Below are 124442 nucleotides of genomic sequence, written 5' to 3'. Positions count from 1 at the left end.
GAATCAAAATTGCTCTCTGTAATTTGATGCTCCAGTCACCCCCTTGATAATCTGCAATAATACAATCAATCACTCTCCACTAGCAATCGTCAAATGTATGCTGATGTTCCAAAAAATGATTCACAAGAGGGGCTGAATGTGTGCTAGTATTAAGTCTACTATAATGTTTATTAAGACATAGTTATATCAGGTGTGTAGTGCATCCTACAGAAATAAAGGGGGGACATATATACAATATAAATCACTTCACAAATGAGGAATTATATGTGTGATATATTTTGCTTTATTTATTTTGCCATCCTTAGTACATGTCTATTCACGGTCTGCCACAGTTAAATGATACCATGAGCACAGATTGCAAGACCGATGGCAGGAGTTACCAGACGGAAGATTAATCATGTTGGCAATTAGCTTCCCAATGTCTTTCCTTGCACAAACTATGTAATTTTAGAAAGCAGTGAAGATGTTGTTGTTTACTGAGGCATTTGATACTACTACTACTTCAATTTCTATAGTGCTACTAGACATACACAGTGCTGTACACTAAACACACATGAGACAGTCCTGCTTAGAGTTTACAATCTAATCAAGACAAACAGGACAGATAAGGGAATTACATATGATGAGAATGATTAAAAAAGACATGGGTAGTGAAATAGGAGTTAGGAATTAAAGCAACCTCAAAAAGATGAGCTTTTAGTCTAGATTTGAATACAGCCAGAGACAAAGCTTGATGTACTAACTCAAGAAGTCTATTTTAGGCATACAATGCAGCAAGATTAAAAAACACAACAGAGTATGGAGTTTCAGTGAAGGAAAAGAGTACAGATAAGAGAGATTTACCCATCCTTCCGAAGGGACACCACCCAGTTGTGGAAGAGGGGCTTGTATGTGTTTTGAAAATACATGAGATGGACGTCCGTATGCTGAAGATGTCCAACATGAACAGCCATTTTACAAGCTGGAATGTCTGACATATGAACAGCAAAAGAGCAGGGACAAGAAATATTTTATTTTGAAATCTTTGTCTGTGTCAGCTACTATCTGAAGATCTTCATCTGTCTTGTGCAGATTTCTTCTCTGCTTGAGATGAGGCCCCAACTTCTTTCTTCCTTTCAAACTTTGGACTCCGGCTTTGAAACCTACTATCCTAGCTTTTCTTAAATAAGAGAAACTACCTCATTAACAGGTGTAAATTCTAGCTGTGTGTTCCTATTAATGTAGATACACCCTTTTACTGTGCTTTAAGCTTATTAAATAAAAAGATGATTGCAAAACCTTATCTAGTTTTTGTCCTAAACACTGTTTTTCCTAATCTAGAAGGGCAATTGGTATCTTTTCAGTTCTTTCAGAGTTTTCCTCAAATAAAACCTCAACACTTACCAGTCTTTCTTCATATAATTCTCCACAATCAACCCAAACTCCAAATAACATTAAAAAAATTTCTGCTAATAATAGTTCAATCAGCACTTTTTTAAATAAATGCATTCATCCAAGCGCAGATGCTTTGTACCCAGTCACATACCACATTGAGTTTCCACCATAATCGAGCTCCTTTACTCAACACCAGATCTCATCTAGCTCCCATGAGCACAAATATCCAGACCCTTCTCAGCTCAATAAGATTCAGTTTGGCTCCCTGCATCTTCTTCTTGTTCTATTTCCTGAATGGATTCCAAAATTTAGGTCCCTGCTTCATTTCAGCCTACAGGGGGATGTACTACACATGGGGGAAAATAGCCAGGCCCTAAACCTGCTGCTTTCCTCCCAGCATCTCCTGATGATGCTCCACAGACACTGGAGCACATACGTACACACCTTCTGATTGCCCAAAACCCACACTGGTGCCCAGCACCAGCATGTGCACACATGCCCACAATCCCATTTCTAGGTTCGTAATGTACTGTCACTTAGAACATCGCCTGAACTAGATTCAGTGCCTCCTGCCATTGCTCAACTCCAGGACCCCAATTATAGCCCTGGCAGGGTAATTAATAAACAAACAAACAAATAACTAAATAAATAAATAACTCTCTGCTCTATATATAAACATTTTATGAAAGCAACTAGTGCATTAAAAAAAACTATGTAGCTGCTTAACGTGAGAGTTAGCAGAGGAAGGCTGGGACAAACTAGTGCATAGGACATTGCCACTTGTTAGCTCTAATGAATGACGATAGTGTGACAACAAAACAAAGAAGAATAGTCCTCCACAGAATACACATGTTGTATCAGGATATAGCTATTGCATAAGGAAACGAGATTATAAGCAAATACTTTTTGTAGTTAGATATTTGGACATCTCCTGAGTCATTCAAGGAAGCTTTTTATACGGTGTCTATCCCTGACACAGGCATTTAGTCGAAACATGGGCCTTGTTGAGTCTTCCAATAAATTTTGCTTCCTCTGGTTTTGAGGCTCCATCTTTTAATTGTTCCCATCTGGGCCCACTACACTTTATCTCCTATACCTCTGATGCAGTGTACTGATATGTGACTGTGTCAGATTTCTTGATGATTTTATCCAATAGTATTCTGTTTCCTGGTTTGCCTAATTGTGTCCTTCAGGTTTATGGAGTGCATTTTGTTGGTCTGCATGTTGTGTTTGTGCTTTTGTTTATTTTGTTTTATTGTTTGGATGTTATTTTTAGGGGATACTTCTGTAAGGGGACACATACTTTAAGTGAAAAAGTACATGCTTACTTTGGGGTATTTTAATCACATACATACAGATGTGGCGAAATGTGCACATAAAGGACCCCTCACAGAATACCAGCGAGATGAAAAGTACACACCATGACATAATGGCACATACGTTGCCAGTGAGTGGAGTACACAAGTACGTGAAGATTAAAGGTAATTCTCTGAGTGAATGTGTGCCTTGTGTACATACGTACACAGAAACATGCCACTTACGTGAACAGCCATTTTACAATTCAGAGAATTTGGACTACATCTTTACACATGTCTTTTTAAAGACTTCTCAGCCCTTACTGATGTTCAGAGCCACAAGATTTTATTATCATCTTTGACTCAACAAGACTCCTGACGCAGGCATTACAGCCAAAACACAGCACTGTGTCGAGAATTTTGAGCACTTTTATGGAATAAACGTTGTAAACCTTCATGATCAATCTGTTTTTTTTTTCCTGGAAGTCCTTTGACCACACTACTCCACCATTGCAGCATCTACTTTTGTAGTGTTCTACGTTCCTCCACTTGTGGTTTTCTTTTGCACATAACTAAATGTTGGCATATAACTGTCAACTTACACTACTATCTATAATGGCAATTACACTCTTAACTGTTGTTACAGAATTTGTGCTTAATGCACAAAATGTTGGTGCCTAACCTTAGATGACCTTTCTTGAATTGACCCCTAAATGCGGAGCAGGAATCAGGCAGGCAACAGGAAGCACACCAACTGAGGAGTAGTAAATCAGATGTGAGACAACTAAAAGTACAGCAGAATTGAAACATGAAGAGAAAAGAACTGGAACTGAAGAAGCAAAGAGCTGGGATGGCAGCTGACTTGGGACAGGCCCACCAAAACCTGTTGAACCAGCAAGAGTGTGTCTGGATAGGCTTCCTTATATACTGCCATTGATAATACACACATCTAGCCCAGTATCCCTGTTTCCAACTGTGGCCAAACCAGTCACAAGTACCTGGCAGAAACCCAAATAGTAGCAACATTCCATGCTACCAATCCCAGGGCAAGCGGTGGCTTACCCATATCTGTCTCAATAGCAGACCATGGAAGTTTCCTCCAGGAACTTGTCCAAACCTTTTTTTAAACCCAGATACACTAACTATTACCATATCCTCCAGCAATGAGTTCCAAACACCCCTTGTTATAGCTTTTCCAGTCTTGTAATGACATGTTCCTTAGAGAAATCCATTTTCTATAAGATGCCAGAGCCGGTGGTTGGGAGGCGGGGATAGTGCTGGGCAGACTTATACGGTCTGTGCCCTGAAGAGCACAGGTACAAATCAAAGTAGGGTATACACAAAAAGTAGCACACATGAGTTGTCTTGTTGGGCAGACTGGATAGACCGTGCAGGTCTTTTTTCTGCCGTCATCTACTATGTTACTATCACCCTTTTTTAGAACTACATTTTTATTTTAGTGCTACAGGCTCAGGCCCAGCTCTAAATGTCAAGACATCTTATCCAAGAAAATCAGGTTTAATAATAAGGTTCAGTCTTATCATGGTGTGTTCAAAACAAACTGGAGAATCAAACCCAAAGAAATGAATTAATCTGGAGAATGAGGTAAATAATAAAAGGTAAAATTCCAAACTGTCCACTTTGATGCAATCTACATAGGTATGTCACCAATTTTCAAACTGACAGTATATGAAAGCTTTCCTTTGAAAACTGCCATAGATGATGGATATCCATGGACTTTTGCTCTTGCTATTTGTGCAAGTACAATTTCAAAGGAAAATAATAAGACTTTGCACAATCTAGACAAAACTGAAATCTTATCACTTGACTGATTAACCTCTTTGCTATTAATGAACAACCACTAATACTTTAATCCTTATGTCGAATATGATCTCCACAATCGATGACCTAATGTATGTTACAATTCTAATTTAATATTCAGGAACCTTCATGCAATACCATAATGTATTCTTCTTTACCATGTATGAATGCACATATATATATATATATATATATATATATATATATATATATATATATACCATGATCTGTCCCATCTATGTTACGTTCCATGTGTGTTACCATGTATGTATGCACCTTAAACGCAAAACCATTTGTAATTCTGTTACCTGGACATGGCAACCGCCATTACGGCAAATGTAAGCCACATTGAACCTGCAAATTGGTGGGAAATGTGGGATACAAATGCTACAAATAAATAAATAAAAAACACAAACCATGCACATTATTAATTGTCCCAGTGCAAAACATGCCACTGGAGATACATTCCTCAAATGCTAAGGTACACACATGTGGAACCCTGAATGTACTTTTAGTTGGATCAGGGGAGAGCATTTTCAGACTGCTAGTCTGTGCACCTACATGATTTTAAAAAGAGAAGGGGATTTTGGATTTAGCTCAAGGCAAATTATATTCTGGTACAGTAGGCATTTTTTTTGTCTGTTAGAGGGCTTACAATCTGTTTTACCTGAGGGTTAATGGACTTGCCCAAGATCACAAGACACATCAGTGGGTTTTGAACCCTGGCTTTCCTGGTTCTCAGCCTGCTGCTCTAACCATTAAAAACTGCTCTCTCATTGTCAGACTGATGTTCAGCTCTACCGTACGGCTTTCTGCATGGATGGCTGAGTGCGCAGTTCCTAACATGAACTTAAAACCATGCAGTGCAGAGTGTTAATGATATGCAAGGTTATGTGCGTAGAATTTGCATGGTATCTGGGAAACCTTGCTGGATGCATGTGCACAAAGCTTCTGCAATAAGTGCAGCTTCTTGTGTGCATGTCGAAAGAAAACAAATGTGCCAGCACACATCTGCAGCTGTTTTGCCCATAAATATTAGCTTTCCAAAAATTACTTCCACATAAAATGTTTGCAAGGCTGATATTTATGTGCAGAATAACAGCTGCATATGTGTACTGTCACTTTAATTTTTGTTCAGATAATGTGCATATTTTTGCTGTTTCCCCCTCTACACCAAACCTGCAATGCAGCTCCGGACCTGGCAAAAAAGGTTGTGCACTGTATGTGCTTCAAAAGCTACAATTTCCTTCTGTGCATTACAATAAAATACTTAATGATCTCTTTACCTTACATCTTGATACAATGTGTAGTCATGTCTACCGCATGAGTTAACACCCATGCTCAACCCCTTTCTGCATTGCTCGACCACTTATGTGCATGTAAATCCCTGTGTTAACCACACAGGTTGGTGGGAGCAGTTTATTAAATCTCTCTTGCATGCATGTCTTCTATTTTTATTTCATTTATGGAGTTCCTTTTCCTCTTTTGTTATTGTATGTAAGCCACTTTGACTTCACCTATGTAAAGGTAGAATATCGAGCTAAGAAATAAAAATAAACACGTAACTGCTATACTAATTTGCTAATTTTATATTTTGGGTAGCTTATGCCCATATATATCCCTTTTTTTTGTTGCTGTTAGTATTTCATTATAATAGTGGCATTTGATTTGCTTCTCATCGTGGAGGAAAGAGAGTTGGCTAAAGTTAACTGATATTTTTTGGGGAGAGATTCTTATTTCTAGAATTATGAATCCACCAGCAGCTGCACTCTGAAACCACAACAAACAACCAAACCCTTGTAAGAAGATCTCAGTTAGGATCTTCCTTCTGAGTTGCAGCGTTTTGTTTTGTTTTTTTTTCCTTGACAGTAAATTTCCCTTTGAGCGCTTCCTCTATCCTCTCCTTCGGAAGGCCCTTACAGCAGTACACGTCACAGGGTGTGTGTGTATATGTGGCATGTGCCTCAGTATGACTAGGCCCCACCGCCGGTCTCGGATTGCAAAGTCCTCGTCACTCGCGGCTCACCCTGCCAGATACCGCTTCGTCATCTCGGGCTGATTGCAGCCCCGAGGCCAGTTCGAGGTGGGAACCAAACGCGCGTGACGCCGGCTTCCCGGCCGGCAGCTGAAGGACGGGCACCGGAAGTGCCACGTGTACCGAGTGCGCCTGCGCGACCTGGATGGCGTTTCCTGTACTCGGGGCGGGGAGAGAGACGGAGAGTACGCGCGCGCGTGCCGTCCTTCTGGTTATGGAGAGGCGGTGAGAGGAGCTGGAAGTGACAGGCGCGCTGTGGCAGGCTCCTCCTGGCCAACATGTCGAACGCGGAGAAGGCCGGCTACGGTGCCCTGAACGGCGGAGCCGGACAGGCTCACAGTAACGGTGAGTGCTGGTAGTGGAGGTTGGGGTTTGCGAGGGGGCCTTCGACACAGGTAGCCTGGGGAGCGGAAGGGAGAAGCTTTACCCTGGCTCTTGGGAGAGTTTATCTGAACCTTTTACCCCTTTTTCTGGCTACATGCCTTTCTCCAATCCCCCTTTAACCCAGCTTCGAATGCGTTTACGTGTGGTGGTGGGGGCTTCTGGGTATTATAGTTTTTGTTTACTGAAGCCCTTCCTGAATCATTTGCTGTATGTGTTTACTTAAATCGGAAATGGATGAAGGTTCGGCCTCAGGTAATGTAGGAGCGCAGCTCTTTCCTCTCCCTGGCCCCCAGATTGAGCAAACTCTTTAACTGTGTCTACAGAGAGCTTGGCCTTAGCCCACCCTCTCTTCTCCAGTTGTTTTGAAAAGTTGATTCTTAGGTGGCCGGGAGTGTACGGATCTGGGTGACCCTTGGATTGACAGGACACTCGAGAGCACTTGGGCCTGGTCACGCAGACACGTTTCTGAACCTGTTCAGCGACCATGATTGCCTAGAGCCAGTGAATTTGCGTAAAGCACCTGAATTGTAGGATACTCACTGAAACAACTTTGCATACCGGAAACAATGACTAAACCACGGATTCCCAAACAGATCATAACAATCGCAGGGTTGATAGCGTTGTTAGTATTCAGTGATGTATATATGTCAAAATGTGCATTTATTAGCTTTAACTTTAAAAAAATAAATCCACCCAAGGTGATGTATATCAAGATGGAAACCATGTTGTTAAAGTTTGTGTTAATATGATTTTTTTGGCCCAACTTTGTTAACCTGTGCTATTGGGCTTCCAGCAGAATCAAAACTGGCTTTTGTTATACTTCCTTACTATGGCCCAGATGCTCAAAGTTCAGGTGCTAAAGTGAGTAGCGCCCATCCCATACCGCAGGGATATAGCCCTCCAATACTCAGAGCTAATGGCATTCAAATGATATGCTGTGAGACTTAAAATAAGGGGAAGGAACTTGCCTTGGCGCATGCACAGAAGAGTTTCACAGTAAGCTCATGTGCACATTCCCAGGCAAACCCGGAATTGAAGTACATATTGGCGCCATTCTTCTGCGCCTTTTAACTATAAAATGTAAACAATGTGTGCTTTTCACATTTGGGTTTGCTTGGACTTGCACGCATTTGTTTCTCAGCACTGGCGCTTAGAGGCTTGCACGAGCTTCTTTCCGCATTTAAAACAAATCAAAACCGGCATATTTTAAGCAGAAAAATCATAAGAAATCCTCTCTTTCAACCTCCCGCTCTCCTCACCAAATGCCAGCTCTGAGCTGGTGGTGTTAAAGAGCAGAGTTTGCTTTTGCACTGTTCTCTGATCATTAGGAGGGAATAGCAAGTAACCTCATTAACATCTATTTGACTACATTTAAATACAATTTGTGGCCATCTTCAGCATGCACATTGTTTCCTGTGCTAAAGCACTCTGACCATTCTACGCAGATTAGCGCTGGTACTAGGTTCTGAGCAACAGGGCTCATGAACCTTAATTTTCAGGGTTTTTTTTCTGTCTTATTTTTATAGCCCTTTTCCAAATTAAACCCAGTCATTGCAGTGACCAACTTTGTATAGGAGCCACAAACCATGATTATTTTTTTTTTCATGTAGTCATTTGCCTAGCTCAAGCAGCTAAGTGTTGCAGTGGCTTGATTGGATTCCCTCTGTACAGTGTGAGGCTCTGAAAACAATCTCCAACTAATATGGCCTGGTATACGGTTTCATGGTGTGCAGGAAGCATGGACTACATGACAGAACTCTGAGGTGAATCCTTTCAATTAACACTTAGGTTAAACATGGTAGACTTTTTACAGTCTCTGTCTAGTTTTGTTGTGTCTTGTTGCCTGCCAATAAGACCCAGAGGGCTGAACAGTTCTCACTGTTAAACCCTCCATCACCAAAATGATCAAAGGCTGTTTGCTTTAGAATCTTGATCAACAAAACATTCTGATAGCATATTTATAAATAAAAAAATTGTCAGTAGAAAAATTCACACTAAACATTTGGTTCTGTGTGTAAGGCACATCCACTACATGTGTTTCTTAGGAATATGAATTAGCTTTATATAGTCAAGTACATAAGTGTTGCCATACTGGGACAGAGCGAAGAAGGTCCATCAAGCCCAGAATCCTGTTTCCAACAGTGGCCAATCCAGGTTACAAGAACCTGACAAGATCTCAAAACAGTACAATACATTTTATGCTGCTTATCCTTGAAATAAGCTGTGGATTTTCCCCAAGTCCATCTTTAATAATGACTTATGGTCTTTTTCTTTTAGGAAGCTACCCAAACCTTTTTTTAAACCCCGCTAAGCTAACTGCGTTTACCACATTCTCTTGCAACGAGTTCCAGAGTTTAATTACACCTTGAGTGAAGAAATATTTTCTCTGATTTGTTTTAAATTTACTACTTTGTAGCTTCATTGCGTGTCCCATTGTCCTAGTATTTTTGGCAAGAGTAAACAGGCGATTCACATCTACCTATTCCACTCATTATTTTATAGACCTCTATCATAGCTCCCCTCAGCCGTCTTTTCTCCAAGCTGAAGAGCCCTAGCCCATTTAATCTTTCCTCATAGGGAAGTCATCCCATCTCCTTTATCATGTTTGTTGCCCTTCTCTTTACCTTTTCTGATTCCACAATTTTAAATCTGTCGGTGTAAGCCACACTCAGAAATTGCCTGAGAGCGCAACTTGTTATAATACTGTGCCTGTGGACAAAATACCATATTTGACAAAAGTTTGTAGTTTGAATTAGGTGTCTCTGAGAAGGCATTCTTCTCTTCTTGACTCCTGTAGTGGGGTTTTCTGCTGAAGATACTTTACACTAATTGTACAGCGCTGCGTAACCCTGGCAGCGCTATAGAAATGCTAAGTAGTAGTAGTAGTACACTAATTCTTTTTGGCATGTAGAGTGATATTTAATAAAATAGTACCGGTCTGTAAGTTTTAAATATTGCAATTATTTATGTATAATCAAATAGTATATAGATGTAAAGTAAATATTAATTTTTAGTACATAGAAACAGATGTCACGTCTATCTAAAATCATCTCATCTTAATACCAACAATTATTTATTTATTGTATTTGTACCCCACATTTTCCCACCTTTTTGCAGGCTCAATGTGGCTTACAGAGTATAGATATGGTTACATGATTTAAGAAACAGTCGATCATAAGCAGCGGTGAAAGAGGATTTAGATGAAAGGTGTTAGGTATATATATATATATATATATATATATATATATATACTTCACCTGACCTTGTTGGAGCAGAATATGGTTATTTTTTTTTTGGGGGGGGGGGGGGGGGGGGTGTTTGTTTTTCCTTGTTGAGGTTCTCATTCTTCCCAAGTTGCAGAATTGGCTTCACTAATTTTTTCAAGCATCCAGTTCACAGAATGCAGACAAGGATGTGAATTTGTCCCTCCTTCCAATGATGATATGCACATGTACACTAGATTCAGAAGTAGAGCTATCCAGCCATCTTGGCATCTTACCATAGTATTGTTCCTTGCTTAATTGAACTGGATAGTTTCCATCAAATTCATTCCAAAACAATAGATAATTTTATGTTTATTATAATACAGGATTTAAAAATATATTAATCTGGGGGTTGCATAAACGACCAGAACTATTTGGCCAACATTTTTGCTTTTGGTTGATGTGTTTTGTCTTATTTTTAAGTAAGAAATCTAGATAGTGACTTTAAACCATTATGGATAGGGAAAGGAGGACATAAAATCTCAAAATATTAAATACGGTAAGTTAATTAGATGCAGTGATGCATTATAAATCAAATGTATCTACAAGTCATCTGATTGCTAGTACAACAGTATGTTTGAGCTGCACGTCGTTTTGTTTTGTCTACTATTTCTCTAATCCCTAGCAACATAAGGAGGCAGTGCTGTACACCTTTTTAATCAAAATGCTGTGGCAAACCAGCGACCCTCGAGAAACCCGCTTGCTGAGTCCAAGTAGGCTTATGAGCAGAAAACATTGTAGAAAAGATGAAATGTCCTTTTAATCAGAGATATCTGTCTTCTGGGCCAGATACAACAGTAGCCAAGTGTTTAGATGGAGAAAACAGACTTGAAAGAGAAGAGAGACATTAGAGGTGGGAAAAGAGTAAGGACAACAAATGCTTCCCTCACCTCAACAAAAGTTTCTTTAAATAAATAAGAAGTAGAGCAGAAAACTAAAATATTTTCCCTAGTTCCTAAATGTGTTTGAAGCAGAAATGTAGCAGGGCCATATTGACTTCAGCAGCTTCATAAGCTGATACACATTGTGAGCATGTGGAACCAAAATTCTGGCTGTACATTTAAAAATGGAGGAATGCATCTATAATGTACTTTTTTTTTCTCTCTTCCATAATCCGTGGGACCTTGGTTAATTCTGTTTATAATGTGTTCCATACTTCTATGAAACCTGACTCTACCCGTTTGCAGTAGTCGGGGGGGGGGGGGGGGTAGAAGGGAGCTACTTGAATAATAACAGAAACATCTTGTGCTAATAAAGCCTGAGAGATGCTTGTAGGTTTTTGGTGGAATTCCTGAGGTTAATTGGGAGAATAATTCAGTAGCAGGTGGCTTTTGACATTATTGAGAAGCACGGTGTATTTCTGGTAATTCAGCACACAAGCTTAATTTGGAGTTATGTTTCTTTTAATAAACTGAGTCATATTTGTATTAAAAAATAAGGGAAAGGGAGGGGAAGGGAATTGGGACTTGATATACCGCCTTTCTGTGGTTTTTGCAACTACAAGCAAAGCGGTTTACATATTCAGGTACTTATTTTTGTACCAGGGGCAATGGAGGGTTAAGTGACTTGCCCAGAGCCACAAGGAGCTGCAGTCTATTAGATTGTAAGCTCTTTGAGCAGGGACTGTCTTTCTTCTATGTTTGTGCAGCGCTGAGTACGCCTTGTAGCGCTATAGAAATGCTAAATAGTAGTAGTAGTAGTGGGAATCAAGCTCAGTTCCCCAGGATCAAAGTCCACTGCACTAACCACTAGGCTACTCCTCCACTGTATAAGGCAGTAATGTGCCATTTTCATTAATGTTTATCATTGCTACAAAGTAAAAGAAAATGGGTCGTCCTATATAGACCATAAAGAGTTTTGCCACCCTTTCAATAAAAAACATATTTTCCAAAATAGTAATTGGGGCTCAATTTCAAAGCACATAGACTTACAAAGTTACATAGGTTACTGTGAGGTATATTTTCAAAGCACTTAAGTTACTATTGAATTTTGTAAGTCTAAGTGCTTTGAAAATATGCGTCTTCATACTACATATATACTTTCTCTGCTCTCTGTGCTTGTTCTTTATCACAAGCCAGAAGCGAGGTATACAGCAGTATTCAGAGATTCAAAGGAGTCTTCCAGTAGCTGCAGTGTGCGTGGGCTATGTTGTGGCTTCTGGATGTTCCTTGTCAGTTACTGTCTGCAATTGTTTTGGTATTTTCAGTGTTTTTTATGGTGCCCACCCATCAGGAGGACTGGAAATATAATTCAGTTGTCCCATTTTTCATAGGTCTCCTGAGCAGGGATTTGAATCAGCTTCTTGGAGGCAAAGGACTCTGTGCCCTTTCATTTTATAACTGCATATTACTCAAACCCACATCATTCTGCAAGGGACCTTTTAGGAAAGATGATAAAAATAGCAATGCAGAGTAGGGGATCTGAACTTAGATTATTTTGCAGCAAGAACAAAGTTAGATCACCTAAAGAGTTTTAATAAGATCTTGAACTTGTGCTTTTTTTCTTAAGGAGTTGATCACTTAGCTTTTAGGTTGGTAGTTTTAAGATTTATTATAATTGTTTTAAATTGTGTTGGAGTATGAGGAAGATTGTGATGTAATCAAAAGTTATTTTGGGGGATGATAGTATTAAAAAAAACCCATTGAAGCACATGCCAAGGCCCACTTTTACCACAGTGGGTAAAACCTTTTTTTAAAAAAAGGGAAATGGCCCTGCTGTAAAGTGATCTTGGCTGAAGGGGTTGAAAGACTAGGTACTCTTTTTCGAAACATAAAGGGACATACCTTGATAAAGCTGAGCAAGCGAAACACGTGTCGGTATGCAGCTCCGATATCTAGCCTGATAAGATATCAAGATCAGTTAAAAGATAAGTAAAGATGCATTCTTTCTAGAAGTGATTGCTATTTAAAGAAGCTTATTTAAGAAAATTAAACAAGAAATACTACCATGACCAATGACGAGAAAGGTGGGAAATATTCACCGTATGAAAGTTGATAACGGTGTACTGCCAGTAAACGGAGTACCGCGTCTGATGGTCTGAAGATACCTCATATGTGTGAACAATTATAATAACCATAATAGTAATAAAAAATATATATAGCAGTGTATAGCCTGCTGTAAAGTGAACCACTTGCCGAGCAGCCATTTCCTAGGGGAGCCCTTACCACCACCCATTTAGGAGGCAGTAAGAGATCTCATGCTACCCCAGTCGTACCCGGGCAGTGTACAGTGCTGCCCGACTACCAACGGGTAAGTCCCCGGCCCTAGAAAATTAAAAATGCATTTTCTAGTGCCAGAGGCGCGCTGCAGAGGCTGGGACTACCACTGGGCTTCTGTGGTAGGCCTGATTTGCCATGCGCCAGCACAGCAGTAGCCCTACCGCCCATTGGTAAAATGGCCCCTAAGGTACTTGTAAACCGCCTAAGTCATAGGTGATATATACATTTTTTAAATAAATAAAGCAGGAATTGTCAACATGGGTATGGGTGGACCATCCTCCTCACTTCTCCCTCTTCACCAAGCTGCTGACTTTACTATAATGGACTTTACTTTTTGTTGATGGGGGCAGCATGATGAACAGTGAGGAAGCACGGTTTTGGAAATGAACTAGCATGTAAGCGCTGTTTTCCATACAGAAGTCAGGAGGGGAAGAGGCCTGAGAGTGGGACCCAAACCCTAGCACGTGCTGCTTCACTGCTGGTCAATGCTGTGATCTAAGAAGGAAGAGCCTAGCATAGGGATTTTCCAAGGGGTAAACAAGCTGAAATTTGAGATGTAGTTAAAAAAAAAAAAAAAAAAAAGTCCAAATCCTCTGTACTAAAGGGTTTCCCCATTTTGGCTCTGAGTTGCTGCCTAAAGGTCAGAGCAGTAAAGCAAATGCTGATGTTAGCTAGAATAAACGTCCTTGAGCTTATTAAGGTTTCCTCAGTTTAATCCAGGCCTGTTGTTTGTTTGCCTGTGTGTATTCAGGGAAAAACATGTATGCCAAGATTTAACTTTGTGCTAAGGAACATTTGAATAAAAGAGATGTATTTTCCTTGTATTCTTGATGTTGCCTGTGCAGGCAGCCATAATTGTGCTGATTATAGCGAGCGTTTCTACTGCAGAAGGGCCCAATATAAATAAATAATGGGACATCATCATATAACACTTATTTTCTCTCCTTTTTATACTGCCCTGGCTGCTACTCCTTCCAGCCTCCAGTTCTCGGCTCTGTCCCTGTACCTCTGCCTGCTCCTCCTAGCCACAGGGTGGGGCTGCTGTTCTCTAATAGGCCTGGCGCCAGATTCCAAATTTCAGTTGACTGGGCATCATTATTTTAGCTATGCTTTGAGGTATGTTAATCATATTGCTTGACATTATTTTGCCTCACTGGCTATGGTAGTCATTATCCTCGATACAAAGGACAAAGCTATAACTCTTATATATATCTTTTTATCCTACAAGAATTTCTGCAGAATGGCAGTTTGCCATCTTAAGCTGCGTTAGGCACATGTTAGTGCCTAATGCAGCTCAGTAAAAGAGCCTTCAAGTTTTGTTAGCTATTAGTGCAATAATTAATACACACTAGCAGTTTAACACTATGCTTCAGCAGTTAGTGTGTTAATTTACAGTATGTGTTTATAGTTTTGTCAGTTTGATATACCGCCTCTTTCGTTCACAAGTCGAGGTGGTTTACATACAGTTGTATAGGTACTTGCTAATGTGGTAGAGGGGGTCTGTGCATTATATTTAATGCAGAGGTAGTTATTGTGTGCTAACTTGCATGTTAAGATAACACGGTGCAGTTATCACTGGCTCAGGAGGTATAGCTAACTGCATCACATTACTGTAATGCAGTTAGAGGGTCTTTTACTAAGGTGCGCCAATGTATTTAGCTCGCGCTAAATGCTGAGACACCCATAGGAATATAATGGGTGTCTCGGCATTTACCACTGGCTGAAAACGCTAGTGCACCTGAGAAAAAGACCCCCTTAATACGTGGAAGAGAACTTCTGTGCATTACATGAATGGCAAGATTCTGGGAATGCCTCATCAGCTACTGCAGAGGGTTTGCAATTCCTGAATGTTAATTTGACAGTTACCATGTAACTGCAAAGTTCTATCACAGTTTGTAAATAGGCCCCTAAATGAGAATAAGTTTTTGGATCTAAAATGCATTCTTGTCCTGGATTTGAATTTCATCAGCCAACCAAACCCAGACTTGTGCCGTTTCTGATATAAGACTTATAAGATCAGTGTCTAAGTCTGTTGATCTGAATTTATTTTTAAAGTATTGTTATTAATGCTCCCTTCTTCACCACCTTATAAGTCCACCTTCATTTTAATGTACTTCAAAAATGGTGAAAACTTCTACTTGTGAATGTGTGAGTCCTCCACTGAAAATCAATATGCCAGTCCACGGATTCTGCTTTTTCTCATGATGTATCCCACGTACTCAGATAGTAAAATAGTTTTTAAAATTCATTTACCCACTGACCCAGTGTGTGCTGCACTGCCTTGTGAGAGAACTTGCTTTGATTTCTGAGCTCAGCTTATCTGGCCACTTGGAATTCTATGAAGGCCAGAAAGGGAGGCTTGCTTCAGCTAGTCCTGGAGCAAACCTAATGCGTCATCAAATTTATAAAGTGCACGCAGTCAATTTTAGTGAATTTATTCCTTTTTGAAAAAAAAATTCTGTAAAAATGTAACTTGTTTGTTCTGTCTTCAAGGTCCTGTTCAGCACCCATTGATGTTGCAATCAGCGCAAATGTCTGTGGGACAAGGCTACCATTCTGCATTTCCTGGACAATATCCACATCAGATACCAGCTAAAACTTCTGTGCAGCCAGCGTCTGGACAGTTGAACTATGGTGGTTCTCAGAATATTTCACAAATAAGTAATTATCCAGGACCCATACAGACACAGAATAGACCACTAATGGGACCTCCTCCTGTAGCATCTTTACAACATATGGGCACTCTTCCCAGAATGCCACTTACACCTCAGAACTCAGCTATTATGCCTACTTCATCTACTCCTGGAACTGTTTTCCCACCACAGTCAGAATGGCAATATAGCGCTGCTTCAGTGAATCGGCCGCCACCAGTGGGTGTTCAGGCAAACCATGTGGCTCCTGCAGCGGGAACAATATTGAGCCAGCCATCATCATCGGGGAACACCCCGACAGCTAATCAGTATGTAGCATCTCTTGGAGGCTCATCGCTTCAAAACAGCTTCATGAGAACAGGTAGTGATGCTAAGGAAAGTGCTTTTGGAAGTACTGCTTAATGTACTTGAATTATCTGGGTTGAGTTAATTCACCTTTTTTTTTTTTAGGTTATGGCAGGGGTGTTAACTTTAGGATGAGCTTGGGTATTCTGTGTTCTAGAAAGATATAGAATGCTGGGATACTTGGCTGATGTGCATAGTTCAGTGGTTCCCAAACCTGGTCCTGGAGACACCCCAGCTAGTCAGGTTTTCAGTATATCCACAATGAATAGTCATGAAATAGATTTGCATGCTGTGAAGGCAGTGCATGCAAATCTCTCATGAATATTCATTGTGGGTACTGAAAATCTGACTGGCTGGGGTACATCCAGGACCAGGTTTGAGAACCAGTGGCATAGTTACTTACAGATGCACATCGTTAATAAGTCATAAAAATGTGATGTGCACTAAACAGATATAACAAGTATTAACCTACAAATTAACACAAATTTAAACACCCCTGTCCCCTAAAAAATGCCCCAAAATCAGGAGGAAAAAAAAAGCCCAAATGAACTGAAAGATGTTGCCGTGTAGACATACTTAATAGCTATCAGAATTGGTGCAAAATTTTTATTTTTAATTTAAATCCTAATTTTCTTTCTGCATATCATGATTATATTTTGTGGTAGGGAACAATTTGTTAAATGTATTTTGTTTGATGAGCGAGCTTTATTTATTAGGATTTACCACCTTTTTGAAGGAATTCTCTCAAGGCGGTGTACAGTAAGAATAGATCAAACATGAGCAGTAGGCAATTAGAGCAGTAAAAATATTCGAACAACAATACAAAGTATGGCATGGTATACTACTTGCAATGACAGCACAATAATAGAACATTATAATTGGTAGTGAGGGGTAAGGCAAAGTTGTAACATATAGATAAGTAAGAAAGTAGGAAGAATTAGAAAGTAAGGTGATTGATTTGAAGAAAGTTGCACGTGAGGTCAGAGAGATGGTTAAATATTATCTCAGCTAGGGTGGAAGTGGATAAACATGTCCCGCTGCAGTTGGGTTTTCAGGAAATCCACAATGAATATGCATGAGAGAAATTTGCATGCCCTGCCTCCTTAGCATGTAAATCTCTCCCATGCATATTCATTGTGGATTTTTTGAAAACCAGACTGGCTGGTTGTGCCCTGTGTTTTGGGTTGAAAAACACTGGTGTAGACCGAGATGTGGCAATAAGGGAATTAGGCCAGAGGCCAGTCTAAGATGTGACATATTTGATTCAATGTCTGTAGTGGTGATGCTTTTAAACTGATAGTTAATGTAGCTTTTTTGTGTTCTGTCTTTCTGCATTGATCCTTGCTGAGGTTCCCTTAAGCTCTACAGAATGTCGCTCATTTGCCACACTTTCAGTATTATTGTCTTTTTCTAAGTCATGGTTTCATTTTATCCTTTTTGGTAGAAATGTAAGAGAGAGTTGGTGCTTGACCTTGGTTCTTTCTATTTTCATAATACTAAAATATACTGTTTTTCATTATTTGGGTTCATGTCGGTAGTGTAGTCCTAGTATGATGAAAAAGGCATTTGGATGTTTTGTGGAGCAGTATGCCCAGTGTGTACTGTGAGATGATGGATGGTTTACACATGCAGAGGAAGAGACTTAGGTCCATAAATCACATTTGCTGCCTTCACTGCAGACAGAAATAATGTGTTGAGGAAAGCAGAGCTGGACTAAGGAAGGCAGTACCAGGCACACACAGTTGCTTGTATTAAGTGCAGTACTGATAATTACCATTAAGATGTTGAAGTACAATTTACCACCAGTAATGCTACTTACTCTTTTCCATAGCTTTATGCACAAACACGTAACACTGTTTTCTTTTACCGTTTTTGTTTTTAATTATATCATTTTTATTGATGGTCATAAGTTTACAAGTGATAATGAAGTGAAGAAATGCATTACATTGCAAGTATATTTCAAACAACTTAACAAACATCCAACTTATTCAAACTGGCCATCCATAATTTTGTTCTTTCCCGCCTTATTCCTTCTAACTCCCCTCCTTCCCACCCCCCTCCCACCCTCCCTCCCGTGAGCATTACCCATTCAGGATTCTACTGCGAGCCGTGGGGGTCAAGGTATCCCAGAACAGTAACCAACATTGTAATAGTCTATCTCCCCGTGGGGATGCTAAGTCATTCACCTCCCTACGTTCCAGGGCACCCAGGGAGATCATGAGGGATCGCCATCTTGACACAGAAGGTGGCTCTGCTGAAATCCAGTTCAGTAGGATCGTTTTCTTTCCCATAGCAACCGCCCTTCGGAGGAAAGGCAGCATACCCCTTCTCCGGTTCCCCCTCACTCTGTATTTGTCGAACAATAAAGCGGGAAAGGGGTACCATGTCAACTCCCAAACAGTTGAGACAAAGGCACAGAGTTGAACCCAGAAAGCACGGACCGGGGGACACAACCAGAACATATGTCCCAAGTGTGCTCCAGGTCTCGCACACTTGGGGCAATCATCCAAGGGACGCATGGCAGCCCTGAACGCCCTGTGTGGTGAAATGTAGAGCCTCATCGTAAATTTATACTGGGATTCCCGTAGTGTCACATCTCTGAAGGTCCTATATCCGATAACCAGATTAGTTTGTACCATTGCACCAGTAATAGGACAACCCAAATCTCCAGTCCAAGCCCTGGCAATCTGATCATATGTTATCTCCGGGCAGAGTTCTTTAATTTTAAAATGGTAGAATTTAAGAGGAACCAAAAGCTGCGCCTCCAGGTCAAGCAAATCTGTGAGTTGCCTCCGTCTCTGCGAGGTCAAAGAGACTCGAGGGAGGGAGGCAATGTAATGACTCAGTTGTAGATAAGAAAAAGTGGCCTGTACCGGGAGTCCAGCAGTCTCACATAAGTCTTTAAAGGACCTACATTTTCCTTCTTTTGTTAGCACCTGGAACAAAAAAACTGTCCCCCCCTCTCTCCATTTCCGGAAGGTCACAGTATCCGTGCCCGCTGGGAAATCTGCGTTTCCTCCAATCGGCAGGAAGGGGGAGGAGTGGCACTCAAAGTCCCCAGCTTTGCACAACCATCGCCATGTCCGTCTTAGTGGCATAAAGATAGGAGAACATCCTTTAGCAGTAGGTGCTTTGCCTGCTGGCGCATGTAGCCAATAACTAAAATGGCACCTGCTCACCATTATGGTTTCAGTGATGGGAAATGAAAAATAGGACGTTCCCCTGAACCAGTCTGCAATGTGTCTCATACAACCCGCCACAGACATACGCTGTATACTATGAACCCCAAGCCCTCCTTTAGGTATTGGAAGATATGTCTGTTTTTGTGTGACCCTGGGCCTTTTCCCTTTCCAGAGATATCTAGCAAGTAGTCTGTGCAATTTCCGTTCATCTTTATATAGGAAGAAAAGGGACAACACCTGAACCACATATAACCATTTAGGGACCAAAATCATATTGTACAGAGCCACCCGTCCCCACAAAGACAAGGGGAGGCGCTGCCACATTTCTAAGGTGTGTCGTGTCTCCCTCCACAAGGGGGCTAGATTAATTCTGTAAAGTTGTGTTAATGAAGTTGGTATTCTAATCCCCAGATAGACCAAATAATCCGTGGTCCACTTCAACGGGAACCTTCCCTCCCAGCGCTCCCGCACCAAAAGAGGTATTGGCAGCGCCTCAGATTTCTGTGAGTTAAGTTGAAAACCCGAATAGTATCCAAACTCTGCTATGTGGTCTAAAGCTATTGGCAGCGATGTTTGGGGGTGTGTCAACACTAAAAGAATATCGTCCGCGTAGGCTAGTACTTTGATCTGGAGATGTGGCAACTGAACTCCCTGTACCTCTGGATCTTTTATGATGTTACGGAGCAAGGGTTCTAGATAAATCAAAAATAAAAGTGGGGATAGGGGGCAGCCCTGTCTAGTGCCCCGTCTTACCAAAAAACGCGGAGTGCACATTCCGTTCACGAGGACCCGGGCCCCAGGGTCAGTATATAAGGTATCAATTGCATGCAAGTACCACCCGGACAGCCCCACGTATCTGAGTATTTGAAAAAGGTAGTCCCAATTCACTTGGTCAAATGCCTTAGTAGCATCCAGGCCCGCCAGCAACAGTGGGTGATTCGTGGCCTCAGCTTGCGCTACGGCCAACAAGGCCCTACGTACATTTAGACCTGGGTGTCTCCCCCGTACGAATCCCACCTGGTGGTCTCCCACTAAAGTCGGGAGATGTACAGCCAATCTATCAGCAAGGATCTTAGCTAAAATTTTTACATCAACATTGAGAAGGGAAATTGGTCGATAAGACCCCGGCTGATCTGTCGGCTTACCCGGTTTAGGGATTAAGACAATTAAGGCTTCATTCGATTCCCTGGGTAGTCTCCCCACCTCCACCGCTGCATCAAGGTGAAGAGTCAGGGGAACACTCAGTTGAGTCGACAGTAATTTGTAGTATTCTGTAGAGAATCCGTCCAGGCCCGGAGTTTTACCCAAAGATAAACCTCTGATCGTTTGTTGAACTTCTCGAGCCTGGAGGGGGGCATTCAATTGGTCTCTGATGATGGGGGACAGCACTGGGAGTCCTGCATCTCTCAAGTATTCCTCTAATTGTGGTCCACCCTGCTGCGCCTCTGGTTGGTACATTCGAGAAAAATAATCCCGAAATATAGTCAGTATGTCTTTAGGGCAGGATTTACGAGAGCCATCAGGCGCCAACATTGTAGGGATAAATGTCCTGTCTGACCAGGCTTTGGCAACTTTAGCTAGCAGTTTCCCAGGTCTGTTGCCCAATTTGTAATATTGATATCTACGACTAAAGGCCTGCTTCTTGGCACGTTCGTGTAGTAATGAATCTAGGGCCACCTGTGCCGCAATCACATTATCGTAGTTGGTCTGGGTTCGACAGCGCATGTGTGCACGTTTGGCTTGTTGATATTTCCGCTCCAGCGTAATTATTCCTTGGGAGATCTTTTTGTGTCTTGCACTTAAATAGCTAATAATTTCCCCTCTCATGACCGCTTTAGAAGTTTCCCAGAATAATGTCGGGTTATCCTTATGAGCCACATTATCAGACTCAAACAGGTTCCATTTTTGTACTAGAAATTTACCAAAATCTCTGTCCCCAGCTAAATAGGATGGGAACCTCCAAGATTTAAATCTATCTACGGCGTGTCCCAGAGCCACATCAGCCCAAACTGGAGTGTGATCTGAGATCGCCATAGGTGCCATGTCCGTCTTAATTACCCGGGAAAAAAGTGATGTAGAGACTAAGAGGTAGTCTATACGGGACCAGGTCTTATGGGCTTTCGAGAGGTGTGTATAGTCCCGCCTCTGAGGGAATAATAACCTCCAAGGGTCCACTAGGTCCATCATTTTACACAGATAAGGCAATCCTTTACTACGGGGAAGTGCACTCCATGCCCCAACCGTCGAGCGGTCAATTTCCGGGTCAAGTACTTGGTTGAAATCTCCCGCTACAATCCAAGGGGCCGTGTCATATTTAAGGCCTAGATTTATCAAAGTCTGAAAAAAATCTGCATCATAAACATTTGGGCCGTATATAGCACATAGATAATACTCCTGTCCCATAATGTTAAGATGGAGCAAAACATATCTTCCCTTTGGGTCTTTTCCTATTAATTTAGAAGTACACGGGAGCCCTCTCCTAATCAGAATGGCCACTCCTCCCCGTCTGGCCCCAGAGGAGGAGTAATAACACTCCCCCACCCACTGTTGGCGCAGCTTCTGGTGTTCCTCGTCAGAGAGTTTAGTCTCCTGTAGGCAGACTATGGAAGCCTTTAGGCGGTTTAAGTGTGTTAAGATTTTTGATTTCTTGATCGGGGAGGTGATCCCAGCTACATTCCAGGTCACCAATCGCAAAGGTGCAGTCAGCATAATCCCCTCAAAATGGCCAAATTAACATGTAACAAAACCAAATCGGTGCCTTGGTTGCCCAGCCTCAACCAAAGGCCGTTTCTCCACCATCCAATTATTACATCAAATACCATTTGGTTATACAAATTTCCACGTATTCTCACAGCCCGCCATTTTGTTCCTGCATCATTCCGCTCGCCTCTACCCCTAAACCCACCCTCCCCACCCCCCACTCCCTCCCCCCCCCACTGCCCTCCCCCCATCTTCCCCCCATTACCCATCTAGCCTGTCTAACCAACCTCACTCCTCCTTAGTGAGTGTATGAGGCAGAGGTCTAGATGCCAAAGGGACCCCACCCTTTGTGCAAGTTAAGAATGTTCTAGAAATGTCTCACATGTCTCCAAAATCTGCAAGTGTCGTGGCACAGGACACTGAAGTGTCTTCCCCGTCCAGCCCATTCTTCAACCGTTCTGCTGTGTGTCTCCGGTCTGCCATTTTGTTCACCAACCATTCAAACTCACTCTTAGTCCACAAGCAGTTGATCGGCATTAGTAATCCAACAGGAACTTTTTGGAACTGAGTCAAATTAGAAGTTCAACTAGCAATCACCAACCAAAAACTCTGTCAACATTCCGGCATGGTTTGGTAACCGGCCATCGATTAAATTAGTGATCTCCCCCAGAGTCAGGTCTGGTAACGTTCCAACCAGGCCACCGCGTCTTCCGGGCTAGTATAAGCTGTCCAGGTTCCATTCTCCAAAATCTTCAACGTTGCTGGGTATTGCAAAGTAAACTTGATCTTGTTTCCCACCAAACGGGTACAAACTGTAGAAAAAGCTCGCCTTTGTGCTGCCAAGGCCGCGGAGTAATCCTGAAAGATACGAATTAAAGTTCCATCATATTTTGTAGTTTCCCTACAGCTTTTATAACATCGCAATATTGCAGCTTTTTGGGCATAGCAGTGAAATTTTGCTATCACCACTCTGGGCTTCAAATCTCTGGTAGGTCTGGGCCCCACGCGATGTGCACGTTCAATTCGGATCGCTCGGCCTTCACCCGCCTCCGGGAAGTTCGCTTGCAGCCATGTCTCTAGTGTTTGTTTTAAATCTTTATCTGCCAAAGATTCTGCGAACCCCACAAATCTGAGGTTATCGCGGCGCGAGCGATTTTCCAAGTCTTCTACTCGCTGTGCATTCTCCTGGATAAGGCGTTGTAATCTTTCAATCTCCCCCGAGTTGGTTTGCTGCCCGTCTTCCACCTCCGCAACCCGGGCTTCCAGCTCCCCCGTGCGACGCGACAGTTCTGTGGTAAGCGCCGACAAGCCTGTTATCTGGGCAGAAAGTTGTTCAAACTGAGGGGCCAGCGCTCCCACTACTGCCTCTGTAAGTTCTGGGAGCGTAAAATCAGAAGCCGGGCGGGAGGGTGAGTTCGCCGGCGAGGCGGTCGCCATCTTGGTTTCGCCGAGTCTCAGTTTATCTTCCTTTTTCTTTATGTTTTTCCCGGTTTGCGCCATCGCCGATCGCGTCAAATATTTGTCCATGCGTTGGGGAAGCAAGTTCTTCCTAAATCATCAGTTTTTGATGACTAAGACGCCGTTAAAACCTCGATTTTCGGGCAGGGTTCCCAGCAGCAGAGACTACCACGTCTTTCCCTGCTCACCGCATCACGTGACCTCCCTTTTACCGTTTTTGTTATCTCAGCCTTTGATTTTGTCCTCTTTTATAGTTTCTAACCTACTCTACTCTTTCTAGATAGTGTAATCAGGGAATTAAGTATTAAGGTGAGGGTGGCTTATACATTAAGGGCCTGGATGGGCAGATACAGTGAAAGTGAGTCTTTTTTTTTTTTTTTCTCCCTCCTGCACAGGTGGGCAGTGTCTATTAAGGCCTGGTGGTGAGATTGCTTTTTGCCAAAAATGACATGCTGGTACCTATCTGTTTCATTGCCACAGGCTGGATGGCAACCACCTTTTAGGCAATGGTTAACCTAACACTTCATTAAGGATATCTATTTATTACTATATTTGTGCTTGATTTATGTTGTTTCTCCTAAGTAAGTTAAACAGTATTAAGGATATTTACTGAATCTGTTGCTGTCTACAATGCAGACTTTAAAGATAAGTACTAGATAAAAACTAAGATTTTACTGATGCTGTACTTTTATTATTCACTTAGGTGAATAACAGTAAAGCATTTCAACATATATGGCCTCCTATTGTAAATGTATTATGATGTTTCTTTTATCATTTATCTGCCATTCAGGAAGAGGGAGGAGGAATATTTTTACCAAAATTCAGCACCTGTCAACATTGGGTTTTTTCAGAAACCTGGGACATGGTCTTGTTTCATTTACTTCATGTGGGTGTTTTTTTTTGCTTTGTTTGGTTTACCCTTTAGCAGAGTTTTGGCTCATGTTGTTTTTGTACATTACTTTGTTTCCATTCTTTTTGCTGCTTCCAACATCCCTTTTCAAACACCACTCCCCCCCCCCCCCCCCCTTTTTTCTGGTTTCCTGCATGGTTGCTAAGAGAGGGCAGTTCCTAAGCTAGAGATTTTCATTACAAGACCCTTCCCTGCCCCTCTGGCCTCCACCACACCCTGTCTCTAATATTTAGCACTGAAAAGATTGCTTTTGTATGCCAAGTTTGTAATGTCCATCTATTGAAAAGCTTAACAATTGAAACCAACATTTAGCTAATTTGATAGTTAATGGTTAAAGGTTTAGTGTTAGTAAATTGTTGCTGTTTGCTTTGAAACTTCATTAAAGGAGAGAGGAAGGACACAGCATTTACTGTTCTTTTGTTGTTATTTGGTGATGAACAAACAAAGGAAGATGATTCTGTTTTCTCTTCATCCAACATGCCTCATGGAAAAATTAGAAACTGTTAATCCAATTAAACTGTATATACCTCTGTGCATTAGTATATCCTCATCATAGTTTGTAGTGTAGTAATAATTTCTCCTGGATCGAATTGCTCTCATGTTAGTAAGGTTAACAATGACATGGGTTCATTATGTAAACAAAACAGTTATGCAGTTTAGGTGGTTATTTTAGGAGCCCTATTTGTGATATAAACATGTAAATACAGGCATTTACACTTGAATACATGTAAAAAAACTGATTTCATTTGCACATTTAAATCTGTAATACTTGCATATGGCAAGGGGCTGTGGTATGGGCAGCACTAGGGCCAGGTCAAAAAATGCACTGTATTCCCTGTTTCAGAAGGGGAATGCATGTCTGTGCTTGCCAAAATCAGTGTCGGGATTTACAGCTTCCCCCTGAGCATTTCTGGGTTTTACAACACTGTACTGGAAGAATTGGAAGTTACCCCCTTAATCCCCCAATGTTTTTGCCCCCCCCCCCCCCCCCCCGAAAAAAAAAAGGAAATTAATAGTGCTGAATGATTTTGGGCTTTGTACCTAATTAGGAGAATTTAGATATGTAGGTTTTCAAGATTGCTGATATCTAAATTATCCTTTTGGAGAAGTTAGTTTCTGCTGATGCTGGTAATGTACTTTGCTCCTTGTTCTTTGACTTTTCCCTATAATCAAAGTTCCTGAGATTTTAATAAACATACTCTGTGTAAATTGGAAGTGGGCCTTGAGACAGATCACACGATAACAATTTACTGTCAAGGCTTAAGTTACATAGTAGATGACAATAGAAAAAGACCATCTGGCCCATCTAATGCCTCAAGTTATTCTGCCCACACTAAAGATACATCTCCGCTATCAGCCAGATTTTGACCATCTGTAAAATTTATCCTTATCAGAGAAGTTTGTCATTGTATTTTACCCAAGATGGTGGAGTACAAGGTTCCAATTTCCAAACATTAAGTATAAATTTAGCTAAACTAAGTATAATGAACATAGAAAATGATGGCAGATAAAGGCCACATGGCCTATCCAGTCTGCCCATCCATAGTATGTACTATCTCTTCCTCTCCCTAAGGGATCCCTTGTGCTTGTCAAATTATTGCTGCCTTTGTTTCATCCTCTGGTATCAACTACTGTACAATAAAGAGTTGATGAGAAATAGATTATCTTGTATCTAGTAGATGTTCTACATTTCCTGTTTAAATTTTTGTTTGTGAGATCTAGTGCACTTTGCACTTAGAACCTGATAACTGCAGATATCCTTGGGACTTACTTTATCAGTGGCTTAGCAGACGAGACATAGTTCATGAAACTCAAGAAATGGGTTTGTCTTTTTTTTTTTCCCCCCTGTTGACTACTTTGCAAATAAAAAGGAGTGTATGAGATTGACATGTTTGCATGTATTCCCTTAATAATTTTAATGTTCAGTGTCCTTTCCGTTTAAGGCTTTCAGGACATGTTGGGAGTCCAAGAGGACTGGTGGTGTCTCCTTTGGCATTATACGCAGTTGCTGGGTCCCTGCTGCACCTCAATGAACAGGCTTTTGCTGTTCCTTTCCTTTCCTGTTTGTTTCTGCCTCCTCACTAAAAAAAAAAAAAAAAAAGAGGACCATAGAATTTGTTTAAAAGAGATACAGAAGCACAGGGAAGTGTGTTTTTGCTGAGAGCAGGTTTGTGTTACTGCTGTCCGAGTCCTGTTTTCTGTTGCCTGCTTGTCTGAGCCTGCCTCAAAGTGGAGTCAGAGAGTTTTTTTCTTCAGCTCAACTGTCAGGTCCCGTGCTTTCCCGGTCCGGGGTAAGTCCTGCTGGGTTCCTGTTTGGGGGCGGGCAATGGCAGCGGAGGTGATAAAACGCTGTTCCCGATGCGGGAAATGGCATTCGGTGGCGGGGCTTTGCAGTGCGGGGTGCGCTGATTTTGCGAGACTCGACGGAGCAGTACCCCCCCCACACACACACATGAGAACATGCTTTCCTGCCCGGAGCCTGGCAATTCTCGCACCATTTTGCTATCGGTCGTGGAGCTGGCTCCGGTAGCGGTTTTGGGCAAAGCTGCTTCTTCACTAGTAGGGGAGTCGGGGGGGGGGGGGGGCGTCAGGCACTGTGGGCAGTGGTGCAGGTGCCATAGCTGCAACCTCCTCCGTTGCGGGGGAGGGGTTTTCGACAGAGTTTATTTTGCTGATCCATCAGGTGTTTTTGTTGAAAAGGGCCTTGCCCCCCCCCCCCCCCCCAACGCGGCTGTGACAGCTTCAGCCTTTGATTCTCTCAGGGAGTCTGGGGGTAACCAAGAGATTTTGGTTTTTTTCCTCAGAGGATTTCTCCTCCCTTAAAAAGCCTAGGCTTTCTTTGGGGTCTGAGGAGGGGTCCTGCATAAGGTCGCCTGCAGCTTCCTCCGTGGTGGCTCTCTCGGAGCAGACGGGGGTGGAGCACGGTGTCCTCACTGACCAACTGGAGGACTCTTCCGCCGTGAGGATTTTCCATAAGGAGGAGTTGTCCTCCTTTATCTCTTAGGCGCTGGAAGCCCTGAATATAGAGGACCCTGAGGTTGAAGCTTCTCAGGGGTGAACCCCAAGATGGCTTGTACCAGACGACCTTCTAAGGTCTTTCCGGTACATGAAGCTATTGAAGCATTGATTTCGGCCCAGTGGGCGGATCCGGATGGGGGGCTGAAAGTAACCAGGGCTATGGCCAGGCTGTATCCGGTTTCAGCGGACTGTTTAGAGCAGTTTGCTGTACCTAGGGTGGATGCCCTGGTGACGGCGGTTACTAAGAAAACTACTCTTCCAGTGGAAGGTGGTGTGACACTTAAGGATATGCAAGACAGACGGCTAGAAGCCTCTTTAAAACGTGCCTTTGAGGTGGCCGCTTTGACACTTCAAGCTTCTTTTTGTAGTTCTTATGCGGCTAGAGCTTGTCTCAGTTGGCTACATTCTGTCATGGATTCGATTTCGGAGTCTGATATGCCGGGAACTCCTCAGATGTCGCTGATGGATATTGGGCTGGTGTACTTGGCGGATGCCTTGTATGATTTGGTCCGTGCTTCGGCCAAACTCATGGCCTTGACCGTTTCCTCTTGGCGTCTTCTGTGGCTCCGTCATTGGGCCGCAGATATGCCCTCTAAGCAACGGCGCATTAAGTTGCCTTTCCGAGGGAAATTGCATTTTGGGGAAGACCTAGAAAGAAGCCTTGAAAAGGTCTGGGATCCAAGATGGCCGCCAGCACCTAGGCAGTGAGAGGAGCTCATTTTTTCCTGATTGAAAATGCCGAAAAGACGTGGGAAGGCGGTAGCCCGAGCTTCGCAACCCCCTTCCTTACCTTTCTCAGGCCCTATGGACCGATTTGTGAGAACCTCGGGACAGAATCATCAGATTCTGAGCGGACCCCTGGAGGGCGCCGGCGTGAGGTAGGAAGTGTTGGCGTCCTCGGAGCAGGATGTTACTCTGAGCCCCGATCAATGAACTCCACCCCCGCAGCCGCAGATGACCAGCTCTCCTTTCAATGAATCGGCGGGACCTCTGCCAAAGAGCGAGAAGGTAAACCCCGCGATGGAAGCTCAATTTCAACTCGAAGGGCAACCTGAGGGACAAATAAGGTCGCCTGAGGTGAGCAGTCCTGCTGATATGACTGCAGGGACACAAGGTATGAAGCTGTTGAAGACTCCGGAACAATTTGATAATGTTCCTCTAAGAACATTGCAGAAACTGGCAGAGGTAACTCTTGACTCTCTATAGGACTTAATTTCTCAATTTTTGTCTCTACTCAAAAGAACTAATGCTATATCCAAGAAAATCATTGAAATTGAACAAAGGATGTTTAAAACTGAAATGGACATAAAATCTTTTAGTGAGAAACAAGGAAATATCGAAAAAACTGTTACAGACTCAGGACAATTACAAGCAGTAATGCTAAAAGATATTGCTAACTTTAGAAGAAAAACAGAAACATATGATAATTATATGAGGAATAAATAAGACTTATAAATTTCCCTGAGATTAAAATGATTAAATCATATGATATTCTGAAGAGGTATCTTCATGAAGTTTTAGAAATATCTGAAACAAGCTTACCACCTTTTATTCGTGTATTATATTCCACAGAAGAAATTATCTGAAGAGAGGAAAGGATCATTAGATTTGACCGCATTTCTGGAAACTTCTGAAATAGATCAATCTCAAGCGGCTACTTTGGTAGCCTCTGTTGCTTTAATTCCTGACAAGCAGTTGCTTCTTTGATTATTCTTTAGGAACCGGGAGAAATTGTTCTTAGGCCTGATATTTCAAAGGAAACCCAGAAAAGGCGCAAACAATTTCTGCTGTTGAAATCTGCCATTCTACAACTTGGGGGAATATTCTATTTACGGTTTCCCTGTAAATGCATAATTCGACTTAAATCAAGTATGTGTTCATGGAACCTTTACAATTGACATCATTCATAACTTCTCAAAGAACTGAAAGAGTTTAATTTATGCATTATTACTGTCCTTTCTAAGTGCTGAATAACCTTAGTAAAACCTAATGTGTTATTTAAAATTTCCTTTAATTTTCCTGTATTTTGAAATCATGGATCCATTAAAAAAAGAAAAAAAAAAAAAGAAAGGAGCCTCGAGGTCATATTTCAGAGATGCGCTGGTATTGCCCGGGGCGGTCCAATGCAGCCTTTCAGCGTCCTCGTTTTGGGTAGCGTTCTTGGGGCGCAGGTCCACTTGGGCGGAGAGCAGATCGGTGGTCTGCTTTCTCTGTTTCTTCCAGAGTGGGCCAGAATTACTTCGGACCAGTGGGTTCTCGATGTGGTGTGAGAGAGGGTACAAGCTAGAATTCTTCTCTCCCGTCACAGACTTTTTTCTGGAGTCCCGCTGTGTATTGCGGGCCAAGAGGACAGCTGTTCTGCAGTGTTTGCGAGACCTGCTAAGGATAGGAGCTATCGTGCCTGTTCCTCCTCTCGAAAGGCACACAGGTCGGTACTCCATCTTCTTTGTGGTTCCAAAGAAGGGAGGGGCTTTTTGGCCTATTCTCGATCTCAGAAAAGTAAACCAGTTTTTGCAGATTCGTCACTTCTGCATGGAGACATTAAGGGCAGTTATTGCTGCTGTTCAACCAGGAGAGTTTTTGACTGCTCTCGATTTGAGGGAAGCTTACCTGCACATTCCCATTTGGCAGCCCCATCGGAGATTTCTCAGATTTGCGGTGCTGGATCAGCACTTCCAGTTTCGGGCCCTTCCTTTCGGAATGGCCACTGCCCCACGCACTTTTCCCAAGGTCATGGTGTTGGAGGCGGTGTTCCTGCGGAAGGAGGGGATTCGAGTGCATCCATATCTCGACGACTGGCTGATTCGAGCGACGACAGCAGAGGAGAGTTGAGTGGTGTTGCAATCCTTAGGTTGGGTAGTTAATATGGACAAGAGTCATCTGGTTCCTACGCAGAGTCTGGAGTATCTTGGAGTGCAATTCGATACGAAGTGGGGGAAGGTGTCTCTCCCCGAGGGGGCGAAGGATCAAATTGCTTTCTCAGGTATGGACCTTACTGAGTCGTCGCGCTCCCCGAGTGTGAAACTATGTTCAGCTCCTCAGTTCCATGACTGCAACCTTGGAGGTCATTCCATGGGCAAGGGCTCACATGTGGCCTGTTCAGAATTTCCTTTTGAGCAGATGGTCGCTGACGTCGCTGGATTATCAACAGCGCCTTCCTTGGTCGAGCTGGGCCAGGGACAGTCTTGCCTGGTGGCTCTGGTCAGCCAGTTTGCAGAAGGGTGTTTCTCTGGCGTCTCCCAATTAGTCGTGACGGATGCCAGCCTTGCGGGCTGGGGAGCCCATTGTCTTCATCGAGTAGCCCAGGGATCGTGGACCCTTCTCGAAGCGACTTGGTCGATAAATCGTCTGGAGTTACTAGCAGTTGTGAATGCGCTGCGGACCTTCTGCAGGGGCAGGTGGTTCGTGTATTCTCGGACAACACCACGTCGATGGCCTACATCAATCGGCAGGGGGGCACTTGCAGTCTTCCCTTGGTAGTGGAAGCGTCTCGTCTTCTAGTATGGACGGAAGAGCATGTTCAGAGTCTGTCGGCAGCGCACATTGCGGGTCAAGACAATGTTCAAGTGGATTTTCTCAGCCGGACTCTTTTTGGATGCAGCGGAATGGATGCTGTTGGACTCTGCTTTTCGGCTGATCTGTTAACGTTGGGGAAGACCAGTAATGGATCTCATGGCCATGGCTTGCAATGCCAAAGTTCCCCAGTTCTTCAGCCGCAAACGGCAGCCAGGATCCGCAGGATTGGATGTCTTTCCTCCATGGCCTCTGATAGGGAGAATTCTTTGCCGCATAGGGCGGCATCGGGGGCCGGTCATTCTAGTGGCCCCAGACTGGCCCCGACAGCTGTGGTATGCGGATCTCGTTCGAGCACTCTCAGCCACCATTGTGACTTCCAGTGACTCCCGATCTGCTGCATCAAGGGCCAGTTCAGATGGACAATCCCTCCCGCTTTGGTCTGGCGGCAGCTGAGGAAGAAGGGATTTTCAAGACCAGTCATTGCCACTCTTTTGGGGGCACGGAAGCAGTCTACTTCAGCAGTGTACGCGCGAGTGTGGAAAGCTTTCTCGGCGTGGTGTGCTTTGCGTGCTGAATCGCCTTTTCGGGTGGACATTCTGGTTATTCTGGAGTTCCTTCAGGATGGTCTTCAAAAAGAATTGGCATATAATTCCCTTTGAGTGCAGGTGGCTGCTCTAGCTTGTTTTAGGGGCAAACTGGACAGTTCCGCTCTCTCTGCTGTGGTCTTTTCTTACACGGGGCTCTTTGGCTTTGGCCTCCTCTGCGGCAGCCGTGCCCGGCGTGGCATTTGAATGTGGTACTGCGAGCCCTCCAGGCCCCACCGTTTGAGCCGTTGAATAAGGTTTCTGAGAAGGATCTAACACTTAAGACAGTGTTTTTGGTGGCCATTGCTTCGGCTAGGAGGATTTCTGAAATTCAGGCTTTGTCTTTCAGAGATCCTTTTTTGCAGTTTTTTGAAGCAGGGGTGTCGATTCGGACGGTGCAGTTGTTTCTACCTAAAGTGGTTTCGGCTTTCCATGTCAATCAGGTGGTTTATCTTCCGTCTTTTCGAAGAGAGGATTATCCGGGGGAGTTTGCCCTGCTACATTTCCTGGACTTGCGGAGAGCCTTGTTTCGGTACTTGCAGATCTCTAACGAGTTTCGACGCTCGTATCGTCTCTTTGTGCTCTTGTCTGGATCGAAAAGAGGTGAGGCGGCTTCTAAGGCTTCCATTGCTCGCTGGATTAGTGGCCCTGAAGGCGCATTCTACTTGGGCACAGGCGGCTTCTTGGGCATAGGCGGAGGCCTTATCTCTGGAAGAGATTTGTCGGGTGGCTACTTGGGCATCTCGTCATACTTTTGCGAAGCATTACAGACTAGACGTGTCTGCTCGGGAGGATGAGAGTTTTGGGGTGGGAGCGTTGGCACGGAGAGCGTCGGCTTCCCACCCTACTTAAGGAATGCTTTGGTCCATCCCACTAGTTCCTGGATTCATCTGCTGCAAGTGACAAGGAAGGTAAAATGATGTCTTACCTGATAATTTTCTTTCTTTAATGCAGCAGATGAATCCAGGATCCCTCCCTAGTTCAGCAGACGTTTTTTTCATTTTCCGCGCAGTATGGCTATTTTTTCCTTTCGGGTTCTCTTTTGCAGAGTTCAGACAGATATAGGAACACGGAAAGGATTCTGATTTCTGGATCAAGTTGCAGTTATTTCGAAGTTCTTATTTGGTTCTCTGTTTTTCATAGTGAGGATGGTTTCTGGTTGTTATTGGTTTCATATTTTTGGCCTTGGCAAATGCTTACGAATGATATACTAGCTGAGGAAGGAGCTGGCCATCTCACATCACTGCCTTTAGTTTGTTTATCTTTATCTCCACCTGCTGGTAGGCGGACTTAAACCCACTAGTTCCTGGATTCATCTGCGTTAAAGGAAAGAAAATTATCAGGTAAGACATAATTTTACCATTCTCCTTGCTCATTTAATGCTTGGAGCAGTGTGATGAAAGCACATGTAGCCTTTATAAACAGGCTCCAAGAACCACTCCTATAGAGTCTGTACACCAAACCATTGACTCTGACTCCTCTCTTTTCCTACTGATTGATTCCAACTCCTTCTAAAGTGGGCTAACAAATAGCGTGTGGTAAATTCTTATGAGCTGCAAAGCATTTAGTACACGCTAAATTTGTTACCATGCCTTAGTAAAAGGACCCATATGTATAGTAAATCTAAGAGAAATTTGATTTGTTACAGAAACATAGGGTATTTCTTTAACTACAAAATTAGGACTACAGTGCAGCACTGTTAGTACACAACCCATTATTGCACAGGTCCGGTAATGCGCAAGGTAACATGCCTCCCAGTTTTGTATTCGGGACTTGTTTATATGCACTCCCTACTTTAAATTCTCTTGTTGATCAGGTCTTCAGCAGCGACAGCAATTTAGACAGACCGCCGGAGTTTTGAGTCTGCTTTCTGCTGTGCCCTGCCCTTGCAGAAACAGGAAGTTAGGTCAGAAAGGGGCAGGGCACAGCAGACAGCATCTCTGAGCTCAGGCAGACAGCCCATGTGAATCACTGTCACTGCTAAAAACCTGGGCCAGGGGAGGGGGTCAGTCTGCTGCGGTGTTAGTTTAAAAAAAAAAATGGCACCCTTGGGCTCCGGACGGCAGACTGCGGTCTGCCATTTGAGTAGGCTTGATGCTTCATATATACACACAGTGATAGTACATGGTTCAAGGTCCTTGCCTCCTGAGTACCTCATATTATCAGTGCTCCACTCTAATAGAGCACAAAATATATTTATTAGAAGTTTGAACAAAGAACCAGAGCAAAAAAAAATATGATAAATTTACTGTATATTATAATGGTGTAAGCTTTTATTTTGTAGCTAGAGGTACATTTTTACCAACTCCAACTCCACTACCCTGCCAAGAACTATCTCCAGTAGTATAATAATGTTTTTGTACAAAGTTAAACGTGCTCCAGGGCAGGTGTAGCTATGTGCATGTACTTTGCATATACATGTATTTTACAAAGTATGTTGCATCTTTTATAAATCTGTCTAAATGCCACCTCTAGGAATGCCTGTGTGTGAATCACATTAAAAGCACATGTTCTCTTGGCACGCCATCATGTACATGTATACACGCCCACACATTTTTATAAAAGCCATTTTCCACATGTAAAACATGCTTTATACAATTACTCTCTTATTGTGCATGCTTGTTCCGTGTTTGAATTTGAAACTGAATCTGTAGCTCTCTTGTTCTCCAGATTGTAATTGTTTCTCAGTTGGCTAGATGGTACCATCAGCAGAATAAAAGAACTTATTCACCTCCTTTATATACAATGGGACTAACTGTTAACATAGCCACTGGTTTTAAAGACCAATGAGCAGCCACCTAGTTGAAATTTGTGTCTTCTGTCAAGGAATAAGAATAGGATTTTATCTGGGGAGGGGGGATGGAGAGTAGAACTTGGTTGGGGTAACTCTGCATTGCAGCTAATATAGTCTGGGGCACACAGCTACACCAGTGGGATAAATTTAATTATTTCTAGGGTAGATCCTTGAGTCCCTTTTTTTTTTGGCTTATGTTTAAATCTTGTTTATTAGTAGATGAAATGAACCTTTTATAGATACTTATCAAAGAAATTACATTACAAGGAGATGTCATCCATTGTCACATATTCAACAAATAAGTTACAATATTGCTTTTATTTTCTCCCTTGATTTCCCACCCTCCCTCCCTCCCTCCCTATTATTGTCAACTAACGCTCTTGGGCATTATCACTATTTCCTTTTATTACCAAGGTAACATGTAGAACTTGTTCAGCATCGTGCTGTCTGTAAAATACTTCTCTGCTATTGCCCTCCTATCCAACTAATCCCTCCCTCTACCCTACCCTTCTGTGTCGCTTAGAGTTCAACAATTGGTAATGGTTAGGTCTCTCACAAATATCAAATGAGGTGATGTCTGTCATAACATCTTAGCTGCTCAAATTGACTGTCTGCACATCAGAGTATGGTCCAGGCATCTTTTTGTCGTGAAGTACTGCACAACCTGTGGCCCTGTCACCAGGCTTCTCGATTAATGTGGAGTTGTAGAGTACCAGATTAGGGTCAGAAATTTAGCAGCAAACTTCTCGCTCTGGACGGGAGAGTGGCCCATAGTGTCTCCCATTGCGCCCTAAACCTAAGGCCTGCTGAACTGTCCAGATCCTGCACACCACACCTATCAATTCTCATTTGCTTCACTAATTGCGATCGCCATATCTGCAGAGGGGGAGCTTCTTTCGTTCTCCAATATTGCAATATGGATGTTATTCCAAAATATATTGCTATCTTTGCAAATGCCCTGAAGCCTTCTGTGGGGTCTGTAGTATACCTAAAGATATTGAATAAAATTGTAGGCTTCCACACAAGGGTACAGTGCCATAATTGGTCTATCCCCCCTATCACTTGTCTCCAGAACTGTTCAATACTGGGACAACTCCAGAACATATGTCCAAGTGAGGCCGCATCATGATTACATTTAGGGCATGCCCCTGTTGTATCAAATCCCGCTTTCTGTGCTCTGTGGGGAGAAATGTGTGTTCTGAGCGTCCACCGATATAGCCGTTCCCTTTGCGGAACAGAAAGCCTCTGTTTGTAAATAGATTTCAAATGTGCCCTATACTCTTCCTCAGTAAGTGTGCACCCTAAGTCCTTAGACCACTCCTGGGCTAGTCGCCGGAAGTCTATCTCCTCTGTGGTATCTTTGAGTTGCTGGTGGTGGAATTTCAGTGGTACCCTAAGCTGTGCTCCCAGAGTGAACTCCTCTGAGAGAACTTCTACCACATCTTCCGTAAGGTCTGTCCAGTCCAGGGAGGCTACATAATGATGTAACTGATAATATGCAAACTGATGTGTCGTGGGAATCCCATATCGTGACTGGAGTTCCCGGTACGTGAATATGCGTCCCTCTTCTGTAACTATATGTGCCAGGTATATGATCCCCTTTTTTGCCCATCTGCTAAATGTACTGGTCCCTTGGCCTGGGGGGAAAGCAGGGTTATCGCATATTGACATCCAGGGGGACACCCGGGGGGAGAAACGACGACGTCTACACACCCATCTCCAAGTTTCCCTAAGAGATTTCAATAGTGGGTGTATCTGAAATGCCGCAGTGGGTAGAGGAGTTCCAGAGTGTAGTAAGTGGCTGAAGTGAGTACCCTTAAACATCGAGGTCTCCACTTGTGTAACGGAGAAATCCGATGTTCCCCGATACCAGTCGTTTATGTGTCGCATGGAACTCGCTATTGCCAAAAATTTTATATTTAGAAGTCCCATACCGCCCCCCTCTCTCGGGGCCGCTATCTGGTGGTAAGGTATTCTAGGTTTTTTACCCTGCCACGGGTATGTTTGTATTAAACGTTGCAACTGCTTATCATCTCTACTTTTCAAGAAAAGTGGTAATTGTTGAAAGACATAGAGCCACCTGGGAGCTATCATCATGTTGAATAACGCTATTCTACCCCAAATAGAGAGTGGCAGTTCCCTCCACATTAATAGTTTACTCCTGGTCATCTCTAATAATGGGGAAATGTTTTCCTTATACAGGGAGGTTCTATCACAAGTAATGTATACCCCCAGATATTTCATTTTCGCTGCCTCCCATCTGAGTGGGGCTTCCCTTTCCCATTTTAAATCAGTGTCTGTGTCCATATGCATCGCACAAGACTTGGAGAGATTGAGGCTAAACCCCGATAACGTTCCATATTCCTCTATCAGAGTCAGGGCTGCGTTAAAGGACTCTTGTGGATTAGTCAGCACCAGGAGGACGTCATCAGCATATGCCAACGCGCGAACCTCCTGCTCTCCCAATTGCACCCCGCTAATACTAGGGTCATAGTTTAAATGACGTAGTAGTGGTTCTAATGTTAAATCGAACAGTAGTGGTGATAAAGGGCATCCCTGCCGTGTTCCCCTGCCTATCTGAAATCTTGACGAGAGCCCCCCGTTCGCTGTTATTTGTGCCTCCATATTAGTATATAAAGCCTTAATTGCTTGCTTCACTCCAAAAGGAATCCCAATCCAGTCTAACATATAGAATAGAAAGTCCCACCCTACCCTGTCAAAAGCCTTGGTAGCATCTAAGCTTACTAAGATCCCAGGGATCTTTTCGGTTCGGCATCGTGCCATTGCGAGCAAGACTCTCCGGGTATGCAACACAGAGTGTCTATTAGGGAGAAAACCCACCTGTGCAGGCTCGATCACGTTGGGTAAGCACTTATTGAGTCGTGCGGCCAAAATTTTCGCAAGAAGCTTAATATCGACGTTAATTAACGATATGGGCCTGTAAGACTCTGGTTCCTCAGAGGCCTTCCCTGGTTTCAGCAATAACGATATACATGCAGTGTTTTCATGTAATGGGAATCTCCCTTCTTGAATTACCGCTTGATGATATTCATATAAGGGCCGTATCAATTGGGGTTGTAACATTTTGTAAAATTCCCCGGAATACCCATCCATCCCCGGTGCTGAATATGATTTTAACCCTTTTATCGCTTCTGATAACTCTTTGGGCAGGATGGGGGCCTCCAGGCTAACGATATCAGAATCTCTGAGCGTTGGCATTTGGGCCTTTCTAAGAAATTCATCCATATGTGCCTCCCCAACTGGCTGTTCAGCAGTGTATAATTGTGTAAAATGCTCCTGAAATATTTGAAGGATCTTATCTGGGCTATTAGTAATGCTTCCCGCCTTTTCTTTCAGGACCGATATAGTTCTGCCTCCTCCCCGCCTCCTAACCACCCGGTTTTTTTTTTTGGCTTAAAGGAAGGAAATTGATAATGGTAGGTTTTTCTGTTGGGGTTTTGTGCAGCAGACTGCGGGTGACAGTCTCCTACTTGAAGGGTGCTTTTTGTCAAAGTGGCACACTTTTTTCATTAGTCATGTCAAAGATTTTAAGTCTTTGAAGTACATGTTATGGCAATCTTAGCTGATATTAAGGGGCCCTTTTACCTAAGCTGTGGCATGAAATTCGCTTAGGGGGAAATTCTATATATGGCGCCTTAAAAATTGGTGTTGTAAAACCATGCGGTTAGTGTGATGCTATAAACTAAACCTTTAGGCTTAGTTTATAGAATACGTTCGCGTGCAGTTCTAAAATTTAGGCCCACCCATTTAGGCCACCTAAAATCAGGTCTAAATGCCTGTGCCTAAGTTAGGTGCAGATCAGGTGTATTCTATAATAGTGCACATAGTTTCTTGAAATGCCCAATCCACTCCCATGGCCACACCCCCTTTTTGACTGCACATTAGAATTTACGTTTTACATTAAAAAAGAAAAAAAATGTATATGCACTGCATTATAGAGTATGCCTAGAAATTTGTGCATGCAACTTCGAATTAAAGCCAATTAGAGCCACTAATTGGTTAAGTACCAGTTATCGGCACTGAATGGCTTGTTAAGTTGTGTGCACAATTTGGCCATGTGGCCAAACTAGTGCTCACAACTTAAGACACCATATATAGAATTTGGGGGTTAGTGCATCCCAATGTGGGACTTTACCATGGCTGTAAAATAGGGCCTTTTCTTTTAGTTTTGCTGGTCCTGCACTAATTTTTACATTAGCAAATGGGACCAGCAAATATGTTAACGTAGGTGCACTTACTGCCTGTAATGTGCAGTTATGTGAGTGTGTGCTAGCTAGATAACACTTCCCCACCCGTGCCATGCCCATACCAGAAAATTAAATAGTGTGCAATTACCATACACAAATGGGGAAATTATTGCAGGATGCGTTAGTGCGTTCTCTGGTAAGCCCTTTTGGGCTTACTAAGCCCATGCTAGGCTTTAATCCCAACAGGAGAAACCCCTTTCATGAGTTTTAATCATTACACATATCTAACAATATTTTCCATGTTTAATATATATTTAAACAAAGCTCATGAGAGAGTTTCCCTGGTTTTATGAGGGTCCCTCTATTGTCTATGAGCACATATCTATATGCATAGTTTCTGATTATTATTTTTTTTTTTTAACATTTTTACAGTATATTGATTCATGAGTTATTACACTGTGGGTTTTTGAGGTAGAAATTATGAGATATGAAACTAACAGAGAAAGAAAGATGAAGATTGATCACAACTTCTAAGCTAAGTTTAGGCTTTGACACAATCTCTGTGAGTCCAGTTTTCAAGTAACTTTGGAGAATTTGTCTTTTCAGGTTCGGCTCCTCCACCAGTGAATCAGCCTGTTCCCTCAACATATCAGCCAGGCAAACTTCCTCTTGGCCCCCCTCCAACTGGAGGTGCTTCCGTAGTGAGGCCATTAGCACCTCCTACAGGCCCATCGGGCAGTGCAGTACCCCAGCCTGCACTCAGCACAGCAACACACCCGGAAGGTGAGAACCTCAGAAAACTGCCATGCCTGTACATTTTGGCAATTATTTCAGAAATATAACCCCCATGTAAATGTCAGCATTTACACATATATCACATAGATATGTAAATATTGATTTCTGAAAGCTGCTATTTACATATGGAGAACTAAGCCCTGCAGAAAAATGATTAACCCCCCCCCCCCCCCCCCTTAGTTCTGACTTGACGGAAGCAACCTATCTGCTAACCTGAAGTAGTACAGAATCCTACCAGACTATATCACAAAATAAAAAGTTGAGTTATTTGAAACTCAAGGTGGTCCTCAATCCATAATGGCTTTGAGCTTATCCAGATGTCCCTGTTGTACAGCAGTTATTTTGCTTGGAAAGTAAATACTTGGGGGTGGGAAGTCCCGCAGTCCCCAGGAGATCCAAGTCCCTTCAAATCCAGAAAATCGCACATCTGGTCTAATCTAGAACAGATTAACAGGCTGTGTACTCATTATCAGTATCATCTGGCAGCAGTGACAGAATATTAGTGGGTCTTTGCTCAGATGCATGCCAGACACATCCTTTAAAGACACACAGAATTTTGCCAAAACCCTTGTACTTCAGGATACCACGTCATATGAACTAACGTACTCTCCATCCCACCATCCCTTCAACAGTTCCCAGAGTTTGTCTTCTAAATAGAAGCCAGTTTGGCTGGGACTAGATACTGACAATAAACTAATTTTGTTCTCTATAATATTTGCTAAAAAAAAGTGGTTACTTTAGCCAGGTTGGAGAACATTGAGTCCCATACTTTGGTATCAAGGTTAACTTCCAAATTCTCCCATTTCAGCATAAAACCAAATTTTCCTGAGGGAGATTTGTTAAGAATAGGTAACAGACCTGAAAGCATTTTCCTATAACTTAACTTCCCCACGTTTGAATAACTAGCTCTGGGGACCATATCACTAAAGAGCTTACCAGACTGCTCTAAAGGTTAAAATAAAATGTTGCATTAGAAGGTATTCATAGAATTGCCTACAATTCACTCCATAAACTACTACTACTACTACTTGACATTTCTAAAGCGCTACTAGGGTTACGCAGTGCTGTACAATTTAACATAGAAGGACAGTCCCTGCTCAAGGAGCTTACAATCTAAAGGACAAATGTAAAGGACAAAGGTTCTGTATTCCCTCAAAACTACAAAGGATCCTGTCCTTCACCAGCTGTCCTGTGCAACCCCATCCCAACCACTCTCAATTATAAAAAAAAAAATCCAGATGCTCTCCATGCTTGGAACCACTTAAATGAGCACGTAAGCATTAACAACCAATAACTTTTTACCCTCTAGAAGCCCATCTAGAACCCTCTAGAAGCCCATCTCATGCTCTGCACCACTGCAAGAGAACCAGTTTTGTAAAAGGGCAAATATCCTTATTCTGAATTGCAAGACTTTTATTTCTCCCCACCCACAGCTTCGGCACCTCCCTTCACTATTCAAACTGTGCTCCAATGGGCAGCTTGGAAATACTTCTTAAAATTAGGGACATCCAGTTCACTTTACCTTTTGTGTAAATATAATATATCTGACAGACCGCTGTAGGAGGCATCCTTCTCCAAATTTAAGGGAAGAACCTACTTCATTGTAAATCCAGATCCTTAGATACCAGTATTGGAAGAGTTTGATATAAATAAAGATTATCCAGCAGGACCATCATCTTGGCACAAGCTATCTCTTCCATCCATGAATGATATAACTTTGTCCATCTCTCCAGATCAGTATCATTTTAAAAAAATATTATAAGAGCTGTTAATTGTACTGATAGAGCCGTAAGGGGTCTGCCACAAGCTTTACCACCAAGTATTTAATGTTAGAAGAGGCCTAATAGAAAAGGAATCATTTCTTTGTCAGGTTGAGATTTTATTTACTTATTTCATAAAATTTGTTATATCACCTTTCAGTGGAAATAAGACAGTGTACAGGAAAGTCAGCTTACGAGTCATCACCGTAATTTATCAAAATGTAAGGAAATAACACAAAACAGTAGATTTACCCATATTGACTCTAAAATCAAAAAACTCTTTTAAATTTCTCCATAACTGGAGGTTGGCTTTCCCCACAGTGAACATGTCATCAGCAGATGAAACTTTGTACTCCCTCCAGCTTTGCCTGGTATTCCTTTCTGTGGTGGTGTCCTTGTGCTCTTATGTTTTGTGAACACTTTTTTTTACCTTTAATTTATAGCCACTTCTTTGAAGAACCATACAGGGTTTCTTTACTTCTTGCTGTTATGCACTTTCCATACATAAAGATCTGTTGCCCTTTTCAGTTTAGTCCACAGTATTTCCGTTCCCCTGATCTTCCATCTGCAGTCTAGGAAGATTGATTCAGGCGTTTGGGCACCATGTGGCTGAAATTGACTGAGAGTAGAGGCTGACTGAATTTTGATCTCGTTTCAATTTTAACCAAAAATGCAAATGTTTTTGTCTGAAATCAAAACTGTGGTGCAGCCCCCTGCCCTTGGGGGCTTACCTTACAAGCATTGGTGGTGTACTCGGGGCAGGAGCCATTCCCATTTGCTCCTGCCCCTACCAACTCCATTGTCAAAATGGCTGCCTTGACCTTATGAGACTGCTGCTTGAAGTCCCGGCAGCTATTTTGAGAAGGGAGCCAGCAGGGGCACCACTGGACCACCAGTGCTTGTAAGGGGGGGGGGGTGAGCGGGCATGGATGGTGGTGATCCAAAATGGGGACTGCTTTCTGTTTAAAGAGTAAGGGGTGCACCATGGTTTTGGCTGAAACCAAACAATGAAATTCGGTTGCAGGTTCAGTTTCAGTGAAAACTGAAAAATATGTCTTCAGTTGTCCTGTGCGAGACATAGAAATTTTCTTCCAGGTGCAGTGCCAGACTTTGGAAAAGATAGGGGAAGACTTGTTCTGAGAGACGAGAGTAGGGAACTGTGCTTTACAATGACAGGAGTTGCCATTGGACCTTGGCCTTTGACTGAAGGAGGCTCTATTACAGGAACCTATTTATCAGCACATGAATAATATAGTTCTTAGCGTGCCTGAAAATCTTTTAATGTTAGGCAAAATAAACTAGACTTTTCTGGTTTATTTTTAATGTTCGCCACATTTTTTATTTTTTTGCAGTTTAAAGTGATTACGCACATTGGGGCTGTTTTATTTAAATGCGTTAGATTTTGCAGCTACCTCTCCTTAACGCATAAATGTAGTAGAACATGGCAACTGTTGGTGTGCCCAGCATGTCCTTTTGCTCCTCCTGCATTAAAATATCCATTAACGCATGGTACTCTGGGTGCTGTTTAGTGCCTCCTATTTAGAAAGTGCTACGTGGATCTGTGTTAACTGCACAGGTGCCAGCAAGCTACCTGCAGTTAATTAGCACGTGTTGTCAAAATAACACAAACCGCTTATTGCACTTGTGCTATTTTGCATGTTAACTGCCTAATACGCATTAGTAAAGATTGTTTTTATTCAATATTTCAATAAAGAAAATCATACAATACACTTAACTGCAGCCACAAGGCTACCAACTCTCCAAAATTCCTCAAACTCATCTGTAATACATAGTCAACATTGTATTTTTCCTCCTACCCAACCCTTCCACCCCCACCCCTCCTCCTCCCACTATCCTCCCGTTCATGGCTGCCCCCCCCCCCTAGGTGTACCACTAGCAGTGTTCCATATTCTTTCTGAGTTTGTCCATTCTTGCGCATCATGTCTGTATCTGCCAGCTCTTCAATCTGTGAATTTCTCAAGATCCGTTATGACCCGGAGTCTTAATTTCCAGTCTAAGATAGTGGGCCCTACTCGTTGCTTCCAATGGGCCACAATTTCCAACTTTGCTGCTGCCAGACATAATCGCTTAATCCGCCTCTGCCATTTCTGGCCTCTTTTATTTCCCCATCCCAACAGGCACCACTTCGGTTCTGTTGGAAACTGTGTGTCTAGAGTTCGTGTCAGTTGTGCAACAGCCCCTGCCCAGAAAGTCTGGATGAGAGAGCAGGTCCACCACACGTGCAGAAAAGTGCCGGTCTCTTCTTCGCATCTCCAGCACCGGTCAGATGCTGTCGGGTACATACGCTTCACTCTGTCCGACGTATAATACCACCTACTAAAAAGTTTATAGGCATTCTCTTTTATTAATACACACACACATTCTTTTTTCACTTCATGACACATCCGTTCCCATTCTCCCACACTCATTTCGATCTTGAAATCCCGTTCCCAGGCCTTCATGTATGGTAATTTAATGAATGTATCTCCTCTAATATACCGGTAGAGTCTGGAGATGCCCCTTCTCCCGCCTTCCAAAGTGCCCCAGATATTTTCCAGTTTTTCACATTCTCTCGGGTCTGTCTGTAACCATCCCTGCCTTCCCGTGTAGTGCCTAATTTGCACGTATGCATAGTAATCCGTCTCCGGCAATTCAAACTTCCTCTGCAACTTCCCAAAGTCTCTCAATTTCCCCTCAGAGAAAAGATCCCTGAATTTCCGCAGGCCCTTTCTATACCATTCCCGAAAAATTCCTCCCTCTTGACCCGCAGGGAACTCAGCTTCTTGTATAATGTGTGCTAGGGTTGAAGTTTTCGCCCCCCTCCTAAATTTATATTTCAATGTATCCCATACACTCTCTAAGTGAACTATAAAGGGATTATCATTCCCTCTTTTAGGGGCAGACATTAAGCTAGATCCCCACAGGCCTCTCTCTAGATTGCACCGTGGTTCAAGATTGCCACCTGTGACCGCTGTCCCTTCTCCATTCTGCCACCTGCTTTAATTGTGCTGCTTGGTAGTACCAGATTATATTCGGCAGCCCCCCTCCCTCCTTCTTCCACTCCGCCCCACATAATTCGTTTCGACAATCTAGCTCTTTTTCCTTCTCATGCAAATTATGATATGTCTGTCTGTAATTTCTTCAATGCCACATTAGGGACGCCCAGCGGCAGTGTTTGAAAAAGGAACAACAGCCGAGGGACCAAATTCATTTTAACCACCGCAATTCTCCCCCACCATGGATAGCAATCCATTTTTCCTTCGGCTCATATCATTCCTAAGCTCTCTAAACAGTGGTTCGTAGTTGAGCCCATATAGCTGTGCCAGGGCCCGCGGGAGCTGTATGCCTAGATACCTGAAACTAACCCTCACTCTTTTAAATGAGAAGTTTTGCAGCACTCCCTCAAAATGTGATGTGGGCGCCGTTATTCCCAGAACTTCCGATTTATCATAATTGACTTTAAAGCTGGACACCCCCCCCCCCCCCCAAATATTTTAATCTTCCTGCAAATGTGGGCTAACGTCTCCTCCGGGTGCTGCACATAAAAGAGTATGTCATCCGTGAAAAAAGCCCTCCTAATCTTATGTAATGGAGTACAGTTGGTTTTCTGCATTTATTTGTGGTTTGTTGTGCAGGACAGTTTGATGATGGTAACTGAAATTCTGGAGTGGAATGGATTGGACGTTTATGGTCCACATCTCTCTCCAGAATTATACTTCTCACAATAAGATCTTTCAGAGACCTTTTCCAGATTAAATGCTTCCCCTCCTCCTCCCTCCCATTAATATACAAAGTGTGTGTGTGTGGGGGGGTGATATATAGTCATTGCAGTTTCTGTAACCATCTTTTCCTTTTTTTAATTTTTGTTGTGGCGAGGTTTTCACACTGAGGCTGGATATCTTCAATGCCTGCTATTCCTATGTTTCTGTTTGTTTTGTATGAGGGTAAATTAAGAACCTAGCAGTAGCTGTGCTGTGCTTTGCATGCATATTGCCCAGGGAGACGCAAGCTGGAGAATTCTCAAGGGACCTTGAGGGCTTGTGTGGCAACAGGAGGAGGCTTGGAAGAGGGATGCAGCAAACGTGAGGTTTTGGTATTATTTGATGGTGCTACCCTTCATCTTAATTAGGAATTCAAAAAAAAAATCTAGTTTTCACAATAGTTCTACAGTGAGATGTATCCAGCCCATTTCTTCCTAAGATTTCTCAGTGCAGACTTGGTTTTATAGGCGGTGTCTCGGCCTCGCCCAGCGATGGATCCTCTGTACAGAACAGCTATGATGCAATAGAAGGAGGAGGATATATGGGTAAGAAATATTTATTAACATTCTGTTTTATATTGGTTTTCTTTTCAGTTCCAAGAACCTTTCCATACCTTATTTACTTTGGTTTGTGGCTGTGCCCATGCTGCAAAGCATATCTTCAGTTTGAAATATTGCTTTGCAGTCTCTTAGATTTTAAGAGAACATTTTATGTTAAGTCAAACTTTGTAGAACAAGTTGTGAAAAAAAATTTTTTTTTTTGTTTCATTTGTACCTCGCATTTTCCCACTCATGGCAGGCTCAAGTGACTTGCCCAGAGTCACAAGGAGCTGCCTGTGCCTGCAGTGGGAATTGAAAGGTATTATTCAAAACCTAATTTAATTTAATTTTTCTTTTTTTTTTTTTTAAAGAAAGAAAAAAACATTTTTATGAATACTAACATGCAAGTTGGCCAAAAAATGAAGCTCAGTTTGTTACACAACAGTAACTAATCTGAAACCCTTCTTGTACCAGTTTGAAAACAGGTAGAACATATTTCACAGTAATATGAATGCCCTCCTAATGAACCATTTATAGTCAACTCAACAGTGAAGATTGTATGCTTATAGGCAGGGCTTAATTTCTGGGGGAGCAGCCTGGAACACAGTTCCATCACTTCTTTTTAGACTTCAGAATAGAAGTGCTTTGTTCCAGACCCTCCCTTCTAGGCAGCCTGCAGGGAAGAGGAGGCAAGGGGGTGAACCTGAAGCAGAGAACAATCCATCTTCTGCTTCCTAATCGCCCCCCCCCCCCTGTCCTGTTGCTCTTGATCCTGGCCCACCCTTCCCCATGCCCACCCTTTCTGCAGTTGTACTTCCTTTTTGTTTACAGATTAAGTTGTGTTTATAGGCCCTGGTTTTATAACAGGACAGCTGTGAGAGAAGCCAAAAAGGTATAGTAGCACACAAATTTGCATCTGCTCCGAAGCTTGTAAATACGTGTCTGTACTCTGTTTGTATTTGCATATGTTATAAAACACACAGGTACTTTGAAACTCTGCCCTCAGGAATAGCTGCACACAGTGGGGCCAGATTCATTAAATGGCGCTAAAAAATCAGCACTTGGCACTGCTCTTGTAAAGGATGCTTATGGCTGAACACCATGTATAGAAAAGCGTGAGGACTTACACCTGAAGCCAGGTGTAAATCCTGATTCTCAAGTTGGGTACGCATCCCCAGTATTCTATAACACTGTGCCCAAATTTTCAGAATACCCCTGACCTCATGCCCCTACCATGGCCACACCCCCTTTCGGTTGTATGTTATGGGATTTGGGTACCCAGTGTTACACAATAGTAGGTAGATGCATACGCAGCTCCTAATTGGTTCTAATTAACATCAATAATTGTTAGCGTCCAATTATTGCTTGTTAATGGATTGTTAACCAGCACATGCATCTCAGGATTGCTGTCAAATTTGAGCGACCTTTATAGAATTCGAGGGAATGGGCATATGAGTATGTGCCATCTTGTGGGTGCACATACTTATATGCATGTATACCATGGGTTAATCTTATGTAAGCTCTTTTCAGCATGTAGAACAGCCTCGACACCTGGGTAAAACTTTCTAAAATTAACCCCATAAAGTCCATTTTATTACCTCTTTTACTATAGGTAAAAGGATTAAGCAGCTGACATCACATGGGGCAAGGAAAGCCATTAAGCAGGAAATCTTGCCTTTTTTTACATTTTATTTTTGTCCTGGTTTAGTTCTTGCTACATGAATTTTTGTTTTTGTCAAAATCAAAACTTTACTGAAAGAATTAATCTGTCCTTTTCTGGAAAAATGAAAACATGAAAGTATTTTACATTTGCTTTCTGATTCCTGGAGTTTGAGTAGGTTGTGATACCTTTTCAAGGGGCCAACAAAAGGGATGCATTAGTGACCCTGCTATACCACACAAGTCCTATTTTCAGATGTCATTTCAATAATTTTAGTCTGGAAAGAATTTAGGATTTAGCTCCCACCTTTTCAGTAGTAGAAACTTCAAAAGGGGTAGCTGTGTTAGTCTGATGTAACAAAAATGACAGCAGCAGATGGCACTTTGTATGGATCAATTTATTGAGGTATGAGCTTTTGAGGACCAGAGTCCATATGAAGTGGAAATCCATCAGCCTTATGAAGAAACTTGACTCAGATACAGAAAAACATCTGTTCCTCATCTAAATGCAAACAACAAAGATATTATCCCTAAAGGACTTTTTTAAAAGTCCTCTAAAATCCACATACCATGAATCTTAGAAGGTAAAGTCTGATCTGCAAAAACTCGTGCCTCAACTCTGTAAGGTGCCTTCTTCTGCTTGTAGGGGTTTCTGTGATCTTTATTCTGTCAATTGTTTGTTGTTTGACCTCTCTGATACTCTTTGTAAGCCTCTTTCTTTGGACATCCTGTCTTGTAAAATGATTTGGTGTTCTTTTCTTTTCCTTGATTTAATTTGTAAACCGCTTTGCTTGCGTAATCATGAAAGGCAGCATATTGAACCTAATGCAGACATGTTTGTGTTTATCTTCAGCTGGACTCCTCCTTTTCTATAAAAAAAAAACGTAGTTCCTTTTATTACTTTCAAAGGGTTCATAAATTCTTCCTTTATTTTTTACTAGTCGTATTGATGCATTTGCATAGATGCCATCAGGAGATGGGAAAGCTCCCTGTATGGCCAATTTTGTCTGAAACTCTCCTTCATATTCTGGCTGTGGGTTTCCGCAGTAAGTTACGTTTTAGGCTTCACAAGTTTGTGGTTTTCAGATTTGCTTCAAACTGTAAATCCAGTTGCTGGTTTTGAAACTCTGACCTAAAGTTTATCACAAATCCAAGCTTTCTACTTGCATCAGGAACTGAAGTGGTTCCAAAATGTTGCCCATAGTAACTAAAATAAGGCTGACTTTGATAGGTGGGATATTAAATTGAATTCAGTAAATAGTTTTCAAAGGAAAATGCAATTGCTTTGTATTGTGCAAATCATTCTTTTCTCTAATGCTCTCCAGGTTTGTTTGCATCACATCCTACCCCACCTCATCCCCAGAATTCTAAAATGGGTAGGAATGTTGGTTATTCCTACCCCACATTACCTCCAGGCTACCAGAGTGGAACAACAGGAACTTCAGGAACACAGTTTCCACCCCAGTCCTACCCCCAGGTAAATCCTTCTTTCATTTTCTAATTAGTCTCTCTTTGCAGCCATATTGATAAATCTTTTTCTGATGAATCTTAGAAAAACTTGTGTGTTCCATCCTCTATCCAGTGTTATCATGTTTTTAGTCTCTTTAGATAGGTGGTAGAGTAACCAGTATCTTTATACTGTTTTTTTTTTTCTTACATAGGTTTAGATTTTATTATTTATAACCCATCCTTATCCAGGGTGAGGTACAATATACACATAAAAATACATAACACATACTTCACAGAATGTAACAAACAAAACCTGACTTAATGAACCTTAACGTCCATAAACAAAAAGCAGAAAAGTTCAAAATATCAGCCATAATACTTAAACTGCAGAAGTAGAGAAAGTCAGATACATCAGATGCCTCTTTAATTTGTGCTTAAATGTCAGCAAATGGGTCTCATGCTTCAGTCCAGCTGGCAAATGATTCCATTCAAAAGGTCCAGAAATCGAAAAGGACCCTTTCCTTGTCAGATCTAAATGAAATTGACTCATAGCAGGTACAATTAGATTTCCAGCATTCCTTGATTGCAACTGTCTTTGTGGAACATAACTTAATCACGTTCTTCAAATACAAAGTAGCATCGTGGAATAAAACATGATGGACCATCATCAACAATTTAAATTTCACCCTATATGCTACCGGCAACCAGCCCCAACTGCTTTAAGTGAGCTGAAACATGATCATATTTCAGCAAATCCAAAGCAAGGTGTACCGCTGAATTCTGTACAATTTGCAGTGATTGAATACAAGTTGCAGATAACCTTAAATATACAATGTTACAGTAATCCTGGCTGGTTAACACCAAGGCCTCTACCACTCTCACAAAATCCATCACTGGGAGAAAGACTCATTATACTTAAAAGATGTAATTTAAAGAATGATGTTTGAATCAGGTGCTGAATCTGTGGCCTAAAGGAAAGTCCGGAATCCACCAATACCCCCAGAATCTGCACCTGAGACGATACCTGCACAAGGTACCTTCTGGATGATCTGCACAGAAACTGTGACAGAGGATCTGCCTCGATACTAGTGTTGCTCTATTTCTCGACAGCCTTTGACACCGTGGATCATAATATCATGCTTACAAGACTGGCAGAAACAGGTATCGGTGGCGCAGTATTTATTTGGTTCAAATCCTGGACTGTGGGGTGCCACAGGGATCCATACTGTCTCCTATTTTATTTAATATCTACTTCAAGCCTCTGGCTGAGCTGCTTCGGTCAATGGACACAAAATTCTACATCTATGTTGATGATGTGCAACTACCAGATCTACCCACAGGTCTGAGTAAACTGCCTACCTGCCTAACTGCAACTCAGGAATGGGCAAACAACAACAAACTTTGCCTGAACTCAAATAAAACAGAGATTCTTTAGATACCAAACACATATGGACAAATATGAAGTACGAACGCCCACTAAAATCACAGGTCAGGAATCTTGGGATACTGCTAGACTCATCACTCACTCTGATCTCACAAATTCAAACAATTTTCAGAAAGTTTCTCTGTCATCTACGGCAGCTACGAAATTTCTGACCACAGTGGTCCATGCCATGATAACATTACGACTAGACTACTGTAATGCCCTGCACACTGGCCAAACCAAAAAGTTTGTATCAGCTCCAGCTAATTCAGAATGCTGCAGCATGACTGATGGAAGGCTGCAAGTGGCTTGACCATTACACCCTAATTGCAAAAGCTACACTGGCTACCAATACCTTACAGGGCTAAATTTAAAACTGTTTGATTTTCAAGGTCCTCTGACAAAATGGGTCAGAGTACTTAGCCCTTTACACCTTTAAGACCTCCAAGGTCCTTTCGAGGATCATCACTATCTGTACCTTCGTCAAAAGAAATTGTATGATATAATACCCGCCTGTGAACCTTCTCAGGAGTAGCTCCCACGCGTTGGAATTTACTACCAGAGGGGCCACGTATAACTCGAGACTAACTACTTCAGGAATTAGGTAAAAACTTGGCTCTTCTCCCAAGCCTTTAATACATAGGGTGACTGACTGTACACTCATTTTAATTGTATTTTGAGCTTTAAAACTATGTGAATATTTCTGGCAGCAGCATCATAGCCCCATACAGAGGAATGCACCAGTTGTCATTCCAAAACAAGCCCATTTCTCTGTGAGAAAATTATGTACATGAAGAAGCTGAATACTGACAATATTGGCACCCCTGACCGTTATAGCTGATCCCTCTTTCTATCCTGTTAGTTTATGAAATAGTTTTAAAGAATGAGGCTTCAGTCTATGCATCTGAGTTTTTCTGAAATAGTAAGAGAAACACATTATGCTCTTTACATATATAATTGTTGTTTTTGCTGTATAAAAGACACTTTCCACTTTTTCACAGGCTTCCTTGGGTGCTGGTCAGTTAACTTCATCTATGAGTGGGTTAAGTCTTCATCAGAACCAGCAGCATGAAGGACTGAGGCAAATAAACCTTCTTCAGGACAGAAATGTGCTTCCTCCAACACCATTAAAATCTCCTGTTCCCAAGCTGCATGAGGACATCCAGAAGCTGAATTGCAGCCCTGAGTATGATGTCTTTTTTTAAAATGTTTTTAAATATAATTTTATGTATACTATTATTCAGTGGATGCAAAACAATATGTTTAAAGAAAACATAACTTTTCTTTACGTTTGGTGTGTAAAACTTGTTGATTATTGAAGATAAATAATTACTTGGTTTTCTGATGCTTGTCCTAAAAAATAGCAAAGATTTTTTTTTTTAATCGGGAAGGAGTTTCTAGGATGGATAAACAGGTAAAAGGTGCTTATATTCCTATATTTCTTTTTCTTCTTTCTGATTTCCCCACCCCCCCTTCCCAGAGCCCCACTCCTAACAACTGCCTCTGAAAATTCACAAATTGCCCCACTCCCAAAATTACCACTTGCAGCTACTCCACTACTCCCTCAAGTACCCCCCCCCCACAGAGACACAACACATCCATAATACAAGCACATACACATCATACATACATACTAGAGTGTAAATAATTATCCATTATGAGATGCAGGTTTTATTCATTCTGATCCATATTTCATTTTCTTTGTTGTAATTGTACTTTAAAACTTAATGACTGAATCAAACAGATGTTTGTTGGTTGCTGTGTGTGCTGCCGACTAATATCTGTTGCCATGGGCAGGGTTTGGATTAAGGCATTGGCAAAACAGTCATATACTTTGGGTCCAAATGTTATGGGGGGGGGGTTTGAGATGTGCTCAGAACTCGGGAGGTCAGCATTGCCAACTGGCTTTTTTCAGGATTCAACGGGCTTTGCGTTATGTCCAGAAGGTAGAAGGATAGCTAATGTATCTGGACATTTTTCTGAGTTTAAAATCTATCTGTGGTTCTCTAATTCTTTCCTCCACCCCCTCTTGTGAGTGAGCCTGCCATGCCAACTTGCAGTGTAACTAGCAACAGAGACTATATAGGTAGGATCTAGTCAGCGGCAAGACACTGAAGGCAGCTGAACTCACAAAAAGGGAGGAGGTAAATTGGGGGAAAATCTTGTGCCATACAAGTAGTTTCTGCATGTGATGATGGGCAGAAAAGAAACGACCCCCCCCCCCCCCCAAAAAAAAAAAAAATAAAGCCTCAGTACATTTAAATGGGAGAAGCAGTTCCAACAATCACAGCACACTGATTCACTCTAACCTAGTGATTAATTAATTGCACATTTCAAACTAAACCCCCCCTCCCCCCATTTCCTTTTCTGATCAGACACACAAAAAATCAGCACAGATGAATATACAAACACACCATACACACTCGTGAAAACATACAGACGTTCACAGATATGCATGCATGCACACAAACAAACACACATGGGTTGGAATGAATTGTGTGAGCCATGCTCCGCATGCTTTCCTCACTTGTGGACTAAAAGCATCGTTGAGCACTATAACACAGGTCATGTGGGAACAAGCAAGTTTCTTAGGAGCTTATTAGCTAAATAAGAGACAAGTAAGTGAGGTGTCCTATTTGACAAGGCAAATGGCCCTCAAGTTCCAAAAGAAATGAAGCAGACACAGTGATAAAAGGAGCAGGAGACTTTATTAATAAATTAATTAAAAAGTGTGTCCAACATGGCCGTGTTTCACCTAGCAAGGGTTGTCTCAGTGGCAAAGTATACCTCATGGTGTGAGCCTTTCACTTCACTATAGGCATTTCAGGACCTCCAGAGAGGGTCAATGTTCAGGCTGCTGTGTGCTGTAATCACTAGATGGGCAATTTTAAAATAGGCCTAAATGGGTTTAAAGTTACCTGAGGCAGACAGAGCAGTTAACATACTAAATAGTGGCAGAAAAAGACCAAATTGGTATATCCAGTCCACCCAGTTGACCAGCTACTAAAATGTTAATATTTGTTAGCTGGTCATAGATCTTCTAACACATTCATTGATGTAGATAAGCATATACCTTCTAATATACAGCTCAGCACCCTTCCTGCCACTTCAGGCCTTGTCGTAGTCTTCGCTGATGTCTTACAAGATCAATACAATTCTGCACCCAGTTCCCTACTATGTCCTTCTGTCAAGTTTTTCTATTAATTCATATAGCTCCCCTTTTCATGCTTACTGCAGTTTGGGTTTTTAACCATAGACACCGCCTGCATATTATCCTGGCATCTTTTTGGAAGTCTGATACAGCCATACTACTGCTGTTAGGACCATAACCACTACTCTGTGTAAGTTACTCTCCCCCTTACAAGGTCAGGCTGTTGGAAGGCCAGAATAGTGGTCTAATGTAATACCTCCAATATGCTTTTCACATTATTATATATATATATTTTTTTTTTTTGGGGGGGGGGGGGGTGCACTGGTCATGGTTCTCAGTGTTTGGCCCCTTGTTGGTTTATTTGAATGAAAACTCTCCTAAGTGACATGAAATTAGATGCTTCTTTTCTATTGTCTCGGAGCAGAGGATGTAGTTAAAAATTTGAGAATCTTCTGAAATTAAAAAAAGAAAGAAATAAAAGCTGCATTTACTCTACATCTTAAGGCGAGCTCTTGTGGAAATGTATACCACAGTTATAGTGCTCTGCCACTTTGGGACTCTATTATTAAAAAACTTGTTTGCATAGTGAAGTCTGGCCATATTTTTAAAGAATTTTCATTTAAGCCAAGGATTAGAACAGTATTTTTAAACCTTTACAAATCCAAGGCACGCCTAATATTTGCAAAATGTGCGGCACCCACTAATCTCCATGAAGAAGGCAGTGTAAGCATAAAGAGAGTTTATAATTCCTAAACAAAAAATATTGAGAAACACTGAAAATCCACCAGGGGATGGAAGGACTGGAGGAGCCTTAGGTGGAGGTGGTGTTCTGTATGTAGATTGTGCAGCATGAAGCAGGGCTCCAAGGAGCACGAAGCTGTGTCTCAGAAGGAGAAATGTACATTTTAAGAGCCAGGGTTGGTGTCTTTTGTTTCAGGCTGCTGAGAGCAGAGTCCATTTGCTGGTCTAAAGTTGAACTTGGATTATGAGGCAGTGTTGACTTTTTTTTTCCAGGCCATGATAAACCAGCACACGGTGAATGGGAAATGCTGAATTATAAGCTAGACAATCTCCACTGAATCTTCTCTTTGCTCTGGCAATTCTAAGCTGAGATTTTTAAATTGACCACATTGAGCCCTTGTTTGATACTCATATTTAAAATGTACATTTCTTTTTTAAATAGACCCAGTGATTCAGGACAGGGTGGATATGTGAATAGGAAAGGAACCAGGGTATCTGTAGAACATACTTTCTCAAACAGTGAAATAAGAGATGAAGATTTGGGTCATGATGATAAAATGAAATACATGAATTGAGTGTCAGCAGATGGACCTTCCTTTTAATTCTTTCTTCCCACTGTCTTTTTAAGGTTATTCCGGTGTACCTTGACAAATATCCCCCAGACACAAGCCTTATTGAACAAAGCCAAACTTCCTTTGGGGCTCCTTCTGCATCCTTTCAAAGATTTGTCGGTATGATATAATACCAAATGTTTCACGTATTAACATAATATGAGACTTGTTAAGTGGTTTGGGGGGGAAATAGGCGAAGGCTTTAATATTTTGTTTTTAATTTGTAGTTGTTAGAAAATGCTGTGAGTGGAGGATGGGGGGAGTGAATTTAACTGAAGTTTGAATAATTTTTAGTCCTATTTTATTGTGAGATGCTTTGGATTGGTAATGTCCAAGAAAGATGAACTATTCTGTTTGAAATTAAATTATTTAATAAAGACCTGAGTTGGAGTTGAGCCTTTCTGCTTGGCTCAGCCAAACTTCCTATTCATTGGTGTAGAGGAATGGTTACCAACCTCTTTGTCATTGCACACCCAACACTGGGTTCATTTCAACATGGCCCACCATCGTCTGGCATAATTACCTACTCTTCTCCCTCCCCCAAGGTATTAATTTTGCTGCCACCCCCATCCTTTTCCCATGCATTTATTTACCTCCTCTCCTAATATAATAGTACAGATATTTCTGAACAGCCTCCTTTTGCTGTCAAGGCTGGCAGATCTCGCTAGACTACAGGGTCAATCATTCTGGTGGTAGAGCAGGCAACAGTAGCAAATAAGGAATGCTTGCTGCCTTCCCCTGTTGACTGGAGGAGAGTCTGGAGGCCAGTGTATTGGGGGGGGGGGGGGGAGGAAGGGGGAAAATGTAACACTTTTTGCGCTGGCTGACAAAAATTCACCACTTTATGCTAGTCAGACCCAGATTTTCTCTGTGCTGCTGTGGCATGCTGGTTGGGAAACACCTGGTATAAAGTCAACTTTATAAAAATGTACATGATTGCCCTTTGAGCACATAGTCCACCTCATGTTTTGTATATGAGCTTAAACTAGAAGAAAGTATTTGTTTTATATGTAGCTGTTTGTGCTTGTGATTCTTTAATGCTATGCAGGACTTGGCACTATGTAAATAAATCATCAGGGAGCGCCAGACATATCAGGGCCAGATTTTGTTTGGCAGACCTCCAAACCCATCTTCTCCTGTTCCCCACCCCCCTAAAAGCAGGCTTTTGTAGCTAGAAAAATATAACAAATGTTCTTCACATTTTCTTAAAATCTAAAATTCTTCTTTTTTCCAGCAATTGCCTGTGGTCACGTCCAACACGATTGTGAGATGTCGTTCCTGCAGGACATACATTAATCCTTTTGTTAGCTTTTTAGACCAAAGGCGGTGGAAGTGTAACTTATGTTACAGAGTCAATGATGGTAGGTTTTCATCGCATTTCTAGGTGTTGCAAGCATTAAAAAGGGTATTCACAGGGCAAAAATGTCCAGTTGAGTAGGGTGTTTTTCATGATGTTTGAACATTTTTTGGTTCATCTCGCACGTTTCAATAATGAAGGCGTGTTAAAACTTTGTAACCTATGCTAATTGACTACACTAAATCACGCTAACAAATGCACATCACTGTGGTTTTCATAGTTGGTTATAGGATGTGGGTGCTTTTGTTGGTGGGTTTTAAACCATTTATCCTGTGCTTTAATGCTTCTATAACTTGTGCTGACTTTATAGCTACTTGATTTTTCCGTAAATCTTACTTTCTTTTTAATAGTCCCTGAAGAATTTATGTATAATCCTGTCACCAGAGTCTATGGAGAGCCCCACAAACGACCTGAAGTTCAAAATGCTACTATTGAGTTTATGGCTCCTTCAGAGTATATGGTGAGATTTAAAAAAAAAAAATGTAAAATATTTATCAACAAGTCTTTAATATTTAATCAAGAAATCTTTCAAAACTAAGGGTAAGAAAACAAAAACACAAAAAAAGGTTGTCTTTAGTTCATAACAAGTGCAACAGCTTTTAGAGTGATATCTGCATATGTGATTGTCACATAAATGGAGAGGAGAGACGATGGAAGCAGCGAGAGTGTTTTTTAAACAGATAAAACCAAAACACCGATTTGGAGTGCAGGTGTTTTTTATTTTTGTTTTTCATAACTGTACTGTGATTAAATGTTTTAAAAAGACTCAGCAGGTATAATTTTAAAGTAAGAAAGTAGATCCAAAGAAGTCTTAGTGGTTAAAGTAATAGGCTGAGGACCAGGGAACCCAGGGATCAAATCCCCATCGATGCTGTTTGTGATTTGTGTAAGTCACTGCCTGAGGTATAAATTTAGATTGTAAACTATCTGAGGATATGGAAACAACCTGATGTATCTAAATGTATCTGGCCTTGAACTACTGAAAGGGTGTGAGCTAAATATTAATATAAAATGTATAAGCAGTGTGAACTTAAACTGAACTCTTCATATAGTATGCGTATGTGGTAGAATATAACTGTTTTGTTTTCTCGCTAGTTGTTGAGGCAGGAAGATCAGAGACCTCTTTACTTGAGTATAGCAAGCAGTCTGTTCTACATGGTGCCATAAAAAGTTAAAAATATATTCCAACATTTGGTTAATAAATTTAAGGTAGCAAAAAGAACTAAAAAATTTTTTCCTGTTCCTCTAGCTACGTCCACCCCAACCTCCTGTGTACCTCTTCATGTTTGATGTTTCCCATAATGCAATAGAGACTGGCTACTTGAATACAGTTTGCAAGACTTTACTGGACAATCTTGACTTGTAAGTTTGGCTTTCCTTTTGGAGCTGGTTCTTTTGTCCTGAATGCTAAGAATGGTCCATAGGGATGTATGCTACGTGTTGTGTTTCATTGTGCTTAACTGGTCTGTTTGTTTTTTTGGTGTAAACCAGATTTTTTTTTTTTTTTTTGCTGTAATGTGTTTGTTGCACCTGTAGTTGTGTGCAAAAGCCCATCTTCAAATCTTTGCTCAAAGCCCACCTCTTCAATGTCACCTTCGGCACCTAACCACTTTACCTCTATTCAGGAAATCTTGACTGCCCCAACTTGACATTTCATCCTTTAGATTGTAAGCTCCTTTGAGCAGGGACTGTACTTCTTTGTTAAACTGTACAGCGCTGCGTAACCCTTGTAGCGCTCTAGAAATGTTAAGTAGTAGTAGTCTAGAAATGTTAAGTAGTATACATCCTGGGTCAAATTGTATGATTCAAAATCCCTGAGTTAACAGATGCTGCCAAACCTGTATTTCCTTGCCTCCATTCCTAACCAGTCCAGACAAGTGGGTTATTTCCCACTGCCAGCAGATAGAGCAAGAAGAAAAAATGCTCACAGCTGACTTCATTGGTGGGGGAGAGGCTCATCCTCTTCTTCTTCCTCTTTCAAACACTTTAATAGACCTGCATCCAGGGATCATACCTGTGGCCAACCTCCCATGAGTAGGGAAGGAGAACAGTAGACACTGCAGCCACAACCGTATCCAGGGGAGGGGGACCTAGCACCACTGAGTTTGCCACTCTTGTCATTAGAAACTTTCATTTTAAATTTTAAGATATCCAGTTAAGGTAAGGGTAATGTATTTAATATACAGCCTTATATATTACACAAGGTACTTGGTACTTGACAGTTAAAGATGAAATATTGGGTTTTTTTTTTAGTTGTCATTCTGTTTGCTAGTTTTTACAGGTCAAACATGAAAATTTCTGCCAGTTTTAATGCATAATTATTGTTTAGTTGATTTTAACAGGTTCTATAAGCCATATTTACCTATTTTCAAACGTTTGGTCATACTTCCAGTTGAAGAGTACCTTCTTTTATTTTATTTTTTAAAATTGTGAATAAGGACCAAACAGTTGATTGACTCGTTGGCCTTCACTTATTCAGGTGAATGCATTTCCATATTAAAACAAATAATCTGACACTTTAACCTTCCAGACTGTGATGGTTCTGTTGACTTTCAACAACCATGGGCTTTTCTAAGGAATTTTCTGAACATTTGAAAATAGTTCTTCGTATAGAACAGAGAAAGGCTATTAAAATATCTCTAAACACTTCCAGATAGTAATTTCACTGTCAGAACCCATAGATCACTGCAAATAACTTACTGAAAGGTGTAGCTATCCACAGTACAGCATTGCTCATACAGCAGTGATCTGCATGGGAGAGTTATGAAAAGGAAGCATTTTCTATAATATCACAAAAGCCATCGTCTAAAGTATGTAAAAGAAAATCTTGATACGTCTGAAACTTTTTGGAACAAAATGCTTTGGACTGATGAAACAGAAAGTAAACTGTTCAGTCACAATTGCACAAAATATATTTGGAGAAAAGAATAATGGAATCAATTAAGTCCCGTGGTGAATCTGTTATGCTTTGGAGTTGTATGGCAACCATTGACTTGGGAAATATTGTCTTGGTGGAAGAAAGAATGGATTCAACTAAATACTAGCATGTTCTAGAAGCTAATGTCCCAGAATCTGTGAAGAAATTTGAAGTGAAAATAGGTTGGATATTTCAGCAAAACAACAATACAAAATATCACTCTATGAAGTACAGGGAAGAAAGATAAAGGTTGTAGCATGGCCTTCACAGTCCCCAGATTTTCATATTGAAAAAACTGTGGGAAGATCTCAGATATGCAGTACATACAAGAAGACATAAGAATATTGAACTAGGAGAGCTGTACAAGAAAGAGTGGAGAAATTCTAAATTCTAAAAGCAAGAATAGCTGGGTACAAGTGAAGTTATTTCTGCCATTCGAGGTGCTATAAAGTACTGACTGAAAGGGTGTTTCAAATTTTGCACGATCACCGTTTCTTATTTTGAACCTGTAAATAAAGGTGCAGGTAAATAGTAATTATGGATTAAAGATTGAAGGAAGATTTCTTGTTTGTACCTGGTAGAACTTTGTCAGCTTCAGTTCAACACATAATTTGACCAGGGGTGCCTACATTTTTGCACACAATTGTCTGGATTAATATATTACTGCTATGAAATATCAAACACATTTTGGACTAAACATAAAAGCAAAGTGCCTTGAAAAATGATGCAAAAATGTTATGATGTAGAGCAAATTTCAGAAAAGGACTTCCAGCTCAGAATGTGAACAGCTGTACATCTGAAGTCTGTATATCAGATATTGACATCCATTTCTCATGTACTTTTTAGAACAGAATTTGCCAACATACAGCCTGGTCTAAAATAAATGAGAAATGGATATCCAAGTGCTAGATACGTCTAGCATGAGCATCCATTTTATTAAACTGAAAAGTGTAAACTATGAATTGGGCAATACAGGGGACATGAACGTCTTTGTAGCAGCAGAGGAACTTCCATATTATAAAATGGCCACGTGGAGAAGTAGCCTAATGGTTAGAGCATCCAGTTGTAAACCAGAGCAGAGATCCAGAGGTTGCTGGTTCAAGTTCCACTGCAGCTTTTTTTTTTTTTTAAGATGTGAGCCTTACAGGGTCAGAAAAATACCTACTGTGACTTTCCTTACTCCATTCAGAGGAGATCTCAATAACAGCACCAGTCTGTAACCTGAGCGTACCAAGTATCTGGTCTAAATTAGAAAGCTGCATGGGAACGGGGTTTGTGGGAATACCACAGGGATCCCTTCCAGGACCACGGGATTTCTGTGGGGATGGACACAGGTCCTTCGGGATTCCTGTGGTAGTATACCGCCGTGCTAGCCTACCTCCCTAGTTCTCGGTGCTGCATGGCGATTGGGCTGTGCCACTCTGCAGAGACTTGAGCCGCACAGTGCAGGAAGTTGGGGACGTCTCGTGGGACTTCAAACTGTGAGACTACCCTAATTTCCTGCACTGTGCAGCTCGAATCTCTGCAGAGCCTTATTGCCTTGCAGCGGAAGAGGATGGGTTTGAAGCAGCGCTGTGAGCAATGGCTGGAGGTAGGTCATGAGAGATTGTGAGAAGGATGGAGGGGGCCGCAGAGAGACTGGGTGAAAACTGAGGAGGAGGCATGAGAGAGGCTGGGGAGGGGGGGAGTATGAGACAAACTGGGTGAAAGCTGGGGGAGGGGGCATGAGAGAAACTGGGTGAAAGCTGGGGAAGAGGAGCATGAGGGACTGGAGGTAGATGGGCTGAACCCTTGGGAGGAGAAGGGGGTTGGAGGGAGATGGCTTGGACCCATGAGGAATAGACAGGAACAGGGACACACGAGAGAGGTGCTGGACAGGACAGATAGTGGTACAGAGAAGATAGATAGCAGACATGGAGAAAGAAGAAATGAAAATAGAACACCTTGGAAAGGCAGGAAAAAACCCTCAGAAAATTAGAAGACATGAACAGAATCAAATGGAAAAATAAAATGCTCAAACTACAAAGGTAGAAAAAAATATTTCTCAACTGGACCATGTCGAGTATGGGAAATGTGCAGTTGTGCATCTCTGATATCTTTCATAGGCATAGGTTGGGTTATTTTACCACAAAAAGGGTTAAATTATGTGTGGGGACGGGTGAGATTTCTGTCCCTGTGCAACTGTATAGTCTAAATACTGACGTCCATCTTTTTGGACATGGACATCCCTTCCCCTGCTGTAGTTGGAGTTGGACAGCCATCTTTTGGCCTCCCCTAGTCCTGCCAAAACATGCCCAGACCATGCCCCTGTGCCATATGGACGTACAGCAGTTTTAGGCATCCATATCCTTGCTTTATAAAAAGGCATTTGGATGTCGATGCAATATGGATGTCCAAATACTGGTTTTCAGACGTCCAGAACATGAATAGAGGCTCCCCCCCACCCCCACAAACAAGATATGATAAGTATAACATTGAGTAGTGTCAGTGGACCTGAGCTAAGCTCTCATATGGCAAAACCTGAGAAGAGAAATAATCCTTTTGGACTGTAAGCACCCAGCTGGTCTATTTCTCTGGCATATGTCATGGAGCATAACTCTTTTTAACTAGATTTAGTAGGGGTGGGGGTGGGGTTGTGTGTAGAATTGAGGAATGTAATAATAATAATAATAATATGTGTTACCTGTTATATATGCTTTGTTTTCTTGTTTGAAGTTACTATTGTATATTTAACAAAAATTGTCAGTTATGTAGGGCTGTTGGGTGTCCTTGTAATGCTGTCCAATTAACGATTTGAATTGTTTTGTCGATTTGTTTGGGGGGAAAATCAGGACATTCCCCACCTCCCTCCCGCTGTCATCCCAAGCTGCTACTGCTGTGTCTGTAGAGCAGCAGCAGTAAAAGAAGCTACTCACCATGGGGCCGGACTCTGCATTCGTGCAGGCTGCTGTTTCTGCACTGGAAGAGAACGTGGTGTCTAGGGGTTGGGGACCAGCAGCCGCGCCAATGGAGAGTCTGGCCTTGCGGTCAGTAGCTTCTTTTGTCACCATTGCTGTCGAAGCATCAGCGGCAGAGTGTTGGGGTGGGAGGAGGGAATAAGGAGGAAGCAGATGTTTGATTTGGGGGGGAGGAACAGAGAGGAGACAGGCTGTATGAAAGAGGTGAGGACTGGAGAGAAAAGGGGCAGAAAAGGAGGGTAGATGCTGGATTGACAGGGAGAGGAGGAAAGCAAATATTTGATGGAAGGAGGAAAGAGGAGGAGGGCAGATGCTGAACGGAAGGGGGATGGGAGGACAAGAAAAGGAAGAGTGATGCTGATCCTGGGGGAAGGGGGCAGAAAGAAAGGAGGAATAAGGGCAGTAGCTAAACATGAAGAAGGATAGAGACCTAGAGATGTGGTGCTGGACATGGGAAGGGGGGATAGGGTCACAGAGGGGTGCTGCTGGACAGGACAAGAATAACGATACAGAGAAGGGAGATGCTCAACATGGCAGGAAGATAGGGGCAGGGACACAGAGTGGAGCTGAATGATGGACATGGACAGAGAAGAAATGCCAAATGGACCAGAAGATCTTAGCAAAAGAATTAAGAGCAGACAGAAGAAATCGGAAACCAGAGTCTGGTACTAACATGATTACAAAAATTAAAAGACCAGATAAAGGTAGAAAAATGAATTTTATTTTCTATTTATTGATAGTAACCTTAAAGAACTGAATCAAATCAAGTAAAAAATCTATTCATATGAGTGAATCGAATCAAACGTTTTGGCCGATTCAGACAGCACTACGCCTTTGCAAACGGTTTTCATTTAATAAAAACAGATTTACCATAAACTAGATTTTGAGAGGGCATTCTGATAGATGAGAAAGATGAGTCGCTTTGTACATTTTGAATGTAATTACGGTGGCCTACTGAGGGGTTGGCGGCACAGGAGAAGGAGCTTGAAGGTCAAAAAGTGGGGTCTTTGTTATGATGTGTATTGGAGAGCACTGGAGGCCCACAGTACACCACTGTTGAGTAATCAAACTCCCTTCACAAACTATAGAGATTCTTGTTAGTTTTCTCTGTCTTAATATTTTAGTTTAAGTAGAATCAGAAGATGTCAGCAGAAAAGCTCTTCTTCTGCCCAGCCTACCTGATTTTATTTCTGGACTTTTTGTGAACGATGTAAAACTTTATTATCTTTACTCACATGAGCTAGTTACAGCAGTTGTTTGAGGCAGCCCAGGAGTTGCTTCTCCTGTGTATCATTCCTGTAGCTGTCTCCAGATGTATGTATTTAGCCACTCCAGTGCATTTCATTCTGGTTTCCTCTGTGAGCAGCTGAGGTAGAGACAGAAAATTACCTCTTTCTTTAGGACTCTGCTGATTTGAAGTTGTATAACAGTGGCTCCCACCTCCTGCTTGATACTGCTTGGTGTTTGAAGCTCCCCCCCCCCCCCCTGCCCCCAATGATATTGGATTGTTTTGTGAATTTAAATGAGCGTATTTACAAACTGGCTTGTGAAAACCTAACTGATGTTTGTGAATATATTAGAGGAAAAGAACAAAATGTATATTTATAAACTGGATGATAACAAAGATTAACATGTTGGTTATTTTCAATCTTCATTGATTTTTAGACTTCCTGGCAACACTAGAACAAAGATAGGTTTTATCACATTTGACAGCACAATCCATTTCTACAGTCTTCAAGAAGGCCTGTCTCAGCCTCAGATGTTGATAGTTTCAGATATTGAAGGTACATAGATATTCATCTAGCCTAATGTCAGTATTCATGGTTTTCATTCTGTGAAACACAACTCTTGCAGTACTCCTAGCAAATGCAAAAATGTTGATAATGCTACCTCAATTTGCACAATAATATAGTAGACAATAGGCGATAGTATCATTTAGCCTACCTGATTGCTCCTGTTTACATTGCTCTAGGTTTGGTCTTCACTTATCCCTGCCCTTAACTCCACCAACTCCACTCTATTAAGAGTCCCAACTACCAGCTCTACACATTAACCACCTGATAGGGTTGCTTATCTTCTTTTGGACATTAGCTTAGGAGTGTATCCGAAAACATCCTGCCACCTTCCCCAGCCTGAGAGTATTCTGTGCCGGTCACTTGCCATCTCTTTCTGGGAGCATGATGCAGCTTTTCCCCCACTTCATGGAAGTTGCACTGCTTTGCCTTCCCCCTTATATTCTTTTCCATTCCAAAATCCATCCTCCCATCCCTGTTTCTTTCCCCAGCTTTTAGTCATTAGCACATTAAACACCTTCCGCCTGTTATTTTTGGCTCATTGGTTTCCCCATTTTCATGTTTCCTTCCTGCTCGGGCAGTACTGGTGTTCTGTTTCTGGTGCCATGAACCTTCATTGCTTTCTATGGACTGTTCCTTGTCTAGTCATTGCAGACCAATGATCTTGAGGCTGGATCCACAAGCCAGAGCAGCTTTGGGAAATCTGTATCTGTAAAAGCAACCACCAGATGTTGCCCTAAATGATGACCATGATTCTTTACCTCTCCTTCTCCCCCTTTAGTTGCTGTTAATGCCGCCTATCCAGGGTCAGCCCCAGCTATCCCTAAGGTTCCAAAAAATACAGACCCAGAGATCAAACTAGGGACCTTCCACATGGCATTACACAGCATTACCACTGAGCCACCAAGCTGGCCCAGCTTCTGTTTCTAGAGTAATAGAATGGTTATTAAATGTGTGTAAAGATGTGCTAGGATCTGGGTGATATCGCACTGAATTCAGCATCATTTCTTGTTTTACACCAGTGCTTTTCAATCTTTGTGTGACTGTGATGCCATAATAGTGACCAAATATAATCGTGTGACCTTCCCAGAAGTACAGAATAATGATGCCCCTATGAGGAGCCCACCCAGGTCACAATCCCAAACCTACGGTTGTTACTGTAATACCTTGTACTTGTCCGTCATTTATCAGAAACTGGAGTTTGAAAATCATTTTAGCTTGGTTTAAACAGGAAGAGTTTCCTAGATAATTTTAACTATAGTGGGGCTATAGATGTTGTAGTTCACTGTAAATTAGTGATACAAAGACTTGTTGGTGCCCATTTCTTCTCCCTACTTTCTTATCGTATTCCAGCAAAGGGGTGGGGCTTTGTGTGGACTGCAGAATTAACATTTGAAGAAAATAATGAATATATTATGCCATGTCTTTTATAATGTTTTTTAAAAAACGCCTTTTTTGTTGAAAGTAATTAAAAAAAAAATCTTGTATCTAGCATTTCTCTCCCTTTTCCTTCACATCTCCCAGAAATCAGTGGTGCACTTTTGTGAGCACACATGACTAGAAGATTTGGGGGATGTGAGAAAGAAGAGGTTTCTTCTGTTTTTCATAGCCTTTTAAATTCTACTACGTTCAGCTTTTTTTTTCTTCCATCAAAAATTGACAGCGGTGCTGGTTTGTGCACCCATGTTTGCTGCTGTATAGCTCATTTTGGGGCACAGGTTAGAAGGATTTTCTTTTCAGCAGTTTGTCTACGTTCTTTCCTTATGTTCTGAAAATTTAATTAAAATATCATCATTTAAAAGCTTACAGTGCACATGGTTAGCATAATTTCCTATGCCTTTTCAGTAGAGTAACTTTCCCCCCTTTTTTTTTTTTAATTCTCCAGATGTGTTTATACCTATGCCTGAAAATCTATTAGTAAACCTAAATGAAAGCAAAGAGGTAAGGTCTTGCTTGAGTCTAATAAAATGCAGTTTATTCCCCAGTGTTCAAGAGTTTAGATATGAACATGTTGGAGAATACTGGAACCACAGGCAGCATCTATGATGTATGCTTAATTATAAAGGCACCAAAAGTATCTCTTTATATTAACTTTATAAGGGAGGAAAAAGACCTTGGAAAACGTAGCCTATAAATTAGCCATAGCTGATTTATTGAACCTTCATGGGTCACAAATAAACCTTTCATTTAAACATCTTTATGTTTAATCTCACCATGAATCAAGTTTCAGTGTTAATACTATAACCTGCCCTATTTGGGCACTGTGCAGCTACAGAGCTTCAGCATTTCTTTGTCTCCAGCAAATGGTGACAGTTGTCAAATTATTACATTTTCATCATCCAAGTCTCCATTTCTTTGTCATTCGAAATACTGGAGCTGTGTGGCTGCAAAGTACCCAAATAAGGCAGGTCATACAGATCATTGCTTTCTGTAGCATCTGTTGGTCAACAGCTACAAACCCACCTCTCCTGGATTGGTCTGGTAGGACTAAAGGGAAGAAAATTACTGGAAAAGATACAGCATGGAAAAATTAGTTCTTAAGTTTTCTGAGGTCTTTTTCCTTCCATATAAAATTGATATAAAGAGAGAATTTCAGTGTCTTTATATTTGTGTACATCAAGTGGGATAATAGATGCTGTTTGTGGCTTAACTCAAAGGATATTCCACAGCCGATTGGAGGATACCAGAAGAATATTGGAACAAATATTTTCCCCTTAATATATTCAGTTTTTATTGAACGCTCTATTGGGGTGTCTAATACAAATGATGTAGATTTTGCTTTTTTGGGATGTTTTGATTGTCATAAGGTTCTTCATTCTTGTACTCTCTTTTTTTTTTTTTTTGAAGGGGCTTGTAGTTTAGAATGGGTGGTACTTTTTTTTTTTTAGGCCTTTCATGTTTTAAATTAAGGAATTTAAGAACATGACATAATAGGTTCTGATCAGCAGATAACATTTAAATTGAACATTTTATTTATGTGGTTTTGCTTGAACCTTTTGCAGCCTAAATCTCCAAACTAGCAGGATGTGCTGTGTGTTTAATTCTCTTGCTAAATCTTTAAAAAGGCAAACCATTTTGTAGTTCTGTGCTGTTAAATATTGTTAAAAGATATGTGGTTGGGGTGACACCAAACACAGGATAAAAGTTGCCCTTATTTTTTTCCAGCTAATCCAAGATTTGCTCAGGGCTTTGCCTCAGATGTTCATGAAAAGCTTAGAAACTCAGAGTGCCCTGGGTCCTGCCCTGCAGGCTGCCTATAAACTGATATCACCCACAGGTGGCCGGATCTCTGTCTTCCAGACCCAGCTTCCCTCTGTGGGGGTTGGAACGCTGAAACCACGAGAGGAGTCAAACCAAAGAACTTCTGTAAAGGTAAAGCTCTGTAGCTCATAATCAAATGAAAAAGCTGTTCTAATCCTTCTTTTGAATATAAAACATATTGGAAAGCTGAACCACAGAGAAGCTAGTTTTCATATTTGGGTTAGGACAGATGTTTATATTATCTGATATTTACTTAATACTTTAAATCCTTATATTCCAATAGTCTTGCACAAACTCCTATATTTCAAAGGTTGGTCATAATTTGCAGAGTGTGACCCTCCTAGTACTTACTCATTCTATCTGATGCAGCAGCAGCCATATGTACAGATTCTGGTAGCTGTTATACTCCTGGAGTGATATCACTTTCTTCCATGCATTTTATATTTGGAGGTCTGCTTCTCAGTTATAAATGTGAGACTGATTACAAGAGAATGGTGCATCATCGATGGACATGAGCTACAAAGATAATTTAAAGTACTTCCTATTAGTTCCTTGGTTTATAATTTTTCTCTCGTAAACAGGACATCCAACATTTGACACCAGCAATAGATTTCTATAAGAAGTTGGCCTTGGATTGTTCAGGACAGCAGATTGCAGTGGACCTGTTTCTTCTCAGTGGACAGTATTCTGACTTGGCATCTCTGTGTAAGTCTGTATGACGTGACAATTAGCTAATGCCTTGAACATTTTAAAAAAACATGTTTTATTTTACATTTTTGTAAGGTGAAGGTCGATGTGCATCTCTTTCTGTTTAGCTACATTTTGCCCTTTTATATTTGTCAGGTTTATATTGCTTCATTCTGAATCTTGTAATTAACCCAGCCCATGTCCCCATAACACAGTTCCAGGCAGTGCAGATGGGATCATGAAGTCTGCTGGCCAAGAATGAGAGTAGGGCCTCTCATCTATATTCATTGTGCACCTATTGATTTTTATTCTTTGCCATTTTATTTGGTGCTCAAAAAACAAACACACTATGGCATTACACCTGAAGCAACCATTGGATGGTCATCATATGAGTCGGCTAGTAATCCTTCTCCTGCCGTTCCTTCCAACCAGCAGCAAAGTCTTAGAATACAATTTGGCACTACTGCCTGGCTGCACAGAGTTGTCAGTATTAAGGCTTTTGGAGGCTTGGGCTTGAAAACCTGGATTAATATGTGGGAGAGGAATCTGGCTGTTCTGTGCCCTGCTCATGCCGTTCTTTTTTTTTTTTTTCTTTTTGTTTCTTCCAGGTTGTATTTCAAGATATTCTGCCGGTAGCGTTTTTTTACTACCAGTCCTACCACCATCAGCAGAATCCTGACCAAGTAGAGAAGCTGGAAAAGGAGCTTAAACGTTACTTAACAAGAAAGATTGGTTTTGAGGCAGTTATGAGGATAAGATGCACTAAAGGTCTGAATATTATTTTGCTTGCCTTTGTCATGGTGTCTTGCTAATAGTGTTCTGGTTTGACATTAATCAGTGGAGTGGAATTTGAGTGTATTCTAGCTTAAGTGAAACAGCAGACTGCGAAATTCTAGCAGATTACTACAGGGGAAAGGGGATTATCCAGGACTGCTTTTGCTTCCCTTCCCAAAATCAGTTTTTATAAAATCATACAGCATCCTCTTTGTTAAGACCTTTTGTTCTAGTTGACTTGACTTGCTTGAGAAGATCTATGTTACAATTTGCTCCAAAATGTATTAAATATCTTCTGATAATCTTTGTTCACTTGTCCAGGAGATTGTATTTATAAAGTTGCAATGCATTGTGGATATTTGTATTTAACTCTACCGCGGCTGTTAATAAGCACTTGGTGGTGTAATGATTTGGTTCATTAGTAGTTTAATTTATTTTAGGCTGTCATTAGGCCTGTATAAGATGGTTACACCTTTTTCTTTTTTCTCTTATAGGTCTCTCTATCCATACTTTCCATGGACACTTCTTTGTGCGATCTACAGACTTGCTTTCTCTGCCCAATGTGAACCCTGATGCAGGTTATGCAGTACAGATGGCTGTGGATGAGAATTTGACTGATACGCAAGTGGTTTCTTTTCAGTCTGCCCTTCTTTACACATCCAGCAAAGGTAAGAAGGGTAAAGTGTATAATATGTAGACTGGCTCTTGATAGAGAATATATACTGCTTTTGAAGCTGAAGACTTAACATCTCTCACCTGACAGTTTTGAAGTTCCTCCTTGTCCCATGGATTGTATTGGCTCTCCCACTTACATTTTATCAGTGACAAAGAGAGCTTCTCACAGTTAATTATTTTTTAAATGCTTCTATGGGTGAGAGAGTATGTACAGAACAGTTTCTGAAATGTTGCTGTTAATGAATCATTTGCTTTTCCATTGTTATTGCCACCAGACTGCAGGATAAAGTTTGACAGTCAATATTCAGCTGGTGGAAGTGAACTTTTTTTAAACCCTGACCACTGCGGGAAAAATTGGGCCCCCTGAACATTGGCTGGGACCCACATACAGGATTAATTCATCTTCCTGAACCCTGCCACCATTACATGCTTCCCCCTGTACTCTACCAGCAATACAAAGAGACTGTACTCCTCCCCTCCCCCCCCAATATCCCCTGGACCTACCTTAAGCTCCCCTGGTGGTCAAATAAGTCATTGGGGTAGGAGCAAACCTCACTTGTTTCTGCCCTAACAGCTGCTGCACTAAAAGGGTGGCTGTGACCCTAGCGATAGTCTCATGGTAGTACCACTAGAAGCCAGCCTTCCATATATTGAAACTGCACACTAAAAATATAGTGGATCAGACCTTCTATCAAGGTGCCAGTCTGTAACGTACAAATAAAGATGCTGGAATACATGCATATAGCAAACAAAAATGTGTAGTTAGGCCTGTGTTTAGGAAATCAGCTATCAGCCTCGCAAGGCCATTCTGACTTGTAGTGTATTTGTAGTGAGACCAGACAAATCATTCCCATCCAAAATCTTTCTTCCTGTTCAGCAGGCAAAAGCCAGCATACAGCCACAGCTCAGTTAATCAAAATGCCCTTTTTTTGGCTCCCAAAGGTGAGCGGAGGATTCGTGTACACACAATGTGTCTGCCTGTGGTTTCATCATTGGCTGATATCTATGCTGGAGCTGATGTACAAGCAATATCAGGATTACTAGCCAATATGGGTAAGTACTGACTGTCGGAGTATTTCACAGAGATCTAGGGGTAAGCTTTCAGAAGAAAATCTTAGCAGAACACTGTTTAAGACTCCAGTCATTTTTGTAACAAAATAAAGCCATTTTTTTTGGCCTGCTTTTTGAAAGTAAAGAAGACGAGAATTTGCTCTGTGTGTGTGTCCTCACTCCTTAATAACCATTTTGTTTGGTGTGTACTCCACATCAAAGTTTTAGCCTATGTTGGGGAGAACATGAACTCTGATGAAGTAAGTTTTGTTTTTGTTTTTTGGATCCTCATAAAGGTGTGCACATGCTTCCTTGAAATTAGACTCCTAGGTAGAATTTTTTTTTTTTTTTTGCAGAGAGGAAATAAGCCAAAATAAGCACAATAAATTCATTTTTAAATGTGTTAATAAGCATATATTTCTATTCTACCAGCATTTGGTACCTAACATTTTTAGTAGTTAGTGTTCATAGGGAGGCAGTGTGATATGTATGTGTGTGTTTATTGCTGTGCATTATGATTCATTCTCACACTCAGTATTTTTTCATGTTTTCTGTTAACAGCGGTTGATCGTTGTATCTCTGCTAGCTTGAGTGATGCTCGGGATGCACTAGTAAATGCTGTAATAGATTCATTGTCTGCCTATCGTTCAAATGTGTTAAATGTTCAACAATCTGGACTGACTGCGCCCTACTCTCTGCGACTTTTCCCTCTGTTTGTGTTGGCTCTCCTAAAGCAGGTAAGAGCAGAATGCAGAATTGTTATTTATTAAAACTTTCTATATCGCCTTGTTTGACAAGCAGGTCTAGGCAATGTACAGACTTGAGGATGATTATTTTCATGTTCAGTTTCAGTTAGAATGAAGTCTTTCATCACTATATGAAAATATGATCACTAGAATTTTGGTAGGGTGGATTGGAGGAGTAGCCTGATGGTTAGTGCAGTGAGCTCATAACCTGGGGATCGGGGTTTGATTCCCACTGCAGCTCCTTGTGACCCTGCAGCTCCTTCATTGCCCCAAGTACAAAAACTTAAATTGTGAGCCCACTAGGGACAGAGAAAGTACTTGTATATGATATGTAAACTACTTTGATTGTACCTCAGAAAGGTAGTATATCAAATCAAATCCCTTACCTAAATGAAAGTTAATATACCAGTGTAGAATATAAATCAAAGATATCAAAAGCATTCTAGTAGACATAGTAAGTTTTTTTTTTTCTTCTGGAAGTAAGTATCACATGTATCTACGTTACCAAACTCTCTTCATTTCATAGAACTACCGTTTATCAGAAAATTAAACACAGCTTTCAAAATTTGTATGTGTGTTTCTCCAAGGACAATCAGGTCTTTCCTCATCAACCCTCCAGACCGGTCAAGACGCTTGGGTTATGCTCGCCTACCAGCAGAGGGAGACTGAGAACACAAAACTTGAAACTATGTACTTATAACCTGTGCCTAGCCATCTATAGCCAGTATTTTCTCAGTCTCAGCAGAGGGTAGACAGGCAGCCTGTGCAGCTTGCCCGATCTGGATAGGTTTTTGAGTTAATTTTCAGAGTTTTCCTTTATTTCTGTGCTATTTCTGGTGGATCCCTGTGCCTGGAAGACTTTGGTGTGCGAGGGGTTGCGGGTCCGCTGGGGCCCGTCATTGTCCCCTTTGGGGTGTCACACCCGGGTGGCCGGGTCCCTCCCCCAGTCTAGCTCTCCGTTTGGGCAGCTTTGTGCCTCGGCTGCAGTTTGTATACTGCAGCCTTGAGTGCCGGATGGTGTTAGCAGCAGCAAGGCTCAAATTAAAGGCTGCAGTAAAGTTTGATTGAAAAAAAAAAAAAAAGTGTCGGGCCCAAACGCTGGGGAGAGCTATTGGAGCTGCACTCCGGAGAGACGGAGCTGTTCAGCTGTAGTCAAGGCGCTGAGTTTTTCCTGCTCGGGTGAGTTTTTCTTTGTTCTTACTATAGAGGCACTTGTTTTGGCGGTCAGCTGGGCTTCGCGAAGATGTCAGGGAGACCGCTTCGGTGTAGATCGTGTGCGCGTCGGGGCGTTGACACGGTGGGCAGCACTTGTCGTTTTTGCGGGGAACCAAAGCCTCAATCCTCCGTACCGCCGGTGTTAGCGGCGGAGGTTCCCGCTACTTGCGTCCCGGAGGTTGTGGCGCCTTTGACTAGCGGCCCTGCGGCGGTTCCGTTTTTGGCGGGAACCGCCGCCATTTTGGATTTGGCGCTGCACGGGTCCGACGGAGTCGGGGGACTGCAGGGCAGTCAATTTTCAGCGCCTTCGGGGAGCGATGCCTTGGGTAGGATCGGGTTTCCCCCGGATTTCATTGGAATTTATTCAGGCTTGGCAGGCGGGGCCGTCTCGAGCGGAGCCCCTTAGTCTTGGGACGGGGGGGGCTATCGCGAAGAGACCACGTGTAGAGTGGTCTGAGGAGTTAGAAGATTTTTCGCCTCCGGAGTCGGAGGGTGACTTTAGCCTCCTAGGAGAGCAGGAGGGGTCGCTGGCTGGCTATGATAAGGAGCTTGCGCTGCCTGGGGAGGATCCCTCGGTGGTGCGCATTTTTCAGCGAGATGAATTATCAGAGCTGATTGATCAGGTGGTTGCGACCCTCAAATTTGATCCGGCGGCAGCCCCGTTAGAGGCCGGGAAGCAGGATCCGTTGGTTAAGGGGATCAGACGGGTGTCTTGTACTTTCCCTATGAATGCGGATCTGAGAGAAATGATTACTCAGGAGTGGCAGGCGCCGGAGGCGCCATGTAAGGTGGCTCGGGCCATGGCTAAGCTTTATCCCCTGCCGCAGGAAGATAGAGAGTCTTTCAGGCCTCCGACCGTGGATGCCGTGGTGACGGCAGTGACTAAGGCTACGGCGATTCCGGTGGATGGAGGGGCTGCGTTGCGAGACCCTCAGGACAGAAAATTGGAGACTTTCCTAAAGCGCAGTTTTGATTTGTCGGCTCTGGCGTTGCAGGCGTCGGTCTGTGGAGGTCTGGTGGCGCGGGCTTGTTTCCGTTGGGCGGAGCGGCTCTTAGATAGTCCGCCAGGGGACAGAGCCTCTTTGACTCAAGATCTGGCAAAGTTGGAGTTGGGGTCCTCCTTTTTGGCGGATGCGCTGTATGATTTGTTGCGGGCCTCGGCCAAGAACATGTCTCTAGCGGTGGCAGCTCGTCGGGCCCTGTGGTTAAGAGGCTGGATGGCGGATGCTGCGTCCAAGGCCAAGTTGTGTTCGCTGCCGTTTAAAGGCTCTTTGCTGTTTGGTGAAGAGTTGGATAAGTTGGTGAGAGGTCTTAGTGACGCTAAGGTTCCTCGGCTTCCGGAGCTTCACCCTAAGGCTTCTAGGGGATCCGCGGGTCGTGGACGGTTTCAGGAAGCTAAGCGGTATCGGCCTGGTAGATATTCTGGTGGGACTAGGGGTCGTTTCTTTCAGAGAACCCAGTCCTTTCGCGGTGGCCGTCGTGGAGGGCGAGGTTTCTCTTCGGGAGCGGCCGGTGCGTCCCGTCCTTCTCAATGATGGTTTGGGGGCCCAGCCTCTGGTCCGCGTGGGGGCTCGCTTACGCTTGTTTTACCAGAGATGGGCCCAGATCACGTCAGACCAGTGGGTGCTGCAAATAGTCCGAGACGGGTACGCGCTAGAGTTCGACAGACCTCTGTCCGACTTCTTCCTCGTGTCTCCCTGTCATTCTCGGCGCAAGGCGCGAGCGGTCCGAGATGCTCTGTCGCGCCTGGTAGATTTAGGGGCTGTAGTACCTGTTCCTCCAGCAGAGAAAGGAAAGGGATGTTATTCCATATACTTCGTGGTTCCCAAAAAAGAGGACGCCTTTCGTCCCATTTTGGATCTCAAGAAGGTCAATGCAGCCCTAAAGGTTCCTTCCTTTCGGATGGAAACGTTACGCTCCGTCATTGTAGCGGTTCAGGAAGGGGAATTTCTGACTTCCCTAGATCTGACAGAAGCGTACTTGCACATCCCCATCCTGGAGGCGCATCAGCGTTTTCTTCGCTTTGTGGTGCTAGGGAGACATTTTCAGTTTTGCGCGCTTCCCTTCGGTCTGGCCACTGCTCCTCGAACCTTCTCCAAGATGATGGTCGTGGTGGCAGCAGCTCTGCGGTTGCAGGGCATTTTGGTGCACCCGTATCTAGACGACTGGTTGATTCGGGCCAAGTCAAGGTCGGAGAGCAAGGAGGTCACCGGTCGGGTGGTGTCCTTTTTGCAATCTCTGGGCTGGGTTGTCAATCTGGCCAAGAGTCACCTAGTGCCGTCGCAGTCTCTCGAGTATCTGGGAGTCCGTTTCGACACGAAGAGAGGCCGGGTGTTCTTGACTCCCTCTCGCATGTCCAAGCTGCAAGCTCAGATCCGTCATTTCCGAGCCCAGAGGGCACCGTCGGCGCGGGAGTACCTTCAGGTGTTGGGTCTGATGGCCGCATCAATAGAGGTAGTTCCCTGGGCCAGGGCGCATATGAGGCAGCTGCAGGGTGCGTTGTTGTCTCGTTGGTCCCCTCAGTCGCAGGATCTGGAGGAGAGTCTCTCTCTGTCGGAGGTGGTTCGTCGCAGTCTCAGCTGGTGGCTCCATTCTCCAAACCTAGCGAAAGGCATGCCGCTGGCCACTCCACATTGGGTGGTGATGACTACGGATGCGAGTTTGATGGGCTGGGGGGCGCATTGTCTGGGACAGGTGGCCCAGGGACTTTGGACAGTGGAGGAGGCGTGTTGGTCCATCAATCGTCTGGAGATGCGTGCAATTCGGTTGGCTCTTCGGTCCTTTCAGAGTCTGATAGACGGCAAGGCAGTCAGGGTGCTTTCCGACAATGCCACAGCCGTGGCGTATGTGAATCGACAGGGAGGAACGAAAAGTCCCGGTTTAGCGGTAGAGGCAGCAGAGTTGCTGGTGTGGGCAGAAGCTCATCTGCAGAGTCTCTCGGCGGGGCACGTGGCAGGGGTGGACAACGTGAGCGCGGATTATCTGAGCCGGCACACGTTGGATCCCGGAGAGTGGGCTCTCCATCCCTCCGTGTTCGAGCGGATAGTGTTACAGTGGGGTCGACCGGTGTTGGATCTAATGGCGTCGTCCGCCAATGCACAAGTCTCTCGGTTCTTCAGTCGTCGAAGAGATTCTCGGGCCGAGGGCATCGACGCGCTGGTCCTTCCGTGGCCGACTCAGCAGTTGCTCTACGTGTTTCCGCTGTGGCCGCTGGTGGGCCGCGTGGTTCAGCGGATCGGTCGTCACTCGGGATTAGTAGTTCTGATAGCGCCCAATTGGCCCCGGCGTCCGTGGTACGGAGATCTGATGCGGTTGCTGGTGCAGGATCCGATTCCCCTGGGGCCTCGGGTGAGATTGGTTCAGGGGCCGATCGAGATGGCCGACCCCTCTCCATTCTTGCTTACGGCTTGGCTCTTGAAAGGCACCGTTTAAGACGCAAAGGTTTCTCGGCCAGGGTGATTGATACGATGTTGCGGTCTCGTAAGAGGTCTACTTCCTTGGCATATGTGCGGGGGTGGCGCATTTTCGAGAATTGGTGTCAGGAGCGGGGCTATGCCCCGTTGCGTGTTTCGGCAGTGGAAGTGTTGGATTTTCTTCAGGATGGTTTGGATAGGGGGCTTTCGCTCTCCTCTCTGAAGGTGCAGGTGTCAGCCTTGTCTTGTTTTAGAGGTAAGGTTCGGGGAGTATCCTTGGCGGCTTCTCCGGACGTGGGGCGGTTTTTGAAGGCAGTGAAGTTGCTTCGGCCGCCTCACCGCCCGGTGGTTCCGTCTTGGGATTTAAATTTGGTCTTGGAGGCTCTGGTGGGGCCGCCGTTTGAACCCTTGCCTTCCATTACGTGTAAGGACCTTACTTTGAAGACAGTCTTTTTGGTGGCTATTTCTTCAGCGCGTAGGATTTCGGAGCTTCAGGCTTTATCTTGCAGAGAGCCTTTTCTGTCCTTTGCCAAAGAGAAAGTGACTTTACGCACGGTTCCTTCCTTTGTGCCTAAGGTGGTGTCTTCTTTTCATGTCAATCAGGTGATTTCGTTGCCAGTGTTGGGTGATCGTGCCGGGGATCCCTTGCAGCGTCGTTTGGCTAAGTTGGATGTGCGACGCGTCTTGCGGTCATATTTGAGCAGAACCCAAGATTTTCGATCGTCAGACAGGTTGTTTGTTTTGTTTGGAGGTCCCAAGAAAGGTGAAGCTGCCTCCAAGGCTACTCTGGCGAGATGGTTGAAGGAGACTATTGCTTCGGCTTATTTGTTGAGGCGTCGGGCAGTACCCTCTTTACTTAAGGCACATTCTACTCGGGGAGTAGCCGCTTCTTGGGCGGAAGCTAGTTTTATTCCGCCGCAGGATATTTGTAGGGCAGCGGTGTGGTCCTCCATCCATTCCTTTGTGAAGCATTACAGACTTGATGTGCAGGCGAAAGAAGATGCCCGGTTTGGAGCGGCTGTGTTGTCTTCTGCTTTTCAAGGGTCCCGCCCTTAGTTGGGATACTGCTTTGGTACGTCCCAAGCGTCTTGACCGGTCTGGAGGGTTGATGAGGAAGGTGAAATTAGGCCTTACCTGCTAATTTTCTTTCCTCTAGACCCTCCAGACCGGTCAAGAGCCCGCCCGTTCTTTTCGCAGAAGTATTCCTCAGTATTTTGAGCCGTGTATATGGATAGCAGTATTTTGAGCCGTGTTCTGCTAGGACTATTCCTTTAAGGTTTTGTGTGGTCAGAGAGAATTCTTTGACTCTAAGACATTACAGAGCGGGGCGCTGTGACGTCTCGTCTGTGTTCAGCACACTGTTGGTACTTGTCCTTGGGTTTTCCAGGTACAGGGATTTTTAGTTTCAGAGTTGTGTTTTTATTCTCTGCTTTGCTAAGTGTATACTGGCTATAGATGGCTAGGCACAGGTTATAAGTACATAGTTTCAAGTTTTGTGTTCTCAGTCTCCCTCTGCTGGTAGGCGAGCATAACCCAAGCGTCTTGACCGGTCTGGAGGGTCTAGAGGAAAGAAAATTAGCAGGTAAGGCCTAATTTCACCATAATTCTTACATGTGCTTTGTGATCTGCATTGCCCATTCTGAAGCTTGTGGCAAGCTTTTACACAGCCCTTTGGAGCACAAGTTGTGCCCCACCACGCATGCAGGAGTGCCTTTCTGCGAGAGCGTGGGACCATGATGAGGAATGGACACATTTTTTTCTTTTCTCCTCACATCTGCCAGTTCGTTTTCTAACAAGAGCTTCTTTTTCTGCCTTCCCGGTTTCTCTTTTAGTTTGTTTTATTTCTGTACCTCACTCAAGGTATTCTTCCTCCCTTACATTTTTAGTTTATTTTCCCTTTTTTTAGGTTTCCTTTATTTTACCTTGCTTAATAGGCCGCGTTTAGGCCTGAGCTGTACCCAGTGCAATAGGACCATTTCTGGCAAAACACATCCATTCTTGTCTCCAGTGTTTGGGGCCTGAGCATACCCTTCTGACTGTCTTCATATGAAGAAAAGAATACAGCCAGTTAGCTCCAAAAGAGAGAAACTTTTTGGAGCCAGGTCTGAAACCGCAACATCAGCATCTTCATTTGGTGTTGTATCGGCATTGGGTGTGTTGAACTATATGGCTGCAAGGCCCTTAGACAGTGGGAGTGACCGTGCATCGAGTGGGTCTCCACCTGCCTCAATGCTGTCCGCTATGCAGGACCCCCGGGACGGATCAATGTCGGATCTGATCCTGAGGTGATGTGAGGACTCCACTTTGGCACCGAGGAGAGTCGATGCCAAGCATCGGCAGAAGCATCTGCATTAATCACCCTCGATGCATGGTGCCGGGAGCTCCGTGGCTCCCCCAGCACCCAAGAAGTGTTCGGGCCGGGAAGACTGCGCCCCCTCCATACAGGGGGGGTATCAAACCTTCTTGGAATGAAGATAGTTCAGCATGGTGAAAGATCTTGCAAGAACCTTGGAGTTTCTTGCAGGTAGATCAGGTGAAACATATAATTAGGGGCTAAGCCAGATACTGTCCGACGAACCAATGAGCAAACATTAAAAACAGTTCTCCTGTAACACTTAACCCACTGTTTACTAAGCCTTGCGGCAATGCCAACACAACCCATTCAAAGTGAATGGGCTTTGTCGGCATTAACACATGGTTTGATAAGTGGGGGGCGTTAATTTGGTGTCCTTCCCATGGACTGACATTTTTACATTGTACTTTCCATACTTTTTCTTTTACAGAAGGCGTTCCAAACTGGGTCAAGGACGCGTTTGGATGAACGTACATACACCATGTGTCAGATCAAGAATCAGCCACTCGTGTACCTCATGCTCATGTCCCATCCCAGTCTGTACAGAATTGACAATCTCACAGATGAGGTATTGGTGCCCTTCCTTTCAGCACATCTTTAAGAGTTGGTTCTTCAGAAACTCTTTGCCTGTATTTTTAGGTCTTGGTTCTCATAAGCTTTTTGCACAGTCTCACATGCATAACAGGGAATGTAGGTCATTTTTCTTCAAGGAAGACTGTTGGTGACGTTTTGAGAAGGAAGTCAGCAAAGCAGGGTTAGGATATTAAAACTGTAGGCCATTTTAAAATGTATGAAGACTTGAAGGAGGTTGAGTAAATGGTATGGTTCTCCCCACTAGTACTGTCTTGCCCATTCCAGGCTTGCCATTTATCCTCCACTCAGTTTTTATATATAATAATTGTAAAGAATAATTAGCCATAGTGCAATAACAGCACTATTCCATGAATGAACTGACCACTGAGTGACGTCTGCTTAATAATAGATGATGGCACCACATTGTAACATACCAGAACATAACAATAGAACTTATATTCCACAGTTAACCTTGCAGTTCTACGCAGGTTATAATATAAAGAAGCTGTACAATCACCAGAAATCACAATATCAATAATAGTAATTAAAATCAATTTCAACTCACTCTTCCATATCATCAAGCTGATCAATCCATAGACTGGTGGGTGTGTCCATCTACCAGCAGGTGGAGATAGAGAGCAAACTTTTGCCTCCCTATATGTGGTCATGTGCTGCCGGAAACTCCTCAGTATGTTCTCTATCTCAGCAGGTGGTGGTCACACACAGCAGCAGCTCTGGCTAGGCCTCCAAGCCTAATCCTTAGGTTTGTTGAGGCCTGGGGTTGAGGGCTCTTTTGAGCAAGTGCAAACCTGGTGGTGCCAGGTCCCTCCTTTTCTCCCCCCTCCCGCTGGCTCCGTTTAAAAAAAAAAAAAAAAATATTTTTAAACGTCTTTAAGGCGTTTAATTCGACGTTCTTTAAACGTTCATTGCAGCTACTCACTGGGACACCAGTTCGTTACAGCTCGGAGCGGCAAGCAGGTAATTTTACCTTTTTATAGCGGGCAGGGGGTTCCCCGATTCTTCTCCTCGTGGCAATGGCGTCGGAGGGCGAGGGCGCAAAGGGTCGCTCCCCGGATCGCTGGAGCGCTTCTAGAGGGGATGCGGGGGTTTTACAACCTGATTCGCCCTTGATGGGTGATAGTTTAGTGACCGATGAATGTCCCGGTCGTTCCTCCGGCGTGGCGGTTTTTTCCCGCCATAAACGCCATCCCCCGCTCCTCGCCTCCGCCATCTTGGCCGGCCACGCGGCTCGGACGGCTTCTTCGGGGCCGCCCTTGAGGTTGGAGACATTAATGCCATGAACGCCCTTAATTTGGGCGACGGCACAAAAGCGGCTAAAGTTAAGCGCCGTTCTTCCCGCGCGGCTCCTTCACGGAGTTTCGCGCCGGACGCCATTTTGGATGCGCAGCATGTCTCTCCCCCGCTATTGCGAGCGCCGGTTGAGAGTGCGTCTAGGGCTGTTGCCAGGCTGCGGAAGTGCACAGTCTGGGGGGTTTCTCCCCCGAGTTTGTTTTGCTGCTGCATCAGGCTTTCCTCATGCAAAACGCTGCCCCTGCTCCCTCTTCTGATAAAGAGGTTGAGGTTCCCAGAGGTAAACGCCCTCGGGTTGATTTCCAGGCCTTGGAGGACTTTTGTCTCCTCCGATGTAGATGAGGGCAGCGTGTCTGAGGTCTCCCAACGATCCTTTGCGGATTCCTTGGAGGAGATAGATCCCCGCTCGGATGGAGCGGATGACCCCTCTGCAGCGCGGTTTTTTAGCCCAGAGGATTTGCCCAACCTGTTGTTACAGGCCATGGACACTTTGAAGATTTCCTCTCCGGAGGACGTCTCTCCCTCAGCCCCTGTTGGCTCTGCCATTATGCTGGGGACGAAGCGCCCGCCTAGAACCTTCCACGTGCATGATGCCATGCACACCTTAATTGCGGCTCAATGGGATGTCCCGGAAACGAGCCTTAAAGTGGCTAGGGCTATGTCCCGCCTCTATCCTTTGGCTGTGAGTGAACGTGAGGCCTATCTGTGGCCTACCGTGGATTCTTTAATCACTGCGGTGACTAAGAAAACGGCGTTGCCGGTGGAAGGTGGCACGGCCCTAAAGGACGCCCAAGACAGAAGATTGGAGGCGGCCTTAAGGTCGTCCTTGGAGGCAGCTGCTTTAAGTTTGCAGGCCTCAGTTTGCGGCTCCTATGTGGCCAGGGCGTGCCGGACTATGGTGCAGCGGGCTTCCCCCTCGGATCATTCCTTGAGGGCTGATTGGCCGGCCCTGGAATCGGGCTTAGCCTATTTGGCAGACTTGCTGTATGATGTCTGGAGAGCCTCAGCTAAAGGCATGGCTCAGACAGTCTCTGTGCGGCGGTGGCTTTGGCTGAAACATTGGTCTGCTGACCACGCCTCTAAATCCCGCCTGGCTAGATTGCCTTTTAAAGGCAAGCTGCTCTTTGGGGTCGAGCTGGACAAAATCGGGACCGATCTCGGCACGTTTAAGGGCAAGAAATTACCAGAGGTCAGGGCTCGGGTTAGTACTCGTCCCGATACCTCCATACCGCCCGGGCAAGTCGGGTTCCTCTGCCCCCTCTTCCTTCAAGAGGAATTTCTCCCCCAAGCAGCATTCCTTTCGCAGAGACCGCCGTCCCGGAGGTGCTCCCTCCGGTCCTCCCCCAGGGTCTCGTACCCAATGACGGGGCCTTGGTCCACGCCCCAGTGCAGATTGGAGGACGGCTGTCCTCGTTTCTGGGCGAGTGGACCACTATAACTTCAGACGCGTGGGTGCTGGAAGTCATCAGAGACGGCTACAAGCTAGAGGTCTGCCAACCCTTAAGAGACGGGTTTGTACTCTCTCCCTGCAAGTCTCCGGTCAAGCTGTGGTAGTGCAGCAGACCTTGGACAACCTGATCCGCCTGGGTGCGGTCGTTCCGGTGCCAAAAAAATCAGATTGGCAAGGGACGTTACTCCATTTACTTTGTGGTTCCAAAGAAAGGAGGTTCTGTCCGGCCTATCCTCGACCTCAAAGGGGTCAATCGGGCCTGGAAAGTGAGGCACTTTCGCATGGAGACTCTCCGCTCTGTTATAGCGGCAGTGAAGGCAGGAGAGTTCTTGGCTTCCTTGGACATCAAGGAAGCGTACCTGCATATTCCCATCTGGCCTCCTCTCCAACGCTTTCTGCGTTTTACAGTCCTGAGACGACACTTCCAGTTCAGAGCCCTCCCTTTCGGGTTGGCTACTGCTCCGCGGACCTTTTCCAAAGTAATGGGGGTCATAGCGGCCTTCCTGCTAAAGGAAGGAGTACAAGTCCATCCTTATCTGGACGACTGGTTGATCCGAGCCCCCTCTTATGCAGAGTGCGGCAAAGCTATGGACCGGGTAGTTGCTCTTTTGAGCTCCCTGGGATGGATCATCAACTGGAAGAAGAGCCAGCTGCGCCCGACTCAGTCCCTGGTGTATCTGGGAGTTCGATTCGACACCCAAGTGGGCAGAGTGTTCCTGCCAGACAATCGGATTGTCAAGCTTCAGGCTCAGGTGGACTAGTTCCTAGTAGCCTCTCCTATTCGGGCTTGGGACTACGTGCAGCTGTTGGGCTCTATGACGGCCACGATGGAAGTAGTGCCCTGGGACCAGGGCTCATATGAGACCACTACAGCTATCTCTGCTGCTGCGCTGGAGTCCGATGTCGGAGGATTATGCTGTGCGCCTTCCCGTGGACCCAGCAGTGCGCAAGGCGCTGAGCTGGTGGACGCAGACAGACAAGTTGTCTGCAGGATTGCCTCTGGTGACCCCGGAGTGGATTGTCGTCACGACAGACGCCTCTTTGATGGGCTGGGGAGCCCACTGCTTGGGAAGGACAGCGCAGGGGCTCTAGTCTCCTGCAGAGGCAAGTGGTCTATCAACCTCCTGGAACTCAGAGCCATTCGGTTGGTGTTATTGGAGTTCATCCCGGTACTGGTGTTGAAGCCTGTACGGGTCCTGTCGGACAATGCCACGGCTGTGGCCTATATCAACCGCCAGGGAGGTACCAGAGCGCCCCTCTAGCCAAGGAGGCTATGAGTCTTTGCCAGTGGGCGGAAGCGAACCTGGAACAGCTTTCAGTGGCCCACATTGCCGGAGTCATGAATGTCAAGGCGGACTTCTCAGTCGCCATACCTTGGAGCCCGGAGAGTGGCAACTATCTGCTCAGGCGTTCTTGGACATCACGAAGCGCTGGGGCCAGCCGAGCCTAGATCTGATGGCGTCATCGGCCAATGGCCAAGTGCCGCGTTTTTTCAGCAGAGGACGGGACCCTCGATCCCTGGGAGTAGATGCTCTTCTCCAACAGTGGCCGACACAAGAGCTCCTCTATGTGTTCCCGCCCTGGCCCATGTTGGGCAGGGTGCTAGACCGGGTGGCAAAGCATCCCGGCAGGGTAATCCTGGTGGGTCCGGATTGGCCCAGACGTCCCTGGTATGCGGACTTGTTCAGGCTCTCAGTCGACGATCCTCTGCGGCTGTCAGTGGAGCAGGGCCTGTTACATCAGGGTCCCGTGGTGATGGAGGATCCCTCTCCCTTTGGTCTTACGGCCTGGCTATTGAGCGGCAGCGTCTGAGGAAGAAGGGCTTCTCAGACAAGGTCATCGCCACTATGCTGAGAGCGAGGAAGCGCTCTACTTCTACTGCTTACGCCAGGGTTTGGCGTATCTTTGCAGCATGGTGTGAAGCAGGCTCACTTTCTCCCTTCACTGCTCCAATTTCTTCAGTGTTGGCGTTCCTGCAAGAAGGTCTGGAGAAAGGCCTGTTGCTCAGTTCCCTTAAAGTCCAGGTAGCGGCTCTGGCTTGCTTCAGGGGCCGCCTGAAGGGTGCTTCCCTGGCTTCGCAGCCAGATGTGGTGCGCTTTCTCAAGGGAGTTAATCACCTGCGCCCTCCTCTGCACTCAGTGGTGCCTGCGTGGAATCTCAACCTGGTGCTAAGAGCATTGCAGAAGCCGCCTTTGGAACCCTTGTCGAGGGCATCTCTGAAAGACCTGACGTTGAAAGCAGTCTTTTTGGTGGCTATCACTTCAGACAGAAGAGTTTCCGAGCTCCAGGCGCTCTCATGTCGAGAGCCTTTTCTGCAGTTCACTGAGGCAGGAGTGACTATTCGCACAGTGCCTTCCTTCCTGCCCAAGATTGGTTCTCGCTTCCATGTGAATCAGCAGCTCTGTCTCCCTTCCTTTCGTAGGGAGGACTACCCAGAGGAGTACTCTGCTCTTAAATATCTGGATGTGAGACGAGTCATCATCAGATACTTGGAAGTGACCAATGATTTCCGGAAATCGGATCATCTGTTTGTCCTGTTTGCAGGTCCTCGTAAGGGTCTGCAGACTGCTAAGCCTACAGTGGCAAGATGGGTCAAGGAAGCCATTGCAGCGGCTTATGTGGCCGCGGGGAAGGTGCCGCCTATCCAGCTGAAGGCTCACTCCACGAGAGCTCAGGCGGCCTCGATGGCAGAGGCCGGATCCGTCTCCTTGGAAGAGATATGCAAGGCGGCAACGTGGGCTTCGGCTCATACATTCTCCAAGCATTACCGTTTGACTGTGGCTGCACGGGCGGAGGCCCGGTTTGGAGCTTCAGTGTTGAGGTCAGGGATTTCTATGTCCCGCCCTGGGTGAGTACTGCTTCGGTACATCCCACCAGTCTATGGATTGATCAGCTTGATGATATGGAAGGTAAAATTATGTATAATCATACCTGATAATTTTCTTTCCATTAATCATAGCTGATCAATCCATAGCCCCTCCCAGATATCTGTACTGTTTATATTCTGGTTGAATTTTAGGTTCAAGTTTAGCCTTCAGTTACTTCAGGAGGACTTCGTGTTCAAGTTATTCTTTCACTTGGATTCTTCAAGAGTTGAGACGACTTTGTGTTACAGTGAGCTGCTGCATTCCTCTCCCCTCCGTTTTACGGGGCTGGATTGAGACATAAATTCTGCCGGCACTCCCTCCCGCTTCGTGCGGCTGTAGGGCAGCTTTGTACCCCTCCCGCTTCGGCGGTGTTAGGGTCAGTCAGCTCCTCCCGCGGTTGCGGTTGCAGGATAAGCCAGATCCCCCCGCATCGGCGGGTGTGGTGTCCCTCCCCCGCTCCGCGGGGATGAGCTGGACGGATTCCCCTCCCCCACTTGTGTGGGGATGAGCTGGGTTAATTCCCCTCCCCCGTTTCGGCGGTGGTGAGCTGGGCAGAGTGTCCCTTCGTGGGTGTAATTCTCTAAGTGCTGAGTCCTGCGGATGGAGCTTTGATATCGACATACTGAGGAGTTTCCGGCAGCACATGACCACATATAGGGAGGCAAAAGTTTGCTCTCTATCTCCACCTGCTGGTAGATGGACACAACCCACCAGTCTATGGATTGATCAGCTATGATTAATGGAAAGAAAATTATCAGGTATGATTATACATAATTTTACCTTAACCTCTGTAAACTAAAATAAATTTTATGAAGTAACACAAGTTTGCAAAATAATAAAAACAACAATGTAACAAAATTATCCAAGATCGCAAACCAAAAAATTATTCTTTAAAATTCAGAACATATTTGTATTGAAATCCCAGTGGAAATGTCATATTTAAAGTAAAATGTGTGAACTTCATGATTATTGAATATTTTATAGGTCGCATTTTTTGAGAGCCGAAGGCACTTTGCTTTTCCCCTTCTTACTGCATCAAGTGTGCAGTTGTGGCCAAGAAAACAAATAGAATGTTAGGAATTATTAGGAAATAAATGAGGAACAAAACTGAGAATATTATGATGCCTTTGTGTCGCTCCTTAGTGTGATCTCACTTAGAATATTGTGTGCAATTTTGGCCACTGCATCTTGAAAAAAATATAACTCAATTAGAAAAGGTACAGAGAAAGGCGACAAATAATAAAGGGGTTAGAACGACTTTCCTATGTGGAAAGGCTAAAAAGGCTAGGACTCTTCAACTTGCAGAGATATATGATAGAGGTCTATAACATACTGAGTGGAGTGGAATGGGAAGATATACTTTTGTTTACGCTTTCCAAATGATTCACAAGGACCAGGAGGCACGCAATGAAGCTACTATGTAGTAAACAAAACAAATCGGAGAAAATATTTCTTCACTCAAAGTGTAATTAAACTCTGGAATTCATTGCCAGAGATTATGGTAAAAGCAGTTGGCTTAGGGTTTAAATAAGGCTTTGGACACATTCATAAAGAAATGTCCATAATCCATTATTAAGATGGACTTGGGAAGATCCACTGGTTATTCCTGGGATAAGCAGCATAAAATCTGTTTTACTCTTTTGCAATCTTGCCAGGTACTTTTGACCGAGACATTGGGCTAGATGGACCTTTGGTCTGTCCCAGTATGTTGATGCTTATGTATTTAGGTATGGAAATTCTTTGTATACCTTTACAGTGGTTTGTACCTTCTTACTGCATGTGCTTTAATATACTTATAATATTGATTTTTGTAGATAAAATACTCTGAAAAGTACTTTTCTTTGATTTAAAGCCACAGCAGGTCTGTGAGCAGTGTCAGTTCGCCTTCAGCTGAAGTATCAGTCTCTCAATGCCATAAATAGATCTGCAGCAATTCTTTCTTTCCTTTTTAAAAACTTAGATTAGCAATAGCATTTTCTTAACATAATTCATCTGAAGTCAGAAACTGAAGGTAACCAACAGCAAAACTGCTTTCTCGTATTTTATTGGGTAAAATGTTGTTTTTATTTCTTTAGGGGGCCCTCAGTGTCAATGACCGAACAATACCTCAGCCACCCATTCTTCAGCTGTCCGTGGAGAAGCTTAGTAGAGATGGTGCTTTCCTAATGGATGCTGGCTCTGTACGTTATATATTATAAATGGTGGTACCAAGAAGGGAAATATATAAAGTCAAGACAGTAGTTCACATATGAGTGATACAGGAACTACCACAAGGGGGAATCTAATGCTGGCAGAAATAACCACACTTTCCCTATGCTGTTTCTTGCCTCATGATTGGCGACCACGTACAGTGGCAGAAATAACCACACTTTCCCCGTGCTGTTTCTTGCCTCATGATTGGCGACCACGTACAGTGCCACACACTGAAAACTGTTCAAGACACTGCAGCCTTATGTTATCTGTACGCGTTGCAGGCCAGAAGGATAACTATAGACTAAGGGGGCCTTTTACAATCCGTGCTAGAGTGTTCAGCTTGCGGTAAAAATCAGCTGGTGGTAAATGCTGAAATGCCCATAGTAATATAATGGGCGCCTCAGTGTTTACTGCCAGCTGATTTTTTTTTTTTAACCGCAAGCTAAAAATGCTAGCGCAGCTTTGTAAAAGACCTCATTAGTGTTAAGAATGTAGTATTCAAGCCTTTGGCATAGCATGGTGGTACTGAGCAATTTCTATTTTCATTCTGTTTACATATTTCCAGTTGTGCTCTGCTTTGTATACATTTTTTATTTAAAAGGCAGAATATAAATTGTGAAGTTAAATACATTTTTTCACAATTTTTTAGATCATGTATTTGTGGGTTGGAAAGAACTGTGGGCAGGACTTTATTAGTCGTGTTCTTGGTGTCCCAAATTATGCATCAATACCACAAAATATGGTAAGTCTTTTGTTTCTGTTTTACCTTCCTACATCGGTGTATTTTTAAATGTTGTTTGTTGAAAGATGTTTTTTTTTTTCCTTTTTTTAGTGTGAGCAAGAACGGTAAAAAACCTGAAGTATTTTAATGATTTTAAACTTAGATTAGCAATTGCACTAACTTTTACCACTAACTTGTGCTATTTTAGCACAGGTCGTTTTATTGTCCCAATTTATGTAGTGAAACCTAGTTACTCAAAGCATGGGTTAACAGTAAAATAACTTGTCTTAACAGTAGCCCATGTTGCTTACACCTCACCCCCCAAAAAACCAAACTGGTAAAGTCCAGTGCTCATTTATCTAAATAATATAAAGGATCATCAATCAACATAGTACTAGTATAATGGTATAAATCTAACCTTATCAAATTATTATATATATATATATATATATATATATATATATATATATATATATATATATATATATACACACACATACATAAACATGAGCAAATTCGAACAACACAGATTAATACAGAAATTATATATAGGTATATAATGATTGGATGAGCAGTTATATTTATACCAGTACTGTGTCTTGACTGATGATTGCTTATATTATTTAAACAAATTTTGTGAGCATTGTAACTTCCTGTGGTCCTTACCGACTTACTAATTTTTGTATAACTTTTTTTTTATTAAACACGTTTGTGATTTATCTGCTAACAGGTGGACCAATTTATTTTTGTATGGTAGAAGAGTGTGACACATTGTTACATGTAAGGCTATAACTTGAAAGTAAAACAAGAAAGAAATAATTAATTAAGAGCTAAGTGTCATACTGCATTATCGAAATATTGATAACTTAGTTTATGCCTTTTGGTATTTATTTAATAATGTGTTTGTGTAAAGTGAGGAGTTTTATCAATTGTGTTTTATTACTGTTCATATTAGCCAGTGACAGTCTCACTTGTTAAGGATTGTACTACTCTCCTTCAGATTAAAGTGCTCCACATTCTCTCTGTGTGAGAGAAATTTACATTTAAGATGAAGGAATATGAAATTCTCTACTGATCTTTTTCTGAAATAGACACAGCTTCCTGAGCTTGACACAGCTGAATCTGCTAGAACGATAGCCTTTATTTCTTGGCTTAGGGAACAAAGACCATTCTTCCCTACATTACATGTAATAAGGTAAGCTGCATTTTTACCCCTTCAGCATATAAATAAAATGTATAGGCTAGTAAAAAGGGTAAGAGTCATGGATTTGATATACTGCCTATCTGTGGTACAACCAAAATGGTTAACAGCTAATTTATCTGTCCCTAATGGGCTTACAGTCTAAGTTTTTGTACCTGGGGCAGTGGAGTATTAAGTCTAAGACTAGAGAAAAATGGAATCTAAATTGGCTCCATCTTGCAGCTTCAGGGCCCCTGTTTCAGTCTAATTTAAAAAATGAAGTGAAAGTCATTCCGACTTGAAATCATAGGACAGTCTGTACATAAATACGCAGAAACTGAGACTACCTGGAGACTCTGGAGAATATTTGCACTAGTGCAAAGACTGCTTCAGTTGATGTGAAGTAAGGACAGAAAAGAGTGACCCCCCCCCCCCCCAGGTGAGATGGGGAGGTATCACACCACTGAGCTGAAGCAAAGAAGGTAAGGAATCAGCCAGAATAATTTCTACATCCCTGCCCTTACCCTGGGAGCAGCGAAACAGGCCCGCTCCAGCCTTGCCTGCCTCTTCACTCCTTGTGTCTGTGTTTCTTGTGCTTCTACCCAGTTCCCCAGGTTCTCTGCCCACTTCACGAACCATTAGGCTACTCATCTGCTCATATATCAGAAGCCAGACTGCTATGATTCATATCAGATTTAATCCTGAACAGCTCATGCTACTCAAGAGTATTCACAATAGATGGCAGAGATGTGCTAGAATGTTTGTTCTATGTGTGTGTGTGCTGTTTGATATGGTAGCTCCTCCGTTCTCTGCATTGCTTTAGCTCAATTGGAGACAGTGTGCTTGGGATTCTGGAACTGTGAATCTGTCTTTGCAACAACCCAGAAATGTTTCCCTTATTTGGATAGATCCTCCCTCCCTTGTATGCTTAGCCTAGCCATTAAAGCAACTGCCTCAGCTCAGTCTTTCAGAACCCTGTGTCATGGACTTTAAACCCAGCCATCAGAGATCACATGTCTCCCTTTGCCACAGGGCATGTGAATGCTGCCTTTGCAGCAACCCACAGCCTAAGATGAACAAGAGTGCCGAAGACCAGGTCTGGGAATCAAACCAGGGACCCTCTACCCAGGTTTAATTGTGGGAGTTTTTTTAAATTGTGTATTTTTGCTGATGGCAACTGTGCTAATCTACACAGAAATTTAAAAAATATATATATTTTCTCCTGTTCTGCAACTGTATTATATGTATCTGTATATTACTAGCTTTGTATGTAATATTGCCCACTTTAGGCCACTATGCACTGCATTGCAGCAAACTCAAATTTAAGTCTCTTTCTGATAGAGCTGCTAGGGTTGTGACAGGTGTATTTGTGGGCAATGAGAGAAGCTGTGGAGACATTGAACATATATCACCTGGGCATTCTGAGCGAAAGGTGGATAAAAAAATGTGTGTGTTTGGGGGGAGGAGGGAGAGGTTTTAAATAGATGTCAGATGGCTCAGATAATTAATATATAATTACCTCTATTTTAAAGGGACGAGAGTTCACTGAAACCAAGTTTCCTTCAGAACATGGTAGAAGACAGAACAGAGTCTGCCTTATCGTACTATGAGTTCCTCCTTCATATACAACAACAAGTGAATAAGTAATTCATGGAGGTGGAACTGTGTGGCAAAAACCTCCATATTACAAGTCACTGGGCTCTAGTACCGCCCTATGTAGTGTTAAGTTTGTGGGCCTGGTGCGAATGATGAGATGTCTTTCACTGTGATTTCAAGAATCAGTGCAAATAAAGGACCACTACTAGCACAAAGTTGTGCAGCTACAGGATGCTATAACTTAACTTTTCCAAATCAGGTTAAAATTCAAACAAGCCTGGCAAATTCATCTTGCTGCAAATTATGTGTAGAAAACGTTGAGTACGAATCAGTTGGCGGCTACATACATTATGTAAAATAAAGATAGATCTTTGTTCAAAATGTATATTTTTTTCTTTGTTTTGTTATTCTGTTAGGTTTAGAAATTCCAGACACACTTAATGGTCAATTACAAGTCCTACAGAGAAATTGTATTATCTATCCACTAATTGTAGATAAACTGTTCATTTGCTTTTTAAGTGTTTGGCACGCTTGAAATAGCAATGAAATTAAGTTATTGTGATGTGAACAAATATTTAATGAACCTTTTAAGATCATTTAAGCAGAGGCAGTTTTTTTACCCAGAAATCTTTTGTTTTGGGTTTTCATGTTCATGGAGTTGAAAATAAGCTTTTCCTCAGATCAGCATTCTGGGATTTAAAACTAAAATGAAATGTTTTAACTTCTTGCGGTATTTTGAAATATAAAAGAGCAAAACCACCTCTGCCTAAGTTGCTGATGCCATAAAAACACATGGTGATCTCCTGAGCCACTGTGATGGGACCGGGTTTCTACAACCAGCCTAGTTTTGTAGTTATAGTAATTCAAATCTCTTGTCATATAGTAATTCCTTACTATTTTATTCTCACATGACGCCTGTAGATGTGAAAGATGAAAACCATCAAGCCATCTTGAGCTTTCTCTTTTAATTACGTTGGTAAATTTATAATCAAAACTTCTTCTTTATACTGAGAATGCTTCACAAATGCAGTGAAAATGCCACACTCGATTTTTGTGAAATGTGAGATTGAGTGACAAGGCTGAGGTTCAATAAAAGTATTGATTGTGCTTTTGATGTAGTAGCATTGAAGTATTTTTCAGTCTGAATGTGAACAATTGAATCTGAATGAAGATTATAGCACTGGTTGAATGATTAAATAAAATTCAGATAATAAAGTTGCTTATCTTGTAAAGAATGGATGCAGACATGGCTGAGGTTTTCAGGAATCCTGTTTAGCTTGTTTACAGAACACTCCTTTGTATGTGAAAGACTCCAGGAATATTTCTTGGGAGCACTGTAGGTGCTCCGAATTTTGTTAAGGAAATTGGTTGCATAGCAAAAATTCTTCTATATTTGTCAAATGATATGTGCAGATCATTTTCTGCAGTGTAGATGTACAGAACCAAATTTAATGTTGGTTTCAAATCATGATTAACTTCTTAATATACAAAGAGCTTGTTTAAGTAACCTAGATGAAAGATAATTCAAACTAAATCAAAAATGTATGATGGCCAGTGTTTGCGTGTGTGTTTAACGTTTTGGTTTTTGTTTTTTTTGGTGGGGGGGGGGTTTAATGTAGAAGAGCAGAAGACTACTGATGAAAACTATTTAAGAATAAGACCCTTTTTTTTGTTCTTTAATTATTAAAGAATTGTTTACTACATTGAAAACTGTCCATAGCAGTCTTAACCTGCCTTCTTATACTCTTGCACTGCTTTTGAGCAGTGTAATAGTGATTGTGTTTGTGCCTTGAATTTCACACGATAGTTACAATTCTGAAACCCTGCTTAACAGGTGCAGATGCAGCTGGTGCTACTGAAACTATCTCAGCAAGACAACACTGTTGCAATAAATTGAATTTTGATGTGTGTGTTCTCTTTTATGGAATATTAAAACTTCTTTTTTTACATACCTTACTTCTGACATCATTGCCACCATCATTAGATGTTTATATTTAACTTAGGGTTGGCACTGGCTAACAGGATAAATGATTAGTTTCACTTTTTTTTATAATCAAAAAATGCAGAATAGCTTTTGTACTAGGGACCATCACATGTTTAATGTGCCTCTGAGTTATGGCAATTATAATTCATAATTTAAATTTTGTAAAGTAGTGTATAATATTGTAACCTGACATTCATTGTTCTTGATAAGGCTCTAAATGCATGTATTGATCTTTTAAGTTAATGCTATAAATCTGACCCCTTCTAGCCTTAAAAGACAGGGCTTACTTGTCTGTCTTTTTATTCTATGTAATTCTCTTGTTCTATTTTACAAAAAAATGTGCGAATGCTTTTTATCTGTGCTAATTTATGAGATTTGGCAATTCAATAAAACTAATTGAAAGAGTTCATGTACAAGACAGTCCTTCATTCTGTTTTAGTGGCTGCACTGTTATCTTGCTGGCTTTACTTCCAACATTTTCTGCTTAAAGGTGTTATGGAGAAGTGCTGGATATTCTGTGGGAAGCTCAGTAAATGAGCCTGTATGGCATTAAGGACATGAGTACTTCATATGGCACTGCGTTTTAGGGTGCTCTGTACAGAGGTGATGATGTCTTTTATAATGTTCCCGTTTCACTGATGCGTACATATAGCTTCCATTTACGGTTCTCCCAGAATTCTCAGTATGCTTGGTTTTATTTCTGCAGTATATCATCTGAAAATTCAAAATTAACAAAACAAAAAAACATATATCCAACGCTGGTTTCATTCAACCATGGAAGTCCAAATGACAAGTCTCCAGCCACCTTTGTTCAGTGCTCGAGACCCTCCAAAGCTGAAAATTAAAGCAAGTGTGATTTTGAAATCAAAACTATTTGTGTTGAGAAATTATCTGATGGGATTAGGAAGTTTGCCGCTAATGCCATCAAGTTGGAGGACATGTTAAAGGTACAAATATTTGGTACAGAAAATGGAAAATACAAAATTTGAGAGAGAATTATGAAACTGAAGATGTTGTGCCTAAATTGATCATGTGGGACTTGAAGGATACAGACTCCTGATCAACTACATGCAACAGTCTTACTGCTGGCTACTGATTCTTAGCTTTCTTTTTTTTAAGGGCCAAAACTGTGTCTCTTGATGTACTATTAAAATTGGCATTTACATTAAAAAAAAAAAAAAAAACTTATTCATGTTGTCTAAGAAATGTTTATATACATAAGAACTGCTGTTCTGGGTCAGACTAAAGCTTCATCAAACCTAGTATCCTGTTAGCGACAGTGGCCAATCCAGGTCACAAGTACTTGGCACAATCCTAATTGGTATGTAAATTCCAGGCTGCTTACCCCTAAATCTAATACCAGTTATGAACTTTTAATTTAGGACAGAGCGCTTCACTATTTTTCAAGTGGGGGCCAGTTTGTCAAAAAATGTTCAATATGAGAGCCAAGACCATTACTGGACAAAGTGGTAGACACCCTATCAGCCCTCCACAATGCTGTCTTTTATCCCGTCTCCTTCAAGTTGGCTTCCCCCCACCTCCCCTCCTGTTTTTAATCTACTCCTGTACTTTCTCTGGAGGCTTGTTTGTTGTGTCATCTTTTAAACAGCTTTTCAGTTTTATTCCAGCATAATGTAATTTGTGGTATGGTGCTGTTTTGTGAAAATTTAGTGTAGGATTCAACTGCAAGTCTGAGGATTAATGTACTGCGGAAAGTTACACTGAAGGACAATGGAGGTCACCACTGGCCCTTGGGCCTTGCCATGAAGAACCCTGCTGTAAGAAGTTGGTCAAACCTTTTTTTTAAACCCAGTAGTGCTAACTACTTTTATCACATTCTCTTGCAACAAAGTCCAGAACTTGTGTATTAAGTGAAAAAAAAGTGTATTTTCAGAAATTGGTTTTAAATGTGATGCTTAATAACTTCACCAAGCATGCTCCAGTTTTTGTACTTTTTTAAATAGCCAGTTTTCATTTACCTATTCCACTCCATCCATGATTTTTAGACCTCTATCATATCTCCCACTTCACTGTATTTTTTCCAAGCTGAACAGCCCAAACTGTAGCTCCACTATATCTTTTTTGAAATGCATTAACCAGAATTGTACACGATACTTAGGGCCCCTTTTACCAAGCTGCAGTGAAAGGGGCCCTGCAGTAGCACCAGCACATGATTTGCCATGTGTCAAGGTCCCTTTTATCACAGTGGGTAAAAGGGGAGGGGGGAAGGAAATGGTTGTGTGGTAAGTGTGCATTTGCCGTGTGGCCATTTCCAGGGGGAACCCTTACTGCCGCTTATTTGGGAGGCAGTAAGGGCTCCCTTGCTAACCCGGCTGTAAAACAAAATTCCTGTTGCGCTGGAAATGGTGCATGCGGTGGACAGCACTACTGCTGGCTCCTGGTGAAGACCAGCGGTAGTGCCAAATTGCAGTATGACAATGCTGTTGCAGCTCTACTGCAGCATTGTGAAAGGGCCCCTTAATGTTGCATCATCATTTGATGAGAATAAAATGGCAATATGACATAATACCTTTTTATTCTTTTCCAATCATTCCTAACTGATTGTCATAACCACTGCAGTGTAGTGAGTTGAAGGTTCATTCCTGTCATGATATGCGCAAAACTAACCCATTTGGATAAATCAGCCATCCCCCTCCTCTGACAAACTTTTAAGATCTGGCACATAAAGGGCAAGGCTGCTATTTCATAACATGTTATTTTAAAATTACAAAATAGATGATTCTGCAAAAGGAAGAGTGTTGTTTGCAGAGACGGGATGGATAACTCAGGCATCAGGCAAGACTAGGCAGTTTTTTTGAGGGCCAGCAAAGAGCAGCTACAGCCAAAGCAAAACAATAGATCCTAACAGCCAAAGAAATTCAAATAACAATCAACACATACTTTAACCTGCTATTTAATAGAATATTAAGTTTAATTATCAAAATCTTGGGGGAGGGGGTTAAGATGAGGGCTAGAGGCCTGAAAGTTAATAGAAGAGTGCAAAGCAGACCTGCCACAGGGAGACTTTTTGGTTGGTCCTGGATTTCTGCCAATCTCATCCTGCATTGTGGGACCTGTAGTACTGATTTCATTGCATAGAATAATAGATTACAAATACTACAGTGCTTTGGGATGTGTGTTTATTTTTTACATTTGTATCCCACATTTTCCCACTTATTTGCATGCTCAATGTGGCTTACTTGGAGGAGTAGCCTAGTGGTTAGTGCAGCGGACTTTGCTCCTGGGGAACTGGGTTCAATTCCCACTGCAGCTCCTTGCAACTGTGGGCAAGTCACCTTAACCCTCCATTGCCCTGGGTACAAAATAAGTACCTGTATATATGTAAACCACTTTGAACGTTGTTGCAAAATACCACAGAAAGGCCGTATATATTTATTTATTTATTGCATTTGTATCCCACATGTTCCCACCTATTTGCAGACTCAATGTGGCTTACAATATTACATCATGGCCAGTGTCAATCAAGCGTAGGTAAACAATTGGATTACATACAAAGAAATGTGTAACATAATGGATATAATCGATTCAGTAAATCAGAAAACAGTCAAACCATCAAGAAGTGGTGATGCATTGGAGTTCTTATTATTGATTATTATGGTAAGCCTTGTTAAAGATAAGTTTTTAGTGTTTTTCTAAAGTTGATTGTCATGAATAGTTTTCAGATCAAATGGTATTCCACAGCTGAGTGCCAATGTAGGAAAAGGAGGGCGCATGTACTAGTTTGTATTTTAGACCTTTACAGCTAGGGAAATTAAGTCCCAGGAATGTGCGCGCTGATCTTTTAGCGTTCCTGGGTGGCAAACCAATAAGATCTGACATGTAGGCCGGAGCATTTCCATGAATGACTTTATGAATCAGAGTGCAAACATATCAACTTGCAAACAAATACAGAGTGATGTTGAGATAAGATAATGTTCATGTGGTAGTGCCACATGAGATAGGATAAAGTCAGGGCTTTTTTTTTGAGGGGGTACTGAGTACCGGCACATTTTCCATTGTCTGCTAAAATTGACCCATGGTCCCCGAGTTTTAATGAAAGAGCTCAGGCTCTACACAACAATTCTGCCTTGTCATAGATTCTGTGACTGGTTGCAGGGGGCCTGGCTATTGTGGGATGGGTCCCTCAGTGATCACCCCAACCCGAAGGGTGACCCAGCATTTGAGTACCAGCACCTTTTTCGCTAGAAAAAAATGCACTGGATAAAGTTCATGTAGCATAGCCACATAAGGGCATCGTACACGGAAGAATTGTGTTGTGTGTGTTGTGGTGGTCAAGCTTTTATGTTGGGTTGGTAGGGTATGCCTTTTTGAACAAACCAGGACCTGCCCAAAAGTATGGAATGAGTAACTTGGCAGCTCTGGGTTCATCTAGGCCTGTGCCCTTTGCACTAGCTGTTCTATGTGGTTGCCAAGTTACCCAGTTCCAGGTTAAAGAATTCTAGGCCAGTTGTTTTTTGAAGTTACATTCTAAAACTGGCCGATTTGTAGTGCTTGATCCTGCCCATTGAAATCAGTGCTGCAAGTCCCATAATGCAGCTTGATGGGGTGGTCAGAAATCTAGGGCTGCACCGGAAAAATCTGTAGCTTGGACTTTGCTTCTCGGTAATATTTCGGACTGCACCACCGTCACAGGTCCACGGGTTGGCATGATGGGAATGGGATATATTTTGCCAGTCGCGCTGGTGACGTCATTAGAGTGCGCTAGAGAGCTGCACGCCCAATTCTGGAGTGGCTGCTGAGGCTGGTCTGTTCTGCAGGTGGAGGGAGTGGGGAGCGGCGGTGCTGGATTTGTCGGTTGTATCAGGGAGGTTCGTAATTTCTCGGGATGATGGAGCAGGAGGACGGTAGCGGTATGTCCGTGTCCCAGAGGAGGGCTGAAGCGCGCCGGAGGAAGCTACTGCTGAACTCGGAGCAGCGCATGAATCGGATCATGGGCGTTCACAACCGGAGTGGTATTGATGGTGAGGATCTAGACGGGCTTTCACCCCACTCTGAGCATGTGACTTGCGAGTATTGTCCGGCCGGGAGCCTATTATGGTGCATGGGGGGTGGGGGGGGGTTAAGGACTGGGACCGTTTATTGCTCGTCTAAACCTTTAGAAAGTTCCGTTTGATCCCGGCCTTCACTCCCATCCCACAGGACCGACAGTTCCGCGTTTTGCCGGTGGTGTTTTGGTGTGGGGTATTCTGTTTTGAGCGCTTAACGAAACTAGTACTGTTTAATTTTCTCCAAAGGGCAGCATTGGAGGAAAATCTTTGTTATTCTTCCCTGGGATAAATATATACGTCTGATAATGCAATTCTGTTCAGAATAAGTAATAAAAAGGCCCTAAAAACGTAGCCGTTAGATGATAGTCTACGCTGCCCTTTAGATTTTGCAGCTCCTCGGTGATAACGTTTGACTTCCTTCCAAGTTTTATATTAGATTGCATCATACTGTTGTAATGCAATATTCATATACCAGTATGATAAAAGTCAAGTCATGCTGCAGTGGGTGGGTGGGATGCTTTGGTTTGTTGCAAGTATTAAGCATCAAAACTTAAAAGTATATTTGTCCTGTAAAAGTATATTGGTTGGGTTACTTTTTATGTAAAATATTAGTCACCAAGGATCTGAGGAGTAGCCTATAGACGCTATATTACAGTCCAGTTAAATTCAGTTTCCATCACCATGTTTGTGTCATGCCTTTGACTTGATCTTCAGCCAGGACTGTCCTCCATTTGTTTAAATTTTGTATGTTTGTTTTATATGCCTCAGCCCAGTATTTATATCAATTTATGGGGTTGGGTAGGCACTTTAGAGCTCGCTCTATCAACTTCACTTATTTATTTGTAGCATTTGTATCCCACATTTTCCCACATATTTGTAGGCTCAATGTGGCTTACATAGTACCGGGAGGCATTTGCTGGCTCCGGTGAGAGCAAATACAAAGTGATATTGTGGTAGGATAAAGTTTATGTGGTGCTGTCACGTTTAGGGAAACGTGCAGCGGAAGAATTGAATTATGTCCAATACGTACTTTAATTTGTCATCGTAAGCAAATCACTAAAGTGCCCCAAAGAGGTATTTTGTATTGCTTGTGAATCGCATTTAGAATTTAAAAGATGGGGTATCGATATATTTCTCTTCAGCCAGTTAATATAAGGTGTTAAAATACCTTTGTGCAGGTTGCTGATAACAACCTACAACTTCATGCTCATGGTATAAATGTTCTGGGCAGGAGATGCAAATCTTTCAAGTCTATTTTGGTAAAAACATGAATTGTATAGGTGAATTTGTTTTGTACCTTGCTGACGAGAAGTCCTTCGCTTGGCATTGTGTTAACGTTTGAGAAGCTAATTTGTGTACAGTAACACTAAAGCAACCAGGCCTACTCTTGGGAAAGAATTTAATTTTCACAAAGTGGGAGGGTGAGAGGGAGTACTAGAAGTCTTGTCTACACCAGTCTGTCAAGAAAACTTGCAGTTTTAGGTGTGTTTAGCAGGTCGCTTTACTAATGGGGTTTAGGATATAGCACTGCTAATGGGGACCTCTGCCTGCCTCCTCTTTTTGCTATTTGTCTGGTGGTTGGTGGGTAGGCTGGCAAGTAATTGTTTAAAAAGAAAAAGGTTCTCAGTTTAATTTTTACGTTTTAGCCCTAACTCCTGAACATGTTGACTGCAAGCACTAAGGCAGAAGTGTTAACTGTTGTCCTAGAAGGCAGCAGACCAGTCTGTTTTTCAGGCTATCCCTAATGAATATGCATAGTTGCAACACATGGAGGCATATTTTCAAAGCACTTTGGGAGGCTAAGTTCCATAGGTTTCTATGGAACTTTGGGAGGCTAAGTGCTTTGAAAATAAGCCTCACTGTAAATCAATTTCAGTATAGTTGTAATAGATATTCCAAACAATCTATTACCACAGCTAAAATCTTTATTCCATACTCCATATTTTGTATTAAAATCATATGCAAATATAAAATCACATGTATATAGTTCTGTTACCCACACCTCATAGACACATGTCACCACTACACACATAAAATCAAATACTCTTAAAAAAAAAAATAGCCCACAGCCCTTCCGCTCAACAGGATAAATGAGAATCTTCAGGAAACGATGTACTTATCTTGACAGTCCTTCAACAACTTGTCAAGGGAAATCCATGTTCCTCTGTATCGAACTGATGCGGTTCAACTGTTATAAGTCCGAAGTGTGCTCCATAAGTATGTCAATCAATTGAGTCACTCTCAAAATTGTAACAGTACTTGTGATTTTATATTTGCATAGGATTTTAATTCAAAATTTGGAGTATGGAATAAAGATTTTGTAAGAAGTCATAGTTGTGGTAATTGTTTTTAATGATTATACATGAGATACATTTATTTACAATGGAGACAGTGTTTGCAAATATATGTTACTAGGTATAGCCTGAAAACCTGACTGGACTGGAGCCCTCTGGGATTGCAGTACTTCTGCACTAAAGGGTTAAGAAGCCTGGGGCACACTTTTTAGTCTTCTAAACTTCTAAGAGAAGCATGTATATTTTCAATCTTTTTATTTCTTTAGACAGTGAAAGCAAAACAGAACCAAAAGTTCACTATGAGCAGCCTGAGCCAGATACTCTTTCTGTTTCATCTGTGTCAAAACGGGGAGCTGTTATGTCGGGAGATTCATCTACTTTAACAGGAGCCTCTGAACATCGTAGCAGTGTTCTTTCAGAGGCGAAGCGATCCAACTTTGGAGAAATAATGGACTCCTTCAGTAAGACAGCAGAGATGGGTAATGATGATAGCAGTGAGCTGCGACATAGGCACAGAGGAGAACTGCCATCAGAGACAGTGGAGAGAGGCCCCCGGCATGGCTTGGACCAATATCTTTCCAGATTTGATGAAGCGATGAAGTTGAGAAACCAGCTGATTAGTGAGAAACCAAGCCCGGAGAATGGGAATTCTGCTGAAGAATTTGATTCATTCCGCATTTTTAGATTAGTAGGAAGTGCTCTCCTTGCCATTGGTGTCAGGGTCTTTGTATGCAAGTACTTGGTAAGTTTTTTTTTTTTTTTTTATTTTATATTATTTAAATGGAAGGGGCTAAATCATGGAATTTACTACATCTAGAGCTTCATAAGCAAGAATCATATGTTTTATTTCTCTAACGTTTGAAGACTTGGCTAATGTCACTATGGAAATGATTAATTTTGTAGTTTTTTGTTAACTTTAAAACAATGAGAATTAATTAGGAAGAGAGTTGAGCGTTTTCTCATTTCTAGAAAGTATATATAATTTTAGTTGTACCCATTTTTATTATTATTTTTTATATTTTGAAATTGTACAACTTTTTATTTGTGAATCATTGGTTGATTGTTGATTGATCTTTAATGATATATGCTTCTTTGCGTTCCGCTGTGAGCTTCTGGTTAAGCAGATTATGAGTTTTAATATGCCACCTATAAGTGTTTAGATTAAATTATTGCGGTTTCTACTTCTAAGAGAGATTTCCAGAGTAGAAATGAAGGATGGTGATTTCCAGTGTGAAGCAGATGTCAAGGACTTAAGTTGCTAAAGGCCCGACTGCTGTAGGAAAGTCACATTTTGGAACTCGACAGAGCAAGTTGATCTGATTATGATTACAACCAGAACAGCAGCATAATGCCTGTCACATGACTCTTGTAACTAAGGCTCAAAACTTGTCAAACATTAGGCCTTATGCTCCTGAGTGCCATTAACATAATTTTTATATTGATTGCTTATGCAAATTATTTATTTATTTGTTGTATTTGTATCCCACATTTTCCCACCTATTTGCAGGCTCAATGTGGCTTACATAGTACCGTAATGGCGAACGCCAATTCCGGTATGAGAAATACAGAGTGGTAATTGCAATTAATATAAAAAGCAGACTGAGAACTAGGTAAGCCTAGCTCCTTGTGATCCTGGGCAAGTCACCTAACCCTCTACTGCTGCAGGTATAAGCTTAGATTGAGCCTTCCAGGGACAGGAAAATATCTCCTGTATCTGAATGTTACCTTGAGCTGCTGTTGGAAAAGGTGTCGGCTAAGTCCCAAAGCCTTAAAAATTTAAGAGAGAAAATAAATTTACTTTTGTGCTTTTTGCAATATTTTTGTGCTAATGAATAGAATTTATTTTTCAAATTGTACCATATTGTTTCCAAAATATGTCAATACAAGCTTCGTGAAAGTATAGCAGAACTAAGTACCACTGTATCGTAGGCGAATATCATTGTAAGCTCTCAGACAAGGTTGATGAAGGGAGTAGTGAGTAGGTGGTATATATGGATTGACTGTATACTATTTTCTTATGTATTTGTTTTTGTTTCCCCAGTCCATTTTTGCGCCATTCCTTACGCTGCAACTTGCATATATGGGATTGTCTAAGTACTTCCCCAAGGTAAGAAAGACTAGTAGTCAGGCGGTGTATACTTAATTTTCTTTACATTTCAACTTTGGCGTCAGTATTCAGCTAGACCTATCCGGGTAGGAGTATTTCTGTCAGGATAAGCCCTGCTGATGGCCATCTGGATTTTTAGTGGCACTTAACTGGATAGTTCTGTGGAAAATCCAATTAGATTGTGTTGGCACTGTCTGGGCGGAGCAGGGAGTTACCTGGTTAGTGGTAATATTCAGCCCACTAACTAGGTAACTTAACTGGATAAAGCTGGGACAACAAAAAGACTGTCCTAACTTTATTTGAGGATTATCCTGGATATCGCCAGTACCTGGATAAGTGCTGGTGGTTGCCAAATACTCGAATACACAGGTATAATCTGGCACTGAATATTTGGTGGCCAATGTTTTTCCTCCTCTTAAAGAGTTAGTAAATCACCTGGACCGGATGGTATACACCCCAGGATACTGAAAGAACTCAAATATGAAATTGCAAATCTGCTGTTAGTGATCTGTAACCTGTTGTTAAAATCGTCCATAGTACCTGAAGATCGGAGGGTGGCCAATGTTAACACCTATTTTAAAAAAAGGATCCAGGGGTGACGAGCCTGACATCAGTTCCAGGCAAAATATTGGAAACTATTATAAAGAATAAAATCACTGAACACATAGACAAATATGGTTTAATAGGACAGAATCAATATGGATTCAGCCAAGGGAAGTCTTGCCTCTTCTGTTTGCTTCTTTTCTTTGAATGAGTGAATAAACATGTGGATAAAGATGAGCCAGTTGATGTAGTGTATCTAGATTTTCAGAAAGCATTTGACAAAGTTCCACATGAGAGACTTCTGAGAAAATTAAAGAGCCATGGGATAGGTGATGTTCTGTTGTGGATTATTTATGAATTTAAATTATTAATTCAGACTTTCTAAAACACCTGCGGTAGCCAAAAATTATTAGGAAAGGGATAGAAAATAAGACAGACTATTATAATGCCTCTGTATCCCACCTTGAGTATTGTGTTCAGTTCTGGTCACCGTATCTTTTAAGATATAGCCGAATTAGAAAGGGTTCAAAGAAATATGGCCAAAATGATTAAGGGGATGGAACTCCATTCATATGAGGAAAGGCTTAAGAGGATAGCACTCTTCAGCTTGGAAAAGAGTTGGCTGAAGGGGGGATATGATAGAGGTTGATAAAATACTTAGTGGTGTAGAACGGGTAAACGTAAATCGATTTTTTTTTAACTCTTTCAAAAAATATAAAGACTAGGAGACAAACTCAAGGAAATTACATGGTACTACTTTTAAAACAAACGGGAGGAAATATTTTTTTCACTCAAAAAAATTGTTAAGCTCTGGAACTTGTTGCCAGAGGAGGATGTTGTATCAGCTGTTATCTGGGTTTAAAAAAGGTTTGGACAAGTTCCTGGAGGAGAAGTCCATAGTTTGCTATTGAGATAGACTTGGGGAAAGCCACTTCTTGTCCCTAGGATCAGTAGCACGAATCTTGCTACTTTTGGGGATTCCGTCAGGTACTTGTGACCTGAATTGGCCACTGCTGGAAGCAGGATGCTGGGCTAGATGGACCATTGGTCTGACCCAGTATAGCTATTCTTGTATTCCTTTTAGACATCCAGATTAATAGAACCGGCCCCTATTGGAGATGTATTTGCATACCATGAGCCTTCATTAACAAATACACACCCCTCCTCCCCCCCAGGGCCTGCCCTTCCACTAGATGAGCCAGGCACCCACCAAGGGTGGTGCAATTGTAGGCCAGCATCAGCACAGCAGTCACAGTGTAAGTGCTTTGGGAGCACGAGAGAGCAGTGTGTATGTGTCGGCTATCATCTGGTGGCTGCCTCACCGCTGCCTCACCACTGCCTATTCTCAGGAGTTGCACCAGACATTGGAGCCCGTTGTCTCTGTTAGCTCCTCCCTCCCATTTCATAGGTATTTGCAACGTTAATGCAGCTTTCTGTGTTTTTGCAGGGTGAAAAGAAAACAAAAACTACAGTGCTGACAGCAGCCCTCCTTCTGTCTGGGATCCCTGCAGAGGTGATCAGTCGCTCTATGGATACCTACAGCAAGATGGGCGATGTCTTCACAGACCTGTGTGTCTACTTTTTCACATTTATATTCTGCCATGAAACACTTGTTTTTTTTGGTTCGGCAGTACCCTGATGTTGCAGAACTCAAAAGGAAAATGTAATGCAATTTTCTACTTCTGTATCTTGTACCGAGTAATTACTAATTGTATGCACACAGGAGTAGGGCTTTATTTATAGTTCTTATCTGTTACAAAGTTTCAAAGGACGTTTTGGTTTGAAATGTGAAAACAGGGTCCCCATGCAGTCATGGGATTTCATTTGTACCATGTAATGTAGTTTTATTCCACATCTGAAACCTGCATTTTCCTTTTTTTGCATGGGATAAATTAGTCTTTCTTTATTTTTTAATTGTCTTAGTACCGTACATACACTGCCGTTTAGCAACACAACGCACACTAATGTCGGTATGCATTATTTGCCACAGGGTCTGTTTTATTTAATGGGCCCTGCGGCAAATGACGCGCCTTTACAGTATTAGTGCATGATAACTGTCTTGTCTTGGTTGAGTAGTCCTTTTTGATTCTCAGGTCCCATCTTATTATATTCGTCCATGCATAGGCTGTAGATTCCTTCCTTTATATTAGCGAGCCAAAGGTAATGATGCTTTACAGGAGCGTTAATAAATGCCAACCTAGAAATCCGATAAGGAAGAGTGTAATATCAAAAAGCAAACTCACCTGGACTACAAAGAATGACAATTAATATAATTGGGTCTAGCCTACAATATACGTAAGAGTACATAAACATAAACTTATTGGTGAAATGGGAAGCTTTTAGAATTAAGGGTCTCTTTTTGTTATCCTTATGACCCTAGTTGAGCTTGCAGATTAATGGACTTCTTGCTAAAATGTGACCCTTCAGTACTGGCCCATCATTGGGAGTGTCGCTAATCTCCCTTTGGAGTGCTTTGTTATGGACATCATATAAAGGTTGATGGCAGGAATCGTAAGGGTTGATATTCAGCCAGCGGCACTGTGTTTTGCTGACCACCACCAGCGTTATGGCTGGAAATCAATGTCCGTGCAGCAGAATTGAATTTCCGAGTTTGCAGAGCTGGCTAACGCATAGCTGATTAAGGGCCTCTTTTATCAAGTTGTGCGGCGGTGCAGACGGAGCCTGTTCAAAGCGAATGGGCTTTGTCAGCATTACCGCACCAGGAGCCACTAGCGTGGCTTGGTAAAAGAGGCACTGAGTGCGATATTCAGAACTTAACCGGCTATGAGGCACCGCATAAAGATAGAACTGACGTTTTATATGGTTTTGTTTGTGGTGACACAGGCTCGTTAAGGGCTTATGTTGGTACTGAACAGGCCAAGTGCCAACTCCACCCCCCCCCCCCCCCCAGAATACCCTCAAAGTATATGGTTTTACTTTAGTTGCTAACTGGTCACTTTCAGCAGTACTAACTGGTTAAGTGCCGCTGAAAATGACCAGTTAGTCCTACATAAGGATTTAACCAGCCAGGAGCCGTTTCTGGACAGTTAAATCACTTTGAATATTGACCCCGTAGTGCCGGTTGCTGGGTGCACAGTTCGACATATCCTATTACCCACAATAGCACTGTTTCCCCTTTTCCTGTGGGGTCCCCTTTTCAACTCTCTTCCCCCCCCATCCCCCCCCCTTACAGAATTCTCATAATTTTCTTCCTATTCTTTCTGCCACTGTTGGCCATCAGTCCTAGTGATGTGCTCCCTGTTAACGTTTATAGATTTTTCTGCATCTTCAGTAAAGGAGCATGTCTGGATTTGTGACATAAAACATTATTTATACTTTGGGCCCTGTTTACTAAGCTGCGCTGTAAGCATGCTAACTTTGTAGCGCGCGCTAATGCTACAGACACCTATAGGAATATACGGGTGTCTTACAGCACAAGCAGCTTACTAAACAGGGCCCTTTGTGTTTATTAAGTGAAAATAACTGTCAAATGCTAACGATCTCCCAGTTCCACAAGCGAATTGCTGTCCTATAGCATGAAATTACATCTCAAAATTCTGATGTTGCAATAGGTTACTGCACACTACAAGAATATGTAAAATTGTTGGGGATTTTTGATTGTATTCTTGACTGTACAGCCCTGTGTTGTGTGTTTTGTAAGTTAATGGTTTCTTTCTTTGTAATACTGTTTCTCTTTTAATGTTGAATCAATTGAAGTGTCCCATTTAATAATAAAAATTAAAGTCTTTATCTGAGTGTCCTATTTATGTATAAACTGAACACAAACTAATATATTAAAGTGATGTTGGTGCTAGTAGTGATTTTGAAAACTATTTTACTTTTCTAACCTTTTCATTTTCCCCCTCCCCATGTCGCCATCCCATTTTAATTGTGTTTTTATTGTAATCCACTTATTTTATTTGTGGAATATAGATAGTGTGTTCGTTAGGGCTTTTGACTAATTGTGTTTTCTGCACTGTACCTCTGCCCCCCTCCCTCAGCATTTCTCTTTCTCCCTTCCCTCCTCCCACTTTGGCCATCTTTTAAACTTGCTTGGGTCATGGGCAATGTCTGCAGTGCAAGCAGGCTTCCTCAGTTGACCCCAAGAACCTTTCTGCAGTTGTGTCTTCCTGTTTCCATGAGGGCAGGATGTGGCTACAGTAAGGTTCTTACTGCGAGTGGGGAGGGGGGGGGCATTTTGCTTTGCAGATGCTGCCTACGACCCAGACAAGTTTAGAAAATGACCAGACGGGGAGGAGGGAAACAGGAGAGAGAGAGCGCGAGCTGCCACACATGATTAAAATTTAATCATAATTACATTTTAATAATCCGGGGGATCACGTGACGCCATGCACGTGAGCGGTCACTAAAAGATCAGCTCCGTGCTCCTTCTAGATAACCCCGGTTTGGAATCCCGCAAACCTATACAAAATCACCACAGAAAGGACCGGGATACCTTCTCAACGATATAATTACTTTAGCTGGCGAACAAAAGCGGCGATGGCGGCCAAATCGCTCCGACGAGACAAGGAAAAGAGCAAACTCGGAGAAGACAAGATGGCGGCCCCGGCAAGTCTGTCGAGTGTAACAGCTCCGCATGGACAGCTGAAATCGTGGGAGAAGTCACCACAGCACTGGAAGCCATCTTAGATAAGAAATTACAGGGGCTGGAAGCCAAACTGGAGGGTCTCCGAACGCACATGACTCAAATAAGCCAGGAAGTGGCTAGCTTTCAACAGTGCACGGGGGCCCTCGAAGACCAGGTCACTGCGGTGGAACGCCATTATTCCAAGCTCCTGAAAATGGTTGAAACTCAAGCGGAAAAGCTTGAAGATCTCGAAAATCGATCGCGGAGAAACAATCTTCGCTTTGTAGGCTTACCGGAGGAGCTGGGAGACAAGGAGCTACGAGGCTTTTTGGAGACGTGGCTCACAAAAGAACTCCGCTTACCTGCAGATATGGGCCCACTGATCGTCGAACGGGCCCATCGGGTAGGCCCGGTGAGACAGAATAACAACAGACCAAGGGTGGTTATCTGCAGTGTTAAATTTTCATCATAAAACTGTCATCATGCAGAAATTACGAGCGGGAGCCAGTTTGAATTACAACAACTACAAAATCCTGTGTTTCCAAGACTATTCCATGGCGGTGGCTGCCCAGAGAAAGAACTTCTCACCAATTTGCTCCCAGCTGGTGCAGCATAAAATCAAGTTTGCTTTGCTGTACCCTGCCAAATTAAAGATATTCTACCAATCCAATACGCACATGTGCAACACGCTGCCAGAAGCTCAAGAATATGTTAAAAGCATTTTAACAGCTAGAGATGAATGAATACTATGGAAGAAGTAGTCAAAACTGGCATGAGAGATTGAGACTTGTATACCAAGGACACAGCAAACATGGTGACAATGATCTGGAACCAACCATAAACACAATTGGACTATAATTCTAACTAAGAACCTAGGATTACACTGAGAAGCCGGAAAGTTTTGAACGCTGCGAAACTGATAATGACAATATCTGGCAGGAGACGCCGCGATGGGACCACCTTTTTATCAGATGAGGAATCAGCCCTGACTCGCAGGGTGATATTAATATCAACACCCACGAATGACCAAAATCACTCCACTGAGCTATCAGAATTGGCAGGGGCGACGCCACATACCGATAATGACTCGATGAAGGACGGCTGGATGTTGCTGAATAGAGCATGGCCATGGAGAAGCTTGATAATCTCTGCCGAAAAAAAGAGAGAGGAGACGAAGAGACGACAAACAAAGGAGAACTCTTCTAATAACCACACACCATGTCTTTGAGGCTGGTGAACGCGCAGTAGACTATAATATCCAGGTTTAAGAGTAAAATGTTTAGTACACTAAAGTTCTGTTTGTTAGAAGAATTTAATGATAAGACAATAAGGAGATTTAGGGTTAAAGTAATCTCATGTTGATTAGACATTATACTGTCATTGGGACAAAACACAACTGCCTGGAGTTAACACAGCTAGCTAGGGTGCTGTAACCCTGGCGGGGTATGTTAAGGATGTGAATTGATGTTGAAAGATCTGAGGGGAAGTTATATGTTAAAAACCTATGATCTTGTTACTGGGACACTGATACTAGGGTATAAAAGATATTACGGGAGATTGAAATGCCTGGGAAGATAAAATACACTACGGGGGAGACTAGAAGGAGGGGGTTAACACGTGACAAGTCCAATAGGGGCTGGGAACTCAAAAGGGGAACAGGGAGGGGAAGAGGAAAGTAGACTTCAGGGAGGGGAGAAGATTGGGAAGGGAAGGATAGTGAACAGAGCACAGGTAGATAGAGACAGAACTGGGGAAGAGGGGTGGGAGGGGAAGAGAGTAACCCATTATAAAGCCAGAATCCAAATACAGCTAGTAGAAAGAAAATGGCATCATAGAAGGGGTGGCTGGAGGCGACTCCTAGAAGCAAAGTATAATCAGAAGACAGTACAATGGATACAAAAAGGTAGCAGATTAAAGTAGTATCTTGGAATGTAGGGGGCATACACTCCCCAATCAAAAATCTTGAGACATCTTAAACGCATAGGGGCAGATATTGCGATGCTCCAGGAAACACATTTGTCCAAAACTGAGCATGCCAAACTAGCTAAATGGTGGGTAGCTGATTGTGTGGCATCTGCGGCTGTAGTAAAGAAAGGAGGGGTGGCAAGACTCATACGAAAGGGGTTAGCAACTAAAGTGCATAGGATAATTACAGACCCAGAGGGTAGATATGTTTTGTGTATAGCTATGATAAATAGAGAAAACATACTTCTGGGAAGTATTTATGCTCCTAATGTACTAGACCAAAAATTCTATAAGAAGGTACTCAAACAGATCACACGGTTGGACACGCTACCCACAATGTTAGGAGGCGACTTCAATATGACTTGGGATCCAATCCTAGATAGATCACACCCCCCAACTAAAATAAGAAAAATAGATACCAGAGGACTACCAGATTTTTGTACAGCGCTTGATCTAATTGACGTCTGGCGGACACTACACCCACTTGACAAAGAATACACACACCAATCCAGAGCACACGGAACATCATCTAGAATAGATTACTTATTAGCATCCCGCAACTTATTAACAGATATCACGGCGGCCCATATAGACCCTTGTGTAATATCGGATCACTCGGTGATAGGAATGAAATGGAGTGGAGGAGGGGAAGAGGAGAGGATGCACAGCTGGACGTTTCCGACATACTTGATAAGAGAAGCAAAATTTAGGGAATATTTACTCGCAAAATGGGCTGAATATAAACACTTTAATGAAGGCTCGGTAAATGAAATGACTAATTTTTGGGAAGCGGCAAAGGCAGTATTGAGAGGCGAAATTATAAGTTATGTTACGCAATATAAAAGAGCAAGAGATAGAGAAATTATGAGGCTTGAAAAACAACTACACCACTTGAATAGACAATACGGCACGAATCCCTGTAACAAGACTAGACAGGAAGCGTTGGTCCTACAAACAGCTCTGAATTCACTGCTGCACGAGAGAGAAATAAAGTCTCAGGCCTATTATAGATTCCAACTATATAGACATGGGAACAAAGGGGGCAAATATCTAGCTCGCCTCATAGCACCTAAGTGTGCACCTAGAAACATAGCTATGAAAACCACGGAGGGGAAACTCATACACACTAACCATGAGATCAGGCTAGCTTTCCAAACATACTATCAACAACTTTATAAGGCTACAGACCAGGAGGGATTATCAGGGGAATTATATTTAGAGGGCCTACAAATCCCGAAGCTGCGGTGCAGTGACCAGAATCGCCTGAATGCTAAGATTAGCGTTGAGGAGGTGACCTGGGCCATAACTCAGAGCAAAGCAGGCAAAGCCCCAGGCCCAGATGGATATAAAGCGGAATTTTATAAGCTGATGGGGGACTCGGTGATTCCTACCTTGGCTAGGGTATTTAATGACTGGATGGAAAAGGGTAAGATGCCTGAACATTTAAATTTGGCCCGAATAGTGGTGTTTCCTAAGCCTAAAAGAGATGAAAAACTAGTTACATCTTACAGACCTATCTCCCTATTCAATCAGGAGGCAAAACTGTTTGCCAAAATACTGGCAAACAGACTAGGCAGAGTACTACCTGAGCTTATACATCCAGCGCAAGTAGGATTCGTACAAGGTAGATCAGTTACGAAAAACATGAGGAACATTCTGGCGGCCTTGGAAGGATTGGGTCACTCCAAAGAACAAGCTTTAATGATAAGCTTTGATGCAGAAAAAGCATTCGATAGAGTGGAGTGGCCCTTTCTATACTCGGCGCTAGAGAAATATGGATTCAATGGCAATTTTATGCAGGCGATCAGAGCATTGTATTATTTACCGAGAGCGCAAGTGCTGATAAACGGTAACGTATCAGGAGAAATACAGATTGGTAGAGGAACAAGGCAGGGGTGCCCTCTGTCACCCCTGCTTTTTGCGCTCCAATTGGACCCTCTCATTAGGGATATATATGATTGTAAAGCGGTACCTGGGGTGCAATTTAAGAAACAGGAGTTCAAACTGGCTGCATTTGCAGACGACTTGTTAATGATAATTACAAAGCCGAAGAAGACACTTGAAAATCTTTTAGAGATCTTCCGTGAATATGGAGACTATTCGGGCTTCAAATTGAACATGGACAAGTCGGAAGCCCTTGCGATCAATGCGGACATCCAAAGCTTATGGCTGGATGGATTCCCTTTGAAACAGACACATAACTTCTTTACATATTTGGGTATATTACTACCGGCTAGACCGAGGGAGATATATCAATTAAATGTAGCAAAGCTGTTAGAGCAGACAACCCAACAACTGGACTCCTGGGGCACCTTGACGCTGTCTCTGTCGGGGAGGATAAGTCTTATAAAAATGGTCATTTTGCCAAGGTGGCTCTATGCACTACAGATCTTGCCCATAGCATTGCTACAGAAAGATATAAAACACCTATATCGACTAATGTTTAGGTTTTGCTGGGACAGGAAACGAGCTAGGATGCAGCAGAAATATATGTTGGGAGGATGGAAACGGGGGCTTGGGAATTCCCAATATTAAATTTTATAATATGGCCTGCCTCCTACGGCATGTGAGGGATAGGATTTACCAGACTCAAGAACATACACCCCTTGAGATGGAAGATGCGCTCTTTAGTCCTTACCGTTATATTACACTACTACACATGCGGAATACAGAGATACCACATAAACATAGAAATAACATTCTACTTAAACCAATAAGAGAAGCATGGAGATTTTTAGGGACATTACTAGGAGGGGACCCGAGAACAACTGAACTTATAAATATTAAAGGGAACCCGGCCTTTGTACCTGGGATGGAAAATAAAACTTTTGACAGATGGGAACAACTAGGGGTAATTGAATTGGCAGATGCTTTAGATGCAACTGGGGAAATCAAACCGCTGACACAGCTGATAGGCCAAAATGAACAGGGCTGGGGTGACAAATATGCACACTGTCAACTGAAGCACTACATACAATCACTAAGTAAAGAAGTATTGAATAACAAACTAGGCAATAAAATTAAGACTTTCTTTGAGGAGATCTCTGAACATGCCCCCTCCATATCACAAATACATCAGAAGCTGTGGAGTCTAGCCCCGGGGAAAGAACTGACTCAGATCCGGCAGAAATGGGAAAAGGACGTGGGAAGGGCATTGGACTCTTGGGATATGATGACGCAGCTCAAAGATATTCCACACACAATAGGAGGAGCTGATTATAGAGAATGTGCGTATAGAATACTACACAGAGCATACTTTACCCAAGTCAAACTGTTTAAATCGGGGGGAATTGAAACAGCTATGTGTTTGAAATGTAATAATTCTGAGAACTCATTGTATCATGCACTGTGGGATTGTGTACCAATACAACGCTATTGGAGGCAAATAGTTACTTATCTTACAGGGGTGGTGGGTAGTAGAAGAGACATGAACCCACTACAACTAGTATTAGATATGAAGGAGCCACAAAGGAGATTAAATGCTGATAAAACACTGTTGTGTCGAAAACTTTATCTGGTAGCAAGAAAATGTATCATGCAACATTGGACTGTAGCCAATCCACCGACCTTCTGGCACTGGCGCAATAAGGTGCATCAATTGCTGGTTTGGGAGGCAAAGGACATTGTAAAAGGAAAACTCGATTCTTTAAAATATGGGGATGCTACTTAGATAAGATGACACAGAAAGGACGTAGTCTTATTGTTAATACTTTATAATCATATACTATAAGCTGACAGATGCGGGTTTTGGCATATAGGAGTTACTGGGAGGGCTGACGGGAGGGGGGAGGGAGATGAGGAGGAGGGGATTAGGGGAGGGGAGGATAAAGGTTAAGGAATGGAAATATGTAGATTAAATAGCAGGGGGAACCACATCACTTTAGGGGATCTTAGCAGGACAATTTGGAATAAGAGCAAATGATGTGGAACTCAATTGTATGTAACCTGTGAAAGTAAATGTTTGTTAATATGTAGTTATATCTAAAATAAAAAATTGTTGAAACATAAATTTTAATAATCCACCAGCCCTTGTCTTGATGGTTATTTACACTGAAATACTGTTTTTAGCTCCCTTTCCAACAGTGTGCTCGGCACAAGGTGGCACGTCTCATCTGGTGGAAACTTTATAGACATTATAATATCGCTGTACCAGGAGAGTATTGATCTCATAACCCTAAAAGAATTGTGGAGAATGAAAAAATTATGTTCACCTGGGCCATCTCTATTCGAACCAATATAAAGCTGGATGCAAGGAAACCAGACATGGGGGTCGTTTTACTAAGCTGCAGTAAAATCTGGGCTTAACGTGGGTTAACGCTGGACTTTCCTGTGCATTGAGGTCAGATTGAATGTGATTTTTAAGGCCTTTTATTTTGTTTCAATTGCAGGCTGTTCACAAATTTAGCACCCTTTCTGTGAAGAACTATTTCCTCAGGTTACTTCCGAGTCTATCCCCTTTCATCTTCATCCTATGCCCTATTATTCCAGAGCTTCCTTTCAGTTGAAAAAGACTCACCTCCTGTGCATTTATGCTGCTTAGGTATTTAAATGTCTCTATTGTATCTCCTCTCCCATCTTTCTTCTATAATATACATATTGATGCTTTAATCCGTGCTGTAGTTGCCTATTAGAGTTCACTAACTGCATGTTAAGGGCTTACTGCCCTTTTTTAAAACTGGCCCTCTAGTGGTAAAAAAAACCCAAAAACATAAGAATAGATGAAGTGACGTCAGCGAGTTGAATGGCCGCCTAAGACGAGAGGTCCGAGCAACCCACGGGGCCGACGTGAGACAGCGCCCGATTTAAAGGTCTGATGTGCAGACAATAAAATTAAGAAGAGTCAGCAGAGCGGGGAGGAAGCGAATGCGATCGGGATCGGAAGAGGTGGATCTCTCGTGATTTGCCTTCCCAGGCTTGAAGACGACGCAAACGGGAAACAAAATGGCGGCTGCAACGCAAAACTGGCAGGAACGAGCAGAAAATGCACCCCTGCAGCAAATGTATCCCCGGCAGAGAATCAGGCAGAGGGAGCAGATCGAAGGGGGCCCGAGGCAGATGGCCCGACTGGAAACAGTGGCTACAAGAAATAAAGTCCGATTTGAAAGCGATGCGTGGGGACCTGGTGACTCTTGGAGCTGATTTGATTTGGAGCCTTCTCTTTTCTTTTTATTCTCTTTCCCTCGATTTGGCAAAATGAACAATCCAGCCAAAAGAGTGGGATACTGGTAAAGGGGTAACTGGTTTGTCTCTTTGCAAAGAGGAGGGCCTGATATACCGTGAAAAAGCTCCAGGGTGATGTAAGTTGATTTTCTGTATGCATGTGTTATACTGTTACATTGAGAGTTTGAAAATATGGTAGGCTTAAGTTTAAAATGCTTGAGAGTCCCCATGGCGGAACGCGAAGGCGGATATTCAGCTCACACTTCTTCCTTAACTACCCATGGTGATATACATGGGCAGTCTTAGAACTTATGGGAGAGGGAGGGAGGGGTGAGAGTCTTATTAGGGGAAGATGGAGAGGGAAACAGTAGAGGATGGAGTGAGGAGGGGGGATGAGGAGCATAAGAGGAAAGAGGGAACGACTCAACAGATGTGTTGGAGGGTGAGGAGACAGAGTCCTGAAAGAGATGAGGTTCCAGATTGATACTCATGGATTTCTTTAAGATAGTTAATGTCTGACATAAATTTATTATTGCTAAATGTAAGAGGATTGAATATCCCAAGAAAACGACAACTCCAGTTTAGGGAGCTACTCTGCCTTCGTGCGGATGTGGCTTTGATACAAGAGACCAATCTACAGCCTAGACATGAATATTTATGCCGCCATAAGACATTCCCTAATATATACTTTGCATCCAATGTGGATAATTCAAAAAGCAGGGGGGGGGGGGGGGGTACTGATAGCGTGTGATAGCGCTCAGCCATGGAACATTTTAAAAATTGTTAGAGATAGGGGAGGGAGGTATCTTTTAGTGGTTTTCTCAGTAGCAGGACAGGTCTACACAATCCTATATAATAATTCTCACCTCCAACGTTCTATCTTGGTGTCTGTGTCCATGGCTTTCTTCGCAGTTGGTCTGCTAGGCTCCATAGATCAGGCTGACGTCACGTACAACACCAGAGCCAGAGGAGGAGGGGTGAAAGGGACAGGGCACAGGGGCGGAGGCGGAGCTTGAAAGAAATAAGTGTTGAGGGGCGGAGTAGCTGACAGCGTCCCGACCAATGGCATGGAAAGAGGTCGGAGTTGTCCTTGGGCGTCAGTGGAGGGGGCAGAGCCAGGGAGAGCATACTGCTGTGCCGAGCCGGCGCGCGGGTGTGGGGGGACCTCAGGAGTCAGAGCGGCGCAAAAGAGGAGGAAGGCAGGTGATGGCCACGACTGCCCCTCCGAGCCTCATGGGAGGGTGTGTGGGCAGCTGCAACGACTCCTCAGGAGGGAGGGAACTTGAAGCTCAGAGGGAGGGACTCTGAAAGTCGGAGGGAGGGAGGGGGGACCCTGAAACTCAGGGGGAAGGACCCTGACACTTGGAGGGAGGGAGGGGACCCTGAAAGTCGGAGGAAGGGAGGGAGGGAGGGAACGACCCTGGAACTGGGAGTGGGGAGGGGGGGCACCTGGCACACACACTCACTCTCTCTCTCTCTGACACACTCTCACCCAGTCTCACTCTATCACACACACAGTCGCACATTCATTCTCTCACACAGTCACTCTCACACACACTCTTTCAAACATACACACTCCGAGGAAAACCTTGCTAGCGCCCGTTTCATTTGTGTCAGAAACGGGCCTTTTTTTACTAGTAGTAAATGTTTATGGACCTAACGTGAACCAGGGGGAATTTTTCTCCGAATTAGATCAGCTAGTTCTGAAAAATATCGAAGGCTCCCTAATTGTGGGAGGAGATTTTAATCTCACTCTACAATCCCATTTGGATAGTTCCTGGAGTGATATATGCTACGGACAAAGAGATAGAGCAAGGCTGCAGGAATTTATGACACACTGGCATTTAATAGATCTATGGCGCCAGGTAAACCCGTTGATGCGCAGCTATACTTATTTCTCCATGGTCCAATAATCCTCTTCCAGGATTGATTTTTGGCTAGGGGAGGCATCTATGCTGGGGCTTGTTGGATCCCATCAGATATTGCCCTGTACGTGTTCGGATTATTCCCCAGTATTAACGAAATTGGTTTTCCTTAAACCTCGGAGAGGGGTAATTAGCATCTGGATGATGCCCTCTACATGACCCGACCAATGTGGCTAGCCTGGAACAACATATCAAAGATTATGTCCAACTTAATGATAATGGGGAGGTCTTGCCTATTATCCTTTGGGAAGGATTTCAGTCAGTCATGTGAGGCCATTTGATATCACTAAAGGCACATATATGGAAGCTGCGATCATCCAAGGAAATCATTCTTCGGAGGCAATTACAACAAGAGGAGGCTAGACTCCATCGAGAAAGGCCCGGGCCGGTGTCTGGTGTTTTAGACCGGATCCGCAAACTTCGGAATCAAATATGTGATCTTGAGTTGGCGGATTTGTCGGAGAAGCTTCAGAAGGCCCGTCAGTCACATTATGAGTTTGGCAATAAAGCGAGTCAGCTTTTAGCCTATAGGCTTAAGCAAAGCGTAACTCGCAATATGATTGTGAGCTTGAGAGAAGAGGGAGGAAGGAGTCATACAGATGCTGAATACATAGAATCGGCATTCAAGGATTATTATGAAAAGCTATATACTAAAGGAGAGGAGGTGTCGTCAGAAGACATGGAGAGCTACCTAGAGGACATAGAGCTTCCTAAATTGCCTGTAAGTGTTAGTCAAGCATTATCAAGTGTTAGTCAAGCAAGAAGAGGTTATTCAAACTATCAAAGGGCTCCTTATTGGAAAAGCCCCAGGACCCGATGGGTTTACCAACAAATTCTATAAAATATTTGGGAAGTTATTGGCGCCGTTACTGTTGAAGGTGTTTAACTCTTTGGAGGTTAGCCTGGGGCTCCCCCCTACATGGAACTTAGCTAATATAACAGTCATCCCCAAACCAGGTAAAGACCCCCAACTTTGCGAGTCCTACAGGCCTATATCTCTTTTAGGGGTAGATTACAAAATCTTTACTGAGATCTTGGTGACCCGATTACAGAGATGCCATGAAGATCAGGCAGGATTTGTACATGGGAGGCAGACATTTGGTAATATACGTAGAGCTCTGCATATGGTGTATCATGCACAAGACACGCAGTCCCCCTTGTGTATCCTATCGTTAGATGCTGAAAAGGTGTTTGATAGAGTGAGCTGGTCTTTCTTATTTGCAGTATTAGACAAGATGGGATTTTCGGGGCGATTTGTATACTGGCTTCAATTGATCTATGACTCCCATGGCCTCGATTAGTGTAAATGGAAAGCTCTTGAAGCCTTTTCTACTACATAGAGGGACACGGCAAGGTTGTGCGCTGTCTCCTTTGCTTTTTGCTAGAGGGATGGAGCAACTTGCAGTGAAGATTAGGATACACCCTGAAATTCGAGGACCACGGTTGGGAGGTTTAGAAACAAGGGCTCTCCTTTTTGCAGACGATATATTTCTTAGGCTGAGGGATCCCGAGACCTCCTTTCTGAGAATACTTGAGGTGCTTCAAGCATATGGGGCAGTTTCGGGCTTTAAGATTAATCTTGATAAATCTGAGGCGCTAGATATAAATATATCCACTGAGCAAAAAATGCGGTTGCAAAACACCTTTCCATATCGATGGGTGTCACGTTATATCGGATACTTAGGGGTCAACATCCCGAGACACATTGAAGAGCTTTTCCAGTTTAACTTCCCTGCAATAGTACAACGGCTCTTCCAAGATTTACAAAGGTGGGAGGGTTTGACACTTTCATGGATTGGGCGGATTAATGCAGTTAAAATGGTTATACTCCCCAGAATCTTATATCTCTTTATGGCATTGTCTATTTCAATCCCAGATAGTTTCTTACGGGGCCTTCAGAGTAAAGTTTTCTCATTTATCTGGGAAAAACGGCCCCCACGGGTTAGGAGGGAAGGGATGTATCAGCCCAAGGAGGGATGGGGGTCCCCTTCTTCTTATCGTATTTCCAGGCAGCACATCTTAGAGTAATAGCAACATGGCTTCAAGACACAGGGAAATTATGGACAAGGGTGGAGCAGGGCTGGATGGGACCCTTTCCGTTGAGAGTGATACCTTGGCTGGCTAAACCAGATTTGGGAGAGCTAATCAAAAGAAGTCCACCCTTGATAAAGTGGCTCATGCTTATTTGGGGCAAACTCCGAGAAAATTTTTTCCCAGGGCGACTATAGGCATATGTTCCTTCGTTTTGCTCCCCAGTTTGGGCTGGGCACACAGGACATTGCTTATCGTGCATGGGAGGGCATGGGACTATGTGAATTAGGACAAATGTGGGAGGAGGATAAGGCGTTACCCTTTGAAGAGCTATGCAGGGAACATGGGCTCTCCCCCTTACAAGCTTTCCAGTACTACCAAGTGTGAGATTTTATTAAGTGAAGGGCACAGGGTGAGCTCGGTCTACCTGAAACTAGACTGGAGTGTGGACTGATGGGAGGGGGGTGGAAGAGGAAGCATATCGAGACTTTATGGGGCTCTGCTCTCATATAACAGTCCTGTAGAGCACTATTTGATTAAATGGGGAGAGGCTCTGGGGGTGACATATACATTTCCACAATGGAAATTGGCATTTAGATCTTTGCTTAAAGTCTCGGTGTCTAGTGCCATGGTTGAAAATAGACATAAAATACTATATTGTTGGTACTATATCCCCATCACATGGTTAAAATGTTTCAGACAGGGTCAGCCCAGTGCTGGCGTCAATGTAATGCAATAGGAGATATGTTCCATATCTGGTGGGCTTGTAAACATGCACAGAACTACTGGCTAAGGATAATGAAATTTATATTCGAGGTGACTGGGGTGACATACCCAATGAAAATGGATCATTGTTTGTTACATTTTAAGCCAGTGGGAATCCAGAACTCCATACATCAATTTGCTGCTCAGGTGTAGCATGATATGAGTTTAATTGTCAGAATTATTGAACTATGTAGCAGGATATCAGTTTATTTTGCTGGATCAGATACCAATATAAAAATACAGCTTTAAAGACTTATAGAGACAGAAGCAGATCAACTGGTCTGGTTTTTCACCTCCCCTTTCCCCCTTTAACAAAAGACCATTCAGACACAAATAATAAAACTGCTTCAAAGTTCCTCTTCCCGTCCCACCTGAAAGATCCTTCTAAAAGATCCTGACTGGGTGTGAATATTGACACAACAAAAGATCAAAGAGGAACAGCAGCCACAGAGTCTGGGGTTTGTGAAACTAAAAGAATGAAACATAAACAGAAAGCCATTTGCTACAATAAGCCATTTGCCAGCAGATATCCAGGAAACATGTGCCCATGCTCTGCAAACTACATTACCCAGAATTCAGTAGCCCCTAAGTTTTCCATAGGAACATTATAAAAAGCCTGGGAACAGCCCAGCTCGCCCTCTTCTTGGGATCTGCTGCTCTTGGGACCTGCTTCTCTCTGCTGAACTTCACACACACACACCCTGACAAGAATTCTCCAGGCAACAACCACAACTTTACAAGAAAAGACATCCTCAGCAGAGAGGATTCCTTATTCATTCTCTCTCAGCTTCTGCAACAAAGATTTCTCCTGTGACCTTCTGCAACAAATATTTGTAAGTTAACTTAAGATTGTATGATTCAGATCTGTTATCTTGTAGCAAATTTCTCCTTTACCAAGATCCTTCTAAAACTACCTCTCGCAACATTATTACATTACCTGTATTGTAAATAAACCTTTTTAAAGTTGACTATATGGTCTTTTATGTTCTGAGCACATGTTCCTAAACCTTGCAGTGCAGGTTAATGTAATTCAACAGAGATAATATTTAATTCCCCTTTATTCTTGCAATTGTAAATCTTATTACCTTATAGGTAATTGGTGGAGAATAAATTATATATATATATATATATATATATATATATATATATATATATATATAATTTATTCTCCACCATGCTCTGAGTAATTCCCCCTATTCTTAAATATCAGAACTGTAACATTAATTGTAACACAGGTATTTGTGGCGGGCAAGCTGGTCCTGTCAGCGGCCTGGAAACAACCGTCTCTCCCAAATCTTCACAGAGTTATACAAAAGTTGGACTATATTTGCTTGATGTCAAAACTTATGGCTTTGCACAGGACATTTACTGCAACATCAGAAAATCTGGAGTCTTTATTTATTTATTACATTTATACCCTGCGCTTTCCTACACATGGCAGGCTCAATGCGGCTTACATAGTAACAATATAAATAATTACAAAGTCGTAAGAAGAATATACAATTTGTGGTAAATGCAATATTAATGGCGTTAACGGATAAGTAAATTGAACATGGGAGGAATAGGGTTCAGAAGGAAATGAGCGTTGGGAGGTAGGCGTAGGAAGATGGAGAGGAATGGATATGGGGTAGCAATAAGGATAAAAGGAAACATGGTCAATGTATAACAATTGTCAATAAGAATCACATGGGCAGGCTTTGGTTAGGTTGAATTGTTAGGGTAGGCTATCTTGAAGCGATGGGTCTTCAGTGCTTTTCTGAAGGGCAAAAGGCTGTTAATGGTACAGATGGTTTATGAACAATGGTCATCCTCACAGAACACCTCTGGCTAGATATATATGGAAATATAAAGGAGAAGGTTGAGTCGACAGTTATTTGTGGGGGAGGAGGGGGAGGGGTGAAGGGGAAATATGGGACATGAACATACGAATTTGTTATGGATGGTCATTGTATAGTACACTGAGTTTATTAGAAATGTTCTTATTATCACTGCGTTTATTACTGAAAGCAACAAAAAATACATGGTAAAAACAAAACATAAGAATGGCAGTTCCAAGTGATGACTCTGTGAATTGGGTGTGTGTGTGGGGGGGGGGGGGGGGGGGGGGTTGATCCTTACATACCAAGAAATGCAAAGACCATGAAAACGTGGGAGAAACATCAATCCATTTTTACTATCGGTATGAAGCCACAGGCTTGATTTAAAGGACATTTTCAAGCCCGGCTGGCTAGAAATTTTACAAAGGCGCAGTTGCTATAGAAATGCTAAATAGTAGTAGTAGTAGTAGTAGTATTTGAAATTTGCAAATACATCCTGTGTGACACGCCCCCAAGTGCTCACATTCCAGCACTGCCCACTTTGATGATGTCAGCAAGGGAAGCTAAGGCTCACAACAATTTTGGTGCCCTATCTTCCCTTGTGCTCTGCACCTGGCTAGATATAGCTCTGCTATTGGTATTTTCTCAAACACAGTGTTTCCCCTCATTTATAAGGGGAATTCTAGGCTACCAATTTATTTATTGGGATTTATTAATGTAGCTAGAGACCTTAAACTATTCTAGTAGAGAACTAAGGAGGCCTTTTACTAAAATGCATTAAGTTTTCTGATTTAGGCACAGATTCTGTAAATGTTGCCCAAATTTGAGCACCGGAAAAAATTAGGATTGAGCACTATTCTATACATGGCACTCCAAGTTGGGAGTGCATAGTTAGACTCTGCTAACTATGGGTGTGAGGAGTTACACCAACTGAAACCTGGTATAAATCCGCGCATGTAAATTAGATGTGGATCTCCCAAATTCTATGAGTGCAGACATTTTCAGTAAATGCCCCGACCTGCCCATGCTTCTATGGCCACACCCCTTTTCAGTTATGCGCTAAAAGATTTATGCTTACCTTTAAAGAATAGTGCTTAGCAACGTGCATGTAAATACAAATTGTTGAAAAATTCAGTAAAGCATGGTTTAATGCAAGGAGGTTTAATTGATTGGAGATGGCCTGAGCATGCTTGGCCCATTATCTGGCCTGAAGCCAGCAGTAGGTGGAGCTTGCTGCCATTTTTAGTAATCGAAAACAACAGGAAATGCTTATTAGAAATAAAGACTGCCTATGTGTGGCGTGGTGTGGATCAATAGTTTGCTTTGTTTTGAGTGTATAAAGATTGCGGCTATGGCTTCAGCCTTGTCACATGATGCTATCTTCTGTCAATTAAACCTCCTTGATTTAATGTATGGAAACAAACTACCACAAAGCCCTTAACGTGGTTGCCTGTTTCTGCATGTTAACCTGTATAACGCCCTTAAGTATAAGGGCCCCTAATTAGGGGTGAAAGTATTAATAACATTCCAAAAACAAGGAGAAAAAAAAATCTGATCAGTAGCAAATGAAACAATGGATATTCTGCATGGGGCAGGCATGTGGGGGAGGGGGCTGGGGGAGGATGAAATCTGCCCAAAGTGGAAGGAGGCACAGCCTCTTGTCTGGCTTTGGGCAGAAATTCTGCACTGACTGGGCATGCCAAACACCAGCCCCAGGGGCGTAGCCAGACACCCAATTTTGGGTGGGCCTGGGCCCAAGATGGGCAGCCAGAACTCTGCCTTGTCCCACAAATGATTTGGTCTCTCCCTCTCTCGCCTGCATGTCATAGGTTCTCTCAAACATCCCCCCTCTCCTGCAAACCTTTTAAATAGCAGCTTTTCACCAGCAGTGAGCAGCAACTAATACACACTGCTCATGTTGGTCCCACAGTCTTCCCTCTGATGCAACTTCCTGTTTCTGCATAGGTGGGAATACATCAGAGGGAAGGCTGTGGGGCTGGTGCGAACAGTATTTATCAGTCACTGCAGATGAAGATCTGTTATTTACAAGGTATGCAGGAGGAACAGTTGTTGGGAAGTTTTGGCTGGTGGGGCTTGGGGATCTCTGCCAGCCACATCATAGATGTGCTGCTACTGGGTAGCCTTGAGCCCAAAATGGGTGGGCCTGGGCCCACCTGAGCCCACCTTTGGCTACGCCACTTCCAGCCCTAATCCTGAATTATTTTCTTTATCTAGTTTTGATCTACATCTGTGTTCCATATGTTTCTATTCTATATTCTAAACTAACGTTTATTGTTTAAGGTCTTAAAAGTAGGGATGTACTGAGGCAGTGGGCAAAAGAAATTGAATAATTCTGAGAAATCATATTAAGGGTTAATTTTGGTTAAAGGTGCTCAAAATACTATTTCTGCAAATTCTCAGTTTTGCAAGTACAGTGAAGGAATGCAGGCTGGAATTAATTACTAGAAGTCTAGCGTTTGCCGGGCTAGGTTAGAAAGGTCAGAGACAGGAATTTCTTTCACCCTTGTGAATAATGAATGCTAGCTCAACATTTGTATACTGTTAGGCATACTGTAGTTTAAAGCTGAAATACTATTTCAGAAGTTCTTGATATGTAGATTTTGTTATAAGAAGATAGCTTAGATATATAGACCATTATAAGTATTTAGAATATGTCTTATAAGAAATACTGATTCTGTGTATTCTGTGTAGTTAATAGGTAGGAAACCTTTTTAAATTCTGTATCAATTCTTTGTCTGATGTTTCTAAGCAAAGACTGTAGTGAAGAGGTCAAACATGTGTTTTGACTTATCTGCAGTTCTGGCTGGTTCAATGTATAAGCTGATAGGTGAAAAAGGTCAGGAAAAGTCTTGATTAATTATAGCTAAGTGTAGGACTGGCCTCCTGAAAGTAATAACAGACCATAGCCGTATGCTATTAAGTAAGACTGACTTTTGACCTCTTTAATGAATGCCAGAGTTTAGTTAGCAGTTAGTATGAACCAGACTAGGAATATGAGAATAACCAATCTCACTAGGGCCTCTTGGTCTCTAAGGGAACCCAGTTTAAGCTATAGATGAGACATTAATCATAAGGAAAATATAAGAGTTCTGGAGACCAAATGTCTGGCTTAAGGGGCCCCAGGTTAGAGGTCAGTTTGAGGAATACCAAACCTATGTAACTGATATTTCAAAAGTAATGATTGGTTGAGGCAAAGTGACCAATCTATTCCTTAACCAATTGGAGAGTAAGGGGGGGCTAGGCTAGGAGGGGGATAGAACAGTATTTAAGTAGGAGCAGAAGCAGTTTACGTCAGAAGGAGCTCAGAAGAAAGAGAAGGACAGAAGGAACAGACAGAAGAAGGAGAAGACAGCATAAGAAGAGAGCTGAGAGAAAGACACAAAGAGAAGAAGAGACTTAATGCTGATGTCCTGCTTTGTTTGCTGGCAAATAAAGAAGATTTCTCCCTCATTCTGGTGTGTGCTGTCTGACTCCTGAAGTATCACAAATTCCTATCTCAATTCCTGCAACAATTCTTGGTGGCAGCGGTGGGATGAATCCTGCATTAATCCCAGCACCCAACTGACTGGAGAACATTCGCCGGGTATGTATTCTGTATTTTGTATTGTAATTCTAGCTAGAAAATTGTAAATCAGCCCCTCAAAAATTGAGGAAGGAGAGCCTGATCAACTCTCAGCGAAGGCCCTAGTACCTTCTAGTCGCGGGGACTAGAAGCGAAAACGCTTGAGCTTATCTGTATCTGAGAAATCTGAAATTGTTGGGTGGGATTTTCTGTATGGAATGTGTGATGCGTGAATGATTATTGAGTGCGGACTTCTTATAGCTGCATTTCCAATTAACGCGAGTTCAATTGGTCAGCAACGGAAGGAAGCGATTGCTGTCTGTCTACCTAGTGTCTCGAGAGTGCAGACCCCTTACCGCAAATCCAAAAATTCCCTCCCTTTTTGTGTGTTGTAACTGTAAACATTATGGGTGGGACATCATCTAGACAAATTGATACCCCCCTAGATTGTATGCTTAAGAATTTCAAAAAAGGCTTTTTAATTAATGACTATGGACAGACTTTAAGCTCAAGTACTCTAAGAATCTTGTGTGAAGTTGAGTGGCCATCTATGGGAGTGGGGTGGCCCCCTAGTGGCAGCTTAGATATTGAAGTAATCCGGAAGGTCTACAGCATAGTTGTAGGAGAACCAGAATATTCTGAACAACTCCCTTATATAGATTCCTGGGACAGCCTTGTGACTGACCCTCCCTCCTGGTTAAAAACTTATATGGGATCCCCAGTAAAATTCATGTTAGGCCGTGTTCAAAGAAAGATTAGAAAATCTAAACTAGAAGAGGGAAAGAGCCCTAGGAAGCCTACCACCCAATCGGTGGCTTCCGCCCCTACCCTGTCTGAGAAACCCATACTCTCTGATGACCCCTCAGACCTTGAGCCACCACCTTATGGCCCATTGTTGGGGTTCCGTGCCACCCCCAGAGATCCACGCCGCCCAGCC

At 42.7% G+C, this 124442-nt stretch overlaps 2 protein-coding genes across 2 annotated transcripts; both read left to right on the top strand.

Moving 5' to 3' along the window:
• The first annotated feature begins 6611 nt into the window (after window positions 1-6611).
• SEC24A (SEC24 homolog A, COPII coat complex component) lies at window positions 6612-90848 on the top strand. The gene is given in 24 exon segments (XM_030212587.1): window positions 6612-6870; window positions 15884-16402; window positions 39363-39539; window positions 45540-45617; window positions 48596-48747; window positions 51144-51328; window positions 54663-54765; window positions 55880-56006; window positions 56353-56462; window positions 57252-57364; window positions 63542-63660; window positions 65555-65610; window positions 66835-67041; window positions 67512-67635; window positions 68226-68257; window positions 68259-68385; window positions 68886-69059; window positions 70009-70119; window positions 70678-70853; window positions 78274-78411; window positions 86120-86224; window positions 86887-86979; window positions 88050-88153; window positions 89671-90848. Coding segments are annotated over 24 exon segments (3312 nt in total). The 5' UTR covers window positions 6612-6803; the 3' UTR covers window positions 89786-90848.
• A 5611-nt stretch (window positions 90849-96459) lies between these two features.
• On the top strand, window positions 96460-105389 carry CAMLG (calcium modulating ligand). The gene is made up of 4 exons (XM_030212589.1): window positions 96460-96700; window positions 99288-99763; window positions 101063-101128; window positions 103119-105389. The coding sequence occupies exons 1-4, from the start codon at window positions 96565-96567 to the stop codon at window positions 103308-103310; spliced, it is 870 nt and encodes a 289-aa protein (XP_030068449.1). The 5' UTR covers window positions 96460-96564; the 3' UTR covers window positions 103311-105389.
• The last annotated feature ends 19053 nt before the right edge of the window (window positions 105390-124442 follow it).

The sequence above is a fragment of the Microcaecilia unicolor genome, chromosome 8 (assembly GCF_901765095.1).
Source record: "Microcaecilia unicolor chromosome 8, aMicUni1.1, whole genome shotgun sequence".
Lineage (NCBI taxonomy): Eukaryota > Metazoa > Chordata > Amphibia > Gymnophiona > Siphonopidae > Microcaecilia > Microcaecilia unicolor.
Note: the sequence above shows the minus strand (reverse complement) of the source record. Positions and strands in the feature narration are given on the sequence as shown.

Bases quoted from the DNA above. Each gene is read 5' to 3' on its own strand.
- CAMLG (XM_030212589.1), top strand. From the start codon at position 96,565: ATGATGGAGCAGGAGGACGGTAGCGGTATGTCCGTGTCCCAGAGGAGG. The intron at 96,701-99,287 runs GTGAGGATCTAG...TTATTTCTTTAG, and splicing joins CAACCGGAGTGGTATTGATG to ACAGTGAAAGCAAAACAGAA. The intron at 101,129-103,118 runs GTAAGAAAGACT...GTGTTTTTGCAG, and splicing joins TGTCTAAGTACTTCCCCAAG to GGTGAAAAGAAAACAAAAAC.